The sequence below is a fragment of the Buteo buteo genome, chromosome 16, assembly GCF_964188355.1.
Source record: "Buteo buteo chromosome 16, bButBut1.hap1.1, whole genome shotgun sequence".
Classification (NCBI taxonomy): Eukaryota; Metazoa; Chordata; class Aves; order Accipitriformes; family Accipitridae; genus Buteo; species Buteo buteo.
The window spans coordinates 9,294,560-9,433,682 of NC_134186.1; positions in this window are offsets into that span (position 1 = coordinate 9,294,560).

Below are 139,123 nucleotides of genomic sequence, written 5' to 3' on the forward strand. Positions count from 1 at the left end.
GAGGTGTACCGTTCCTGTCTAAGTACAGATCCCCAGTGCTGTTGTGCCTGTGCATAGGGTGCACGGGGACAGTGAAGAGCAGCAAGAGCTTTCAGGGCTGGCACCTTCCTTGTGGGACAAGGAGCCGGACGTTTGCCTTTTCGGAAATTGCAATGTCGAGAACGGACACCGTGAGGTGTAATGTTCCTGGGCAAGCACAGATTCCCAGTGCTGTTGTGCCTGTGCATAGGCTGCACGGGGACAGTGAAGAGCAGCAAGAGCTTTCAGGGCTGGCACCTTCCTTGTGGGACAAGGAGCCGGACGTTTGCCTTTTCCGTAAGAGGCTCTGCTGAGAACGAACACCGTGAGGTGTACCGTTCCTGTCTAAGTACAGATCCCCAGTGCTGTTGTGCCTGTGGATAGGGTGCACGGGGACAGTGAAGAGCAGCAAGAGCTTTCAGGGCTGGCACCTTCCTTGTGGGACAAGGAGCCGGATGTTTGCCTTTTCGAAAGGAGCGTCTGCCGAGTACAAGCGCCGTGAGATGTGCAGCCTGTGGGCAAGCACAGATCCCCAGTGCTGTTGTGCCTGTGCATAGGCTGCACGGGGACAGTGAAGAGCAGCAAGAGCTTTCAGGGCTGGCACCTTCCTTGTGGGACAAGGAGCCGGACGTTTGCCTTTTCGGTAAGAGGCTCTGCTGAGAACGAACACCGTGAGGTGTACCGTTCCTGTCTAAGTACAGATCCCCAGTGCTGTTGTGCCTGTGGATAGGGTGCACGGGGACAGTGAAGAGCAGCAAGAGCTTTCAGGGCTGGCACCTTCCTTGTGGGACAAGGAGCCGGACGTTTGCGTTTTCGGAAATTGCAATGTCGAGAACGGACACCGTGAGGTGTACCGTTCCTGGGCAAGCACAGATCCCCAGTGCTGTTGTGCCTGTGCATAGGCTGCATGGGGACAGTGAAGAGCAGCAAGAGCTTTCAGGGCTGGCACCTTCCTTGTGGGACAAGGAGCCGGACGTTTGCCTTTTCGGTAAGAGGCTCTGCTGAGAACGAACACCGTGAGGTGTACTGTTCCTGTCTAAGTACAGATTCCCAAAGCTGTTGTGCCTGTGGATAGGCTGCACGGGGACAGTGAAGAGCAGCAAGAGCTTTCAGGGCTGGCACCTTCCTTGTGGGACAAGGAGCCGGACGTTTGCCTTTTCGGTAAGAGGCTCTGCTGAGAACGAACACCGTGAGGTGTACCGTTCCTGTCTAAGTACAGATCCCCAGTGCTGTTGTGCCTGTGGATAGGGTGCACGGGGACAGTGAAGAGCAGCAAGAGCTTTCAGGGCTGGCACCTTCCTTGTGGGACAAGGAGCCGGACGTTTGCCTTTTCGGAAATTGCAATGTCGAGAACGGACACCGTGAGGTGTACCGTTCCTGCGCAAGCACAGATCCCCAGTGCTGTTGTGCCTGTGCATAGGCTGCACGGGGACAGTGAAGAGCAGCAAGAGCTTTCAGGGCTGGCACCTTCCTTGTGGGACAAGGAGCTGGACGTTTGCCTTTTCGTTAAGAGGCTCTGCTGAGAACGAACACCGTGAGGTGTACCGTTCCTGTCTAAGTACAGATTCCCAAAGCTGTTGTGCCTGTGGATAGGGTGCACGGGGACAGTGAAGAGCAGCAAGAGCTTTCAGGGCTGGCACCTTCCTTGTGGGAGAAGGAGCCGGACGTTTGCCTTTTCGGAAGGAGCGTCTGCCGAGTACAAGCGCCGTGAGATGTGCAGCCTGTGGGCAAGCACAGATCCCCAGTGCTGTTGTGCCTGTGCATAGGCTGCACGGGGACAGTGAAGAGCAGCAAGAGCTTTCAGGGCTGGCACCTTCCTTGTGGGACAAGGAGCCGGACGGTTGCCTTTTCAGAAAGAGGCTCTGCTGAGAACGAACACCGTGAGGTGTACCGTTCCTGGGCAAGCACAGATCCCCAGTGCTGTTGTGCCTGTGCATAGGCTGCACGGGGACAGTGAAGAGCAGCAAGAGCTTTCAGGGCTGGCACCTTCCTTGTGGGACAAGGAGCCGGACGTTTGCCTTTTCGAAAGGAGCGTCTGCCGAGTACAAGCGCCGTGAGATGTGCAGCCTGTGGGCAAGCACAGATCCCCAGTGCTGTTGTGCCTGTGCATAGGGTGCACGGGGACAGTGAAGAGCAGCAAGAGCTTTCAGGGCTGGCACCTTCCTTGTGGGACAAGGAGCCGGACGTTTGCCTTTTCGAAAGGAGCGTCTGCCGAGTACAAGCGCCGTGAGATGTGCAGCCTGTGGGCAAGCACAGATGCCCAGTGCTGTTGTGCCTGTGCATAGGCTGCACGGGGACAGTGAAGAGCAGCAAGAGCTTTCAGGGCTGGCACCTTCCTTGTGGGACAAGGAGCCGGACGTTTGCCTTTTCGGAAAGAGGCTCTGCTGAGAACGAACACCGTGAGGTGTACCGTTCCTGTCTAAGTACAGATTCCCAAAGCTGTTGTGCCTGTGGATAGGGTGCACGGGGACAGTGAAGAGCAGCAAGAGCTTTCAGGGCTGGCACCTTCCTTGTGGGACAAGGAGCCGGACGTTTGCCTTTTCCGTAAGAGGCTCTGCTGAGAACGAACACCGTGAGGTGTACCGTTCCTGTCTAAGTACAGATCCCCAGTGCTGTTGTGCCTGTGCATAGGGTGCACGGGGACAGTGAAGAGCAGCAAGAGCTTTCAGGGCTGGCACCTTCCTTGTGGGACAAGGAGCCGGACGTTTGCCTTTTCGGTAAGAGGCTCTGCTGAGAACGGACACCGTGAGGTGTACCGTTCCTGGGCAAGCACAGATCCCCAGTGCTGTTGTGCCTGTGCATAGGGTGCACGGGGACAGTGAAGAGCAGCAAGAGCTTTCAGGGCTGGCACCTTCCTTGTGGGAGAAGGAGCCGGACGTTTGCCATTTCGGAAGGAGCGTCTGCCGAGTACAAGCGCCGTGAGATGTGCAGCCTGTGGGCAAGCACAGATCCCCAGTGCTGTTGTGCCTGTGCATAGGCTGCACGGGGACAGTGAAGAGCAGCAAGAGCTTTCAGGGCTGGCACCTTCCTTGTGGGACAAGGAGCCGGACGTTTGCCTTTTCGGAAATTGCAATGTCGAGAACGGACACCGTGAGGTGTACCGTTCCTGGGCAAGCACAGATCCCCAGTGCTGTTGTGCCTGTGCATAGGGTGCACGGGGACAGTGAAGAGCAGCAAGAGCTTTCAGGGCTGGCACCTTCCTTGTGGGACAAGGAGCCGGACGTTTGCCTTTTCGGAAATTGCAATGTCGAGAACGGACACCGTGAGGTGTACCGTTCCTGCGCAAGCACAGATCCCCAGTGCTGTTGTGCCTGTGGATAGGGTGCACGGGGACAGTGAAGAGCAGCAAGAGCTTTCAGGGCTGGCACCTTCCTTGTGGGACAAGGAGCCGGACGTTTGCCTTTTCGGTAAGAGGCTCTGCTGAGAACGAACACCGTGAGGTGTACCGTTCCTGTCTAAGTACAGATTCCCAAAGCTGTTGTGCCTGTGCATAGGCTGCACGGGGACAGTGAAGAGCAGCAAGAGCTTTCAGGGCTGGCACCTTCCTTGTGGGACAAGGAGCCGGACGTTTGCCTTTTCGGAAGGAGCGTCTGCCGAGTACAAGCGCGGTGAGATGTGCAGCCTGTGGGCAAGCACAGATCCCCAGTGCTGTTGTGCCTGTGCATAGGCTGCACGGGGACAGTGAAGAGCAGCAAGAGCTTTCAGGGCTGGCACCTTCCTTGTGGGACAAAGAGCCGGACGTTTGCCTTTTCGGAAAGAGGCTCTGCTGAGAACGAACACCGTGAGGTGTACTGTTCCTGAGCAAGCACAGATCCCCAGTGCTGTTGTGCCTTGTGCATAGGCTGCACGGGGACAGTGAAGAGCAGCAAGAGCTTTCAGGGCTGGCACCTTCCTTGTGGGACAAGGAGCCGGACGGTTGCCTTTTCGGAAAATTGCAATGCCTAGAACGGACACCGTGAGGTGTACCGTTCCTGGGCAAGCACAGATCCCAAGTGCTGTTGTGCCTGTGCATAGGGTGCACGGGGACAGTGAAGAGCAGCAAGAGCTTTCAGGGCTGGCACCTTCCTTGTGGGACAAGGAGCCGGACGTTTGCCTTTTCGTTAAGAGGCTCTGCTGAGAACGAACACCGTGAGGTGTACCGTTCCTGTCTAAGTACAGATCCCCAGTGCTGTTGTGCCTGTGCATAGGGTGCACGGGGACAGTGAAGAGCAGCAAGAGCTTTCAGGGCTGGCACCTTCCTTGTGGGACAAGGAGCCGGACGTTTGCCTTTTCGGAAATTGCAATGTCGAGAACGGACACCGTGAGGTGTAATGTTCCTGGGCAAGCACAGATCCCCAGTGCTGTTGTGCCTGTGCATAGGCTGCACGGGGACAGTGAAGAGCAGCAAGAGCTTTCAGGGCTGGCACCTTCCTTGTGGGACAAGGAGCCGGACGTTTGCCTTTTCGGTAAGAGGCTCTGCTGAGAACGAACACCGTGAGGTGTACCGTTCCTGTCTAAGTACAGATCCCCAGTGCTGTTGTGCCTGTGGATAGGGTGCACGGGGACAGTGAAGAGCAGCAAGAGCTTTCAGGGCTGGCACCTTCCTTGTGGGACAAGGAGCCGGATGTTTGCCTTTTCGAAAGGAGCGTCTGCCGAGTACAAGCGCCGTGAGATGTGCAGCCTGTGGGCAAGCACAGATCCCCAGTGCTGTTGTGCCTGTGCATAGGCTGCACGGGGACAGTGAAGAGCAGCAAGAGCTTTCAGGGCTGGCACCTTCCTTGTGGGACAAGGAGCCGGACGTTTGCCTTTTCGGTAAGAGGCTCTGCTGAGAACGAACACCGTGAGGTGTACCGTTCCTGTCTAAGTACAGATCCCCAGTGCTGTTGTGCCTGTGGATAGGGTGCACGGGGACAGTGAAGAGCAGCAAGAGCTTTCAGGGCTGGCACCTTCCTTGTGGGACAAGGAGCCGGACGTTTGCGTTTTCGGAAATTGCAATGTCGAGAACGGACACCGTGAGGTGTACCGTTCCTGGGCAAGCACAGATCCCCAGTGCTGTTGTGCCTGTGCATAGGCTGCATGGGGACAGTGAAGAGCAGCAAGAGCTTTCAGGGCTGGCACCTTCCTTGTGGGACAAGGAGCCGGACGTTTGCCTTTTCGGTAAGAGGCTCTGCTGAGAACGAACACCGTGAGGTGTACCGTTCCTGTCTAAGTACAGATTCCCAAAGCTGTTGTGCCTGTGCATAGGCTGCACGGGGACAGTGAAGAGCAGCAAGAGCTTTCAGGGCTGGCACCTTCCTTGTGGGACAAGGAGCCGGACGTTTGCCTTTTCGGAAATTGCAATGTCGAGAACGGACACCGTGAGGTGTACCGTTCCTGCGCAAGCACAGATCCCCAGTGCTGTTGTGCCTGTGCATAGGCTGCACGGGGACAGTGAAGAGCAGCAAGAGCTTTCAGGGCTGGCACCTTCCTTGTGGGACAAGGAGCCGGACGTTTGCCTTTTCGAAAGGAGCGTCTGCCGAGTACAAGCGCCGTGAGATGTGCAGCCTGTGGGCAAGCACAGATGCCCAGTGCTGTTGTGCCTGTGCATAGGCTGCACGGGGACAGTGAAGAGCAGCAAGAGCTTTCAGGGCTGGCACCTTCCTTGTGGGACAAGGAGCCGGACGTTTGCCTTTTCGGAAAGAGGCTCTGCTGAGAACGAACACCGTGAGGTGTACCGTTCCTGTCTAAGTACAGATTCCCAAAGCTGTTGTGCCTGTGGATAGGGTGCACGGGGACAGTGAAGAGCAGCAAGAGCTTTCAGGGCTGGCACCTTCCTTGTGGGACAAGGAGCCGGACGTTTGCCTTTTCCGTAAGAGGCTCTGCTGAGAACGAACACCGTGAGGTGTACTGTTCCTGAGCAAGCACAGATCCCCAGTGCTGTTGTGCCTGTGCATAGGCTGCACGGGGACAGTGAAGAGCAGCAAGAGCTTTCAGGGCTGGCACCTTCCTTGTGGGACAAGGAGCTGGACGGTTGCCTTTTCGGAAAATTGCAATGCCTAGAACGGACACCGTGAGGTGTACCGTTCCTGGGCAAGCACAGATCCGAAGTGCTGTTGTGCCTGTGCATAGGCTGCACAGGGACAGTGAAGAGCAGCAAGAGCTTTCAGGGCTGGCACCTTCCTTGTGGGACAAGGAGCCGGACGTTTGCCTTTTCGGTAAGAGGCTCTGCTGAGAACGAACACCGTGAGGTGTACCGTTCCTGTCTAAGTACAGATCCCCAGTGCTGTTGTGCCTGTGCATAGGCTGCACGGGGACAGTGAAGAGCAGCAAGAGCTTTCAGGGCTGGCACCTTCCTTGTGGGACAAGGAGCCGGACGTTTGCCTTTTCGGAAGGAGCGTCTGCCGAGTACAAGCGCCGTGAGATGTGCAGCCTGTGGGCAAGCACAGATCCCCAGTGCTGTTGTGCCTGTGCATAGGCTGCACGGGGACAGTGAAGAGCAGCAAGAGCTTTCAGGGCTGGCACCTTCCTTGTGGGACAAGGAGCCGGACGTTTGCCTTTTCGGTAAGAGGCTCTGCTGAGAACGAACACCGTGAGGTGTACCGTTCCTGTCTAAGTACAGATCCCCAGTGCTGTTGTGCCTGTGCATAGGGTGCACGGGGACAGTGAAGAGCAGCAAGAGCTTTCAGGGCTGGCACCTTCCTTGTGGGACAAGGAGCCGGACGTTTGCCTTTTCGGAAATTGCAATGTCGAGAACGGACACCGTGAGGTGTACCGTTCCTGCGCAAGCACAGATCCCCAGTGCTGTTGTGCCTGTGCATAGGCTGCACGGGGACAGTGAAGAGCAGCAAGAGCTTTCAGGGCTGGCACCTTCCTTGTGGGACAAGGAGCTGGACGTTTGCCTTTTCGTTAAGAGGCTCTGCTGAGAACGAACACCGTGAGGTGTACCGTTCCTGTCTAAGTACAGATTCCCAAAGCTGTTGTGCCTGTGGATAGGGTGCACGGGGACAGTGAAGAGCAGCAAGAGCTTTCAGGGCTGGCACCTTCCTTGTGGGAGAAGGAGCCGGACGTTTGCCTTTTCGGAAGGAGCGTCTGCCGAGTACAAGCGCCGTGAGATGTGCAGCCTGTGGGCAAGCACAGATCCCCAGTGCTGTTGTGCCTGTGCATAGGCTGCACGGGGACAGTGAAGAGCAGCAAGAGCTTTCAGGGCTGGCACCTTCCTTGTGGGACAAGGAGCCGGACGGTTGCCTTTTCAGAAAGAGGCTCTGCTGAGAACGAACACCGTGAGGTGTACCGTTCCTGGGCAAGCACAGATCCCCAGTGCTGTTGTGCCTGTGCATAGGCTGCACGGGGACAGTGAAGAGCAGCAAGAGCTTTCAGGGCTGGCACCTTCCTTGTGGGACAAGGAGCCGGACGTTTGCCTTTTCGAAAGGAGCGTCTGCCGAGTACAAGCGCCGTGAGATGTGCAGCCTGTGGGCAAGCACAGATCCCCAGTGCTGTTGTGCCTGTGCATAGGGTGCACGGGGACAGTGAAGAGCAGCAAGAGCTTTCAGGGCTGGCACCTTCCTTGTGGGACAAGGAGCCGGACGTTTGCCTTTTCGAAAGGAGCGTCTGCCGAGTACAAGCGCCGTGAGATGTGCAGCCTGTGGGCAAGCACAGATGCCCAGTGCTGTTGTGCCTGTGCATAGGCTGCACGGGGACAGTGAAGAGCAGCAAGAGCTTTCAGGGCTGGCACCTTCCTTGTGGGACAAGGAGCCGGACGTTTGCCTTTTCGGAAAGAGGCTCTGCTGAGAACGAACACCGTGAGGTGTACCGTTCCTGTCTAAGTACAGATTCCCAAAGCTGTTGTGCCTGTGGATAGGGTGCACGGGGACAGTGAAGAGCAGCAAGAGCTTTCAGGGCTGGCACCTTCCTTGTGGGACAAGGAGCCGGACGTTTGCCTTTTCCGTAAGAGGCTCTGCTGAGAACGAACACCGTGAGGTGTACTGTTCCTGAGCAAGCACAGATCCCCAGTGCTGTTGTGCCTGTGCATAGGCTGCACGGGGACAGTGAAGAGCAGCAAGAGCTTTCAGGGCTGGCACCTTCCTTGTGGGACAAGGAGCTGGACGGTTGCCTTTTCGGAAAATTGCAATGCCTAGAACGGACACCGTGAGGTGTACCGTTCCTGGGCAAGCACAGATCCGAAGTGCTGTTGTGCCTGTGCATAGGCTGCACAGGGACAGTGAAGAGCAGCAAGAGCTTTCAGGGCTGGCACCTTCCTTGTGGGACAAGGAGCCGGACGTTTGCCTTTTCGGTAAGAGGCTCTGCTGAGAACGAACACCGTGAGGTGTACCGTTCCTGTCTAAGTACAGATCCCCAGTGCTGTTGTGCCTGTGCATAGGCTGCACGGGGACAGTGAAGAGCAGCAAGAGCTTTCAGGGCTGGCACCTTCCTTGTGGGACAAGGAGCCGGACGTTTGCCTTTTCGGAAGGAGCGTCTGCCGAGTACAAGCGCCGTGAGATGTGCAGCCTGTGGGCAAGCACAGATCCCCAGTGCTGTTGTGCCTGTGCATAGGCTGCACGGGGACAGTGAAGAGCAGCAAGAGCTTTCAGGGCTGGCACCTTCCTTGTGGGACAAGGAGCCGGACGTTTGCCTTTTCGGAAATTGCAATGTCGAGAACGGACACCGTGAGGTGTACCGTTCCTGCGCAAGCACAGATCCCCAGTGCTGTTGTGCCTGTGCATAGGCTGCATGGGGACAGTGAAGAGCAGCAAGAGCTTTCAGGGCTGGCACCTTCCTTGTGGGACAAGGAGCCGGACGTTTGCCTTTTCGGTAAGAGGCTCTGCTGAGAACGAACACCGTGAGGTGTACCGTTCCTGTCTAAGTACAGATTCCCAAAGCTGTTGTGCCTGTGCATAGGCTGCACGGGGACAGTGAAGAGCAGCAAGAGCTTTCAGGGCTGGCACCTTCCTTGTGGGACAAGGAGCCGGACGTTTGCCTTTTCGGTAAGAGGCTCTGCTGAGAACGAACACCGTGAGGTGTACCGTTCCTGTCTAAGTACAGATCCCCAGTGCTGTTGTGCCTGTGGATAGGGTGCACGGGGACAGTGAAGAGCAGCAAGAGCTTTCAGGGCTGGCACCTTCCTTGTGGGACAAGGAGCTGGACGGTTGCCTTTTCGGAAAATTGCAATGCCTAGAACGGACACCGTGAGGTGTACCGTTCCTGGGCAAGCACAGATCCGAAGTGCTGTTGTGCCTGTGCATAGGCTGCACAGGGACAGTGAAGAGCAGCAAGAGCTTTCAGGGCTGGCACCTTCCTTGTGGGACAAGGAGCCGGACGTTTGCCTTTTCGGTAAGAGGCTCTGCTGAGAACGAACACCGTGAGGTGTACCGTTCCTGTCTAAGTACAGATCCCCAGTGCTGTTGTGCCTGTGCATAGGCTGCACGGGGACAGTGAAGAGCAGCAAGAGCTTTCAGGGCTGGCACCTTCCTTGTGGGACAAGGAGCCGGACGTTTGCCTTTTCGGAAGGAGCGTCTGCCGAGTACAAGCGCCGTGAGATGTGCAGCCTGTGGGCAAGCACAGATCCCCAGTGCTGTTGTGCCTGTGCATAGGCTGCACGGGGACAGTGAAGAGCAGCAAGAGCTTTCAGGGCTGGCACCTTCCTTGTGGGACAAGGAGCCGGACGTTTGCCTTTTCGGTAAGAGGCTCTGCTGAGAACGAACACCGTGAGGTGTACCGTTCCTGTCTAAGTACAGATCCCCAGTGCTGTTGTGCCTGTGCATAGGGTGCACGGGGACAGTGAAGAGCAGCAAGAGCTTTCAGGGCTGGCACCTTCCTTGTGGGACAAGGAGCCGGACGTTTGCCTTTTCGGAAATTGCAATGTCGAGAACGGACACCGTGAGGTGTACCGTTCCTGCGCAAGCACAGATCCCCAGTGCTGTTGTGCCTGTGCATAGGCTGCACGGGGACAGTGAAGAGCAGCAAGAGCTTTCAGGGCTGGCACCTTCCTTGTGGGACAAGGAGCTGGACGTTTGCCTTTTCGTTAAGAGGCTCTGCTGAGAACGAACACCGTGAGGTGTACCGTTCCTGTCTAAGTACAGATTCCCAAAGCTGTTGTGCCTGTGGATAGGGTGCACGGGGACAGTGAAGAGCAGCAAGAGCTTTCAGGGCTGGCACCTTCCTTGTGGGAGAAGGAGCCGGACGTTTGCCTTTTCGGAAGGAGCGTCTGCCGAGTACAAGCGCCGTGAGATGTGCAGCCTGTGGGCAAGCACAGATCCCCAGTGCTGTTGTGCCTGTGCATAGGCTGCACGGGGACAGTGAAGAGCAGCAAGAGCTTTCAGGGCTGGCACCTTCCTTGTGGGACAAGGAGCCGGACGGTTGCCTTTTCAGAAAGAGGCTCTGCTGAGAACGAACACCGTGAGGTGTACCGTTCCTGGGCAAGCACAGATCCCCAGTGCTGTTGTGCCTGTGCATAGGCTGCACGGGGACAGTGAAGAGCAGCAAGAGCTTTCAGGGCTGGCACCTTCCTTGTGGGACAAGGAGCCGGACGTTTGCCTTTTCGAAAGGAGCGTCTGCCGAGTACAAGCGCCGTGAGATGTGCAGCCTGTGGGCAAGCACAGATCCCCAGTGCTGTTGTGCCTGTGCATAGGGTGCACGGGGACAGTGAAGAGCAGCAAGAGCTTTCAGGGCTGGCACCTTCCTTGTGGGACAAGGAGCCGGACGTTTGCCTTTTCGAAAGGAGCGTCTGCCGAGTACAAGCGCCGTGAGATGTGCAGCCTGTGGGCAAGCACAGATGCCCAGTGCTGTTGTGCCTGTGCATAGGCTGCACGGGGACAGTGAAGAGCAGCAAGAGCTTTCAGGGCTGGCACCTTCCTTGTGGGACAAGGAGCCGGACGTTTGCCTTTTCCGTAAGAGGCTCTGCTGAGAACGAACACCGTGAGGTGTACTGTTCCTGAGCAAGCACAGATCCCCAGTGCTGTTGTGCCTGTGCATAGGCTGCACGGGGACAGTGAAGAGCAGCAAGAGCTTTCAGGGCTGGCACCTTCCTTGTGGGACAAGGAGCTGGACGGTTGCCTTTTCGGAAAATTGCAATGCCTAGAACGGACACCGTGAGGTGTACCGTTCCTGGGCAAGCACAGATCCGAAGTGCTGTTGTGCCTGTGCATAGGCTGCACAGGGACAGTGAAGAGCAGCAAGAGCTTTCAGGGCTGGCACCTTCCTTGTGGGACAAGGAGCCGGACGTTTGCCTTTTCGGTAAGAGGCTCTGCTGAGAACGAACACCGTGAGGTGTACCGTTCCTGTCTAAGTACAGATCCCCAGTGCTGTTGTGCCTGTGCATAGGCTGCACGGGGACAGTGAAGAGCAGCAAGAGCTTTCAGGGCTGGCACCTTCCTTGTGGGACAAGGAGCCGGACGTTTGCCTTTTCGGAAGGAGCGTCTGCCGAGTACAAGCGCCGTGAGATGTGCAGCCTGTGGGCAAGCACAGATCCCCAGTGCTGTTGTGCCTGTGCATAGGCTGCACGGGGACAGTGAAGAGCAGCAAGAGCTTTCAGGGCTGGCACCTTCCTTGTGGGACAAGGAGCCGGACGTTTGCCTTTTCGGAAATTGCAATGTCGAGAACGGACACCGTGAGGTGTACCGTTCCTGGGCAAGCACAGATCCCCAGTGCTGTTGTGCCTGTGCATAGGGTGCACGGGGACAGTGAAGAGCAGCAAGAGCTTTCAGGGCTGGCACCTTCCTTGTGGGACAAGGAGCCGGACGTTTGCCTTTTCGGAAATTGCAATGTCGAGAACGGACACCGTGAGGTGTACCGTTCCTGCGCAAGCACAGATCCCCAGTGCTGTTGTGCCTGTGCATAGGCTGCATGGGGACAGTGAAGAGCAGCAAGAGCTTTCAGGGCTGGCACCTTCCTTGTGGGACAAGGAGCCGGACGTTTGCCTTTTCGGTAAGAGGCTCTGCTGAGAACGAACACCGTGAGGTGTACCGTTCCTGTCTAAGTACAGATTCCCAAAGCTGTTGTGCCTGTGCATAGGCTGCACGGGGACAGTGAAGAGCAGCAAGAGCTTTCAGGGCTGGCACCTTCCTTGTGGGACAAGGAGCCGGACGTTTGCCTTTTCGGAAGGAGCGTCTGCCGAGTACAAGCGCCGTGAGATGTGCAGCCTGTGGGCAAGCACAGATGCCCAGTGCTGTTGTGCCTGTGCATAGGCTGCACGGGGACAGTGAAGAGCAGCAAGAGCTTTCAGGGCTGGCACCTTCCTTGTGGGACAAGGAGCCGGACGTTTGCGTTTTCGGTAAGAGGCTCTGCTGAGAACGAACACCGTGAGGTGTACCGTTCCTGTCTAAGTACAGATTCCCAAAGCTGTTGTGCCTGTGGATAGGGTGCACGGGGACAGTGAAGAGCAGCAAGAGCTTTCAGGGCTGGCACCTTCCTTGTGGGAGAAGGAGCCGGACGTTTGCCTTTTCGGAAGGAGCGTCTGCCGAGTACAAGCGCCGTGAGATGTGCAGCCTGTGGACAAGCACAGATCCCCAGTGCTGTTGTGCCTGTGCATAGGCTGCACGGGGACAGTGAAGAGCAGCAAGAGCTTTCAGGGCTGGCACCTTCCTTGTGGGACAAGGAGCCGGACGTTTGCCTTTTCGAAAGGAGCGTCTGCCGAGTACAAGCGCCGTGAGATGTGCAGCCTGTGGGCAAGCACAGATCCCCAGTGCTGTTGTGCCTGTGCATAGGCTGCACGGGGACAGTGAAGAGCAGCAAGAGCTTTCAGGGCTGGCACCTTCCTTGTGGGACAAAGAGCCGGACGTTTGCCTTTTCGGAAAGAGGCTCTGCTGAGAACGAACACCGTGAGGTGTACTGTTCCTGAGCAAGCACAGATCCCCAGTGCTGTTGTGCCTTGTGCATAGGCTGCACGGGGACAGTGAAGAGCAGCAAGAGCTTTCAGGGCTGGCACCTTCCTTGTGGGACAAGGAGCCGGACGGTTGCCTTTTCGGAAAATTGCAATGCCTAGAACGGACACCGTGAGGTGTACCGTTCCTGGGCAAGCACAGATCCCAAGTGCTGTTGTGCCTGTGCATAGGGTGCACGGGGACAGTGAAGAGCAGCAAGAGCTTTCAGGGCTGGCACCTTCCTTGTGGGACAAGGAGCCGGACGTTTGCCTTTTCGTTAAGAGGCTCTGCTGAGAACGAACACCGTGAGGTGTACCGTTCCTGTCTAAGTACAGATCCCCAGTGCTGTTGTGCCTGTGGATAGGGTGCACGGGGACAGTGAAGAGCAGCAAGAGCTTTCAGGGCTGGCACCTTCCTTGTGGGACAAGGAGCCGGACGTTTGCCTTTTCGAAAGGAGCGTCTGCCGAGTACAAGCGCCGTGAGATGTGCAGCCTGTGGGCAAGCACAGATCCCCAGTGCTGTTGTGCCTGTGCATAGGCTGCACGGGGACAGTGAAGAGCAGCAAGAGCTTTCAGGGCTGGCACCTTCCTTGTGGGACAAGGAGCCGGACGTTTGCCTTTTCGGTAAGAGGCTCTGCTGAGAACGAACACCGTGAGGTGTACCGTTCCTGTCTAAGTACAGATCCCCAGTGCTGTTGTGCCTGTGCATAGGCTGCACGGGGACAGTGAAGAGCAGCAAGAGCTTTCAGGGCTGGCACCTTCCTTGTGGGACAAGGAGCCGGACGGTTGCCTTTTCGGAAATTGCAATGTCGAGAACGGACACCGTGAGGTGTACCGTTCCTGCGCAAGCACAGATCCCCAGTGCTGTTGTGCCTGTGCATAGGCTGCACGGGGACAGTGAAGAGCAGCAAGAGCTTTCAGGGCTGGCACCTTCCTTGTGGGACAAGGAGCCGGACGTTTGCCTTTTCGTTAAGAGGCTCTGCTGAGAACGAACACCGTGAGGTGTACCGTTCCTGTCTAAGTACAGATCCCCAGTGCTGTTGTGCCTGTGGATAGGGTGCACGGGGACAGTGAAGAGCAGCAAGAGCTTTCAGGGCTGGCACCTTCCTTGTGGGACAAGGAGCCGGACGTTTGCCTTTTCGGAAATTGCAATGTCGAGAACGGACACCGTGAGGTGTAATGTTCCTGGGCAAGCACAGATCCCCAGTGCTGTTGTGCCTGTGCATAGGCTGCACGGGGACAGTGAAGAGCAGCAAGATCTTTCAGGGCTGGCACCTTCCTTGTGGGACAAGGAGCCGGACGTTTGCCTTTTCCGTAAGAGGCTCTGCTGAGAACGAACACCGTGAGGTGTACCGTTCCTGTCTAAGTACAGATCCCCAGTGCTGTTGTGCCTGTGCATAGGGTGCACGGGGACAGTGAAGAGCAGCAAGAGCTTTCAGGGCTGGCACCTTCCTTGTGGGACAAGGAGCCGGACGTTTGCCTTTTCGAAAGGAGCGTCTGCCGAGTACAAGCGCCGTGAGATGTGCAGCCTGTGGGCAAGCACAGATCCCCAGTGCTGTTGTGCCTGTGCATAGGCTGCACGGGGACAGTGAAGAGCAGCAAGAGCTTTCAGGGCTGGCACCTTCCTTGTGGGACAAGGAGCCGGACGTTTGCCTTTTCGGTAAGAGGCTCTGCTGAGAACGAACACCGTGAGGTGTACCGTTCCTGTCTAAGTACAGATCCCCAGTGCTGTTGTGCCTGTGCATAGGCTGCACGGGGACAGTGAAGAGCAGCAAGAGCTTTCAGGGCTGGCACCTTCCTTGTGGGACAAGGAGCCGGACGTTTGCCTTTTCGGAAATTGCAATGTCGAGAACGGACACCGTGAGGTGTACCGTTCCTGCGCAAGCACAGATCCCCAGTGCTGTTGTGCCTGTGCATAGGCTGCACGGGGACAGTGAAGAGCAGCAAGAGCTTTCAGGGCTGGCACCTTCCTTGTGGGACAAGGAGCCGGACGTTTGCCTTTTCCGTAAGAGGCTCTGCTGAGAACGAACACCGTGAGGTGTACCGTTCCTGTCTAAGTACAGATCCCCAGTGCTGTTGTGCCTGTGCATAGGCTGCACGGGGACAGTGAAGAGCAGCAAGAGCTTTCAGGGCTGGCACCTTCCTTGTGGGACAAGGAGCCGGACGTTTGCCTTTTCGGAAGGAGCGTCTGCCGAGTACAAGCGCCGTGAGAAGAGCAGCCTGTGGGCAAGCACAGATCCCCAGTGCTGTTGTGCCTGTGCATAGGCTGCACGGGGACAGTGAAGAGCAGCAAGAGCTTTCAGGGCTGGCACCTTCCTTGTGGGACAAGGAGCCGGACGTTTGCCTTTTCGGAAAGAGGCTCTGCTGAGAACGAACACCGTGAGGTGTACTGTTCCTGTCTAAGTACAGATTCCCAAAGCTGTTGTGCCTGTGGATAGGGTGCACGGGGACAGTGAAGAGCAGCAAGAGCTTTCAGGGCTGGCACCTTCCTTGTGGGACAAGGAGCCGGACGTTTGCTTTTTCGCAAAGAGGCTCTGCTGAGAACGAACACCGTGAGGTGTACCGTTCCTGTCTAAGTACAGATTCCCAGTGCTGTTGTGCCTGTGCATAGGCTGCACGGGGACAGTGAAGAGCAGCAAGAGCTTTCAGGGCTGGCACCTTCCTTGTGGGACAAGGAGCCGGACGTTTGCCTTTTCGAAAGGAGCGTCTGCCGAGTACAAGCGCCGTGAGATGTGCAGCCTGTGGGCAAGCACAGATGCCCAGTGCTGTTGTGCCTGTGCATAGGCTGCACGGGGACAGTGAAGAGCAGCAAGAGCTTTCAGGGCTGGCACCTTCCTTGTGGGACAAGGAGCCGGACGTTTGCCTTTTCGGAAGGAGCGTCTGCCGAGTACAAGCGCCGTGAGATGTGCAGCCTGTGGGCAAGCACAGATGCCCAGTGCTGTTGTGCCTGTGCATAGGCTGCACGGGGACAGTGAAGAGCAGCAAGAGCTTTCAGGGCTGGCACCTTCCTTGTGGGACAAGGAGCCGGACGTTTGCGTTTTCGGTAAGAGGCTCTGCTGAGAACGAACACCGTGAGGTGTACTGTTCCTGTCTAAGTACAGATTCCCAAAGCTGTTGTGCCTGTGGATAGGGTGCACGGGGACAGTGAAGAGCAGCAAGAGCTTTCAGGACTGGCACCTTCCTTGTGGGACAAGGAGCCGGACGTTTGCCTTTTCGGAAATTGCAATGTCGAGAACGGACACCGTGAGGTGTACCGTTCCTGGGCAAGCACAGATCCCCAGTGCTGTTGTGCCTGTGCATAGGCTGCACGGGGACAGTGAAGAGCAGCAAGAGCTTTCAGGGCTGGCACCTTCCTTGTGGGACAAGGAGCCGGACGTTTGCCTTTTCGGAAAGAGGCTCTGCTGAGAACGAACACCGTGAGGTGTACTGTTCCTGTCTAAGTACAGATTCCCAAAGCTGTTGTGCCTGTGGATAGGGTGCACGGGGACAGTGAAGAGCAGCAAGAGCTTTCAGGGCTGGCACCTTCCTTGTGGGACAAGGAGCCGGACGGTTGCCTTTTCGGAAAATTGCAATGCCTAGAACGGACACCGTGAGGTGTACCGTTCCTGCGCAAGCACAGATCCCCAGTGCTGTTGTGCCTGTGCATAGGGTGCACGGGGACAGTGAAGAGCAGCAAGAGCTTTCAGGGCTGGCACCTTCCTTGTGGGACAAGGAGCCGGACGTTTGCCTTTTCGGTAAGAGGCTCTGCTGAGAACGAACACCGTGAGGTGTACCGTTCCTGTCTAAGTACAGATCCCCAGTGCTGTTGTGCCTGTGCATAGGGTGCACGGGGACAGTGAAGAGCAGCAAGAGCTTTCAGGGCTGGCACCTTCCTTGTGGGACAAGGAGCCGGACGTTTGCCTTTTCGAAAGGAGCGTCTGCCGAGTACAAGCGCCGTGAGATGTGCAGCCTGTGGGCAAGCACAGATCCCCAGTGCTGTTGTGCCTGTGCATAGGCTGCACGGGGACAGTGAAGAGCAGCAAGAGCTTTCAGGGCTGGCACCTTCCTTGTGGGACAAGGAGCCGGACGTTTGCCTTTTCGGTAAGAGGCTCTGCTGAGAACGAACACCGTGAGGTGTACCGTTCCTGTCTAAGTACAGATCCCCAGTGCTGTTGTGCCTGTGCATAGGCTGCACGGGGACAGTGAAGAGCAGCAAGAGCTTTCAGGGCTGGCACCTTCCTTGTGGGACAAGGAGCCGGACGTTTGCCTTTTCGGAAATTGCAATGTCGAGAACGGACACCGTGAGGTGTACCGTTCCTGCGCAAGCACAGATCCCCAGTGCTGTTGTGCCTGTGCATAGGCTGCACGGGGACAGTGAAGAGCAGCAAGAGCTTTCAGGGCTGGCACCTTCCTTGTGGGACAAGGAGCCGGACGTTTGCCTTTTCGGTAAGAGGCTCTGCTGAGAACGAACACCGTGAGGTGTACCGTTCCTGTCTAAGTACAGATTCCCAAAGCTGTTGTGCCTGTGGATAGGCTGCACGGGGACAGTGAAGAGCAGCAAGAGCTTTCAGGGCTGGCACCTTCCTTGTGGGACAAGGAGCCGGACGTTTGCCTTTTCGGAAGGAGCGTCTGCCGAGTACAAGCGCCGTGAGATGTGCAGCCTGTGGGCAAGCACAGATCCCCAGTGCTGTTGTGCCTGTGCATAGGCTGCACGGGGACAGTGAAGAGCAGCAAGAGCTTTCAGGGCTGGCACCTTCCTTGTGGGACAAGGAGCCGGACGTTTGCCTTTTCGGAAAGAGGCTCTGCTGAGAACGAACACCGTGAGGTGTACTGTTCCTGTCTAAGTACAGATTCCCAAAGCTGTTGTGCCTGTGGATAGGGTGCACGGGGACAGTGAAGAGCAGCAAGAGCTTTCAGGGCTGGCACCTTCCTTGTGGGACAAGGAGCCGGACGTTTGCTTTTTCGCAAAGAGGCTCTGCTGAGAACGAACACCGTGAGGTGTACCGTTCCTGTCTAAGTACAGATTCCCAGTGCTGTTGTGCCTGTGCATAGGGTGCACGGGGACAGTGAAGAGCAGCAAGAGCTTTCAGGGCTGGCACCTTCCTTGTGGGACAAGGAGCCGGACGTTTGCCTTTTCGAAAGGAGCGTCTGCCGAGTACAAGCGCCGTGAGATGTGCAGCCTGTGGGCAAGCACAGATGCCCAGTGCTGTTGTGCCTGTGCATAGGCTGCACGGGGACAGTGAAGAGCAGCAAGAGCTTTCAGGGCTGGCACCTTCCTTGTGGGACAAGGAGCCGGACGTTTGCCTTTTCGGAAGGAGCGTCTGCCGAGTACAAGCGCCGTGAGATGTGCAGCCTGTGGGCAAGCACAGATGCCCAGTGCTGTTGTGCCTGTGCATAGGCTGCACGGGGACAGTGAAGAGCAGCAAGAGCTTTCAGGGCTGGCACCTTCCTTGTGGGACAAGGAGCCGGACATTTGTGTTTTCGGTAAGAGGCTCTGCTGAGAACGAACACCGTGAGGTGTACTGTTCCTGTCTAAGTACAGATTCCCAAAGCTGTTGTGCCTGTGGATAGGGTGCACGGGGACAGTGAAGAGCAGCAAGAGCTTTCAGGACTGGCACCTTCCTTGTGGGACAAGGAGCCGGACGTTTGCCTTTTCGGAAATTGCAATGTCGAGAACGGACACCGTGAGGTGTACCGTTCCTGGGCAAGCACAGATCCCCAGTGCTGTTGTGCCTGTGCATAGGCTGCACGGGGACAGTGAAGAGCAGCAAGAGCTTTCAGGGCTGGCACCTTCCTTGTGGGACAAGGAGCCGGACGTTTGCCTTTTCCGTAAGAGGCTCTGCTGAGAACGAACACCGTGAGGTGTACTGTTCCTGTCTAAGTACAGATTCCCAAAGCTGTTGTGCCTGTGGATAGGGTGCACGGGGACAGTGAAGAGCAGCAAGAGCTTTCAGGGCTGGCACCTTCCTTGTGGGACAAGGAGCCGGACGGTTGCCTTTTCGGAAAATTGCAATGCCTAGAACGGACACCGTGAGGTGTACCGTTCCTGCGCAAGCACAGATCCCCAGTGCTGTTGTGCCTGTGCATAGGGTGCACGGGGACAGTGAAGAGCAGCAAGAGCTTTCAGGGCTGGCACCTTCCTTGTGGGACAAGGAGCCGGACGTTTGCCTTTTCGGTAAGAGGCTCTGCTGAGAACGAACACCGTGAGGTGTACCGTTCCTGTCTAAGTACAGATCCGAAGTGCTGTTGTGCCTGTGCATAGGGTGCACGGGGACAGTGAAGAGCAACAAGAGCTTTCAGGGCTGGCACCTTCCTTGTGGGACAAGGAGCCGGACGTTTGCCTTTTCGGAAATTGCAATGTCGAGAACGGACACCGTGAGGTGTACCGTTCCTGGGCAAGCACAGATCCCCAGTGCTGTTGTGCCTGTGCATAGGCTGCACGGGGACAGTGAAGAGCAGCAAGAGCTTTCAGGGCTGGCACCTTCCTTGTGGGACAAGGAGCCGGACGTTTGCCTTTTCGGTAAGAGGCTCTGCTGAGAACGAACACCGTGAGGTGTACCGTTCCTGTCTAAGTACAGATCCCCAGTGCTGTTGTGCCTGTGCATAGGCTGCACGGGGACAGTGAAGAGCAGCAAGAGCTTTCAGGGCTGGCACCTTCCTTGTGGGACAAGGAGCCGGACGTTTGCCTTTTCGGAAATTGCAATGTCGAGAACGGACACCGTGAGGTGTACCGTTCCTGCGCAAGCACAGATCCCCAGTGCTGTTGTGCCTGTGCATAGGCTGCATGGGGACAGTGAAGAGCAGCAAGAGCTTTCAGGGCTGGCACCTTCCTTGTGGGACAAGGAGCCGGACGTTTGCCTTTTCGGAAAGAGGCTCTGCTGAGAACGAACACCGTGAGGTGTACCGTTCCTGTCTAAGTACAGATTCCCAAAGCTGTTGTGCCTGTGCATAGGCTGCACGGGGACAGTGAAGAGCAGCAAGAGCTTTCAGGGCTGGCACCTTCCTTGTGGGACAAGGAGCCGGACGTTTGCCTTTTCGGAAGGAGCGTCTGCCGAGTACAAGCGCCGTGAGATGTGCAGCCTGTGGGCAAGCACAGATCCCCAGTGCTGTTGTGCCTGTGCATAGGCTGCACGGGGACAGTGAAGAGCAGCAAGAGCTTTCAGGGCTGGCACCTTCCTTGTGGGACAAGGAGCCGGACGTTTGCCTTTTCGAAAGGAGCGTCTGCCGAGTACAAGCGCCGTGAGATGTGCAGCCTGTGGGCAAGCACAGATCCCCAGTGCTGTTGTGCCTGTGCATAGGCTGCACGGGGACAGTGAAGAGCAGCAAGAGCTTTCAGGGCTGGCACCTTCCTTGTGGGACAAGGAGCCGGACGTTTGCCTTTTCGGTAAGAGGCTCTGCTGAGAACGAACACCGTGAGGTGTACTGTTCCTGTCTAAGTACAGATTCCCAAAGCTGTTGTGCCTGTGGATAGGGTGCACGGGGACAGTGAAGATCAGCAAGAGCTTTCAGGGCTGGCACCTTCCTTGTGGGACAAAGAGCCGGACGTTTGCCTTTTCGGAAAGAGGCTCTGCTGAGAACGAACACCGTGAGGTGTACCGTTCCTGAGCAAGCACAGATCCCCAGTGCTGTTGTGCCTTGTGCATAGGCTGCACGGGGACAGTGAAGAGCAGCAAGAGCTTTCAGGGCTGGCACCTTCCTTGTGGGACAAGGAGCCGGACGGTTGCCTTTTCGGAAAATTGCAATGCCTAGAACGGACACCGTGAGGTGTACCATTCCTGGGCAAGCACAGATCCGAAGTGCTGTTGTGCCTGTGCATAGGGTGCACGGGGACAGTGAAGAGCAGCAAGAGCTTTCAGGGCTGGCACCTTCCTTGTGGGACAAGGAGCCGGACGTTTGCCTTTTCGGTAAGAGGCTCTGCTGAGAACGAACACCGTGAGGTGTACCGTTCCTGTCTAAGTACAGATCCCCAGTGCTGTTGTGCCTGTGCATAGGGTGCACGGGGACAGTGAAGAGCAGCAAGAGCTTTCAGGGCTGGCACCTTCCTTGTGGGACAAGGAGCCGGACTTTTGCCTTTTCGGAAATTGCAATGTCGAGAACGGACACCGTGAGGTGTACCGTTCCTGGGCAAGCACAGATCCCCAGTGCTGTTGTGCCTGTGCATAGGCTGCACGGGGACAGTGAAGAGCAGCAAGAGCTTTCAGGGCTGGCACCTTCCTTGTGGGACAAGGAGCCGGACGTTTGCCTTTTCGGTAAGAGGCTCTGCTGAGAACGAACACCGTGAGGTGTACCGTTCCTGTCTAAGTACAGATTCCCAAAGCTGTTGTGCCTGTGGATAGGGTGCACGGGGACAGTGAAGAGCAGCAAGAGCTTTCAGGGCTGGCACCTTCCTTGTGGGACAAGGAGCCGGACGTTTGCCTTTTCGGTAAGAGGCTCTGCTGAGAACGAACACCGTGAGGTGTACCGTTCCTGGGCAAGCACAGATCCGAAGTGCTGTTGTGCCTGTGGATAGGGTGCACGGGGACAGTGAAGAGCAGCAAGAGCTTTCAGGGCTGGCACCTTCCTTGTGGGACAAGGAGCCGGACGTTTGCCTTTTCGGAAATTGCAATGTCGAGAACGGACACCGTGAGGTGTACCGTTCCTGTCTAAGTACAGATCCCCAGTGCTGTTGTGCCTGTGGATAGGCTGCACGGGGACAGTGAAGAGCAGCAAGAGCTTTCAGGGCTGGCACCTTCCTTGTGGGACAAGGAGCCGGACGTTTGCCTTTTCGTTAAGAGGCTCTGCTGAGAACGAACACCGTGAGGTGTACCGTTCCTGTCTAAGTACAGATTCCCAAAGCTGTTGGTCCTGTGCATAGGGTGCACGGGGACAGTGAAGAGCAGCAAGAGCTTTCAGGGCTGGCACCTTCCTTGTGGGACAAGGAGCCGGACGTTTGCCTTTTCGGAAGGAGCGTCTGCCGAGTACAAGCGCCGTGAGATGTGCAGCCTGTGGGCAAGCACAGATGCCCAGTGCTGTTGTGCCTGTGCATAGGCTGCACGGGGACAGTGAAGAGCAGCAAGAGCTTTCAGGGCTGGCACCTTCCTTGTGGGACAAGGAGCCGGACGTTTGCCTTTTCGGAAAGAGGCTCTGCTGAGAACGAACACCGTGAGGTGTACTGTTCCTGGGCAAGCACAGATGCCCAGTGCTGTTGTGCCTGTGCATAGGGTGCACGGGGACAGTGAAGAGCAGCAAGAGCTTTCAGGGCTGGCACCTTCCTTGTGGGACAAGGAGCCGGACGTTTGCCTTTTCGGTAAGAGGCTCTGCTGAGAACGAACACCGTGAGGTGTACCGTTCCTGTCTAAGTACAGATTCCCAAAGCTGTTGTGCCTGTGGATAGGGTGCACGGGGACAGTGAAGAGCAGCAAGAGCTTTCAGGGCTGGCACCTTCCTTGTGGGACAAGGAGCCGGACGTTTGCCTTTTCGGAAAGAGGCTCTGCTGAGAACGAACACCGTGAGGTGTACTGTTCCTGAGCAAGCACAGATCCCCAGTGCTGTTGTGCCTGTGCATAGGCTGCACGGGGACAGTGAAGAGCAGCAAGAGCTTTCAGGGCTGGCACCTTCCTTGTGGGACAAGGAGCCGGACGGTTGCCTTTCCGGAAAGAGGCTCTGCTGAGAACGAACACTGTGAGGTGTACCGTTCCTGGGCAAGCACAGATCCCAAGTGCTGTTGTGCCTGTGCATAGGGTGCACGGGGACAGTGAAGAGCAGCAAGAGCTTTCAGGGCTGGCACCTTCCTTGTGGGACAAGGAGCCGGACGTTTGCCTTTTCGAAAGGAGCGTCCGCCGAGTACAAGCGCCGTGAGATGTGCAGCCTGTGGGCAAGCACAGATGCCCAGTGCTGTTGTGCCTGTGCATAGGCTGCACGGGGACAGTGAAGAGCAGCAAGAGCTTTCAGGGCTGGCACCTTCCTTGTGGGACAAAGAGCCGGACGTTTGCCTTTTCGGAAATTGCAATGTCGAGAACGGACACCGTGAGGTGTACCGTTCCTGGGCAAGCACAGATCCCCAGTGCTATTGTGCCTGTGGATAGGGTGCACGGGGACAGTGAAGACCATCAAGACCTTTCAGGGCTGGCACCTTCCTTGTGGGACAAGGAGCCGGACGTTTGCCTTTTCCGTAAGAGGCTCTGCTGAGAACGAACACCGTGAGGTGTACTGTTCCTGAGCAAGCACAGATCCCCAGTGCTGTTGTGCCTGTGCATAGGCTGCACGGGGACAGTGAAGAGCAGCAAGAGCTTTCAGGGCTGGCACCTTCCTTGTGGGACAAGGAGCCGGACGGTTGCCTTTTCGGAAAATTGCAATGCCTAGAACGGACACCGTGAGGTGTACCGTTCCTGGGCAAGCACAGATCCGAAGTGCTGTTGTGCCTGTGCATAGGCTGCACGGGGACAGTGAAGAGCAGCAAGAGCTTTCAGGGCTGGCACCTTCCTTGTGGGACAAGGAGCCGGACGTTTGCCTTTTCGGTAAGAGGCTCTGCTGAGAACGAACACCGTGAGGTGTACCGTTCCTGTCTAAGTACAGATCCCCAGTGCTGTTGTGCCTGTGCATAGGGTGCACGGGGACAGTGAAGAGCAGCAAGAGCTTTCAGGGCTGGCACCTTCCTTGTGGGACAAGGAGCCGGACGTTTGCCTTTTCGGTAAGAGGCTCTGCTGAGAACGAACACCGTGAGGTGTACCGTTCCTGTCTAAGTACAGATCCCCAGTGCTGTTGTGCCTGTGGATAGGGTGCACGGGGACAGTGAAGAGCAGCAAGAGCTTTCAGGGCTGGCACCTTCCTTGTGGGACAAGGAGCCGGACGTTTGCCTTTTCGGAAATTGCAATGTCGAGAACGGACACCGTGAGGTGTACCGTTCCTGCGCAAGCACAGATCCCCAGTGCTGTTGTGCCTGTGCATAGGCTGCACGGGGACAGTGAAGACCATCAAGACCTTTCAGGGCTGGCACCTTCCTTGTGGGACAAGGAGCCGGACGTTTGCCTTTTCCGTAAGAGGCTCTGCTGAGAACGAACACCGTGAGGTGTACTGTTCCTGAGCAAGCACAGATCCCCAGTGCTGTTGTGCCTGTGCATAGGCTGCACGGGGACAGTGAAGAGCAGCAAGAGCTTTCAGGGCTGGCACCTTCCTTGTGGGACAAGGAGCCGGACGGTTGCCTTTTCGGAAAATTGCAATGCCTAGAACGGACACCGTGAGGTGTACCGTTCCTGGGCAAGCACAGATCCGAAGTGCTGTTGTGCCTGTGCATAGGCTGCACGGGGACAGTGAAGAGCAGCAAGAGCTTTCAGGGCTGGCACCTTCCTTGTGGGACAAGGAGCCGGACGGTTGCCTTTTCGGTAAGAGGCTCTGCTGAGAACGAACACCGTGAGGTGTACCGTTCCTGTCTAAGTACAGATCCCCAGTGCTGTTGTGCCTGTGCATAGGGTGCACGGGGACAGTGAAGAGCAGCAAGAGCTTTCAGGGCTGGCACCTTCCTTGTGGGACAAGGAGCCGGACGTTTGCCTTTTCGGAAATTGCAATGTCGAGAACGGACACCGTGAGGTGTACCGTTCCTGCGCAAGCACAGATCCCCAGTGCTGTTGTGCCTGTGCATAGGCTGCATGGGGACAGTGAAGAGCAGCAAGAGCTTTCAGGGCTGGCACCTTCCTTGTGGGACAAGGAGCCGGACGTTTGCCTTTTCGGTAAGAGGCTCTGCTGAGAACGAACACCGTGAGGTGTACCGTTCCTGTCTAAGTACAGATTTCCAAAGCTGTTGTGCCTGTGGATAGGGTGCACGGGGACAGTGAAGAGCAGCAAGAGCTTTCAGGGCTGGCACCTTCCTTGTGGGACAAGGAGCCGGACGTTTGCCTTTTCGGAAAGAGGCTCTGCTGAGAACGAACACCGTGAGGTGTACTGTTCCTGAGCAAGCACAGATCCCCAGTGCTGTTGTGCCTGTGCATAGGGTGCACGGGGACAGTGAAGAGCAGCAAGAGCTTTCAGGGCTGGCACCTTCCTTGTGGGACAAGGAGCCGGACGTTTGCCTTTTCGGAAAGAGGCTCTGCTGAGAACGAACACCGTGAGGTGTACTGTTCGTGTCTAAGTACAGATTCCCAAAGCTGTTGTGCCTGTGCATAGGCTGCACGGGGACAGTGAAGAGCAGCAAGAGCTTTCAGGGCTGGCACCTTCCTTGTGGGACAAGGAGCCGGACGTTTGCCTTTTCGCAAAGAGGCTCTGCTGAGAACGAACACCGTGAGGTGTACCGTTCCTGGGCAAGCACAGATCCCAAGTGCTGTTGTGCCTGTGGATAGGGTGCACGGGGACAGTGAAGAGCAGCAAGAGCTTTCAGGGCTGGCACCTTCCTTGTGGGACAAGGAGCCGGACGTTTGCCTTTTCGGTAAGAGGCTCTGCTGAGAACGAACACCGTGAGGTGTACCGTTCCTGTCTAAGTACAGATCCCCAGTGCTGTTGTGCCTGTGGATAGGGTGCACGGGGACAGTGAAGAGCAGCAAGAGCTTTCAGGGCTGGCACCTTCCTTGTGGGACAAGGAGCCGGACGTTTGCCTTTTCGGAAATTGCAATGTCGAGAACGGACACCGTGAGGTGTACCGTTCCTGGGCAAGCACAGATCCCCAGTGCTGTTGTGCCTGTGGATAGGGTGCACGGGGACGGTGAAGACCATCAAGACCTTTCAGGGCTGGCACCTTCCTTGTGGGACAAGGAGCCGGACGTTTGCCTTTTCCGTAAGAGGCTCTGCTGAGAACGAACACCGTGAGGTGTACTGTTCCTGAGCAAGCACAGATCCCCAGTGCTGTTGTGCCTGTGCATAGGCTGCACGGGGACAGTGAAGAGCAGCAAGAGCTTTCAGGGCTGGCACCTTCCTTGTGGGACAAGGAGCCGGACGGTTGCCTTTTCGGAAAATTGCAATGCCTAGAACGGACACCGTGAGGTGTACCGTTCCTGGGCAAGCACAGATCCGAAGTGCTGTTGTGCCTGTGCATAGGCTGCACGGGGACAGTGAAGAGCAGCAAGAGCTTTCAGGGCTGGCACCTTCCTTGTGGGACAAGGAGCCGGACGTTTGCCTTTTCGGTAAGAGGCTCTGCTGAGAACGAACACCGTGAGGTGTACCGTTCCTGTCTAAGTACAGATCCCCAGTGCTGTTGTGCCAGTGGATAGGGTGCACGGGGACAGTGAAGAGCAGCAAGAGCTTTCAGGGCTGGCACCTTCCTTGTGGGACAAGGAGCCGGACGTTTGCCTTTTCGGAAATTGCAATGTCGAGAACGGACACCGTGAGGTGTACCGTTCCCGCGCAAGCACAGATCCCCAGTGCTGTTGTGCCTGTGCATAGGCTGCACGGGGACAGTGAAGAGCAGCAAGAGCTTTCAGGGCTGGCACCTTCCTTGTGGGACAAGGAGCCGGACGTTTGCCTTTTCGGTAAGAGGCTCTGCTGAGAACGAACACCGTGAGGTGTACCGTTCCTGTCTAAGTACAGATTCCCAAAGCTGTTGTGCCTGTGCATAGGCTGCACGGGGACAGTGAAGAGCAGCAAGAGCTTTCAGGGCTGGCACCTTCCTTGTGGGACAAGGAGCCGGACGTTTGCCTTTTCGGAAGGAGCGTCTGCCGAGTACAAGAGCCGTGAGATGTGCTGTCTGTGGGAAAGCACAGATGTCCAGTGCTGTTGTGCCTGTGCATAGGCTGCATGGGGACAGTGAAGAGCAGCAAGAGCTTTCAGGGCTGGCACCTTCCTTGTGGGACAAGGAGCCGGACGTTTGCCTTTTCGGTAAGAGGCTCTGCTGAGAACGAACACCGTGAGGTGTACCGTTCCTGTCTAAGTACAGATCCCCAGTGCTGTTGTGCCTGTGGATAGGGTGCACGGGGACAGTGAAGAGCAGCAAGAGCTTTCAGGGCTGGCACCTTCCTTGTGGGACAAGGAGCCGGACGTTTGCCTTTTCGGAAATTGCAATGTCGAGAACGGACACCGTGAGGTGTACCGTTCCTGCGCAAGCACAGATCCCCAGTGCTGTTGTGCCTGTGCATAGGCTGCATGGGGACAGTGAAGAGCAGCAAGAGCTTTCAGGGCTGGCACCTTCCTTGTGGGACAAGGAGCCGGACGTTTGCCTTTTCGGAAAGAGGCTCTGCTGAGAACGAACACCGTGAGGTGTACCGTTCCTGTCTAAGTACAGATTTCCAAAGCTGTTGTGCCTGTGCATAGGCTGCACGGGGACAGTGAAGAGCAGCAAGAGCTTTCAGGGCTGGCACCTTCCTTGTGGGACAAGGAGCCGGACGTTTGCCTTTTCGGAAAGAGGCTCTGCTGAGAACGAACACCGTGAGGTGTACTGTTCCTGAGCAAGCACAGATCCCCAGTGCTGTTGTGCCTGTGCATAGGCTGCACGGGGACAGTGAAGAGCAGCAAGAGCTTTCAGGGCTGGCACCTTCCTTGTGGGACAAGGAGCCGGACGTTTGCCTTTTCGGAAAGAGGCTCTGCTGAGAACGAACACCGTGAGGTGTACTGTTCCTGTCTAAGTACAGATTCCCAAAGCTGTTGTGCCTGTGGATAGGGTGCACGGGGACAGTGAAGAGCAGCAAGAGCTTTCAGGGCTGGCACCTTCCTTGTGGGACAAGGAGCCGGACGTTTGCCTTTTCCGTAAGAGGCTCTGCTGAGAACGAACACCGTGAGTTGTACCGTTCCTGGGCAAGCACAGATCCCAAGTGCTGTTGTGCCTGTGCATAGGCTGCACGGGGACAGTGAAGAGCAGCAAGAGCTTTCAGGGCTGGCACCTTCCTTGTGGGACAAGGAGCCGGACGTTTGCCTTTTCGGTAAGAGGCTCTGCTGAGAACGAACACCGTGAGGTGTACCGTTCCTGTCTAAGTACAGATCCCCAGTGCTGTTGTGCCTGTGCATAGGCTGCACGGGGACAGTGAAGAGCAGCAAGAGCTTTCAGGGCTGGCACCTTCCTTGTGGGACAAGGAACCGGACGTTTGCCTTTTCGGAAATTGCAATGTCGAGAACGGACACCGTGAGGTGTACCGTTCCTGGACAAGCACAGATCCCCAGTGCTGTTGTGCCTGTGCATAGGGTGCACGGGGACGGTGAAGACCATCAAGACCTTTCAGGGCTGGCACCTTCCTTGTGGGACAAGGAGCCGGACGTTTGCCTTTTCCGTAAGAGGCTCTGCTGAGAACGAACACCGTGAGGTGTACTGTTCCTGAGCAAGCACAGATCCCCAGTGCTGTTGTGCCTGTGCATAGGCTGCACGGGGACAGTGAAGAGCAGCAAGAGCTTTCAGGGCTGGCACCTTCCTTGTGGGACAAGGAGCTGGACGGTTGCCTTTTCGGAAAATTGCAATGCCGAGAACGGACACCGTGAGGTGTACCGTTCCTGGGCAAGCACAGATCCCAAGTGCTGTTGTGCCTGTGCATAGGCTGCACGGGGACAGTGAAGAGCAGCAAGAGCTTTCAGGGCTGGCACCTTCCTTGTGGGACAAGGAGCCGGACGTTTGCCTTTTCAGTAAGAGTCTCTGCTGAGAACGAACACCGTGAGGTGTACCGTTCCTGTCTAAGTACAGATCCCCAGTGCTGTTGTGCCAGTGGATAGGGTGCACGGGGACAGTGAAGAGCAGCAAGAGCTTTCAGGGCTGGCACCTTCCTTGTGGGACAAGGAGCCGGACGTTTGCCTTTTCGGAAATTGCAATGTCGAGAACGGACACCGTGAGGTGTACCGTTCCTGCGCAAGCACAGATCCCCAGTGCTGTTGTGCCTGTGCATAGGCTGCATGGGGACAGTGAAGAGCAGCAAGAGCTTTCAGGGCTGGCACCTTCCTTGTGGGACAAGGAGCCGGACGTTTGCCTTTTCGGTAAGAGGCTCTGCTGAGAACGAACACCGTGAGGTGTACCGTTCCTGTCTAAGTACAGATTCCCAAAGCTGTTGTGCCTGTGCATAGGCTGCACGGGGACAGTGAAGAGCAGCAAGAGCTTTCAGGGCTGGCACCTTCCTTGTGGGACAAGGAGCCGGACGTTTGCCTTTTCGAAAGGAGTGTCTGCCGAGTACAAGCGCCGTGAGATGTGCAGCCTGTGGGCAAGCACAGATGCCCAGTGCTGTTGTGCCTGTGCATAGGCTGCACGGGGACAGTGAAGAGCAGCAAGAGCTTTCAGGGCTGGCACCTTCCTTGTGGGACAAGGAGCCGGACGTTTGCCTTTTCGGTAAGAGGCTCTGCTGAGAACGAACACCGTGAGGTGTACCGTTCCTGTCTAAGTACAGATCCCCAGTGCTGTTGTGCCTGTGGATAGGGTGCACGGGGACAGTGAAGAGCAGCAAGAGCTTTCAGGGCTGGCACCTTCCTTGTGGGACAAGGAGCCGGACGTTTGCCTTTTCGGAAATTGCAATGTCGAGAACGGACACCGTGAGGTGTACCGTTCCTGGGCAAGCACAGATCCCCAGTGCTGTTGTGCCTGTGGATAGGGTGCACGGGGACGGTGAAGACCATCAAGACCTTTCAGGGCTGGCACCTTCCTTGTGGGACAAGGAGCCGGACGTTTGCCTTTTCCGTAAGAGGCTCTGCTGAGAACGAACACCGTGAGGTGTACTGTTCCTGAGCAAGCACAGATCCCCAGTGCTGTTGTGCCTGTGCATAGGCTGCACGGGGACAGTGAAGAGCAGCAAGAGCTTTCAGGGCTGGCACCTTCCTTGTGGGACAAGGAGCCGGACGGTTGCCTTTTCGGAAAATTGCAATGCCTAGAACGGACACCGTGAGGTGTACCGTTCCTGGGCAAGCACAGATCCGAAGTGCTGTTGTGCCTGTGGATAGGGTGCACGGGGACAGTGAAGAGCAGCAAGAGCTTTCAGGGCTGGCACCTTCCTTGTGGGACAAGGAGCCGGACGTTTGCCTTTTCGGTAAGAGGCTCTGCTGAGAACGAACACCGTGAGGTGTACCGTTCCTGTCTAAGTACAGATCCCCAGTGCTGTTGTGCCTGTGCATAGGCTGCACGGGGACAGTGAAGAGCAGCAAGAGCTTTCAGGGCTGGCACCTTCCTTGTGGGACAAGGAGCCGGACGTTTGCCTTTTCGGAAATTGCAATGTCGAGAACGGACACCGTGAGGTGTACCGTTCCTGCGCAAGCACAGATCCCCAGTGCTGTTGTGCCTGTGCATAGGCTGCACGGGGACAGTGAAGAGCAGCAAGAGCTTTCAGGGCTGGCACCTTCCTTGTGGGACAAGGAGCCGGACGTTTGCCTTTTCGGTAAGAGGCTCTGCTGAGAACGAACACCGTGAGGTGTACCGTTCCTGTCTAAGTACAGATTCCCAAAGCTGTTGTGCCTGTGCATAGGCTGCACGGGGACAGTGAAGAGCAGCAAGAGCTTTCAGGGCTGGCACCTTCCTTGTGGGACAAGGAGCCGGACGTTTGCCTTTTCGGAAGGAGCGTCTGCCGAGTACAAGCGCCGTGAGATGTGCAGCCTGTGGGCAAGCACAGATCCCCAGTGCTGTTGTGCCTGTGCATAGGCTGCATGGGGACAGTGAAGAGCAGCAAGAGCTTTCAGGGCTGGCACCTTCCTTGTGGGACAAGGAGCCGGACGTTTGCCTTTTCGGTAAGAGGCTCTGCTGAGAACAAACACCGTGAGGTGTACCGTTCCTGTCTAAGTACAGATCCCCAGTGCTGTTGTGCCTGTGGATAGGGTGCACGGGGACAGTGAAGAGCAGCAAGAGCTTTCAGGGCTGGCACCTTCCTTGTGGGACAAGGAGCCGGACGGTTGCCTTTTCGGAAATTGCAATGTCGAGAACGGACACCGTGAGGTGTACCGTTCCTGCGCAAGCACAGATCCCCAGTGCTGTTGTGCCTGTGCATAGGCTGCATGGGGACAGTGAAGAGCAGCAAGAGCTTTCAGGGCTGGCACCTTCCTTGTGGGACAAGGAGCCGGACGTTTGCCTTTTCGGTAAGAGGCTCTGCTGAGAACGAACACCGTGAGGTGTACCGTTCCTGTCTAAGTACAGATTTCCAAAGCTGTTGTGCCTGTGGATAGGGTGCACGGGGACAGTGAAGAGCAGCAAGAGCTTTCAGGGCTGGCACCTTCCTTGTGGGACAAGGAGCCGGACGTTTGCCTTTTCCGTAAGAGGCTCTGCTGAGAACGAACACCGTGAGGTGTACTGTTCCTGAGCAAGCACAGATCCCCAGTGCTGTTGTGCCTGTGCATAGGCTGCACGGGGACAGTGAAGAGCAGCAAGAGCTTTCAGGGCTGGCACCTTCCTTGTGGGACAAGGAGCCGGACGGTTGCCTTTTCGGAAAATTGCAATGCCTAGAACGGACACCGTGAGGTGTACCGTTCCTGGGCAAGCACAGATCCGAAGTGCTGTTGTGCCTGTGCATAGGCTGCACGGGGACAGTGAAGAGCAGCAAGAGCTTTCAGGGCTGGCACCTTCCTTGTGGGACAAGGAGCCGGACGTTTGCCTTTTCGGTAAGAGGCTCTGCTGAGAACGAACACCGTGAGGTGTACCGTTCCTGTCTAAGTACAGATCCCCAGTGCTGTTGTGCCAGTGGATAGGGTGCACGGGGACAGTGAAGAGCAGCAAGAGCTTTCAGGGCTGGCACCTTCCTTGTGGGACAAGGAGCCGGACGTTTGCCTTTTCGGAAATTGCAATGTCGAGAACGGACACCGTGAGGTGTACCGTTCCCGCGCAAGCACAGATCCCCAGTGCTGTTGTGCCTGTGCATAGGCTGCACGGGGACAGTGAAGAGCAGCAAGAGCTTTCAGGGCTGGCACCTTCCTTGTGGGACAAGGAGCCGGACGTTTGCCTTTTCGGTAAGAGGCTCTGCTGAGAACGAACACCGTGAGGTGTACCGTTCCTGTCTAAGTACAGATTCCCAAAGCTGTTGTGCCTGTGCATAGGCTGCACGGGGACAGTGAAGAGCAGCAAGAGCTTTCAGGGCTGGCACCTTCCTTGTGGGACAAGGAGCCGGACGTTTGCCTTTTCGGAAGGAGCGTCTGCCGAGTACAAGAGCCGTGAGATGTGCTGTCTGTGGGAAAGCACAGATGTCCAGTGCTGTTGTGCCTGTGCATAGGCTGCATGGGGACAGTGAAGAGCAGCAAGAGCTTTCAGGGCTGGCACCTTCCTTGTGGGACAAGGAGCCGGACGTTTGCCTTTTCGGTAAGAGGCTCTGCTGAGAACGAACACCGTGAGGTGTACCGTTCCTGTCTAAGTACAGATCCCCAGTGCTGTTGTGCCTGTGGATAGGGTGCACGGGGACAGTGAAGAGCAGCAAGAGCTTTCAGGGCTGGCACCTTCCTTGTGGGACAAGGAGCCGGACGTTTGCCTTTTCGGAAATTGCAATGTCGAGAACGGACACCGTGAGGTGTACCGTTCCTGCGCAAGCACAGATCCCCAGTGCTGTTGTGCCTGTGCATAGGCTGCATGGGGACAGTGAAGAGCAGCAAGAGCTTTCAGGGCTGGCACCTTCCTTGTGGGACAAGGAGCCGGACGTTTGCCTTTTCGGAAAGAGGCTCTGCTGAGAACGAACACCGTGAGGTGTACCGTTCCTGTCTAAGTACAGATTTCCAAAGCTGTTGTGCCTGTGCATAGGCTGCACGGGGACAGTGAAGAGCAGCAAGAGCTTTCAGGGCTGGCACCTTCCTTGTGGGACAAGGAGCCGGACGTTTGCCTTTTCGGAAAGAGGCTCTGCTGAGAACGAACACCGTGAGGTGTACTGTTCCTGAGCAAGCACAGATCCCCAGTGCTGTTGTGCCTGTGCATAGGCTGCACGGGGACAGTGAAGAGCAGCAAGAGCTTTCAGGGCTGGCACCTTCCTTGTGGGACAAGGAGCCGGACGTTTGCCTTTTCGGAAAGAGGCTCTGCTGAGAACGAACACCGTGAGGTGTACTGTTCCTGTCTAAGTACAGATTCCCAAAGCTGTTGTGCCTGTGGATAGGGTGCACGGGGACAGTGAAGAGCAGCAAGAGCTTTCAGGGCTGGCACCTTCCTTGTGGGACAAGGAGCCGGACGTTTGCCTTTTCCGTAAGAGGCTCTGCTGAGAACGAACACCGTGAGTTGTACCGTTCCTGGGCAAGCACAGATCCCAAGTGCTGTTGTGCCTGTGCATAGGCTGCACGGGGACAGTGAAGAGCAGCAAGAGCTTTCAGGGCTGGCACCTTCCTTGTGGGACAAGGAGCCGGACGTTTGCCTTTTCGGTAAGAGGCTCTGCTGAGAACGAACACCGTGAGGTGTACCGTTCCTGTCTAAGTACAGATCCCCAGTGCTGTTGTGCCTGTGCATAGGCTGCACGGGGACAGTGAAGAGCAGCAAGAGCTTTCAGGGCTGGCACCTTCCTTGTGGGACAAGGAACCGGACGTTTGCCTTTTCGGAAATTGCAATGTCGAGAACGGACACCGTGAGGTGTACCGTTCCTGGACAAGCACAGATCCCCAGTGCTGTTGTGCCTGTGCATAGGGTGCACGGGGACGGTGAAGACCATCAAGACCTTTCAGGGCTGGCACCTTCCTTGTGGGACAAGGAGCCGGACGTTTGCCTTTTCCGTAAGAGGCTCTGCTGAGAACGAACACCGTGAGGTGTACTGTTCCTGAGCAAGCACAGATCCCCAGTGCTGTTGTGCCTGTGCATAGGCTGCACGGGGACAGTGAAGAGCAGCAAGAGCTTTCAGGGCTGGCACCTTCCTTGTGGGACAAGGAGCTGGACGGTTGCCTTTTCGGAAAATTGCAATGCCGAGAACGGACACCGTGAGGTGTACCGTTCCTGGGCAAGCACAGATCCCAAGTGCTGTTGTGCCTGTGCATAGGCTGCACGGGGACAGTGAAGAGCAGCAAGAGCTTTCAGGGCTGGCACCTTCCTTGTGGGACAAGGAGCCGGACGTTTGCCTTTTCAGTAAGAGTCTCTGCTGAGAACGAACACCGTGAGGTGTACCGTTCCTGTCTAAGTACAGATCCCCAGTGCTGTTGTGCCAGTGGATAGGGTGCACGGGGACAGTGAAGAGCAGCAAGAGCTTTCAGGGCTGGCACCTTCCTTGTGGGACAAGGAGCCGGACGTTTGCCTTTTCGGAAATTGCAATGTCGAGAACGGACACCGTGAGGTGTACCGTTCCTGCGCAAGCACAGATCCCCAGTGCTGTTGTGCCTGTGCATAGGCTGCATGGGGACAGTGAAGAGCAGCAAGAGCTTTCAGGGCTGGCACCTTCCTTGTGGGACAAGGAGCCGGACGTTTGCCTTTTCGGTAAGAGGCTCTGCTGAGAACGAACACCGTGAGGTGTACCGTTCCTGTCTAAGTACAGATTCCCAAAGCTGTTGTGCCTGTGCATAGGCTGCACGGGGACAGTGAAGAGCAGCAAGAGCTTTCAGGGCTGGCACCTTCCTTGTGGGACAAGGAGCCGGACGTTTGCCTTTTCGAAAGGAGTGTCTGCCGAGTACAAGCGCCGTGAGATGTGCAGCCTGTGGGCAAGCACAGATGCCCAGTGCTGTTGTGCCTGTGCATAGGCTGCACGGGGACAGTGAAGAGCAGCAAGAGCTTTCAGGGCTGGCACCTTCCTTGTGGGACAAGGAGCCGGACGTTTGCCTTTTCGGTAAGAGGCTCTGCTGAGAACGAACACCGTGAGGTGTACCGTTCCTGTCTAAGTACAGATCCCCAGTGCTGTTGTGCCTGTGGATAGGGTGCACGGGGACAGTGAAGAGCAGCAAGAGCTTTCAGGGCTGGCACCTTCCTTGTGGGACAAGGAGCCGGACGTTTGCCTTTTCGGAAATTGCAATGTCGAGAACGGACACCGTGAGGTGTACCGTTCCTGGGCAAGCACAGATCCCCAGTGCTGTTGTGCCTGTGGATAGGGTGCACGGGGACGGTGAAGACCATCAAGACCTTTCAGGGCTGGCACCTTCCTTGTGGGACAAGGAGCCGGACGTTTGCCTTTTCCGTAAGAGGCTCTGCTGAGAACGAACACCGTGAGGTGTACTGTTCCTGAGCAAGCACAGATCCCCAGTGCTGTTGTGCCTGTGCATAGGCTGCACGGGGACAGTGAAGAGCAGCAAGAGCTTTCAGGGCTGGCACCTTCCTTGTGGGACAAGGAGCCGGACGGTTGCCTTTTCGGAAAATTGCAATGCCTAGAACGGACACCGTGAGGTGTACCGTTCCTGGGCAAGCACAGATCCGAAGTGCTGTTGTGCCTGTGGATAGGGTGCACGGGGACAGTGAAGAGCAGCAAGAGCTTTCAGGGCTGGCACCTTCCTTGTGGGACAAGGAGCCGGACGTTTGCCTTTTCGGTAAGAGGCTCTGCTGAGAACGAACACCGTGAGGTGTACCGTTCCTGTCTAAGTACAGATCCCCAGTGCTGTTGTGCCTGTGCATAGGCTGCACGGGGACAGTGAAGAGCAGCAAGAGCTTTCAGGGCTGGCACCTTCCTTGTGGGACAAGGAGCCGGACGTTTGCCTTTTCGGAAATTGCAATGTCGAGAACGGACACCGTGAGGTGTACCGTTCCTGCGCAAGCACAGATCCCCAGTGCTGTTGTGCCTGTGCATAGGCTGCACGGGGACAGTGAAGAGCAGCAAGAGCTTTCAGGGCTGGCACCTTCCTTGTGGGACAAGGAGCCGGACGTTTGCCTTTTCGGTAAGAGGCTCTGCTGAGAACGAACACCGTGAGGTGTACCGTTCCTGTCTAAGTACAGATTCCCAAAGCTGTTGTGCCTGTGCATAGGCTGCACGGGGACAGTGAAGAGCAGCAAGAGCTTTCAGGGCTGGCACCTTCCTTGTGGGACAAGGAGCCGGACGTTTGCCTTTTCGGAAGGAGCGTCTGCCGAGTACAAGCGCCGTGAGATGTGCAGCCTGTGGGCAAGCACAGATCCCCAGTGCTGTTGTGCCTGTGCATAGGCTGCATGGGGACAGTGAAGAGCAGCAAGAGCTTTCAGGGCTGGCACCTTCCTTGTGGGACAAGGAGCCGGACGTTTGCCTTTTCGGTAAGAGGCTCTGCTGAGAACAAACACCGTGAGGTGTACCGTTCCTGTCTAAGTACAGATCCCCAGTGCTGTTGTGCCTGTGGATAGGGTGCACGGGGACAGTGAAGAGCAGCAAGAGCTTTCAGGGCTGGCACCTTCCTTGTGGGACAAGGAGCCGGACGGTTGCCTTTTCGGAAATTGCAATGTCGAGAACGGACACCGTGAGGTGTACCGTTCCTGCGCAAGCACAGATCCCCAGTGCTGTTGTGCCTGTGCATAGGCTGCATGGGGACAGTGAAGAGCAGCAAGAGCTTTCAGGGCTGGCACCTTCCTTGTGGGACAAGGAGCCGGACGTTTGCCTTTTCGGTAAGAGGCTCTGCTGAGAACGAACACCGTGAGGTGTACCGTTCCTGTCTAAGTACAGATTTCCAAAGCTGTTGTGCCTGTGGATAGGGTGCACGGGGACAGTGAAGAGCAGCAAGAGCTTTCAGGGCTGGCACCTTCCTTGTGGGACAAGGAGCCGGACGTTTGCCTTTTCGGAAAGAGGCTCTGCTGAGAACGAACACCGTGAGGTGTACTGTTCCTGAGCAAGCACAGATCCCCAGTGCTGTTGTGCCTGTGGATAGGGTGCACGGGGACAGTGAAGAGCAGCAAGAGCTTTCAGGGCTGGCACCTTCCTTGTGGGACAAGGAGCCGGACGTTTGCCTTTTCGGAAAGAGGCTCTGCTGAGAATGAACACCGTGAGGTGTACTGTTCCTGTCTAAGTACAGATTCCCAAAGCTGTTGTGCCTGTGGATAGGGTGCACAGGGACAGTGAAGAGCAGCAAGAGCTTTCAGGGCTGGCACCTTCCTTGTGGGACAAGGAGCCGGACGTTTGCCTTTTCCGTAAGAGGCTCTGCTGAGAACGAACACCGTGAGTTGTACCGTTCCTGGGCAAGCACAGATCCCAAGTGCTGTTGTGCCTGTGCATAGGCTGCACGGGGACAGTGAAGAGCAGCAAGAGCTTTCAGGGCTGGCACCTTCCTTGTGGGACAAGGAGCCGGACGTTTGCCTTTTCGGTAAGAGGCTCTGCTGAGAACGAACACCGTGAGGTGTACCGTTCCTGTCTAAGTACAGATCCCCAGTGCTGTTGTGCCTGTGGATAGGGTGCACGGGGACAGTGAAGAGCAGCAAGAGCTTTCAGGGCTGGCACCTTCCTTGTGGGACAAGGAACCGGACGTTTGCCTTTTCGGAAATTGCAATGTCGAGAACGGACACCGTGAGGTGTACCGTTCCTGGGCAAGCACAGATCCCCAGTGCTGTTGTGCCTGTGCATAGGGTGCACGGGGACGGTGAAGACCATCAAGACCTTTCAGGGCTGGCACCTTCCTTGTGGGACAAGGAGCCGGACGGTTGCCTTTTCAGAAAGAGGCTCTGCTGAGAACGAACACCGTGAGGTGTACTGTTCCTGAGCAAGCACAGATCCCCAGTGCTGTTGTGCCTGTGCATAGGCTGCACGGGGACAGTGAAGAGCAGCAAGAGCTTTCAGGGCTGGCACCTTCCTTGTGGGACAAGGAGCCGGACGGTTGCCTTTTCGGAAAATTGCAATGCCTAGAACGGACACCGTGAGGTGTACCGTTCCTGGGCAAGCACAGATCCGAAGTGCTGTTGTGCCTGTGCATAGGCTGCACGGGGACAGTGAAGAGCAGCAAGAGCTTTCAGGGCTGGCACCTTCCTTGTGGGACAAGGAGCCGGACGTTTGCCTTTTCGGTAAGAGGCTCTGCTGAGAACGAACACCGTGAGGTGTACTGTTCCTGAGCAAGCACAGATCCCCAGTGCTGTTGTGCCAGTGGATAGGGTGCACGGGGACAGTGAAGAGCAGCAAGAGCTTTCAGGGCTGGCACCTTCCTTGTGGGACAAGGAGCCGGACGTTTGCCTTTTCGGAAATTGCAATGTCGAGAACGGACACCGTGAGGTGTACCGTTCCTGCGCAAGCACAGATCCCCAGTACTGTTGTGCCTGTGCATAGGCTGCATGGGGACAGTGAAGAGCAGCAAGAGCTTTCAGGGCTGGCACCTTCCTTGTGGGACAAGGAGCCGGACGTTTGCCTTTTCGGTAAGAGGCTCTGCTGAGAACGAACACCGTGAGGTGTACCGTTCCTGTCTAAGTACAGATTCCCAAAGCTGTTGTGCCTGTGCATAGGCTGCACGGGGACAGTGAAGAGCAGCAAGAGCTTTCAGGGCTGGCACCTTCCTTGTGGGACAAGGAGCCGGACGTTTGCCTTTTCGAAAGGAGTGTCTGCCGAGTACAAGCGCCGTGAGATGTGCAGCCTGTGGGCAAGCACAGATGCCCAGTGCTGTTGTGCCTGTGCATAGGCTGCACGGGGACAGTGAAGAGCAGCAAGAGCTTTCAGGGCTGGCACCTTCCTTGTGGGACAAGGAGCCGGACGTTTGCCTTTTCGGAAGGAGCGTCTGCCGAGTACAAGAGCCGTGAGATGTGCTGTCTGTGGGAAAGCACAGATGCCCAGTGCTGTTGTGCCTGTGCATAGGCTGCATGGGGACAGTGAAGAGCAGCAAGAGCTTTCAGGGCTGGCACCTTCCTTGTGGGACAAGGAGCCGGACGTTTGCCTTTTCGGTAAGAGGCTCTGCTGAGAACGAACACCGTGAGGTGTACCGTTCCTGTCTAAGTACAGATTTCCAAAGCTGTTGTGCCTGTGGATAGGGTGCACGGGGACAGTGAAGAGCAGCAAGAGCTTTCAGGGCTGGCACCTTCCTTGTGGGACAAGGAGCCGGATGTTTGCCTTTTCGGAAAGAGGCTCTGCTGAGAACGAACACCGTGAGGTGTACTGTTCCTGAGCAAGCACAGATCCCCAGTGCTGTTGTGCATGTGCATAGGCTGCACGGGGACAGTGAAGAGCAGCAAGAGCTTTCAGGGCTGGCACCTTCCTTGTGGGACAAGGAGCCGGACGTTTGCCTTTTCGGAAAGAGGCTCTGCTGAGAACGAACACGGTGAGGTGTACTGTTCCTGTCTAAGTACAGATTCCCAAAGCTGTTGTGCCTGTGGATAGGGTGCACGGGGACAGTGAAGAGCAGCAAGAGCTTTCAGGGCTGGCACCTTCCTTGTGGGACAAGGAGCCGGACGTTTGCCTTTTCGCAAAGAGGCTCTGCTGAGAACGAACACCGTGAGGTGTACCGTTCCTGGGCAAGCACAGATCCCAAGTGCTGTTGTGCCTGTGCATAGGGTGCACGGGGACAGTGAAGAGCAGCAAGAGCTTTCAGGGCTGGCACCTTCCTTGTGGGACAAGGAGCCGGACGTTTGCCTTTTCGGTAAGAGGCTCTGCTGAGAACGAACACCGTGAGGTGTACCGTTCCTGTCTAAGTACAGATCCCCAGTGCTGTTGTGCCTGTGGATAGGGTGCACGGGGACAGTGAAGAGCAGCAAGAGCTTTCAGGGCTGGCACCTTCCTTGTGGGACAAGGAGCCGGACGTTTGCCTTTTCGGAAATTGCAATGTCGAGAACGGACACCGTGAGGTGTACCGTTCCTGGGCAAGCACAGATCCCCAGTGCTGTTGTGCCTGTGCATAGGGTGCACGGGGACAGTGAAGAGCAGCAAGAGCTTTCAGGGCTGGCACCTTCCTTGTGGGACAAGGAGCCAGACGTTTGCCTTTTCCGTAAGAGGCTCTGCTGAGAACGAACACCGTGAGGTGTACTGTTCCTGAGCAAGCACAGATCCCCAGTGCTGTTGTGCCTGTGCATAGGCTGCACGGGGACAGTGAAGAGCAGCAAGAGCTTTCAGGGCTGGCACCTTCCTTGTGGGACAAGGAGCCGGACGGTTGCCTTTTCGGAAAATTGCAATGCCTAGAACGGACACCGTGAGGTGTACCGTTCCTGGGCAAGCACAGATCCGAAGTGCTGTTGTGCCTGTGCATAGGGTGCACGGGGACAGTGAAGAGCAGCAAGAGCTTTCAGGGCTGGCACCTTCCTTGTGGGACAAGGAGCCGGACGTTTGCCTTTTCCGTAAGAGGCTCTGCTGAGAACGAACACCGTGAGGTGTACCGTTCCTGTCTAAGTACAGATCCCCAGTGCTGTTGTGCCTGTGGATAGGGTACACGGGGACAGTGAAGAGCAGCAAGAGCTTTCAGGGCTGGCACCTTCCTTGTGGGACAAGGAGCCGGACGTTTGCCTTTTCGAAAGGAGCGTCTGCCGAGTACAAGCGCCGTGAGATGTGCAGCCTGTGGGCAAGCACAGATCCCCAGTGCTGTTGTGCCTGTGCATAGGCTGCACGGGGACAGTGAAGAGCAGCAAGAGCTTTCAGGGCTGGCACCTTCCTTGTGGGACAAGGAGCCGGACGTTTGCCTTTTCGGTAAGAGGCTCTGCTGAGAACGAACACCGTGAGGTGTACCGTTCCTGTATAAGTACAGATTTCCAAAGCTGTTGTGCCTGTGGATAGGGTGCACGGGGACAGTGAAGAGCAGCAAGAGCTTTCAGGGCTGGCACCTTCCTTGTGGGACAAGGAGCCGGACGTTTGCCTTTTCGGAAAGAGGCTCTGCTGAGAACGAACACCGTGAGGTGTACTGTTCCTGAGCAAGCACAGATGCCCAGTGCTGTTGTGCCTGTGCATAGGGTGCACGGGGACAGTGAAGAGCAGCAAGAGCTTTCAGGGCTGGCACCTTCCTTGTGGGACAAGGAGCCGGACGTTTGCCTTTTCGGAAAGAGGCTCTGCTGAGAATGAACACCGTGAGGTGTACTGTTCCTGTCTAAGTACAGATTCCCAAAGCTGTTGTGCCTGTGGATAGGGTGCACGGGGACAGTGAAGAGCAGCAAGAGCTTTCAGGGCTGGCACCTTCCTTGTGGGACAAGGAGCCGGACGTTTGCCTTTTCCGTAAGAGGCTCTGCTGAGAACGAACACCGTGAGTTGTACCGTTCCTGGGCAAGCACAGATCCCAAGTGCTGTTGTGCCTGTGCATAGGCTGCACGGGGACAGTGAAGAGCAGCAAGAGCTTTCAGGGCTGGCACCTTCCTTGTGGGACAAGGAGCCGGACGTTTGCCTTTTCGGTAAGAGGCTCTGCTGAGAACGAACACCGTGAGGTGTACCGTTCCTGTCTAAGTACAGATCCCCAGTGCTGTTGTGCCTGTGCATAGGCTGCACGGGGACAGTGAAGAGCAGCAAGAGCTTTCAGGGCTGGCACCTTCCTTGTGGGACAAGGAACCGGACGTTTGCCTTTTCGGAAATTGCAATGTCGAGAACGGACACCGTGAGGTGTACCGTTCCTGGGCAAGCACAGATCCCCAGTGCTGTTGTGCCTGTGGATAGGGTGCACGGGGACAGTGAAGAGCAGCAAGAGCTTTCAGGGCTGGCACCTTCCTTGTGGGACAAGGAGCCGGACGTTTGCCTTTTCGGTAAGAGGCTCTGCTGAGAACGAACACCGTGAGGTGTACCGTTCCTGTCTAAGTACAGATCCCCAGTGCTGTTGTGCCAGTGGATAGGGTGCACGGGGACAGTGAAGAGCAGCAAGAGCTTTCAGGGCTGGCACCTTCCTTGTGGGACAAGGAGCCGGACGTTTGCCTTTTCGGAAATTGCAATGTCGAGAACGGACACCGTGAGGTGTACCGTTCCTGCGCAAGCACAGATCCCCAGTACTGTTGTGCCTGTGCATAGGCTGCATGGGGACAGTGAAGAGCAGCAAGAGCTTTCAGGGCTGGCACCTTCCTTGTGGGACAAGGAGCCGACGTTTGCCTTTTCGGTAAGAGGCTCTGCTGAGAACGAACACCGTGAGGTGTACCGTTCCTGTCTAAGTACAGATTCCCAAAGCTGTTGTGCCTGTGCATAGGCTGCACGGGGACAGTGAAGAGCAGCAAGAGCTTTCAGGGCTGGCACCTTCCTTGTGGGACAAGGAGCCGGACGTTTGCCTTTTCGAAAGGAGTGTCTGCCGAGTACAAGCGCCGTGAGATGTGCAGCCTGTGGGCAAGCACAGATCCCCAGTGCTGTTGTGCCTGTGCATAGGCTGCACGGGGACAGTGAAGAGCAGCAAGAGCTTTCAGGGCTGGCACCTTCCTTGTGGGACAAGGAGCCGGACGTTTGCCTTTTCGGAAGGAGCGTCTGCCGAGTACAAGAGACGTGAGATGTGCTGTCTGTGGGAAAGCACAGATGCCCAGTGCTGTTGTGCCTGTGCATAGGCTGCATGGGGACAGTGAAGAGCAGCAAGAGCTTTCAGGGCTGGCACCTTCCTTGTGGGACAAGGAGCCGGACGTTTGCCTTTTCGGTAAGAGGCTCTGCTGAGAACGAACACCGTGAGGTGTACCGTTCCTGTCTAAGTACAGATTTCCAAAGCTGTTGTGCCTGTGGATAGGGTGCACGGGGACAGTGAAGAGCAGCAAGAGCTTTCAGGGCTGGCACCTTCCTTGTGGGACAAGGAGCCGGACGTTTGCCTTTTCGGAAAGAGGCTCTGCTGAGAACGAACACCGTGAGGTGTACCGTTCCTGAGCAAGCACAGATCCCCAGTGCTGTTGTGCATGTGCATAGGCTGCACGGGGACAGTGAAGAGCAGCAAGAGCTTTCAGGGCTGGCACCTTCCTTGTGGGACAAGGAGCCGGACGTTTGCCTTTTCGGAAAGAGGCTCTGCTGAGAACGAACACCGTGAGGTGTACCGTTCCTGTCTAAGTACAGATCCCCAGTGCTGTTGTGCCTGTGGATAGGGTGCACGGGGACAGTGAAGAGCAGCAAGAGCTTTCAGGGCTGGCACCTTCCTTGTGGGACAAGGAGCCGGACGTTTGCCTTTTCGGAAATTGCAATGTCGAGAACGGACACCGTGAGGTGTACCGTTCCTGGGCAAGCACAGATCCCCAGTGCTGTTGTGCCTGTGCATAGGCTGCACGGGGACAGTGAAGAGCAGCAAGAGCTTTCAGGGCTGGCACCTTCCTTGTGGGACAAGGAGCCAGACGTTTGCCTTTTCCGTAAGAGGCTCTGCTGAGAACGAACACCGTGAGGTGTACTGTTCCTGAGCAAGCACAGATCCCCAGTGCTGTTGTGCCTGTGCATAGGCTGCACGGGGACAGTGAAGAGCAGCAAGAGCTTTCAGGGCTGGCACCTTCCTTGTGGGACAAGGAGCCGGACGGTTGCCTTTTCGGAAAATTGCAATGCCTAGAACGGACACCGTGAGGTGTACCGTTCCTGGGCAAGCACAGATCCGAAGTGCTGTTGTGCCTGTGCATAGGGTGCACGGGGACAGTGAAGAGCAGCAAGAGCTTTCAGGGCTGGCACCTTCCTTGTGGGACAAGGAGCCGGACGTTTGCCTTTTCCGTAAGAGGCTCTGCTGAGAACGAACACCGTGAGGTGTACCGTTCCTGTCTAAGTACAGATCCCCAGTGCTGTTGTGCCTGTGGATAGGGTACACGGGGACAGTGAAGAGCAGCAAGAGCTTTCAGGGCTGGCACCTTCCTTGTGGGACAAGGAGCCGGACGTTTGCCTTTTCGAAAGGAGCGTCTGCCGAGTACAAGCGCCGTGAGATGTGCAGCCTGTGGGCAAGCACAGATCCCCAGTGCTGTTGTGCCTGTGCATAGGCTGCACGGGGACAGTGAAGAGCAGCAAGAGCTTTCAGGGCTGGCACCTTCCTTGTGGGACAAGGAGCCGGACGTTTGCCTTTTCGGTAAGAGGCTCTGCTGAGAACGAACACCGTGAGGTGTACCGTTCCTGTATAAGTACAGATTCCCAAAGCTGTTGTGCCTGTGCATAGGCTGCACGGGGACAGTGAAGAGCAGCAAGAGCTTTCAGGGCTGGCACCTTCCTTGTGGGACAAGGAGCCGGACGTTTGCCTTTTCGGAAAGAGGCTCTGCTGAGAACGAACACCGTGAGGTGTACTGTTCCTGTCTAAGTACAGATTCCCAAAGCTGTTGTGCCTGTGGATAGGGTGCACGGGGACAGTGAAGAGCAGCAAGAGCTTTCAGGGCTGGCACCTTCCTTGTGGGACAAGGAGCCGGACGGTTGCCTTTTCGGAAATTGCAATGCCTAGAACGGACACCGTGAGGTGTACCGTTCATGGGCAAGCACAGATCCCCAGTGCTGTTGTGCCTGTGGATAGGGTGCACGGGGACAGTGAAGAGCAGCAAGAGCTTTCAGGGCTGGCACCTTCCTTGTGGGACAAGGAGCCGGACGTTTGCCTTTTCGGTAAGAGGCTCTGCTGAGAACGAACACCGTGAGGTGTACCGTTCCTGTCTAAGTACAGATCCCCAGTGCTGTTGTGCCTGTGGATAGGGTGCACGGGGACAGTGAAGAGCAGCAAGAGCTTTCAGGGCTGGCACCTTCCTTGTGGGACAAGGAGCCGGACGTTTGCCTTTTCCGTAAGAGGCTCTGCTGAGAACGAACACCGTGAGGTGTACTGTTCCTGGGCAAGCACAGATGCCCAGTGCTGTTGTGCCTGTGGATAGGGTGCACGGGGACAGTGAAGAGCAGCAAGAGCTTTCAGGGCTGGCACCTTCCTTGTGGGACAAGGAGCCGGACGTTTGCTTTTTCGCAAAGAGGCTCTGCTGAGAACGAACACCGTGAGGTGTACCGTTCCTGTCTAAGTACAGATTCCCAAAGCTGTTGTGCCTGTGGATAGGGTGCACGGGGACAGTGAAGAGCAGCAAGAGCTTTCAGGGCTGGCACCTTCCTTGTGGGACAAGGAGCCGGACGTTTGCCTTTTCGAAAGGAGCGTCTGCCGAGTACAAGCGCCGTGAGATGTGCAGCCTGTGGGCAAGCACAGATCCCCAGTGCTGTTGTGCCTGTGCATAGGCTGCACGGGGACAGTGAAGAGCAGCAAGAGCTTTCAGGGCTGGCACCTTCCTTGTGGGACAAGGAGCCGGACGTTTGCCTTTTCGGTAAGAGGCTCTGCTGAGAACGAACACCGTGAGGTGTACCGTTCCTGTCTAAGTACAGATCCCCAGTGCTGTTGTGCCTGTGGATAGGGTGCACGGGGACAGTGAAGAGCAGCAAGAGCTTTCAGGGCTGGCACCTTCCTTGTGGGACAAGGAGCCGGACGTTTGCCTTTTCGGAAAGAGGCTCTGCTGAGAACGAACACCGTGAGGTGTACTGTTCCTGAGCAAGCACAGATCCCCAGTGCTGTTGTGCCTGTGCATAGGCTGCACGGGGACAGTGAAAAGCAGCAAGAGCTTTCAGGGCTGGCACCTTCCTTGTGGGACAAGGAGCCGGACGGTTGCCTTTTCGGAAAGAGGCTCTGCTGAGAACGAACACCGTGAGGTGTACCGTTCCTGGGCAAGCACAGATCCCAAGTGCTGTTGTGCCTGTGCATAGGGTGCACGGGGACAGTGAAGAGCAGCAAGAGCTTTCAGGGCTGGCACCTTCCTTGTGGGACAAGGAGCCGGACGTTTGCCTTTTCGAAAGGAGCGTCTGCCGAGTACAAGCGCCGTGAGATGTGCAGCCTGTGGGCAAGCACAGATCCGTAGTGCTGTTGTGCCTGTGCATAGGCTGCACGGGGACAGTGAAGAGCAGCAAGAGCTTTCAGGGCTGGCACCTTCCTTGTGGGACAAAGAGCCGGACGTTTGCCTTTTCGGAAATTGCAATGTCGAGAACGGACACCGTGAGGTGTACCGTTCCTGGGCAAGCACAGATCCCCAGTGCTGTTGTGCCTGTGGATAGGGTGCACGGGGACAGTGAAGAGCAGCAAGACCTTTCAGGGCTGGCACCTTCCTTGTGGGACAAGGAGCCGGATGTTTGCCTTTTCCGTAAGAGGCTCTGCTGAGAACGAACACCGTGAGGTGTACTGTTCCTGAGCAAGCACAGATCCCCAGTGCTGTTGTGCCTGTGCATAGGCTGCACGGGGACAGTGAAGAGCAGCAAGAGCTTTCAGGGCTGGCACCTTCCTTGTGGGACAAGGAGCCGGACGGTTGCCTTTTCGGAAAATTGCAATGCCTAGAACGGACACCGTGAGGTGTACCGTTCCTGGGCAAGCACAGATCCGAAGTGCTGTTGTGCCTGTGCATAGGCTGCACGGGGACAGTGAAGAGCAGCAAGAGCTTTCAGGGCTGGCACCTTCCTTGTGGGACAAGGAGCCGGACGTTTGCCTTTTCGGTAAGAGGCTCTGCTGAGAACGAACACCGTGAGGTGTACCGTTCCTGTCTAAGTACAGATTCCCAGTGCTGTTGTGCCTGTGCATAGGGTGCACGGGGACAGTGAAGAGCAGCAAGAGCTTTCAGGGCTGGCACCTTCCTTGTGGGACAAGGAGCCGGACGTTTGCCTTTTCGGTAAGAGGCTCTGCTGAGAACGAACACCGTGAGGTGTACCGTTCCTGTCTAAGTACAGATCCCCAGTGCTGTTGTGCCTGTGGATAGGGTGCACGGGGACAGTGAAGAGCAGCAAGAGCTTTCAGGGCTGGCACCTTCCTTGTGGGACAAGGAGCCGGACGTTTGCCTTTTCGGAAATTGCAATGTCGAGAACGGACACCGTGAGGTGTACCGTTCCTGGGCAAGCACAGATCCCCAGTGCTGTTGTGCCTGTGCATAGGGTGCACGGGGACAGTGAAGAGCAGCAAGAGCTTTCAGGGCTGGCACCTTCCTTGTGGGACAAGGAGCCAGACGTTTGCCTTTTCGGTAAGAGGCTCTGCTGAGAACGAACACCGTGAGGTGTACTGTTCCTGAGCAAGCACAGATCCCCAGTGCTGTTGTGCCTGTGCATAGGCTGCACGGGGACAGTGAAGAGCAGCAAGAGCTTTCAGGGCTGGCACCTTCCTTGTGGGACAAGGAGCCGGACGGTTGCCTTTTCGGAAAATTTCAATGCCTAGAACGGACACCGTGAGGTGTACCGTTCCTGGGCAAGCACAGATCCGAAGTGCTGTTGTGCCTGTGCATAGGGTGCACGGGGACAGTGAAGAGCAGCAAGAGCTTTCAGGGCTGGCACCTTCCTTGTGGGACAAGGAGCCGGACGTTTGCCTTTTCCGTAAGAGGCTCTGCTGAGAACGAACACCGTGAGGTGTACCGTTCCTGTCTAAGTACAGATTCCCAAAGCTGTTGTGCCTGTGGATAGGGTGCACGGGGACAGTGAAGAGCAGCAAGAGCTTTCAGGGCTGGCACCTTCCTTGTGGGACAAGGAGCCGGACGTTTGCCTTTTCGAAAGGAGCGTCTGCCGAGTACAAGCGCCGTGAGATGTGCAGCCTGTGGGCAAGCACAGATCCCCAGTGCTGTTGTGCCTGTGCATAGGCTGCACGGGGACAGTGAAGAGCAGCAAGAGCTTTCAGGGCTGGCACCTTCCTTGTGGGACAAGGAGCCGGACGTTTGCCTTTTCGGTAAGAGGCTCTGCTGAGAACGAACACCGTGAGGTGTACCGTTCCTGTATAAGTACAGATTTCCAAAGCTGTTGTGCCTGTGGATAGGGTGCACGGGGACAGTGAAGAGCAGCAAGAGCTTTCAGGGCTGGCACCTTCCTTGTGGGACAAGGAGCCGGACGTTTGCCTTTTCGGAAAGAGGCTCTGCTGAGAACGAACACCGTGAGGTGTACTGTTCCTGAGCAAGCACAGATGCCCAGTGCTGTTGTGCCTGTGCATAGGGTGCACGGGGACAGTGAAGAGCAGCAAGAGCTTTCAGGGCTGGCACCTTCCTTGTGGGACAAGGAGCCGGACGTTTGCCTTTTCGGAAAGAGGCTCTGCTGAGAATGAACACCGTGAGGTGTACTGTTCCTGTCTAAGTACAGATTCCCAAAGCTGTTGTGCCTGTGGATAGGGTGCACGGGGACAGTGAAGAGCAGCAAGAGCTTTCAGGGCTGGCACCTTCCTTGTGGGACAAGGAGCCGGACGTTTGCCTTTTCCGTAAGAGGCTCTGCTGAGAACGAACACCGTGAGTTGTACCGTTCGTGGGCAAGCACAGATCCCAAGTGCTGTTGTGCCTGTGCATAGGCTGCACGGGGACAGTGAAGAGCAGCAAGAGCTTTCAGGGCTGGCACCTTCCTTGTGGGACAAGGAGCCGGACGTTTGCCTTTTCGGTAAGAGGCTCTGCTGAGAACGAACACCGTGAGGTGTACCGTTCCTGTCTAAGTACAGATCCCCAGTGCTGTTGTGCCTGTGCATAGGCTGCACGGGGACAGTGAAGAGCAGCAAGAGCTTTCAGGGCTGGCACCTTCCTTGTGGGACAAGGAACCGGACGTTTGCCTTTTCGGAAATTGCAATGTCGAGAACGGACACCGTGAGGTGTACCGTTCCTGGGCAAGCACAGATCCCCAGTGCTGTTGTGCCTGTGCATAGGGTGCACGGGGACGGTGAAGACCATCAAGACCTTTCAGGGCTGGCACCTTCCTTGTGGGACAAGGAGCCGGACGTTTGCCTTTTCCGTAAGAGGCTCTGCTGAGAACGAACACCGTGAGGTGTACTGTTCCTGAGCAAGCACAGATCCCCAGTGCTGTTGTGCCTGTGCATAGGCTGCACGGGGACAGTGAAGAGCAGCAAGAGCTTTCAGGGCTGGCACCTTCCTTGTGGGACAAGGAGCCGGACGGTTGCCTTTTCGGAAAATTGCAATGCCTAGAACGGACACCGTGAGGTGTACCGTTCCTGGGCAAGCACAGATCCGAAGTGCTGTTGTGCCTGTGGATAGGGTGCACGGGGACAGTGAAGAGCAGCAAGAGCTTTCAGGGCTGGCACCTTCCTTGTGGGACAAGGAGCCGGACGTTTGCCTTTTCGGTAAGAGGCTCTGCTGAGAACGAACACCGTGAGGTGTACCGTTCCTGTCTAAGTACAGATCCCCAGTGCTGTTGTGCCAGTGGATAGGGTGCACGGGGACAGTGAAGAGCAGCAAGAGCTTTCAGGGCTGGCACCTTCCTTGTGGGACAAGGAGCCGGACGTTTGCCTTTTCGGAAATTGCAATGTCGAGAACGGACACCGTGAGGTGTACCGTTCCTGCGCAAGCACAGATCCCCAGTACTGTTGTGCCTGTGCATAGGCTGCATGGGGACAGTGAAGAGCAGCAAGAGCTTTCAGGGCTGGCACCTTCCTTGTGGGACAAGGAGCCGGACGTTTGCCTTTTCGGTAAGAGGCTCTGCTGAGAACGAACACCGTGAGGTGTACCGTTCCTGTCTAAGTACAGATTCCCAAAGCTGTTGTGCCTGTGCATAGGCTGCACGGGGACAGTGAAGAGCAGCAAGAGCTTTCAGGGCTGGCACCTTCCTTGTGGGACAAGGAGCCGGACGTTTGCCTTTTCGAAAGGAGTGTCTGCCGAGTACAAGCGCCGTGAGATGTGCAGCCTGTGGGCAAGCACAGATGCCCAGTGCTGTTGTGCCTGTGCATAGGCTGCACGGGGACAGTGAAGAGCAGCAAGAGCTTTCAGGGCTGGCACCTTCCTTGTGGGACAAGGAGCCGGACGTTTGCCTTTTCGGAAGGAGCGTCTGCCGAGTACAAGAGCCGTGAGATGTGCTGTCTGTGGGAAAGCACAGATGCCCAGTGCTGTTGTGCCTGTGCATAGGCTGCATGGGGACAGTGAAGAGCAGCAAGAGCTTTCAGGGCTGGCACCTTCCTTGTGGGACAAGGAGCCGGACGTTTGCCTTTTCGGTAAGAGGCTCTGCTGAGAACGAACACCGTGAGGTGTACCGTTCCTGTCTAAGTACAGATTTCCAAAGCTGTTGTGCCTGTGGATAGGGTGCACGGGGACAGTGAAGAGCAGCAAGAGCTTTCAGGGCTGGCACCTTCCTTGTGGGACAAGGAGCCGGACGTTTGCCTTTTCGGAAAGAGGCTCTGCTGAGAACGAACACCGTGAGGTGTACTGTTCCTGAGCAAGCACAGATCCCCAGTGCTGTTGTGCATGTGCATAGGCTGCACGGGGACAGTGAAGAGCAGCAAGAGCTTTCAGGGCTGGCACCTTCCTTGTGGGACAAGGAGCCGGACGTTTGCCTTTTCGGAAAGAGGCTCTGCTGAGAACGAACACCGTGAGGTGTACTGTTCCTGTCTAAGTACAGATTCCCAAAGCTGTTGTGCCTGTGGATAGGGTGCACGGGGACAGTGAAGAGCAGCAAGAGCTTTCAGGGCTGGCACCTTCCTTGTGGGACAAGGAGCCGGACGTTTGCCTTTTCGCAAAGAGGCTCTGCTGAGAACGAACACCGTGAGGTGTACCGTTCCTGGGCAAGCACAGATCCCAAGTGCTGTTGTGCCTGTGCATAGGGTGCACGGGGACAGTGAAGAGCAGCAAGAGCTTTCAGGGCTGGCACCTTCCTTGTGGGACAAGGAGCCGGACGTTTGCCTTTTCGGTAAGAGGCTCTGCTGAGAACGAACACCGTGAGGTGTACCGTTCCTGTCTAAGTACAGATCCCCAGTGCTGTTGTGCCTGTGGATAGGGTGCACGGGGACAGTGAAGAGCAGCAAGAGCTTTCAGGGCTGGCACCTTCCTTGTGGGACAAGGAGCCGGACGTTTGCCTTTTCGGAAATTGCAATGTCGAGAACGGACACCGTGAGGTGTACCGTTCCTGGGCAAGCACAGATCCCCAGTGCTGTTGTGCCTGTGCATAGGGTGCACGGGGACAGTGAAGAGCAGCAAGAGCTTTCAGGGCTGGCACCTTCCTTGTGGGACAAGGAGCCAGACGTTTGCCTTTTCCGTAAGAGGCTCTGCTGAGAACGAACACCGTGAGGTGTACTGTTCCTGAGCAAGCACAGATCCCCAGTGCTGTTGTGCCTGTGCATAGGCTGCACGGGGACAGTGAAGAGCAGCAAGAGCTTTCAGGGCTGGCACCTTCCTTGTGGGACAAGGAGCCGGACGGTTGCCTTTTCGGAAAATTGCAATGCCTAGAACGGACACCGTGAGGTGTACCGTTCCTGGGCAAGCACAGATCCGAAGTGCTGTTGTGCCTGTGCATAGGGTGCACGGGGACAGTGAAGAGCAGCAAGAGCTTTCAGGGCTGGCACCTTCCTTGTGGGACAAGGAGCCGGACGTTTGCCTTTTCCGTAAGAGGCTCTGCTGAGAACGAACACCGTGAGGTGTACCGTTCCTGTCTAAGTACAGATCCCCAGTGCTGTTGTGCCTGTGGATAGGGTACACGGGGACAGTGAAGAGCAGCAAGAGCTTTCAGGGCTGGCACCTTCCTTGTGGGACAAGGAGCCGGACGTTTGCCTTTTCGGAAGGAGCGTCTGCCGAGTACAAGCGCCGTGAGATGTGCAGCCTGTGGGCAAGCACAGATCCCCAGTGCTGTTGTGCCTGTGCATAGGCTGCACGGGGACAGTGAAGAGCAGCAAGAGCTTTCAGGGCTGGCACCTTCCTTGTGGGACAAGGAGCCGGACGTTTGCCTTTTCGGTAAGAGGCTCTGCTGAGAACGAACACCGTGAGGTGTACCGTTCCTGTATAAGTACAGATTCCCAAAGCTGTTGTGCCTGTGCATAGGCTGCACGGGGACAGTGAAGAGCAGCAAGAGCTTTCAGGGCTGGCACCTTCCTTGTGGGACAAGGAGCCGGACGTTTGCCTTTTCGGAAAGAGGCTCTGCTGAGAACGAACACCGTGAGGTGTACTGTTCCTGTCTAAGTACAGATTCCCAAAGCTGTTGTGCCTGTGGATAGGGTGCACGGGGACAGTGAAGAGCAGCAAGAGCTTTCAGGGCTGGCACCTTCCTTGTGGGACAAGGAGCCGGACGGTTGCCTTTTCGGAAATTGCAATGCCTAGAACGGACACCGTGAGGTGTACCGTTCATGGGCAAGCACAGATCCCCAGTGCTGTTGTGCCTGTGGATAGGGTGCACGGGGACAGTGAAGAGCAGCAAGAGCTTTCAGGGCTGGCACCTTCCTTGTGGGACAAGGAGCCGGACGTTTGCCTTTTCGGTAAGAGGCTCTGCTGAGAACGAACACCGTGAGGTGTACCGTTCCTGTCTAAGTACAGATCCCCAGTGCTGTTGTGCCTGTGGATAGGGTGCACGGGGACAGTGAAGAGCAGCAAGAGCTTTCAGGGCTGGCACCTTCCTTGTGGGACAAGGAGCCGGACGTTTGCCTTTTCCGTAAGAGGCTCTGCTGAGAACGAACACCGTGAGGTGTACTGTTCCTGGGCAAGCACAGATGCCCAGTGCTGTTGTGCCTGTGGATAGGGTGCACGGGGACAGTGAAGAGCAGCAAGAGCTTTCAGGGCTGGCACCTTCCTTGTGGGACAAGGAGCCGGACGTTTGCTTTTTCGCAAAGAGGCTCTGCTGAGAACGAACACCGTGAGGTGTACCGTTCCTGTCTAAGTACAGATTCCCAAAGCTGTTGTGCCTGTGGATAGGGTGCACGGGGACAGTGAAGAGCAGCAAGAGCTTTCAGGGCTGGCACCTTCCTTGTGGGACAAGGAGCCGGACGTTTGCCTTTTCGAAAGGAGCGTCTGCCGAGTACAAGCGCCGTGAGATGTGCAGCCTGTGGGCAAGCACAGATCCCCAGTGCTGTTGTGCCTGTGCATAGGGTGCACGGGGACAGTGAAGAGCAGCAAGAGCTTTCAGGGCTGGCACCTTCCTTGTGGGACAAGGAGCCGGACGTTTGCCTTTTCGGTAAGAGGCTCTGCTGAGAACGAACACCGTGAGGTGTACCGTTCCTGTCTAAGTACAGATCCCCAGTGCTGTTGTGCCTGTGGATAGGGTGCACGGGGACAGTGAAGAGCAGCAAGAGCTTTCAGGGCTGGCACCTTCCTTGTGGGACAAGGAGCCGGACGTTTGCCTTTTCGGAAAGAGGCTCTGCTGAGAACGAACACCGTGAGGTGTACTGTTCCTGAGCAAGCACAGATCCCCAGTGCTGTTGTGCCTGTGCATAGGCTGCACGGGGACAGTGAAAAGCAGCAAGAGCTTTCAGGGCTGGCACCTTCCTTGTGGGACAAGGAGCCGGACGGTTGCCTTTTCGGAAAGAGGCTCTGCTGAGAACGAACACCGTGAGGTGTACCGTTCCTGGGCAAGCACAGATCCCAAGTGCTGTTGTGCCTGTGCATAGGGTGCACGGGGACAGTGAAGAGCAGCAAGAGCTTTCAGGGCTGGCACCTTCCTTGTGGGACAAGGAGCCGGACGTTTGCCTTTTCGAAAGGAGCGTCTGCCGAGTACAAGCGCCGTGAGATGTGCAGCCTGTGGGCAAGCACAGATCCCTAGTGCTGTTGTGCCTGTGCATAGGCTGCACGGGGACAGTGAAGAGCAGCAAGAGCTTTCAGGGCTGGCACCTTCCTTGTGGGACAAAGAGCCGGACGTTTGCCTTTTCGGAAATTGCAATGTCGAGAACGGACACCGTGAGGTGTACCGTTCCTGGGCAAGCACAGATCCCCAGTGCTGTTGTGCCTGTGGATAGGGTGCACGGGGACAGTGAAGAGCAGCAAGACCTTTCAGGGCTGGCACCTTCCTTGTGGGACAAGGAGCCGGATGTTTGCCTTTTCCGTAAGAGGCTCTGCTGAGAACGAACACCGTGAGGTGTACTGTTCCTGAGCAAGCACAGATCCCCAGTGCTGTTGTGCCTGTGCATAGGCTGCACGGGGACAGTGAAGAGCAGCAAGAGCTTTCAGGGCTGGCACCTTCCTTGTGGGACAAGGAGCCGGACGGTTGCCTTTTCGGAAAATTGCAATGCCTAGAACGGACACCGTGAGGTGTACCGTTCCTGGGCAAGCACAGATCCGAAGTGCTGTTGTGCCTGTGCATAGGCTGCACGGGGACAGTGAAGAGCAGCAAGAGCTTTCAGGGCTGGCACCTTCCTTGTGGGACAAGGAGCCGGACGTTTGCCTTTTCGGTAAGAGGCTCTGCTGAGAACGAACACCGTGAGGTGTACCGTTCCTGTCTAAGTACAGATTCCCAGTGCTGTTGTGCCTGTGGATAGGGTGCACGGGGACAGTGAAGAGCAGCAAGAGCTTTCAGGGCTGGCACCTTCCTTGTGGGACAAGGAGCCGGACGTTTGCCTTTTCGGAAGGAGTGTCTGCCGAGTACAAGCGCCGTGAGATGTGCAGCCTGTGGGCAAGCACAGATCCCCAGTGCTGTTGTGCCTGTGCATAGGCTGCACGGGGACAGTGAAGAGCAGCAAGAGCTTTCAGGGCTGGCACCTTCCTTGTGGGACAAGGAGCCGGACGTTTGCCTTTTCGGAAATTGCAATGTCGAGAACGGACACCGTGAGGTGTACCGTTCCTGGGCAAGCACAGATCCCCAGTGCTGTTGTGCCTGTGCATAGGGTGCACGGGGACAGTGAAGAGCAGCAAGAGCTTTCAGGGCTGGCACCTTCCTTGTGGGACAAGGAGCCGGACGTTTGCCTTTTCGGAAGGAGCGTCTGCCGAGTACAAGCGCCGTGAGATGTGCAGCCTGTGGGCAAGCACAGATCCCCAGTGCTGTTGTGCCTGTGCATAGGCTGCACGGGGACAGTGAAGAGCAGCAAGAGCTTTCAGGGCTGGCACCTTCCTTGTGGGACAAGGAGCCGGACGTTTGCCTTTTCGGTAAGAGGCTCTGCTGAGAACGAACACCGTGAGGTGTACCTTTCCTGTCTAAGTACAGATTTCCAAAGCTGTTGTGCCTGTGGATAGGGTGCACGGGGACAGTGAAGAGCAGCAAGAGCTTTCAGGGCTGGCACCTTCCTTGTGGGACAAGGAGCCGGACGTTTGCCTTTTCGGTAAGAGGCTCTGCTGAGAACGAACACCGTGAGGTGTACTGTTCCTGAGCAAGCACAGATCCGAAGTGCTGTTGTGCCTGTGCATAGGCTGCACGGGGACAGTGAAGAGCAGCAAGAGCTTTCAGGGCTGGCACCTTCCTTGTGGGACAAGGAGCCGGACGTTTGCCTTTTCGGAAGGAGCGTCTGCCGAGTACAAGCGCCGTGAGATGTGCAGCCTGTGGGCAAGCACAGATCCCCAGTGCTGTTGTGCCTGTGCATAGGCTGCATGGGGACAGTGAAGAGCAGCAAGAGCTTTCAGGGCTGGCACCTTCCTTGTGGGACAAGGAGCCGGACGTTTGCCTTTTCGGTAAGAGGCTCTGCTGAGAACGAACACCGTGAGGTGTACCGTTCCTGTCTAAGTACAGATCCCCAGTGCTGTTGTGCCTGTGGATAGGGTGCACGGGGACAGTGAAGAGCAGCAAGAGCTTTCAGGGCTGGCACCTTCCTTGTGGGACAAGGAGCCGGACGTTTGCCTTTTCGGAAATTGCAATGTCGAGAACGGACACCGTGAGGTGTACCGTTCCTGCGCAAGCACAGATCCCCAGTGCTGTTGTGCCTGTGCATAGGCTGCATGGGGACAGTGAAGAGCAGCAAGAGCTTTCAGGGCTGGCACCTTCCTTGTGGGACAAGGAGCCGGACGTTTGCCTTTTCGGTAAGAGGCTCTGCTGAGAACGAACACCGTGAGGTGTACCGTTCCTGTCTAAGTACAGATTTCCAAAGCTGTTGTGCCTGTGGATAGGGTGCACGGGGACAGTGAAGAGCAGCAAGAGCTTTCAGGGCTGGCACCTTCCTTGTGGGACAAGGAGCCGGACGTTTGCCTTTTCGGAAAGAGGCTCTGCTGAGAACGAACACCGTGAGGTGTACTGTTCCTGAGCAAGCACAGATCCCCAGTGCTGTTGTGCCTGTGCATAGGGTGCACGGGGACAGTGAAGAGCAGCAAGAGCTTTCAGGGCTGGCACCTTCCTTGTGGGACAAGGAGCCGGACGTTTGCCTTTTCGAAAGGAGCGTCTGCCGAGTACAAGCGCCGTGAGATGTGCAGCCTGTGGGCAAGCACAGATCCCTAGTGCTGTTGTGCCTGTGCATAGGCTGCACGGGGACAGTGAAGAGCAGCAAGAGCTTTCAGGGCTGGCACCTTCCTTGTGGGACAAAGAGCCGGACGTTTGCCTTTTCGGAAATTGCAATGTCGAGAACGGACACCGTGAGGTGTACCGTTCCTGGGCAAGCACAGATCCCCAGTGCTGTTGTGCCTGTGGATAGGGTGCACGGGGACAGTGAAGAGCAGCAAGACCTTTCAGGGCTGGCACCTTCCTTGTGGGACAAGGAGCCGGATGTTTGCCTTTTCCGTAAGAGGCTCTGCTGAGAACGAACACCGTGAGGTGTACTGTTCCTGAGCAAGCACAGATCCCCAGTGCTGTTGTGCCTGTGCATAGGCTGCACGGGGACAGTGAAGAGCAGCAAGAGCTTTCAGGGCTGGCACCTTCCTTGTGGGACAAGGAGCCGGACGGTTGCCTTTTCGGAAAATTGCAATGCCTAGAACGGACACCGTGAGGTGTACCGTTCCTGGGCAAGCACAGATCCGAAGTGCTGTTGTGCCTGTGCATAGGCTGCACGGGGACAGTGAAGAGCAGCAAGAGCTTTCAGGGCTGGCACCTTCCTTGTGGGACAAGGAGCCGGACGTTTGCCTTTTCGGTAAGAGGCTCTGCTGAGAACGAACACCGTGAGGTGTACCGTTCCTGTCTAAGTACAGATTCCCAGTGCTGTTGTGCCTGTGGATAGGGTGCACGGGGACAGTGAAGAGCAGCAAGAGCTTTCAGGGCTGGCACCTTCCTTGTGGGACAAGGAGCCGGACGTTTGCCTTTTCGGAAGGAGTGTCTGCCGAGTACAAGCGCCGTGAGATGTGCAGCCTGTGGGCAAGCACAGATCCCCAGTGCTGTTGTGCCTGTGCATAGGCTGCACGGGGACAGTGAAGAGCAGCAAGAGCTTTCAGGGCTGGCACCTTCCTTGTGGGACAAGGAGCCGGACGTTTGCCTTTTCGGAAATTGCAATGTCGAGAACGGACACCGTGAGGTGTACCGTTCCTGGGCAAGCACAGATCCCCAGTGCTGTTGTGCCTGTGCATAGGGTGCACGGGGACAGTGAAGAGCAGCAAGAGCTTTCAGGGCTGGCACCTTCCTTGTGGGAGAAGGAGCCGGACGTTTGCCTTTTCGGAAGGAGCGTCTGCCGAGTACAAGCGCCGTGAGATGTGCAGCCTGTGGGCAAGCACAGATCCCCAGTGCTGTTGTGCCTGTGCATAGGCTGCACGGGGACAGTGAAGAGCAGCAAGAGCTTTCAGGGCTGGCACCTTCCTTGTGGGACAAGGAGCCGGACGTTTGCCTTTTCGGTAAGAGGCTCTGCTGAGAACGAACACCGTGAGGTGTACCTTTCCTGTCTAAGTACAGATTTCCAAAGCTGTTGTGCCTGTGGATAGGGTGCACGGGGACAGTGAAGAGCAGCAAGAGCTTTCAGGGCTGGCACCTTCCTTGTGGGACAAGGAGCCGGACGTTTGCCTTTTCGGTAAGAGGCTCTGCTGAGAACGAACACCGTGAGGTGTACTGTTCCTGAGCAAGCACAGATCCGAAGTGCTGTTGTGCCTGTGCATAGGCTGCACGGGGACAGTGAAGAGCAGCAAGAGCTTTCAGGGCTGGCACCTTCCTTGTGGGACAAGGAGCCGGACGTTTGCCTTTTCGGAAGGAGCGTCTGCCGAGTACAAGCGCCGTGAGATGTGCAGCCTGTGGGCAAGCACAGATCCCCAGTGCTGTTGTGCCTGTGCATAGGCTGCATGGGGACAGTGAAGAGCAGCAAGAGCTTTCAGGGCTGGCACCTTCCTTGTGGGACAAGGAGCCGGACGTTTGCCTTTTCGGTAAGAGGCTCTGCTGAGAACGAACACCGTGAGGTGTACCGTTCCTGTCTAAGTACAGATCCCCAGTGCTGTTGTGCCTGTGGATAGGGTGCACGGGGACAGTGAAGAGCAGCAAGAGCTTTCAGGGCTGGCACCTTCCTTGTGGGACAAGGAGCCGGACGTTTGCCTTTTCGGAAATTGCAATGTCGAGAACGGACACCGTGAGGTGTACCGTTCCTGCGCAAGCACAGATCCCCAGTGCTGTTGTGCCTGTGCATAGGCTGCATGGGGACAGTGAAGAGCAGCAAGAGCTTTCAGGGCTGGCACCTTCCTTGTGGGACAAGGAGCCGGACGTTTGCCTTTTCGGTAAGAGGCTCTGCTGAGAACGAACACCGTGAGGTGTACCGTTCCTGTCTAAGTACAGATTTCCAAAGCTGTTGTGCCTGTGGATAGGGTGCACGGGGACAGTGAAGAGCAGCAAGAGCTTTCAGGGCTGGCACCTTCCTTGTGGGACAAGGAGCCGGACGTTTGCCTTTTCGGAAAGAGGCTCTGCTGAGAACGAACACCGTGAGGTGTACTGTTCCTGAGCAAGCACAGATCCCCAGTGCTGTTGTGCCTGTGCATAGGCTGCACGGGGACAGTGAAGAGCAGCAAGAGCTTTCAGGGCTGGCACCTTCCTTGTGGGACAAGGAGCCGGACGTTTGCCTTTTCGGAAAGAGGCTCTGCTGAGAACGAACACCGTGAGGTGTACTGTTCCTGTCTAAGTACAGATTCCCAAAGCTGTTGTGCCTGTGGATAGGGTGCACGGGGACAGTGAAGAGCAGCAAGAGCTTTCAGGGCTGGCACCTTCCTTGTGGGACAAGGAGCCGGACGTTTGCCTTTTCCGTAAGAGGCTCTGCTGAGAACGAACACCGTGAGTTGTACCGTTCCTGGGCAAGCACAGATCCCAAGTGCTGTTGTGCCTGTGCATAGGCTGCACGGGGACAGTGAAGAGCAGCAAGAGCTTTCAGGGCTGGCACCTTCCTTGTGGGACAAGGAGCCGGACGTTTGCCTTTTCGGTAAGAGGCTCTGCTGAGAACGAACACCGTGAGGTGTACCGTTCCTGTCTAAGTACAGATCCCCAGTGCTGTTGTGCCTGTGGATAGGGTGCACGGGGACAGTGAAGAGCAGCAAGAGCTTTCAGGGCTGGCACCTTCCTTGTGGGACAAGGAACCGGACGTTTGCCTTTTCGGAAATTGCAATGTCGAGAACGGACACCGTGAGGTGTACCGTTCCTGGGCAAGCACAGATCCCCAGTGCTGTTGTGCCTGTGCATAGGGTGCACGGGGACGGTGAAGACCATCAAGACCTTTCAGGGCTGGCACCTTCCTTGTGGGACAAGGAGCCGGACGTTTGCCTTTTCCGTAAGAGGCTCTGCTGAGAACGAACACCGTGAGGTGTACTGTTCCTGAGCAAGCACAGATCCCCAGTGCTGTTGTGCCTGTGCATAGGCTGCACGGGGACAGTGAAGAGCAGCAAGAGCTTTCAGGGCTGGCACCTTCCTTGTGGGACAAGGAGCCGGACGGTTGCCTTTTCGGAAAATTGCAATGCCTAGAACGGACACCGTGAGGTGTACCGTTCCTGGGCAAGCACAGATCCGAAGTGCTGTTGTGCCTGTGCATAGGCTGCACGGGGACAGTGAAGAGCAGCAAGAGCTTTCAGGGCTGGCACCTTCCTTGTGGGACAAGGAGCCGGACGTTTGCCTTTTCGGTAAGAGGCTCTGCTGAGAACGAACACCGTGAGGTGTACCGTTCCTGTCTAAGTACAGATCCCCAGTGCTGTTGTGCCTGTGCATAGGCTGCACGGGGACAGTGAAGAGCAGCAAGAGCTTTCAGGGCTGGCACCTTCCTTGTGGGACAAGGAGCCGGACGTTTGCCTTTTCGGAAATTGCAATGTCGAGAACGGACACCGTGAGGTGTACCGTTCCTGCGCAAGCACAGATCCCCAGTGCTGTTGTGCCTGTGCATAGGCTGCATGGGGACAGTGAAGAGCAGCAAGAGCTTTCAGGGCTGGCACCTTCCTTGTGGGACAAGGAGCCGGACGTTTGCCTTTTCGGTAAGAGGCTCTGCTGAGAACGAACACCGTGAGGTGTACCGTTCCTGTCTAAGTACAGATTCCCAAAGCTGTTGTGCCTGTGCATAGGCTGCACGGGGACAGTGAAGAGCAGCAAGAGCTTTCAGGGCTGGCACCTTCCTTGTGGGACAAGGAGCCGGACGTTTGCCTTTTCGAAAGGAGTGTCTGCCGAGTACAAGCGCCGTGAGATGTGCAGCCTGTGGGCAAGCACAGATCCCCAGTGCTGTTGTGCCTGTGCATAGGCTGCACGGGGACAGTGAAGAGCAGCAAGAGCTTTCAGGGCTGGCACCTTCCTTGTGGGACAAGGAGCCGGACGTTTGCCTTTTCGGAAGGAGCGTCTGCCGAGTACAAGCGCCGTGAGATGTGCAGCCTGTGGGCAAGCACAGATCCCCAGTGCTGTTGTGCCTGTGCATAGGCTGCATGGGGACAGTGAAGAGCAGCAAGAGCTTTCAGGGCTGGCACCTTCCTTGTGGGACAAGGAGCCGGACGTTTGCCTTTTCGGTAAGAGGCTCTGCTGAGAACGAACACCGTGAGGTGTACCGTTCCTGTCTAAGTACAGATTCCCAAAGCTGTTGTGCCTGTGGATAGGGTGCACGGGGACAGTGAAGAGCAGCAAGAGCTTTCAGGGCTGGCACCTTCCTTGTGGGACAAGGAGCCGGACGTTTGCCTTTTCGAAAGGAGCGTCTGCCGAGTACAAGCGCCGTGAGATGTGCAGCCTGTGGGCAAGCACAGATCCCCAGTGCTGTTGTGCCTGTGCATAGGCTGCACGGGGACAGTGAAGAGCAGCAAGAGCTTTCAGGGCTGGCACCTTCCTTGTGGGACAAGGAGCCGGACGTTTGCCTTTTCGGTAAGAGGCTCTGCTGAGAACGAACACCGTGAGGTGTACCGTTCCTGTCTAAGTACAGATCCCCAGTGCTGTTGTGCCTGTGGATAGGGTGCACGGGGACAGTGAAGAGCAGCAAGAGCTTTCAGGGCTGGCACCTTCCTTGTGGGACAAGGAGCCGGACGTTTGCCTTTTCGGAAAGAGGCTCTGCTGAGAACGAACACCGTGAGGTGTACCGTTCCTGGGCAAGCACAGATCCCAAGTGCTGTTGTGCCTGTGCATAGGGTGCACGGGGACAGTGAAGAGCAGCAAGAGCTTTCAGGGCTGGCACCTTCCTTGTGGGACAAGGAGCCGGACGTTTGCCTTTTCGAAAGGAGCGTCTGCCGAGTACAAGCGCCGTGAGATGTGCAGCCTGTGGGCAAGCACAGATCCCTAGTGCTGTTGTGCCTGTGCATAGGCTGCACGGGGACAGTGAAGAGCAGCAAGAGCTTTCAGGGCTGGCACCTTCCTTGTGGGACAAAGAGCCGGACGTTTGCCTTTTCGGAAATTGCAATGTCGAGAACGGACACCGTGAGGTGTACCGTTCCTGGGCAAGCACAGATCCCCAGTGCTGTTGTGCCTGTGGATAGGGTGCACGGGGACAGTGAAGACCATCAAGACCTTTCAGGGCTGGCACCTTCCTTGTGGGACAAGGAGCCGGATGTTTGCCTTTTCCGTAAGAGGCTCTGCTGAGAACGAACACCGTGAGGTGTACTGTTCCTGAGCAAGCACAGATCCCCAGTGCTGTTGTGCCTGTGCATAGGCTGCACGGGGACAGTGAAGAGCAGCAAGAGCTTTCAGGGCTGGCACCTTCCTTGTGGGACAAGGAGCCGGACGGTTGCCTTTTCGGAAAATTGCAATGCCTAGAACGGACACCGTGAGGTGTACCGTTCCTGGGCAAGCACAGATCCGAAGTGCTGTTGTGCCTGTGCATAGGCTGCACGGGGACAGTGAAGAGCAGCAAGAGCTTTCAGGGCTGGCACCTTCCTTGTGGGACAAGGAGCCGGACGTTTGCCTTTTCGGTAAGAGGCTCTGCTGAGAACGAACACCGTGAGGTGTACCGTTCCTGTCTAAGTACAGATTCCCAGTGCTGTTGTGCCTGTGGATAGGGTGCACGGGGACAGTGAAGAGCAGCAAGAGCTTTCAGGGCTGGCACCTTCCTTGTGGGACAAGGAGCCGGACGTTTGCCTTTTCGGAAGGAGTGTCTGCCGAGTACAAGCGCCGTGAGATGTGCAGCCTGTGGGCAAGCACAGATCCCCAGTGCTGTTGTGCCTGTGCATAGGCTGCACGGGGACAGTGAAGAGCAGCAAGAGCTTTCAGGGCTGGCACCTTCCTTGTGGGACAAGGAGCCGGACGTTTGCCTTTTCGGAAATTGCAATGTCGAGAACGGACACCGTGAGGTGTACCATTCCTGGGCAAGCACAGATCCCCAGTGCTGTTGTGCCTGTGCATAGGGTGCACGGGGACAGTGAAGAGCAGCAAGAGCTTTCAGGGCTGGCACCTTCCTTGTGGGAGAAGGAGCCGGACGTTTGCCTTTTCGGAAGGAGCGTCTGCCGAGTACAAGCGCCGTGAGATGTGCAGCCTGTGGGCAAGCACAGATCCCCAGTGCTGTTGTGCCTGTGCATAGGCTGCACGGGGACAGTGAAGAGCAGCAAGAGCTTTCAGGGCTGGCACCTTCCTTGTGGGACAAGGAGCCGGACGTTTGCCTTTTCAGTAAGAGGCTCTGCTGAGAACGAACACCGTGAGGTGTACCTTTCCTGTCTAAGTACAGATTTCCAAAGCTGTTGTGCCTGTGGATAGGGTGCACGGGGACAGTGAAGAGCAGCAAGAGCTTTCAGGGCTGGCACCTTCCTTGTGGGACAAGGAGCCGGACGTTTGCCTTTTCGGTAAGAGGCTCTGCTGAGAACGAACACCGTGAGGTGTACTGTTCCTGAGCAAGCACAGATCCCCAGTGCTGTTGTGCCTGTGCATAGGCTGCACGGGGACAGTGAAGAGCAGCAAGAGCTTTCAGGGCTGGCACCTTCCTTGTGGGACAAGGAGCCGGACGTTTGCCTTTTCGGAAGGAGCGTCTGCCGAGTACAAGCGCCGTGAGATGTGCAGCCTGTGGGCAAGCACAGATCCCCAGTGCTGTTGTGCCTGTGCATAGGCTGCATGGGGACAGTGAAGAGCAGCAAGAGCTTTCAGGGCTGGCACCTTCCTTGTGGGACAAGGAGCCGGACGTTTGCCTTTTCGGTAAGAGGCTCTGCTGAGAACGAACACCGTGAGGTGTACCGTTCCTGTCTAAGTACAGATCCCCAGTGCTGTTGTGCCTGTGGATAGGGTGCACGGGGACAGTGAAGAGCAGCAAGAGCTTTCAGGGCTGGCACCTTCCTTGTGGGACAAGGAGCCGGACGTTTGCCTTTTCGGAAATTGCAATGTCGAGAACGGACACCGTGAGGTGTACCGTTCCTGCGCAAGCACAGATCCCCAGTGCTGTTGTGCCTGTGCATAGGCTGCATGGGGACAGTGAAGAGCAGCAAGAGCTTTCAGGGCTGGCACCTTCCTTGTGGGACAAGGAGCCGGACGTTTGCCTTTTCGGTAAGAGGCTCTGCTGAGAACGAACACCGTGAGGTGTACCGTTCCTGTCTAAGTACAGATTTCCAAAGCTGTTGTGCCTGTGGATAGGGTGCACGGGGACAGTGAAGAGCAGCAAGAGCTTTCAGGGCTGGCACCTTCCTTGTGGGACAAGGAGCCGGACGTTTGCCTTTTCGGAAAGAGGCTCTGCTGAGAACGAACACCGTGAGGTGTACTGTTCCTGAGCAAGCACAGATCCCCAGTGCTGTTGTGCCTGTGCATAGGCTGCACGGGGACAGTGAAGAGCAGCAAGAGCTTTCAGGGCTGGCACCTTCCTTGTGGGACAAGGAGCCGGACATTTGCCTTTTCGGAAAGAGGCTCTGCTGAGAACGAACACCGTGAGGTGTACTGTTCCTGTCTAAGTACAGATTCCCAAAGCTGTTGTGCCTGTGGATAGGGTGCACGGGGACAGTGAAGAGCAGCAAGAGCTTTCAGGGCTGGCACCTTCCTTGTGGGACAAGGAGCCGGACGTTTGCCTTTTCCGTAAGAGGCTCTGCTGAGAACGAACACCGTGAGTTGTACCGTTCCTGGGCAAGCACAGATCCCAAGTGCTGTTGTGCCTGTGCATAGGCTGCACGGGGACAGTGAAGAGCAGCAAGAGCTTTCAGGGCTGGCACCTTCCTTGTGGGACAAGGAGCCGGACGTTTGCCTTTTCGGTAAGAGGCTCTGCTGAGAACGAACACCGTGAGGTGTACCGTTCCTGTCTAAGTACAGATCCCCAGTGCTGTTGTGCCTGTGGATAGGGTGCACGGGGACAGTGAAGAGCAGCAAGAGCTTTCAGGGCTGGCACCTTCCTTGTGGGACAAGGAACCGGACGTTTGCCTTTTCGGAAATTGCAATGTCGAGAACGGACACCGTGAGGTGTACCGTTCCTGGGCAAGCACAGATCCCCAGTGCTGTTGTGCCTGTGCATAGGGTGCACGGGGACGGTGAAGACCATCAAGACCTTTCAGGGCTGGCACCTTCCTTGTGGGACAAGGAGCCGGACGTTTGCCTTTTCGGTAAGAGGCTCTGCTGAGAACGAACACCGTGAGGTGTACTGTTCCTGAGCAAGCACAGATCCCCAGTGCTGTTGTGCCTGTGCATAGGCTGCACGGGGACAGTGAAGAGCAGCAAGAGCTTTCAGGGCTGGCACCTTCCTTGTGGGACAAGGAGCCGGACGGTTGCCTTTTCGGAAAATTGCAATGCCTAGAACGGACACCGTGAGGTGTACCGTTCCTGGGCAAGCACAGATCCGAAGTGCTGTTGTGCCTGTGCATAGGCTGCACGGGGACAGTGAAGAGCAGCAAGAGCTTTCAGGGCTGGCACCTTCCTTGTGGGACAAGGAGCCGGACGTTTGCCTTTTCGGAAATTGCAATGTCGAGAACGGACACCGTGAGGTGTACCGTTCCTGCGCAAGCACAGATCCCCAGTGCTGTTGTGCCTGTGCATAGGCTGCATGGGGACAGTGAAGAGCAGCAAGAGCTTTCAGGGCTGGCACCTTCCTTGTGGGACAAGGAGCCGGACGTTTGCCTTTTCGGTAAGAGGCTCTGCTGAGAACGAACACCGTGAGGTGTACCGTTCCTGTCTAAGTACAGATTCCCAAAGCTGTTGTGCCTGTGCATAGGCTGCACGGGGACAGTGAAGAGCAGCAAGAGCTTTCAGGGCTGGCACCTTCCTTGTGGGACAAGGAGCCGGACGTTTGCCTTTTCGAAAGGAGTGTCTGCCGAGTACAAGCGCCGTGAGATGTGCAGCCTGTGGGCAAGCACAGATCCCCAGTGCTGTTGTGCCTGTGCATAGGCTGCACGGGGACAGTGAAGAGCAGCAAGAGCTTTCAGGGCTGGCACCTTCCTTGTGGGACAAGGAGCCGGACGTTTGCCTTTTCGGAAGGAGCGTCTGCCGAGTACAAGAGACGTGAGATGTGCTGTCTGTGGGAAAGCACAGATGCCCAGTGCTGTTGTGCCTGTGCATAGGCTGCATGGGGACAGTGAAGAGCAGCAAGAGCTTTCAGGGCTGGCACCTTCCTTGTGGGACAAGGAGCCGGACGTTTGCCTTTTCGGTAAGAGGCTCTGCTGAGAACGAACACCGTGAGGTGTACCGTTCCTGTCTAAGTACAGATTTCCAAAGCTGTTGTGCCTGTGGATAGGGTGCACGGGGACAGTGAAGAGCAGCAAGAGCTTTCAGGGCTGGCACCTTCCTTGTGGGACAAGGAGCCGGACGTTTGCCTTTTCGGAAAGAGGCTCTGCTGAGAACGAACACCGTGAGGTGTACTGTTCCTGAGCAAGCACAGATCCCCAGTGCTGTTGTGCATGTGCATAGGCTGCACGGGGACAGTGAAGAGCAGCAAGAGCTTTCAGGGCTGGCACCTTCCTTGTGGGACAAGGAGCCGGACGTTTGCCTTTTCGGAAAGAGGCTCTGCTGAGAACGAACACCGTGAGGTGTACTGTTCCTGTCTAAGTACAGATTCCCAAAGCTGTTGTGCCTGTGGATAGGCTGCACGGGGACAGTGAAGAGCAGCAAGAGCTTTCAGGGCTGGCACCTTCCTTGTGGGACAAGGAGCCGGACGTTTGCCTTTTCGCAAAGAGGCTCTGCTGAGAACGAACACCGTGAGGTGTACCGTTCCTGGGCAAGCACAGATCCCAAGTGCTGTTGTGCCTGTGCATAGGGTGCACGGGGACAGTGAAGAGCAGCAAGAGCTTTCAGGGCTGGCACCTTCCTTGTGGGACAAGGAGCCGGACGTTTGCCTTTTCGGTAAGAGGCTCTGCTGAGAACGAACACCGTGAGGTGTACCGTTCCTGTCTAAGTACAGATCCCCAGTGCTGTTGTGCCTGTGGATAGGGTGCACGGGGACAGTGAAGAGCAGCAAGAGCTTTCAGGGCTGGCACCTTCCTTGTGGGACAAGGAGCCGGACGTTTGCCTTTTCGGAAATTGCAATGTCGAGAACGGACACCGTGAGGTGTACCGTTCCTGGGCAAGCACAGATCCCCAGTGCTGTTGTGCCTGTGCATAGGGTGCACGGGGACAGTGAAGAGCAGCAAGAGCTTTCAGGGCTGGCACCTTCCTTGTGGGACAAGGAGCCGGACGTTTGCCTTTTCCGTAAGAGGCTCTGCTGAGAACGAACACCGTGAGGTGTACTGTTCCTGAGCAAGCACAGATCCCCAGTGCTGTTGTGCCTGTGCATAGGCTGCACGGGGACAGTGAAGAGCAGCAAGAGCTTTCAGGGCTGGCACCTTCCTTGTGGGACAAGGAGCCGGACGGTTGCCTTTTCGGAAAATTGCAATGCCTAGAACGGACACCGTGAGGTGTACCGTTCCTGGGCAAGCACAGATCCGAAGTGCTGTTGTGCCTGTGCATAGGGTGCACGGGGACAGTGAAGAGCAGCAAGAGCTTTCAGGGCTGGCACCTTCCTTGTGGGACAAGGAGCCGGACGTTTGCCTTTTCGGTAAGAGGCTCTGCTGAGAACGAACACCGTGAGGTGCACCGTTCCTGTCTAAGTACAGATCCCCAGTGCTGTTGTGCCTGTGGATAGGGTACACGGGGACAGTGAAGAGCAGCAAGAGCTTTCAGGGCTGGCACCTTCCTTGTGGGACAAGGAGCCGGACGTTTGCCTTTTCGAAAGGAGCGTCTGCCGAGTACAAGCGCCGTGAGATGTGCAGCCTGTGGGCAAGCACAGATCCCCAGTGCTGTTGTGCCTGTGCATAGGCTGCACGGGGACAGTGAAGAGCAGCAAGAGCTTTCAGGGCTGGCACCTTCCTTGTGGGACAAGGAGCCGGACGTTTGCCTTTTCCGTAAGAGGCTCTGCTGAGAACGAACACCGTGAGGTGTACTGTTCCTGAGCAAGCACAGATCCCCAGTGCTGTTGTGCCTGTGCATAGGCTGCACGGGGACAGTGAAGAGCAGCAAGAGCTTTCAGGGCTGGCACCTTCCTTGTGGGACAAGGAGCCGGACGGTTGCCTTTTCGGAAAATTGCAATGCCTAGAACGGACACCGTGAGGTGTACCGTTCCTGGGCAAGCACAGATCCGAAGTGCTGTTGTGCCTGTGCATAGGGTGCACGGGGACAGTGAAGAGCAGCAAGAGCTTTCAGGGCTGGCACCTTCCTTGTGGGACAAGGAGCCGGACGTTTGCCTTTTCCGTAAGAGGCTCTGCTGAGAACGAACACCGTGAGGTGTACCGTTCCTGTCTAAGTACAGATCCCCAGTGCTGTTGTGCCTGTGGATAGGGTACACGGGGACAGTGAAGAGCAGCAAGAGCTTTCAGGGCTGGCACCTTCCTTGTGGGACAAGGAGCCGGACGTTTGCCTTTTCGGTAAGAGGCTCTGCTGAGAACGAACACCGTGAGGTGTACCGTTCCTGTATAAGTACAGATTCCCAAAGCTGTTGTGCCTGTGCATAGGCTGCACGGGGACAGTGAAGAGCAGCAAGAGCTTTCAGGGCTGGCACCTTCCTTGTGGGACAAGGAGCCGGACGTTTGCCTTTTCGGAAAGAGGCTCTGCTGAGAACGAACACCGTGAGGTGTACTGTTCCTGTCTAAGTACAGATTCCCAAAGCTGTTGTGCCTGTGGATAGGGTGCACGGGGACAGTGAAGAGCAGCAAGAGCTTTCAGGGCTGGCACCTTCCTTGTGGGACAAGGAGCCGGACGGTTGCCTTTTCGGAAATTGCAATGCCTAGAACGGACACCGTGAGGTGTACCGTTCATGGGCAAGCACAGATCCCCAGTGCTGTTGTGCCTGTGGATAGGGTGCACGGGGACAGTGAAGAGCAGCAAGAGCTTTCAGGGCTGGCACCTTCCTTGTGGGACAAGGAGCCGGACGTTTGCCTTTTCGGTAAGAGGCTCTGCTGAGAACGAACACCGTGAGGTGTACCGTTCCTGTCTAAGTACAGATCCCCAGTGCTGTTGTGCCTGTGGATAGGGTGCACGGGGACAGTGAAGAGCAGCAAGAGCTTTCAGGGCTGGCACCTTCCTTGTGGGACAAGGAGCCGGACGTTTGCCTTTTCCGTAAGAGGCTCTGCTGAGAACGAACACCGTGAGGTGTACTGTTCCTGGGCAAGCACAGATGCCCAGTGCTGTTGTGCCTGTGCATAGGCTGCACGGGGACAGTGAAGAGCAGCAAGAGCTTTCAGGGCTGGCACCTTCCTTGTGGGACAAGGAGCCGGACGTTTGCTTTTTCGCAAAGAGGCTCTGCTGAGAACGAACACCGTGAGGTGTACCGTTCCTGTCTAAGTACAGATTCCCAAAGCTGTTGTGCCTGTGGATAGGGTGCACGGGGACAGTGAAGAGCAGCAAGAGCTTTCAGGGCTGGCACCTTCCTTGTGGGACAAGGAGCCGGACGTTTGCCTTTTGGAAAGGAGCGTCTGCCGAGTACAAGCGCCGTGAGATGTGCAGCCTGTGGGCAAGCACAGATCCCCAGTGCTGTTGTGCCTGTGCATAGGCTGCACGGGGACAGTGAAGAGCAGCAAGAGCTTTCAGGGCTGGCACCTTCCTTGTGGGACAAGGAGCCGGACGTTTGCCTTTTCGGTAAGAGGCTCTGCTGAGAACGAACACCGTGAGGTGTACCGTTCCTGTCTAAGTACAGATCCCCAGTGCTGTTGTGCCTGTGGATAGGGTGCACGGGGACAGTGAAGAGCAGCAAGAGCTTTCAGGGCTGGCACCTTCCTTGTGGGACAAGGAGCCGGACGTTTGCCTTTTCGGAAAGAGGCTCTGCTGAGAACGAACACCGTGAGGTGTACTGTTCCTGAGCAAGCACAGATCCCCAGTGCTGTTGTGCCTGTGCATAGGCTGCACGGGGACAGTGAAAAGCAGCAAGAGCTTTCAGGGCTGGCACCTTCCTTGTGGGACAAGGAGCCGGACGGTTGCCTTTTCGGAAAGAGGCTCTGCTGAGAACGAACACCGTGAGGTGTACCGTTCCTGGGCAAGCACAGATCCCAAGTGCTGTTGTGCCTGTGCATAGGGTGCACGGGGACAGTGAAGAGCAGCAAGAGCTTTCAGGGCTGGCACCTTCCTTGTGGGACAAGGAGCCGGACGTTTGCCTTTTCGAAAGGAGCGTCTGCCGAGTACAAGCGCCGTGAGATGTGCAGCCTGTGGGCAAGCACAGATCCCTAGTGCTGTTGTGCCTGTGCATAGGCTGCACGGGGACAGTGAAGAGCAGCAAGAGCTTTCAGGGCTGGCACCTTCCTTGTGGGACAAAGAGCCGGACGTTTGCCTTTTCGGAAATTGCAATGTCGAGAACGGACACCATGAGGTGTACCGTTCCTGGGCAAGCACAGATCCCCAGTGCTGTTGTGCCTGTGGATAGGGTGCACGGGGACAGTGAAGACCATCAAGACCTTTCAGGGCTGGCACCTTCCTTGTGGGACAAGGAGCCGGATGTTTGCCTTTTCCGTAAGAGGCTCTGCTGAGAACGAACACCGTGAGGTGTACTGTTCCTGAGCAAGCACAGATCCCCAGTGCTGTTGTGCCTGTGCATAGGCTGCACGGGGACAGTGAAGAGCAGCAAGAGCTTTCAGGGCTGGCACCTTCCTTGTGGGACAAGGAGCCGGACGGTTGCCTTTTCGGAAAATTGCAATGCCTAGAACGGACACCGTGAGGTGTACCGTTCCTGGGCAAGCACAGATCCGAAGTGCTGTTGTGCCTGTGCATAGGCTGCACGGGGACAGTGAAGAGCAGCAAGAGCTTTCAGGGCTGGCACCTTCCTTGTGGGACAAGGAGCCGGACGTTTGCCTTTTCGGTAAGAGGCTCTGCTGAGAACGAACACCGTGAGGTGTACTGTTCCTGAGCAAGCACAGATCCCCAGTGCTGTTGTGCCTGTGCATAGGCTGCACGGGGACAGTGAAGAGCAGCAAGAGCTTTCAGGGCTGGCACCTTCCTTGTGGGACAAGGAGCCGGACGTTTGCCTTTTCGGAAGGAGCGTCTGCCGAGTACAAGCGCCGTGAGATGTGCAGCCTGTGGGCAAGCACAGATCCCCAGTGCTGTTGTGCCTGTGCATAGGCTGCATGGGGACAGTGAAGAGCAGCAAGAGCTTTCAGGGCTGGCACCTTCCTTGTGGGACAAGGAGCCGGACGTTTGCCTTTTCGGTAAGAGGCTCTGCTGAGAACGAACACCGTGAGGTGTACCGTTCCTGTCTAAGTACAGATCCCCAGTGCTGTTGTGCCTGTGGATAGGGTGCACGGGGACAGTGAAGAGCAGCAAGAGCTTTCAGGGCTGGCACCTTCCTTGTGGGACAAGGAGCCGGACGTTTGCCTTTTCGGAAATTGCAATGTCGAGAACGGACACCGTGAGGTGTACCGTTCCTGCGCAAGCACAGATCCCCAGTGCTGTTGTGCCTGTGCATAGGCTGCATGGGGACAGTGAAGAGCAGCAAGAGCTTTCAGGGCTGGCACCTTCCTTGTGGGACAAGGAGCCGGACGTTTGCCTTTTCGGTAAGAGGCTCTGCTGAGAACGAACACCGTGAGGTGTACCGTTCCTGTCTAAGTACAGATTTCCAAAGCTGTTGTGCCTGTGGATAGGGTGCACGGGGACAGTGAAGAGCAGCAAGAGCTTTCAGGGCTGGCACCTTCCTTGTGGGACAAGGAGCCGGACGTTTGCCTTTTCGGAAAGAGGCTCTGCTGAGAACGAACACCGTGAGGTGTACTGTTCCTGAGCAAGCACAGATCCCCAGTGCTGTTGTGCCTGTGCATAGGCTGCACGGGGACAGTGAAGAGCAGCAAGAGCTTTCAGGGCTGGCACCTTCCTTGTGGGACAAGGAGCCGGACGTTTGCCTTTTCCGTAAGAGGCTCTGCTGAGAACGAACACCGTGAGGTGTACCGTTCCTCGGCAAGCACAGATCCCAAGTGCTGTTGTGCCTGTGCATAGGCTGCACGGGGACAGTGAAGAGCAGCAAGAGCTTTCAGGGCTGGCACCTTCCTTGTGGGACAAGGAGCCGGACGTTTGCCTTTTCGGTAAGAGGCTCTGCTGAGAACGAACACCGTGAGGTATACCGTTCCTGTCTAAGTACAGATCCCCAGTGCTGTTGTGCCTGTGCATAGGCTGCACGGGGACAGTGAAGAGCAGCAAGAGCTTTCAGGGCTGGCACCTTCCTTGTGGGACAAGGAACCGGACGTTTGCCTTTTCGGAAATTGCAATGTCGAGAACGGACACCGTGAGGTGTACCGTTCCTGGGCAAGCACAGATCCCCAGTGCTGTTGTGCCTGTGCATAGGGTGCACGGGGACGGTGAAGACCATCAAGACCTTTCAGGGCTGGCACCTTCCTTGTGGGACAAGGAGCCGGACGTTTGCCTTTTCCGTAAGAGGCTCTGCTGAGAACGAACACCGTGAGGTGTACTGTTCCTGAGCAAGCACAGATCCCCAGTGCTGTTGTGCCTGTGCATAGGCTGCACGGGGACAGTGAAGAGCAGCAAGAGCTTTCAGGGCTGGCACCTTCCTTGTGGGACAAGGAGCCGGACGGTTGCCTTTTCGGAAAATTGCAATGCCTAGAACGGACACCGTGAGGTGTACCGTTCCTGGGCAAGCACAGATCCGAAGTGCTGTTGTGCCTGTGCATAGGCTGCACGGGGACAGTGAAGAGAAGCAAGAGCTTTCAGGGCTGGCACCTTCCTTGTGGGACAAGGAGCCGGACGTTTGCCTTTTCGGTAAGAGGCTCTGCTGAGAACGAACACCGTGAGGTGTACCGTTCCTGTCTAAGTACAGATCCCCAGTGCTGTTGTGCCTGTGCATAGGCTGCACGGGGACAGTGAAGAGCAGCAAGAGCTTTCAGGGCTGGCACCTTCCTTGTGGGACAAGGAGCCGGACGTTTGCCTTTTCGGAAATTGCAATGTCGAGAACGGACACCGTGAGGTGTACCGTTCCTGCGCAAGCACAGATCCCCAGTGCTGTTGTGCCTGTGCATAGGCTGCATGGGGACAGTGAAGAGCAGCAAGAGCTTTCAGGGCTGGCACCTTCCTTGTGGGACAAGGAGCCGGACGTTTGCCTTTTCGGTAAGAGGCTCTGCTGAGAACGAACACCGTGAGGTGTACCGTTCCTGTCTAAGTACAGATTCCCAAAGCTGTTGTGCCTGTGCATAGGCTGCACGGGGACAGTGAAGAGCAGCAAGAGCTTTCAGGGCTGGCACCTTCCTTGTGGGACAAGGAGCCGGACGTTTGCCTTTTCGAAAGGAGTGTCTGCCGAGTACAAGCGCCGTGAGATGTGCAGCCTGTGGGCAAGCACAGATCCCCAGTGCTGTTGTGCCTGTGCATAGGCTGCACGGGGACAGTGAAGAGCAGCAAGAGCTTTCAGGGCTGGCACCTTCCTTGTGGGACAAGGAGCCGGACGTTTGCCTTTTCGGAAGGAGCGTCTGCCGAGTACAAGAGACGTGAGATGTGCTGTCTGTGGGAAAGCACAGATGCCCAGTGCTGTTGTGCCTGTGCATAGGCTGCATGGGGACAGTGAAGAGCAGCAAGAGCTTTCAGGGCTGGCACCTTCCTTGTGGGACAAGGAGCCGGACGTTTGCCTTTTCGGTAAGAGGCTCTGCTGAGAACGAACACCGTGAGGTGTACCGTTCCTGTCTAAGTACAGATTTCCAAAGCTGTTGTGCCTGTGGATAGGGTGCACGGGGACAGTGAAGAGCAGCAAGAGCTTTCAGGGCTGGCACCTTCCTTGTGGGACAAGGAGCCGGACGTTTGCCTTTTCGGAAAGAGGCTCTGCTGAGAACGAACACCGTGAGGTGTACTGTTCCTGAGCAAGCACAGATCCCCAGTGCTGTTGTGCATGTGCATAGGCTGCACGGGGACAGTGAAGAGCAGCAAGAGCTTTCAGGGCTGGCACCTTCCTTGTGGGACAAGGAGCCGGACGTTTGCCTTTTCGGAAAGAGGCTCTGCTGAGAACGAACACCGTGAGGTGTACTGTTCCTGTCCAAGTACAGATTCCCAAAGCTGTTGTGCCTGTGGATAGGGTGCACGGGGACAGTGAAGAGCAGCAAGAGCTTTCAGGGCTGGCACCTTCCTTGTGGGACAAGGAGCCGGACGTTTGCCTTTTCGCAAAGAGGCTCTGCTGAGAACGAACACCGTGAGGTGTACCGTTCCTGGGCAAGCACAGATCCCAAGTGCTGTTGTGCCTGTGCATAGGGTGCACGGGGACAGTGAAGAGCAGCAAGAGCTTTCAGGGCTGGCACCTTCCTTGTGGGACAAGGAGCCGGACGTTTGCCTTTTCGGTAAGAGGCTCTGCTGAGAACGAACACCGTGAGGTGTACCGTTCCTGTCTAAGTACAGATCCCCAGTGCTGTTGTGCCTGTGGATAGGGTGCACGGGGACAGTGAAGAGCAGCAAGAGCTTTCAGGGCTGGCACCTTCCTTGTGGGACAAGGAGCCGGACGTTTGCCTTTTCGGAAATTGCAATGTCGAGAACGGACACCGTGAGGTGTACCGTTCCTGGGCAAGCACAGATCCCCAGTGCTGTTGTGCCTGTGCATAGGGTGCACGGGGACAGTGAAGAGCAGCAAGAGCTTTCAGGGCTGGCACCTTCCTTGTGGGACAAGGAGCCGGACGTTTGCCTTTTCCGTAAGAGGCTCTGCTGAGAACGAACACCGTGAGGTGTACTGTTCCTGAGCAAGCACAGATCCCCAGTGCTGTTGTGCCTGTGCATAGGCTGCACGGGGACAGTGAAGAGCAGCAAGAGCTTTCAGGGCTGGCACCTTCCTTGTGGGACAAGGAGCCGGACGGTTGCCTTTTCGGAAAATTGCAATGCCTAGAACGGACACCGTGAGGTGTACCGTTCCTGGGCAAGCACAGATCCGAAGTGCTGTTGTGCCTGTGCATAGGCTGCACGGGGACAGTGAAGAGCAGCAAGAGCTTTCAGGGCTGGCACCTTCCTTGTGGGACAAGGAGCCGGACGTTTGCCTTTTCCGTAAGAGGCTCTGCTGAGAACGAACACCGTGAGGTGTACCGTTCCTGTCTAAGTACAGATCCCCAGTGCTGTTGTGCCTGTGGATAGGGTACACGGGGACAGTGAAGAGCAGCAAGAGCTTTCAGGGCTGGCACCTTCCTTGTGGGACAAGGAGCCGGACGTTTGCCTTTTCGAAAGGAGCGTCTGCCGAGTACAAGCGCCGTGAGATGTGCAGCCTGTGGGCAAGCACAGATCCCCAGTGCTGTTGTGCCTGTGCATAGGCTGCACGGGGACAGTGAAGAGCAGCAAGAGCTTTCAGGGCTGGCACCTTCCTTGTGGGACAAGGAGCCGGACGTTTGCCTTTTCGGTAAGAGGCTCTGCTGAGAACGAACACCGTGAGGTGTACCGTTCCTGTCTAAGTACAGATTCCCAAAGCTGTTGTGCCTGTGCATAGGCTGCACGGGGACAGTGAAGAGCAGCAAGAGCTTTCAGGGCTGGCACCTTCCTTGTGGGACAAGGAGCCGGACGTTTGCCTTTTCGGTAAGAGGCTCTGCTGAGAACGAACACCGTGAGGTGTACTGTTCCTGTCTAAGTACAGATTCCCAAAGCTGTTGTGCCTGTGGATAGGGTGCACGGGGACAGTGAAGAGCAGCAAGAGCTTTCAGGGCTGGCACCTTCCTTGTGGGACAAGGAGCCGGACGGTTGCCTTTTCGGAAATTGCAATGCCTAGAACGGACACCGTGAGGTGTACCGTTCATGGGCAAGCACAGATCCCCAGTGCTGTTGTGCCTGTGGATAGGGTGCACGGGGACAGTGAAGAGCAGCAAGAGCTTTCAGGGCTGGCACCTTCCTTGTGGGACAAGGAGCCGGACGTTTGCCTTTTCGGTAAGAGGCTCTGCTGAGAACGAACACCGTGAGGTGTACCGTTCCTGTCTAAGTACAGATCCCCAGTGCTGTTGTGCCTGTGGATAGGGTGCACGGGGACAGTGAAGAGCAGCAAGAGCTTTCAGGGCTGGCACCTTCCTTGTGGGACAAGGAGCCGGACGTTTGCCTTTTCCGTAAGAGGCTCTGCTGAGAACGAACACCGTGAGGTGTACTGTTCCTGGGCAAGCACAGATGCCCAGTGCTGTTGTGCCTGTGGATAGGGTGCACGGGGACAGTGAAGAGCAGCAAGAGCTTTCAGGGCTGGCACCTTCCTTGTGGGACAAGGAGCCGGACGTTTGCTTTTTCGCAAAGAGGCTCTGCTGAGAACGAACACCGTGAGGTGTACCGTTCCTGTCTAAGTACAGATTCCCAAAGCTGTTGTGCCTGTGGATAGGGTGCACGGGGACAGTGAAGAGCAGCAAGAGCTTTCAGGGCTGGCACCTTCCTTGTGGGACAAGGAGCCGGACGTTTGCCTTTTCGAAAGGAGCGTCTGCCGAGTACAAGCGCCGTGAGATGTGCAGCCTGTGGGCAAGCACAGATCCCCAGTGCTGTTGTGCCTGTGGATAGGGTGCACGGGGACAGTGAAGAGCAGCAAGAGCTTTCAGGGCTGGCACCTTCCTTGTGGGACAAGGAGCCGGACGTTTGCCTTTTCGGTAAGAGGCTCTGCTGAGAACGAACACCGTGAGGTGTACCGTTCCTGTCTAAGTACAGATCCCCAGTGCTGTTGTGCCTGTGGATAGGGTGCACGGGGACAGTGAAGAGCAGCAAGAGCTTTCAGGGCTGGCACCTTCCTTGTGGGACAAGGAGCCGGACGTTTGCCTTTTCGGAAAGAGGCTCTGCTGAGAACGAACACCGTGAGGTGTACTGTTCCTGAGCAAGCACAGATCCCCAGTGCTGTTGTGCCTGTGCATAGGCTGCACGGGGACAGTGAAAAGCAGCAAGAGCTTTCAGGGCTGGCACCTTCCTTGTGGGACAAGGAGCCGGACGGTTGCCTTTTCGGAAAGAGGCTCTGCTGAGAACGAACACCGTGAGGTGTACCGTTCCTGGGCAAGCACAGATCCCAAGTGCTGTTGTGCCTGTGCATAGGGTGCACGGGGACAGTGAAGAGCAGCAAGAGCTTTCAGGGCTGGCACCTTCCTTGTGGGACAAGGAGCCGGACGTTTGCCTTTTCGAAAGGAGCGTCTGCCGAGTACAAGCGCCGTGAGATGTGCAGCCTGTGGGCAAGCACAGATCCCTAGTGCTGTTGTGCCTGTGCATAGGCTGCACGGGGACAGTGAAGAGCAGCAAGAGCTTTCAGGGCTGGCACCTTCCTTGTGGGACAAAGAGCCGGACGTTTGCCTTTTCGGAAATTGCAATGTCGAGAACGGACACCGTGAGGTGTACCGTTCCTGGGCAAGCACAGATCCCCAGTGCTGTTGTGCCTGTGGATAGGGTGCACGGGGACAGTGAAGACCATCAAGACCTTTCAGGGCTGGCACCTTCCTTGTGGGACAAGGAGCCGGATGTTTGCCTTTTCCGTAAGAGGCTCTGCTGAGAACGAACACCGTGAGGTGTACTGTTCCTGAGCAAGCACAGATCCCCAGTGCTGTTGTGCCTGTGCATAGGCTGCACGGGGACAGTGAAGAGCAGCAAGAGCTTTCAGGGCTGGCACCTTCCTTGTGGGACAAGGAGCCGGACGGTTGCCTTTTCGGAAAATTGCAATGCCTAGAACGGACACCGTGAGGTGTACCGTTCCTGGGCAAGCACAGATCCGAAGTGCTGTTGTGCCTGTGCATAGGCTGCACGGGGACAGTGAAGAGCAGCAAGAGCTTTCAGGGCTGGCACCTTCCTTGTGGGACAAGGAGCCGGACGTTTGCCTTTTCGGTAAGAGGCTCTGCTGAGAACGAACACCGTGAGGTGTACCGTTCCTGTCTAAGTACAGATTCCCAGTGCTGTTGTGCCTGTGGATAGGGTGCACGGGGACAGTGAAGAGCAGCAAGAGCTTTCAGGGCTGGCACCTTCCTTGTGGGACAAGGAGCCGGACGTTTGCCTTTTCGGAAGGAGTGTCTGCCGAGTACAAGCGCCGTGAGATGTGCAGCCTGTGGGCAAGCACAGATCCCCAGTGCTGTTGTGCCTGTGCATAGGCTGCACGGGGACAGTGAAGAGCAGCAAGAGCTTTCAGGGCTGGCACCTTCCTTGTGGGACAAGGAGCCGGACGTTTGCCTTTTCGGAAATTGCAATGTCGAGAACGGACACCGTGAGGTGTACCGTTCCTGGGCAAGCACAGATCCCCAGTGCTGTTGTGCCTGTGCATAGGGTGCACGGGGACAGTGAAGAGCAGCAAGAGCTTTCAGGGCTGGCACCTTCCTTGTGGGAGAAGGAGCCGGACGTTTGCCTTTTCGGAAGGAGCGTCTGCCGAGTACAAGCGCCGTGAGATGTGCAGCCTGTGGGCAAGCACAGATCCCCAGTGCTGTTGTGCCTGTGCATAGGCTGCACGGGGACAGTGAAGAGCAGCAAGAGCTTTCAGGGCTGGCACCTTCCTTGTGGGACAAGGAGCCGGACGTTTGCCTTTTCGGAAAGAGGCTCTGCTGAGAACGAACACCGTGAGGTGTACTGTTCCTGAGCAAGCACAGATCCCCAGTGCTGTTGTGCCTGTGCATAGGGTGCACGGGGACAGTGAAGAGCAGCAAGAGCTTTCAGGGCTGGCACCTTCCTTGTGGGACAAGGAGCCGGACGTTTGCCTTTTCGGTAAGAGGCTCTGCTGAGAACGAACACCGTGAGGTGTACTGTTCCTGAGCAAGCACAGATCCCCAGTGCTGTTGTGCCTGTGCATAGGCTGCACGGGGACAGTGAAGAGCAGCAAGAGCTTTCAGGGCTGGCACCTTCCTTGTGGGACAAGGAGCCGGACGTTTGCCTTTTCGGAAAGAGGCTCTGCTGAGAACGAACACCGTGAGGTGTACTGTTCCTGAGCAAGCACAGATCCCCAGTGCTGTTGTGCCTGTGCATAGGCTGCACGGGGACAGTGAAAAGCAGCAAGAGCTTTCAGGGCTGGCACCTTCCTTGTGGGACAAGGAGCCGGACGGTTGCCTTTTCGGAAAGAGGCTCTGCTGAGAACGAACACCGTGAGGTGTACCGTTCCTGGGCAAGCACAGATCCCAAGTGCTGTTGTGCCTGTGCATAGGGTGCACGGGGACAGTGAAGAGCAGCAAGAGCTTTCAGGGCTGGCACCTTCCTTGTGGGACAAGGAGCCGGACGTTTGCCTTTTCGAAAGGAGCGTCTGCCGAGTACAAGCGCCGTGAGATGTGCAGCCTGTGGGCAAGCACAGATCCCTAGTGCTGTTGTGCCTGTGCATAGGCTGCACGGGGACAGTGAAGAGCAGCAAGAGCTTTCAGGGCTGGCACCTTCCTTGTGGGACAAAGAGCCGGACGTTTGCCTTTTCGGAAATTGCAATGTCGAGAACGGACACCGTGAGGTGTACCGTTCCTGGGCAAGCACAGATCCCCAGTGCTGTTGTGCCTGTGCATAGGGTGCACGGGGACAGTGAAGACCATCAAGACCTTTCAGGGCTGGCACCTTCCTTGTGGGACAAGGAGCCGGATGTTTGCCTTTTCCGTAAGAGGCTCTGCTGAGAACGAACACCGTGAGGTGTACTGTTCCTGAGCAAGCACAGATCCCCAGTGCTGTTGTGCCTGTGCATAGGCTGCACGGGGACAGTGAAGAGCAGCAAGAGCTTTCAGGGCTGGCACCTTCCTTGTGGGACAAGGAGCCGGACGGTTGCCTTTTCGGAAAATTGCAATGCCTAGAACGGACACCGTGAGGTGTACCGTTCCTGGGCAAGCACAGATCCGAAGTGCTGTTGTGCCTGTGCATAGGCTGCACGGGGACAGTGAAGAGCAGCAAGAGCTTTCAGGGCTGGCACCTTCCTTGTGGGACAAGGAGCCGGACGTTTGCCTTTTCGGTAAGAGGCTCTGCTGAGAACGAACACCGTGAGGTGTACCGTTCCTGTCTAAGTACAGATTCCCAGTGCTGTTGTGCCTGTGGATAGGGTGCACGGGGACAGTGAAGAGCAGCAAGAGCTTTCAGGGCTGGCACCTTCCTTGTGGGACAAGGAGCCGGACGTTTGCCTTTTCGGAAGGAGTGTCTGCCGAGTACAAGCGCCGTGAGATGTGCAGCCTGTGGGCAAGCACAGATCCCCAGTGCTGTTGTGCCTGTGCATAGGCTGCACGGGGACAGTGAAGAGCAGCAAGAGCTTTCAGGGCTGGCACCTTCCTTGTGGGACAAGGAGCCGGACGTTTGCCTTTTCGGAAATTGCAATGTCGAGAACGGACACCGTGAGGTGTACCGTTCCTGGGCAAGCACAGATCCCCAGTGCTGTTGTGCCTGTGCATAGGGTGCACGGGGACAGTGAAGAGCAGCAAGAGCTTTCAGGGCTGGCACCTTCCTTGTGGGAGAAGGAGCCGGACGTTTGCCTTTTCGGAAGGAGCGTCTGCCGAGTACAAGCGCCGTGAGATGTGCAGCCTGTGGGCAAGCACAGATCCCCAGTGCTGTTGTGCCTGTGCATAGGCTGCACGGGGACAGTGAAGAGCAGCAAGAGCTTTCAGGGCTGGCACCTTCCTTGTGGGACAAGGAGCCGGACGTTTGCCTTTTCGGTAAGAGGCTCTGCTGAGAACGAACACCGTGAGGTGTACCTTTCCTGTCTAAGTACAGATTTCCAAAGCTGTTGTGCCTGTGGATAGGGTGCACGGGGACAGTGAAGAGCAGCAAGAGCTTTCAGGGCTGGCACCTTCCTTGTGGGACAAGGAGCCGGACGTTTGCCTTTTCGGTAAGAGGCTCTGCTGAGAACGAACACCGTGAGGTGTACTGTTCCTGAGCAAGCACAGATCCCCAGTGCTGTTGTGCCTGTGCATAGGCTGCACGGGGACAGTGAAGAGCAGCAAGAGCTTTCAGGGCTGGCACCTTCCTTGTGGGACAAGGAGCCGGACGTTTGCCTTTTCGGAAAGAGGCTCTGCTGAGAACGAACACCGTGAGGTGTACTGTTCCTGTCTAAGTACAGATTCCCAAAGCTGTTGTGCCTGTGGATAGGGTGCACGGGGACAGTGAAGAGCAGCAAGAGCTTTCAGGGCTGGCACCTTCCTTGTGGGACAAGGAGCCCGACGGTTGCCTTTTCGCAAAGAGGCTCTGCTGAGAACGAACACCGTGAGGTGTACCGTTCCTGGGCAAGCACAGATCCCAAGTGCTGTTGTGCCTGTGGATAGGGTGCACGGGGACAGTGAAGAGCAGCAAGAGCTTTCAGGGCTGGCACCTTCCTTGTGGGACAAGGAGCCGGACGTTTGCCTTTTCGGTAAGAGGCTCTGCTGAGAACGAACACCGTGAGGTGTACCGTTCCTGTCTAAGTACAGATCCCCAGTGCTGTTGTGCCTGTGGATAGGGTGCACGGGGACAGTGAAGAGCAGCAAGAGCTTTCAGGGCTGGCACCTTCCTTGTGGGACAAGGAGCCGGACGGTTGCCTTTTCGGAAATTGCAATGTCGAGAACGGACACCGTGAGGTGTACCGTTCCTGGGCAAGCACAGATCCCAAGTGCTGTTGTGCCTGTGGATAGGGTGCACGGGGACGGTGAAGACCATCAAGACCTTTCAGGGCTGGCACCTTCCTTGTGGGACAAGGAGCCGGACGTTTGCCTTTTCCGTAAGAGGCTCTGCTGAGAACGAACACCGTGAGGTGTACTGTTCCTGAGCAAGCACAGATCCCCAGTGCTGTTGTGCCTGTGCATAGGCTGCACGGGGACAGTGAAGAGCAGCAAGAGCTTTCAGGGCTGGCACCTTCCTTGTGGGACAAGGAGCCGGACGGTTGCCTTTTCGGAAAATTGCAATGCCTAGAACGGACACCGTGAGGTGTACCGTTCCTGGGCAAGCACAGATCCGAAGTGCTGTTGTGCCTGTGCATAGGGTGCACGGGGACAGTGAAGAGCAGCAAGAGCTTTCAGGGCTGGCACCTTCCTTGTGGGACAAGGAGCCGGACGTTTGCCTTTTCGGTAAGAGGCTCTGCTGAGAACGAACACCGTGAGGTGTACCGTTCCTGTCTAAGTACAGATCCCCAGTGCTGTTGTGCCTGTGGATAGGGTGCACGGGGACAGTGAAGAGCAGCAAGAGCTTTCAGGGCTGGCACCTTCCTTGTGGGACAAGGAGCCGGACGTTTGCCTTTTCGGAAATTGCAATGTCGAGAATGGACACCGTGAGGTGTACCGTTCCTGCGCAAGCACAGATCCCCAGTGCTGTTGTGCCTGTGCATAGGCTGCACGGGGACAGTGAAGAGCAGCAAGAGCTTTCAGGGCTGGCACCTTCCTTGTGGGACAAGGAGCCGGACGTTTGCCTTTTCGGTAAGAGGCTCTGCTGAGAACGAACACCGTGAGGTGTACCGTTCCTGTCTAAGTACAGATTCCCAAAGCTGTTGTGCCTGTGGATAGGGTGCACGGGGACAGTGAAGAGCAGCAAGAGCTTTCAGGGCTGGCACCTTCCTTGTGGGAGAAGGAGCCGGACGTTTGCCTTTTCGGAAGGAGCGTCTGCCGAGTACAAGCGCCGTGAGATGTGCAGCCTGTGGGCAAGCACAGATCCCCAGTGCTGTTGTGCCTGTGCATAGGCTGCACGGGGACAGTGAAGAGCAGCAAGAGCTTTCAGGGCTGGCACCTTCCTTGTGGGACAAGGAGCCGGACGTTTGCCTTTTCGGAAATTGCAATGTCGAGAACGGACACCGTGAGGTGTACCGTTCCTGGGCAAGCACAGATCCCCAGTGCTGTTGTGCCTGTGCATAGGGTGCACGGGGACAGTGAAGAGCAGCAAGAGCTTTCAGGGGTGGCACCTTCCTTGTGGGACAAGGAGCCGGACGTTTGCCTTTTCGGAAGGAGCGTCTGCCGAGTACAAGAGCCGTGAGATGTGCTGTCTGTGGGCAAGCACAGATGCCCAGTGCTGTTGTGCCTGTGCATAGGCTGCATGGGGACAGTGAAGAGCAGCAAGAGCTTTCAGGGCTGGCACCTTCCTTGTGGGACAAGGAGCCGGACGTTTGCCTTTTCGGTAAGAGGCTCTGCTGAGAACGAACACCGTGAGGTGTACCGTTCCTGTCTAAGTACAGATTCCCAAAGCTGTTGTGCCTGTGCATAGGGTGCACGGGGACAGTGAAGAGCAGCAAGAGCTTTCAGGGCTGGCACCTTCCTTGTGGGACAAGGAGCCGGACGTTTGCCTTTTCGGAAAGAGGCTCTGCTGAGAACGAACACCGTGAGGTGTACTGTTCCTGAGCAAGCACAGATCCCCAGTGCTGTTGTGCCTGTGCATAGGCTGCACGGGGACAGTGAAGAGCAGCAAGAGCTTTCAGGGCTGGCACCTTCCTTGTGGGACAAGGAGCCGGACGTTTGCCTTTTCGGAAAGAGGCTCTGCTGAGAACGAACACCGTGAGGTGTACTGTTCCTGTCTAAGTACAGATTCCCAAAGCTGTTGTGCCTGTGGATAGGGTGCACGGGGACAGTGAAGATCAGCAAGAGCTTTCAGGGCTGGCACCTTCCTTGTGGGACAAAGAGCCGGACGTTTGCCTTTTCGGAAAGAGGCTCTGCTGAGAACGAACACCGTGAGGTGTACTGTTCCTGAGCAAGCACAGATCCCCAGTGCTGTTGTGCCTTGTGCATAGGCTGCACGGGGACAGTGAAGAGCAGCAAGAGCTTTCAGGGCTGGCACCTTCCTTGTGGGACAAGGAGCCGGACGGTTGCCTTTTCGGAAAAAAGCAATGCCTAGAACGGACACCGTGAGGTGTACCGTTCCTGGGCAAGCACAGATCCGAAGTGCTGTTGTGCCTGTGCATAGGGTGCACGGGGACAGTGAAGAGCAGCAAGAGCTTTCAGGGCTGGCACCTTCCTTGTGGGACAAGGAGCCGGACGTTTGCCTTTTCGGTAAGAGGCTCTGCTGAGAACGAACACCGTGAGGTGTACCGTTCCTGTCTAAGTACAGATCCCCAGTGCTGTTGTGCCTGTGCATAGGGTGCACGGGGACAGTGAAGAGCAGCAAGATCTTTCAGGGCTGGCACCTTCCTTGTGGGACAAGGAGCCGGACGTTTGCCTTTTCGGAAATTGCAATGTCGAGAACGGACACCGTGAGGTGTACCGTTCCTGGGCAAGCACAGATCCCCAGTGCTGTTGTGCCTGTGCATAGGGTGCACGGGGACAGTGAAGAGCAGCAAGAGCTTTCAGGGCTGGCACCTTCCTTGTGGGACAAGGAGCTGGACGTTTGCCTTTTCGGTAAGAGGCTCTGCTGAGAACGAACACCGTGAGGTGTACTGTTCCTGTCTAAGTACAGATTCCCAAAGCTGTTGTGCCTGTGGATAGGGTGCACGGGGACAGTGAAGAGCAGCAAGAGCTTTCAGGGCTGGCACCTTCCTTGTGGGACAAGGAGCCGGACGTTTGCCTTTTCGAAAGGAGCGTCTGCCGAGTACAAGCGCCGTGAGATGTGCAGCCTGTGGGCAAGCACAGATCCCCAGTGCTGTTGTGCCTGTGCATAGGCTGCACGGGGACAGTGAAGAGCAGCAAGAGCTTTCAGGGCTGGCACCTTCCTTGTGGGACAAGGAGCCAAACGTTTGCTTTTTCGCAAAGAGGCTCTGCTGAGAACGAACACCGTGAGGTGTACCGTTCCTGTCTAAGTACAGATCCCCAGTGCTGTTGTGCCTGTGGATAGGGTGCACGGGGACAGTGAAGAGCAGCAAGAGCTTTCAGGGCTGGCACCTTCCTTGTGGGACAAGGAGCCGGACGGTTGCCTTTTCGGAAAATTGCAATGTCGAGAACGGACACCGTGAGGTGTACCGTTCCTGCGCAAGCACAGATCCCCAGTGCTGTTGTGCCTGTGCATAGGGTGCACGGGGACAGTGAAGAGCAGCAAGAGCTTTCAGGGCTGGCACCTTCCTTGTGGGACAAGGAGCCGGACGTTTGCCTTTTCGGTAAGAGGCTCTGCTGAGAACGAACACCGTGAGGTGTACCGTTCCTGTCTAAGTACAGATTCCCAAAGCTGTTGTGCCTGTGGATAGGGTGCACGGGGACAGTGAAGAGCAGCAAGAGCTTTCAGGGCTGGCACCTTCCTTGTGGGACAAGGAGCCGGACGTTTGCCTTTTCAGAAGGAGCGTCTGCCGAGTACAAGCGCCGTGAGATGTGCAGCCTGTGGGCAAGCACAGATGCCCAGTGCTGTTGTGCCTGTGCATAGGCTGCATGGGGACAGTGAAGAGCAGCAAGAGCTTTCAGGGCTGGCACCTTCCTTGTGGGACAAGGAGCCGGACGTTTGCCTTTTCGGTAAGAGGCTCTGCTGAGAACGAACACCGTGAGGTGTATCGTTCCTGTCTAAGTACAGATTCCCAAAGCTGTTGTGCCTGTGCATAGGCTGCACGGGGACAGTGAAGAGCAGCAAGAGCTTTCAGGGCTGGCACCTTCCTTGTGGGACAAGGAGCCGGACGTTTGCCTTTTCGGAAGGAGCGTCTGCCGAGTACAAGCGCCGTGAGATGTGCAGCCTGTGGGCAAGCACAGATCCCCAGTGCTGTTGTGCCTGTGCATAGGCTGCACGGGGACAGTGAAGAGCAGCAAGAGCTTTCAGGGCTGGCACCTTCCTTGTGGGACAAGGAGCCGGACGTTTGCCTTTTCGGTAAGAGGCTCTGCTGAGAACGAACACCGTGAGGTGTACTGTTCCTGTCTAAGTACAGATTCCCAAAGCTGTTGTGCCTGTGGATAGGGTGCACGGGGACAGTGAAGAGCAGCAAGAGCTTTCAGGGCTGGCACCTTCCTTGTGGGACAAGGAGCCGGACGTTTGCCTTTTCGGAAAGAGGCTCTGCTGAGAACGAACACCGTGAGGTGTACTGTTCCTGGGCAAGCACAGATGCCCAGTGCTGTTGTGCCTGTGGATAGGGTGCACGGGGACAGTGAAGAGCAGCAAGAGCTTTCAGGGCTGGCACCTTCCTTGTGGGACAAGGAGCCGGACGTTTGCTTTTTCGCAAAGAGGCTCTGCTGAGAACGAACACCGTGAGGTGTACCGTTCCTGTCTAAGTACAGATTCCCAAAGCTGTTGTGCCTGTGGATAGGGTGCACGGGGACAGTGAAGAGCAGCAAGAGCTTTCAGGGCTGGCACCTTCCTTGTGGGACAAGGAGCCGGACGTTTGCCTTTTCGAAAGGAGCGTCTGCCGAGTACAAGCGCCGTGAGATGTGCAGCCTGTGGGCAAGCACAGATCCCCAGTGCTGTTGTGCCTGTGCATAGGGTGCACGGGGACAGTGAAGAGCAGCAAGAGCTTTCAGGGCTGGCACCTTCCTTGTGGGACAAGGAGCCGGACGTTTGCCTTTTCGGTAAGAGGCTCTGCTGAGAACGAACACCGTGAGGTGTACCGTTCCTGTCTAAGTACAGATCCCCAGTGCTGTTGTGCCTGTGGATAGGGTGCACGGGGACAGTGAAGAGCAGCAAGAGCTTTCAGGGCTGGCACCTTCCTTGTGGGACAAGGAGCCGGACGTTTGCCTTTTCGGAAATTGCAATGTCGAGAACGGACACCGTGAGGTGTACCGTTCCTGGGCAAGCACAGATCCCAAGTGCTGTTGTGCCTGTGGATAGGGTGCACGGGGACGGTGAAGACCATCAAGACCTTTCAGGGCTGGCACCTTCCTTGTGGGACAAGGAGCCGGACGTTTGCCTTTTCCGTAAGAGGCTCTGCTGAGAACGAACACCGTGAGGTGTACTGTTCCTGAGCAAGCACAGATCCCCAGTGCTGTTGTGCCTGTGCATAGGCTGCACGGGGACAGTGAAGAGCAGCAAGAGCTTTCAGGGCTGGCACCTTCCTTGTGGGACAAGGAGCCGGACGGTTGCCTTTTCGGAAAATTGCAATGCCTAGAACGGACACCGTGAGGTGTACCGTTCCTGGGCAAGCACAGATCCGAAGTGCTGTTGTGCCTGTGCATAGGCTGCACGGGGACAGTGAAGAGCAGCAAGAGCTTTCAGGGCTGGCACCTTCCTTGTGGGACAAGGAGCCGGACGTTTGCCTTTTCGGTAAGAGGCTCTGCTGAGAACGAACACCGTGAGGTGTACCGTTCCTGTCTAAGTACAGATCCCCAGTGCTGTTGTGCCTGTGGATAGGGTGCACGGGGACAGTGAAGAGCAGCAAGAGCTTTCAGGGCTGGCACCTTCCTTGTGGGACAAGGAGCCGGACGTTTGCCTTTTCGGAAATTGCAATGTGGAGAATGGACACCGTGAGGTGTACCGTTCCTGAGCAAGCACAGATCCCCAGTGCTGTTGTGCCTGTGCATAGGCTGCACGGGGACAGTGAAGAGCAGCAAGAGCTTTCAGGGCTGGCACCTTCCTTGTGGGACAAGGAGCCGGACGTTTGCCTTTTCGGTAAGAGGCTCTGCTGAGAACGAACACCGTGAGGTGTACCGTTCCTGTCTAAGTACAGATTCCCAAAGCTGTTGTGCCTGTGCATAGGCTGCACGGGGACAGTGAAGAGCAGCAAGAGCTTTCAGGGCTGGCACCTTCCTTGTGGGACAAGGAGCCGGACGTTTGCCTTTTCGGAAGGAGTGTCTGCCGAGTACAAGCGCCGTGAGATGTGCAGCCTGTGGGCAAGCACAGATCCCCAGTGCTGTTGTGCCTGTGCATAGGCTGCACGGGGACAGTGAAGAGCAGCAAGAGCTTTCAGGGCTGGCACCTTCCTTGTGGGACAAGGAGCCGGACGTTTGCCTTTTCGGAAATTGCAATGTCGAGAACGGACACCGTGAGGTGTACCGTTCCTGGGCAAGCACAGATGCCCAGTGCTGTTGTGCCTGTGCATAGGCTGCATGGGGACAGTGAAGAGCAGCAAGAGCTTTCAGGGCTGGCACCTTCCTTGTGGGACAAGGAGCCGGACGCTTGCCTTTTCGGTAAGAGGCTCTGCTGAGAACGAACACCGTGAGGTGTACCGTTCCTGTCTAAGTACAGATTCCCAAAGCTGTTGTGCCTGTGGATAGGGTGCACGCGGACAGTGAAGAGCAGCAAGAGCTTTCAGGGCTGGCACCTTCCTTGTGGGACAAGGAGCCGGACGTTTGCCTTTTCGGAAAGAGGCTCTGCTGAGAACGAACACCGTGAGGTGTACTGTTCCTGAGCAAGCACAGATCCCAAGTGCTGTTGTGCCTGTGCATAGGCTGCACGGGGACAGTGAAGAGCAGCAAGAGCTTTCAGGGCTGGCACCTTCCTTGTGGGACAAGGAGCCGGACGTTTGCCTTTTCGGAAAGAGGCTCTGCTGAGAACGAACACCGTGAGGTGTACTGTTCCTGTCTAAGTACAGATTCCCAAAGCTGTTGTGCCTGTGGATAGGGTGCACGGGGACAGTGAAGAGCAGCAAGAGCTTTCAGGGCTGGCACCTTCCTTGTGGGACAAGGAGCCGGACGTTTGCCTTTTCGCAAAGAGGCTCTGCTGAGAACGAACACCGTGAGGTGTACTGTTCCTGTCTAAGTACAGATTCCCAAAGCTGTTGTGCCTGTGGATAGGGTGCACGGGGACAGTGAAGAGCAGCAAGAGCTTTCAGGGCTGGCACCTTCCTTGTGGGAGAAGGAGCCGGACGTTTGCCTTTTCGGTAAGAGGCTCTGCTGAGAACGAACACCGTGAGGTGTACCGTTCCTGTCTAAGTACAGATTCCCAAAGCTGTTGTGCCTGTGCATAGGCTGCACGGGGACAGTGAAGAGCAGCAAGAGCTTTCAGGGCTGGCACCTTCCTTGTGGGACAAGGAGCCGGACGTTTGCCTTTTCGGAAGGAGTGTCTGCCGAGTACAAGCGCCGTGAGATGTGCAGCCTGTGGGCAAGCACAAATGCCCAGTGCTGTTGTGCCTGTGCATAGGGTGCACGGGGACAGTGAAGAGCAGCAAGAGCTTTCAGGGCTGGCACCTTCCTTGTGGGACAAGGAGCCGGACGTTTGCCTTTTCGGAAATTGCAATGTCGAGAACGGACACCGTGAGGTGTACCGTTCCTGGGCAAGCACAGATCCCCAGTGCTGTTGTGCCTGTGCATAGGGTGCATGGGGACAGTGAAGAGCAGCAAGAGCTTTCAGGGCTGGCACCTTCCTTGTGGGACAAGGAGCCGGACGTTTGCCTTTTCGGTAAGAGGCTCTGCTGAGAACGAACACCGTGAGGTGTATCGTTCCTGTCTAAGTACAGATTCCCAAAGCTGTTGTGCCTGTGCATAGGCTGCACGGGGACAGTGAAGAGCAGCAAGAGCTTTCAGGGCTGGCACCTTCCTTGTGGGACAAGGAGCCGGACGTTTGCCTTTTCGGAAGGAGCGTCTGCCGAGTACAAGCGCCGTGAGATGTGCAGCCTGTGGGCAAGCACAGATCCCCAGTGCTGTTGTGCCTGTGCATAGGCTGCACGGGGACAGTGAAGAGCAGCAAGAGCTTTCAGGGCTGGCACCTTCCTTGTGGGACAAGGAGCCGGACGTTTGCCTTTTCGGTAAGAGGCTCTGCTGAGAACGAACACCGTGAGGTGTACTGTTCCTGTCTAAGTACAGATTCCCAAAGCTGTTGTGCCTGTGGATAGGGTGCACGGGGACAGTGAAGAGCAGCAAGAGCTTTCAGGGCTGGCACCTTCCTTGTGGGACAAGGAGCCGGACGTTTGCCTTTTCGGAAAGAGGCTCTGCTGAGAACGAACACCGTGAGGTGTACTGTTCCTGGGCAAGCACAGATGCCCAGTGCTGTTGTGCCTGTGGATAGGGTGCACGGGGACAGTGAAGAGCAGCAAGAGCTTTCAGGGCTGGCACCTTCCTTGTGGGACAAGGAGCCGGACGTTTGCTTTTTCGCAAAGAGGCTCTGCTGAGAACGAACACCGTGAGGTGTACCGTTCCTGTCTAAGTACAGATTCCCAAAGCTGTTGTGCCTGTGGATAGGGTGCACGGGGACAGTGAAGAGCAGCAAGAGCTTTCAGGGCTGGCACCTTCCTTGTGGGACAAGGAGCCGGACGTTTGCCTTTTCGAAAGGAGCGTCTGCCGAGTACAAGCGCCGTGAGATGTGCAGCCTGTGGGCAAGCACAGATCCCCAGTGCTGTTGTGCCTGTGCATAGGGTGCACGGGGACAGTGAAGAGCAGCAAGAGCTTTCAGGGCTGGCACCTTCCTTGTGGGACAAGGAGCCGGACGTTTGCCTTTTCGGTAAGAGGCTCTGCTGAGAACGAACACCGTGAGGTGTACCGTTCCTGTCTAAGTACAGATCCCCAGTGCTGTTGTGCCTGTGGATAGGGTGCACGGGGACAGTGAAGAGCAGCAAGAGCTTTCAGGGCTGGCACCTTCCTTGTGGGACAAGGAGCCGGACGTTTGCCTTTTCGGAAATTGCAATGTCGAGAACGGACACCGTGAGGTGTACCGTTCCTGGGCAAGCACAGATCCCAAGTGCTGTTGTGCCTGTGGATAGGGTGCACGGGGACGGTGAAGACCATCAAGAGCTTTCAGGGCTGGCACCTTCCTTGTGGGACAAGGAGCCGGACGTTTGCCTTTTCCGTAAGAGGCTCTGCTGAGAACGAACACCGTGAGGTGTACTGTTCCTGAGCAAGCACAGATCCCCAGTGCTGTTGTGCCTGTGCATAGGCTGCACGGGGACAGTGAAGAGCAGCAAGAGCTTTCAGGGCTGGCACCTTCCTTGTGGGACAAGGAGCCGGACGGTTGCCTTTTCGGAAAATTGCAATGCCTAGAACGGACACCGTGAGGTGTACCGTTCCTGGGCAAGCACAGATCCGAAGTGCTGTTGTGCCTGTGCATAGGCTGCACGGGGACAGTGAAGAGCAGCAAGAGCTTTCAGGGCTGGCACCTTCCTTGTGGGACAAGGAGCCGGACGTTTGCCTTTTCGGTAAGAGGCTCTGCTGAGAACGAACACCGTGAGGTGTACCGTTCCTGTCTAAGTACAGATCCCCAGTGCTGTTGTGCCTGTGGATAGGGTGCACGGGGACAGTGAAGAGCAGCAAGAGCTTTCAGGGCTGGCACCTTCCTTGTGGGACAAGGAGCCGGACGTTTGCCTTTTCGGAAATTGCAATGTGGAGAATGGACACCGTGAGGTGTACCGTTCCTGAGCAAGCACAGATCCCCAGTGCTGTTGTGCCTGTGCATAGGCTGCACGGGGACAGTGAAGAGCAGCAAGAGCTTTCAGGGCTGGCACCTTCCTTGTGGGACAAGGAGCCGGACGTTTGCCTTTTCGGTAAGAGGCTCTGCTGAGAACGAACACCGTGAGGTGTACCGTTCCTGTCTAAGTACAGATTCCCAAAGCTGTTGTGCCTGTGCATAGGCTGCACGGGGACAGTGAAGAGCAGCAAGAGCTTTCAGGGCTGGCACCTTCCTTGTGGGACAAGGAGCCGGACGTTTGCCTTTTCGGAAGGAGTGTCTGCCGAGTACAAGCGCCGTGAGATGTGCAGCCTGTGGGCAAGCACAGATCCCCAGTGCTGTTGTGCCTGTGCATAGGCTGCACGGGGACAGTGAAGAGCAGCAAGAGCTTTCAGGGCTGGCACCTTCCTTGTGGGACAAGGAGCCGGACGTTTGCCTTTTCGGAAATTGCAATGTCGAGAACGGACACCGTGAGGTGTACCGTTCCTGGGCAAGCACAGATGCCCAGTGCTGTTGTGCCTGTGCATAGGCTGCATGGGGACAGTGAAGAGCAGCAAGAGCTTTCAGGGCTGGCACCTTCCTTGTGGGACAAGGAGCCGGACGCTTGCCTTTTCGGAAAGAGGCTCTGCTGAGAACGAACACCGTGAGGTGTACCGTTCCTGTCTAAGTACAGATTCCCAAAGCTGTTGTGCCTGTGGATAGGGTGCACGCGGACAGTGAAGAGCAGCAAGAGCTTTCAGGGCTGGCACCTTCCTTGTGGGACAAGGAGCCGGACGTTTGCCTTTTCGGAAAGAGGCTCTGCTGAGAACGAACACCGTGAGGTGTACTGTTCCTGAGCAAGCACAGATCCCAAGTGCTGTTGTGCCTGTGCATAGGCTGCACGGGGACAGTGAAGAGCAGCAAGAGCTTTCAGGGCTGGCACCTTCCTTGTGGGACAAGGAGCCGGACGTTTGCCTTTTCGGAAAGAGGCTCTGCTGAGAACGAACACCGTGAGGTGTACTGTTCCTGTCTAAGTACAGATTCCCAAAGCTGTTGTGCCTGTGGATAGGGTGCACGGGGACAGTGAAGAGCAGCAAGAGCTTTCAGGGCTGGCACCTTCCTTGTGGGACAAGGAGCCGGACGTTTGCCTTTTCGCAAAGAGGCTCTGCTGAGAACGAACACCGTGAGGTGTACTGTTCCTGTCTAAGTACAGATTCCCAAAGCTGTTGTGCCTGTGGATAGGGTGCACGGGGACAGTGAAGAGCAGCAAGAGCTTTCAGGGCTGGCACCTTCCTTGTGGGAGAAGGAGCCGGACGTTTGCCTTTTCGGTAAGAGGCTCTGCTGAGAACGAACACCGTGAGGTGTACCGTTCCTGTCTAAGTACAGATTCCCAAAGCTGTTGTGCCTGTGCATAGGCTGCACGGGGACAGTGAAGAGCAGCAAGAGCTTTCAGGGCTGGCACCTTCCTTGTGGGACAAGGAGCCGGACGTTTGCCTTTTCGGAAGGAGTGTCTGCCGAGTACAAGCGCCGTGAGATGTGCAGCCTGTGGGCAAGCACAAATGCCCAGTGCTGTTGTGCCTGTGCATAGGGTGCACGGGGACAGTGAAGAGCAGCAAGAGCTTTCAGGGCTGGCACCTTCCTTGTGGGACAAGGAGCCGGACGTTTGCCTTTTCGGAAATTGCAATGTCGAGAACGGACACCGTGAGGTGTACCGTTCCTGGGCAAGCACAGATCCCCAGTGCTGTTGTGCCTGTGCATAGGGTGCACGGGGACAGTGAAGAGCAGCAAGAGCTTTCAGGGCTGGCACCTTCCTTGTGGGAGAAGGAGCCGGACGTTTGCCTTTTCGGAAGGAGCGTCTGCCGAGTACAAGAGCCGTGAGATGTGCTGTCTGTGGGAAAGCACAGATGCCCAGTGCTGTTGTGCCTGTGCATAGGCTGCACGGGGACAGTGAAGAGCAGCAAGAGCTTTCAGGGCTGGCACCTTCCTTGTGGGACAAGGAGCCGGACGGTTGCCTTTTCGGTAAGAGGCTCTGCTGAGAACGAACACCGTGAGGTGTACCGTTCCTGTCTAAGTACAGATCCCCAGTGCTGTTGTGCCTGTGGATAGGGTGCACGGGGACAGTGAAGAGCAGCAAGAGCTTTCAGGGCTGGCACCTTCCTTGTGGGACAAGGAGCCGGACGTTTGCCTTTTCGGAAGGAGCGTCTGCCGAGTACAAGCGCCGTGAGATGTGCAGCCTGTGGGCAAGCACAGATCCCCAGTGCTGTTGTGCCTGGGCATAGGCTGCACGGGGACAGTGAAGAGCAGCAAGAGCTTTCAGGGCTGGCACCTTCCTTGTGGGACAAGGAGCCAGACGTTTGCCTTTTCGGAAGGAGCGTCTGCCGAGTACAAGCGCCGTGAGATGTGCAGCCTGTGGGCAAGCACAGATCCCCAGTGCTGTTGTGCCTGTGCATAGGCTGCATGGGGACAGTGAAGAGCAGCAAGAGCTTTCAGGGCTGGCACCTTCCTTGTGGGACAAGGAGCCGGACGTTTGCCTTTTCGGTAAGAGGCTCTGCTGAGAACGAACACCGTGAGGTGTACCGTTCCTGTCTAAGTACAGATCCCCAGTGCTGTTGTGCCTGTGGATAGGGTGCACGGGGACAGTGAAGAGCAGCAAGAGCTTTCAGGGCTGGCACCTTCCTTGTGGGACAAGGAGCCGGACGGTTGCCTTTTCGGAAATTGCAATGTCGAGAACGGACACCGTGAGGTGTACCGTTCCTGCGCAAGCACAGATCCCCAGTGCTGTTGTGCCTGTGGATAGGGTGCACGGGGACGGTGAAGACCATCAAGACCTTTCAGGGCTGGCACCTTCCTTGTGGGACAAGGAGCCGGACGTTTGCCTTTTCCGTAAGAGGCTCTGCTGAGAACGAACACCGTGAGGTGTACTGTTCCTGAGCAAGCACAGATCCCCAGTGCTGTTGTGCCTGTGCATAGGCTGCACGGGGACAGTGAAGAGCAGCAAGAGCTTTCAGGGCTGGCACCTTCCTTGTGGGACAAGGAGCCGGACGGTTGCCTTTTCGGAAAATTGCAAAGCCTAGAACGGACACCGTGAGGTGTACCGTTCCTGGGCAAGCACAGATCCGAAGTGCTGTTGTGCCTGTGCATAGGCTGCACGGGGACAGTGAAGAGCAGCAAGAGCTTTCAGGGCTGGCACCTTCCTTGTGGGACAAGGAGCCGGACGTTTGCCTTTTCGGTAAGAGGCTCTGCTGAGAACGAACACCGTGAGGTGTACCGTTCCTGTCTAAGTACAGATCCCCAGTGCTGTTGTGCCAGTGGATAGGGTGCACGGGGACAGTGAAGAGCAGCAAGAGCTTTCAGGGCTGGCACCTTCCTTGTGGGACAAGGAGCCGGACGTTTGCCTTTTCGGAAATTGCAATGTCGAGAACGGACACCGTGAGGTGTACCGTTCCTGGGCAAGCACAGATCCCCAGTGCTGTTGTGCCTGTGCATAGGCTGCACGGGGACAGTGAAGAGCAGCAAGAGCTTTCAGGGCTGGCACCTTCCTTGTGGGACAAGGAGCCGGACGTTTGCCTTTTCGGTAAGAGGCTCTGCTGAGAACGAACACCGTGAGGTGTACCGTTCCTGTCTAAGTACAGATTCCCAAAGCTGTTGTGCCTGTGCATAGGCTGCACGGGGACAGTGAAGAGCAGCAAGAGCTTTCAGGGCTGGCACCTTCCTTGTGGGACAAGGAGCCGGACGTTTGCCTTTTCGGAAGGAGCGTCTGCCGAGTACAAGAGGCGTGAGATGTGCTGTCTGTGGGAAAGCACAGATGCCCAGTGCTGTTGTGCCTGTGCATAGGCTGCACGGGGACAGTGAAGAGCAGCAAGAGCTTTCAGGGCTGGCACCTTCCTTGTGGGACAAGGAGCCGGACGTTTGCCTTTTCGGTAAGAGGCTCTGCTGAGAACGAACACCGTGAGGTGTACCGTTCCTGTCTAAGTACAGATCCCCAGTGCTGTTGTGCCTGTGGATAGGGTGCACGGGGACAGTGAAGAGCAGCAAGAGCTTTCAGGGCTGGCACCTTCCTTGTGGGACAAGGAGCCGGACGTTTGCCTTTTCGGAAATTTCAATGTCGAGAACGGACACCGTGAGGTGTACCGTTCCTGCGCAAGCACAGATCCCCAGTGCTGTTGTGCCTGTGCATAGGCTGCATGGGGACAGTGAAGAGCAGCAAGAGCTTTCAGGGCTGGCACCTTCCTTGTGGGACAAGGAGCCGGACGTTTGCCTTTTCGGTAAGAGGCTCTGCTGAGAACGAACACCGTGAGGTGTACCGTTCCTGTCTAAGTACAGATTTCCAAAGCTGTTGTGCCTGTGGATAAGGTGCACGGGGACAGTGAAGAGCAGCAAGAGCTTTCAGGGCTGGCACCTTCCTTGTGGGACAAGGAGCCGGACGTTTGCCTTTTCGGAAAGAGGCTCTGCTGAGAACAAACACCGTGAGGTGTACTGTTCCTGAGCAAGCACAGATCCCCAGTGCTGTTGTGCCTGTGCATAGGCTGCACGGGGACAGTGAAGAGCAGCAAGAGCTTTCAGGGCTGGCACCTTCCTTGTGGGACAAGGAGCCGGACGTTTGCCTTTTCGGAAAGAGGCTCTGCTGAGAACGAACACCGTGAGGTGTACTGTTCCTGTCTAAGTACAGATTCCCAAAGCTGTTGTGCCTGTGGATAGGGTGCACGGGGACAGTGAAGAGCAGCAAGAGCTTTCAGGGCTGGCACCTTCCTTGTGGGACAAGGAGCCGGACGTTTGCCTTTTCCGTAAGAGGCTCTGCTGAGAACGAACACCGTGAGTTGTACCGTTCCTGGGCAAGCACAGATCCCAAGTGCTGTTGTGCCTGTGCATAGGCTGCACGGGGACAGTGAAGAGCAGCAAGAGCTTTCAGGGCTGGCACCTTCCTTGTGGGACAAGGAGCCGGACGTTTGCCTTTTCGGTAAGAGGCTCTGCTGAGAACGAACACCGTGAGGTGTACCGTTCCTGTCTAAGTACAGATCCCCAGTGCTGTTGTGCCTGTGCATAGGCTGCACGGGGACAGTGAAGAGCAGCAAGAGCTTTCAGGGCTGGCACCTTCCTTGTGGGACAAGGAACCGGACGTTTGCCTTTTCGGAAATTGCAATGTCGAGAACGGACACCGTGAGGTGTACCGTTCCTGGGCAAGCACAGATCCCCAGTGCTGTTGTGCCTGTGCATAGGGTGCACGGGGACGGTGAAGACCATCAAGACCTTTCAGGGCTGGCACCTTCCTTGTGGGACAAGGAGCCGGACGTTTGCCTTTTCCGTAAGAGGCTCTGCTGAGAACGAACACCGTGAGTTGTACCGTTCCTGGGCAAGCACAGATCCCAAGTGCTGTTGTGCCTGTGCATAGGCTGCACGGGGACAGTGAAGAGCAGCAAGAGCTTTCAGGGCTGGCACCTTCCTTGTGGGACAAGGAGCCGGACGTTTGCCTTTTCGGTAAGAGGCTCTGCTGAGAACGAACACCGTGAGGTGTACCGTTCCTGTCTAAGTACAGATCCCCAGTGCTGTTGTGCCTGTGCATAGGCTGCACGGGGACAGTGAAGAGCAGCAAGAGCTTTCAGGGCTGGCACCTTCCTTGTGGGACAAGGAACCGGACGTTTGCCTTTTCGGAAATTGCAATGTCGAGAACGGACACCGTGAGGTGTACCGTTCCTGGGCAAGCACAGATCCCCAGTGCTGTTGTGCCTGTGCATAGGGTGCACGGGGACGGTGAAGACCATCAAGACCTTTCAGGGCTGGCACCTTCCTTGTGGGACAAGGAGCCGGACGTTTGCCTTTTCGGTAAGAGGCTCTGCTGAGAACGAACACCGTGAGGTGTACCGTTCCTGTCTAAGTACAGATCCCCAGTGCTGTTGTGCCTGTGCATAGGCTGCACGGGGACAGTGAAGAGCAGCAAGAGCTTTCAGGGCTGGCACCTTCCTTGTGGGACAAGGAGCCGGACGGTTGCCTTTTCGGAAAATTGCAATGCCTAGAACGGACACCGTGAGGTGTACCGTTCCTGGGCAAGCACAGATCCGAAGTGCTGTTGTGCCTGTGCATAGGCTGCACGGGGACAGTGAAGAGCAGCAAGAGCTTTCAGGGCTGGCACCTTCCTTGTGGGACAAGGAGCCGGACGTTTGCCTTTTCGGTAAGAGGCTCTGCTGAGAACGAACACCGTGAGGTGTACCGTTCCTGTCTAAGTACAGATCCCCAGTGCTGTTGTGCCAGTGGATAGGGTGCACGGGGACAGTGAAGAGCAGCAAGAGCTTTCAGGGCTGGCACCTTCCTTGTGGGACAAGGAGCCGGACGTTTGCCTTTTCGGAAATTGCAAAGTCGAGAACGGACACCGTGAGGTGTACCGTTCCTGCGCAAGCACAGATCCCCAGTGCTGTTGTGCCTGTGCATAGGCTGCATGGGGACAGTGAAGAGCAGCAAGAGCTTTCAGGGCTGGCACCTTCCTTGTGGGACAAGGAGCCGGACGTTTGCCTTTTCGGTAAGAGGCTCTGCTGAGAACGAACACCGTGAGGTGTACCGTTCCTGTCTAAGTACAGATTCCCAAAGCTGTTGTGCCTGTGCATAGGCTGCACGGGGACAGTGAAGAGCAGCAAGAGCTTTCAGGGCTGGCACCTTCCTTGTGGGACAAGGAGCCGGACGTTTGCCTTTTCGAAAGGAGTGTCTGCCGAGTACAAGCGCCGTGAGATGTGCAGCCTGTGGGCAAGTACAGATCCCCAGTGCTGTTGTGCCTGTGCATAGGCTGCACGGGGACAGTGAAGAGCAGCAAGAGCTTTCAGGGCTGGCACCTTCCTTGTGGGACAAGGAGCCGGACGTTTGCCTTTTCGGAAGGAGCGTCTGCCGAGTACAAGAGCCGTGAGATGTGCTGTCTGTGGGAAAGCACAGATGCCCAGTGCTGCTGTGCCTGTGCATAGGCTGCATGGGGACAGTGAAGAGCAGCAAGAGCTTTCAGGGCTGGCACCTTCCTTGTGGGACAAGGAGCCGGACGTTTGCCTTTTCGGTAAGAGGCTCTGCTGAGAACGAACACCGTGAGGTGTACCGTTCCTGTCTAAGTACAGATTCCCAAAGCTGTTGTGCCTGTGCATAGGCTGCACGGGGACAGTGAAGAGCAGCAAGAGCTTTCAGGGCTGGCACCTTCCTTGTGGGACAAGGAGCCGGACGTTTGCCTTTTCGAAAGGAGTGTCTGCCGAGTACAAGCGCCGTGAGATGTGCAGCCTGTGGGCAAGCACAGATCCCCAGTGCTGTTGTGCCTGTGCATAGGCTGCACGGGGACAGTGAAGAGCAGCAAGAGCTTTCAGGGCTGGCACCTTCCTTGTGGGACAAGGAGCCGGACGTTTGCCTTTTCGGAAGGAGCGTCTGCCGAGTACAAGAGACGTGAGATGTGCTGTCTGTGGGAAAGCACAGATGCCCAGTGCTGTTGTGCCTGTGCATAGGCTGCATGGGGACAGTGAAGAGCAGCAAGAGCTTTCAGGGCTGGCACCTTCCTTGTGGGACAAGGAGCCGGACGTTTGCCTTTTCGGTAAGAGGCTCTGCTGAGAACGAACACCGTGAGGTGTACCGTTCCTGTCTAAGTACAGATTTCCAAAGCTGTTGTGCCTGTGGATAGGGTGCACGGGGACAGTGAAGAGCAGCAAGAGCTTTCAGGGCTGGCACCTTCCTTGTGGGACAAGGAGCCGGACGTTTGCCTTTTCGGAAAGAGGCTCTGCTGAGAACGAACACCGTGAGGTGTACTGTTCCTGAGCAAGCACAGATCCCCAGTGCTGTTGTGCATGTGCATAGGCTGCACGGGGACAGTGAAGAGCAGCAAGAGCTTTCAGGGCTGGCACCTTCCTTGTGGGACAAGGAGCCGGACGTTTGCCTTTTCGGAAAGAGGCTCTGCTGAGAACGAACACCGTGAGGTGTACTGTTCCTGTCCAAGTACAGATTCCCAAAGCTGTTGTGCCTGTGGATAGGGTGCACGGGGACAGTGAAGAGCAGCAAGAGCTTTCAGGGCTGGCACCTTCCTTGTGGGACAAGGAGCCGGACGTTTGCCTTTTCGCAAAGAGGCTCTGCTGAGAACGAACACCGTGAGGTGTACCGTTCCTGGGCAAGCACAGATCCCAAGTGCTGTTGTGCCTGTGCATAGGGTGCACGGGGACAGTGAAGAGCAGCAAGAGCTTTCAGGGCTGGCACCTTCCTTGTGGGACAAGGAGCCGGACGTTTGCCTTTTCGGTAAGAGGCTCTGCTGAGAACGAACACCGTGAGGTGTACCGTTCCTGTCTAAGTACAGATCCCCAGTGCTGTTGTGCCTGTGGATAGGGTGCACGGGGACAGTGAAGAGCAGCAAGAGCTTTCAGGGCTGGCACCTTCCTTGTGGGACAAGGAGCCGGACGTTTGCCTTTTCGGAAATTGCAATGTCGAGAACGGACACCGTGAGGTGTACCGTTCCTGGGCAAGCACAGATCCCCAGTGCTGTTGTGCCTGTGCATAGGGTGCACGGGGACAGTGAAGAGCAGCAAGAGCTTTCAGGGCTGGCACCTTCCTTGTGGGACAAGGAGCCGGACGTTTGCCTTTTCCGTAAGAGGCTCTGCTGAGAACGAACACCGTGAGGTGTACTGTTCCTGAGCAAGCACAGATCCCCAGTGCTGTTGTGCCTGTGCATAGGCTGCACGGGGACAGTGAAGAGCAGCAAGAGCTTTCAGGGCTGGCACCTTCCTTGTGGGACAAGGAGCCGGACGGTTGCCTTTTCGGAAAATTGCAATGCCTAGAACGGACACCGTGAGGTGTACCGTTCCTGGGCAAGCACAGATCCGAAGTGCTGTTGTGCCTGTGCATAGGGTGCACGGGGACAGTGAAGAGCAGCAAGAGCTTTCAGGGCTGGCACCTTCCTTGTGGGACAAGGAGCCGGACGTTTGCCTTTTCCGTAAGAGGCTCTGCTGAGAACGAACACCGTGAGGTGTACCGTTCCTGTCTAAGTACAGATCCCCAGTGCTGTTGTGCCTGTGGATAGGGTACACGGGGACAGTGAAGAGCAGCAAGAGCTTTCAGGGCTGGCACCTTCCTTGTGGGACAAGGAGCCGGACGTTTGCCTTTTCGAAAGGAGCGTCTGCCGAGTACAAGCGCCGTGAGATGTGCAGCCTGTGGGCAAGCACAGATCCCCAGTGCTGTTGTGCCTGTGCATAGGCTGCACGGGGACAGTGAAGAGCAGCAAGAGCTTTCAGGGCTGGCACCTTCCTTGTGGGACAAGGAGCCGGACGTTTGCCTTTTCGGTAAGAGGCTCTGCTGAGAACGAACACCGTGAGGTGTACCGTTCCTGTCTAAGTACAGATTCCCAAAGCTGTTGTGCCTGTGCATAGGCTGCACGGGGACAGTGAAGAGCAGCAAGAGCTTTCAGGGCTGGCACCTTCCTTGTGGGACAAGGAGCCGGACGTTTGCCTTTTCGGTAAGAGGCTCTGCTGAGAACGAACACCGTGAGGTGTACTGTTCCTGTCTAAGTACAGATTCCCAAAGCTGTTGTGCCTGTGGATAGGGTGCACGGGGACAGTGAAGAGCAGCAAGAGCTTTCAGGGCTGGCACCTTCCTTGTGGGACAAGGAGCCGGACGGTTGCCTTTTCGGAAATTGCAATGCCTAGAACGGACACCGTGAGGTGTACCGTTCATGGGCAAGCACAGATCCCCAGTGCTGTTGTGCCTGTGGATAGGGTGCACGGGGACAGTGAAGAGCAGCAAGAGCTTTCAGGGCTGGCACCTTCCTTGTGGGACAAGGAGCCGGACGTTTGCCTTTTCGGTAAGAGGCTCTGCTGAGAACGAACACCGTGAGGTGTACCGTTCCTGTCTAAGTACAGATCCCCAGTGCTGTTGTGCCTGTGGATAGGGTGCACGGGGACAGTGAAGAGCAGCAAGAGCTTTCAGGGCTGGCACCTTCCTTGTGGGACAAGGAGCCGGACGTTTGCCTTTTCCGTAAGAGGCTCTGCTGAGAACGAACACCGTGAGGTGTACTGTTCCTGGGCAAGCACAGATGCCCAGTGCTGTTGTGCCTGTGGATAGGGTGCACGGGGACAGTGAAGAGCAGCAAGAGCTTTCAGGGCTGGCACCTTCCTTGTGGGACAAGGAGCCGGACGTTTGCTTTTTCGCAAAGAGGCTCTGCTGAGAACGAACACCGTGAGGTGTACCGTTCCTGTCTAAGTACAGATTCCCAAAGCTGTTGTGCCTGTGGATAGGGTGCACGGGGACAGTGAAGAGCAGCAAGAGCTTTCAGGGCTGGCACCTTCCTTGTGGGACAAGGAGCCGGACGTTTGCCTTTTCGAAAGGAGCGTCTGCCGAGTACAAGCGCCGTGAGATGTGCAGCCTGTGGGCAAGCACAGATCCCCAGTGCTGTTGTGCCTGTGGATAGGGTGCACGGGGACAGTGAAGAGCAGCAAGAGCTTTCAGGGCTGGCACCTTCCTTGTGGGACAAGGAGCCGGACGTTTGCCTTTTCGGTAAGAGGCTCTGCTGAGAACGAACACCGTGAGGTGTACCGTTCCTGTCTAAGTACAGATCCCCAGTGCTGTTGTGCCTGTGGATAGGGTGCACGGGGACAGTGAAGAGCAGCAAGAGCTTTCAGGGCTGGCACCTTCCTTGTGGGACAAGGAGCCGGATGTTTGCCTTTTCGGAAAGAGGCTCTGCTGAGAACGAACACCGTGAGGTGTACTGTTCCTGAGCAAGCACAGATCCCCAGTGCTGTTGTGCCTGTGCATAGGCTGCACGGGGACAGTGAAAAGCAGCAAGAGCTTTCAGGGCTGGCACCTTCCTTGTGGGACAAGGAGCCGGACGGTTGCCTTTTCGGAAAGAGGCTCTGCTGAGAACGAACACCGTGAGGTGTACCGTTCCTGGGCAAGCACAGATCCCAAGTGCTGTTGTGCCTGTGCATAGGGTGCACGGGGACAGTGAAGAGCAGCAAGAGCTTTCAGGGCTGGCACCTTCCTTGTGGGACAAGGAGCCGGACGTTTGCCTTTTCGAAAGGAGCGTCTGCCGAGTACAAGCGCCGTGAGATGTGCAGCCTGTGGGCAAGCACAGATCCCTAGTGCTGTTGTGCCTGTGCATAGGCTGCACGGGGACAGTGAAGAGCAGCAAGAGCTTTCAGGGCTGGCACCTTCCTTGTGGGACAAAGAGCCGGACGTTTGCCTTTTCGGAAATTGCAATGTCGAGAACGGACACCGTGAGGTGTACCGTTCCTGGGCAAGCACAGATCCCCAGTGCTGTTGTGCCTGTGGATAGGGTGCACGGGGACAGTGAAGACCATCAAGACCTTTCAGGGCTGGCACCTTCCTTGTGGGACAAGGAGCCGGATGTTTGCCTTTTCCGTAAGAGGCTCTGCTGAGAACGAACACCGTGAGGTGTACTGTTCCTGAGCAAGCACAGATCCCCAGTGCTGTTGTGCCTGTGCATAGGCTGCACGGGGACAGTGAAGAGCAGCAAGAGCTTTCAGGGCTGGCACCTTCCTTGTGGGACAAGGAGCCGGACGGTTGCCTTTTCGGAAAATTGCAATGCCTAGAACGGACACCGTGAGGTGTACCGTTCCTGGGCAAGCACAGATCCGAAGTGCTGTTGTGCCTGTGCATAGGCTGCACGGGGACAGTGAAGAGCAGCAAGAGCTTTCAGGGCTGGCACCTTCCTTGTGGGACAAGGAGCCGGACGTTTGCCTTTTCGGTAAGAGGCTCTGCTGAGAACGAACACCGTGAGGTGTACCGTTCCTGTCTAAGTACAGATTCCCAGTGCTGTTGTGCCTGTGGATAGGGTGCACGGGGACAGTGAAGAGCAGCAAGAGCTTTCAGGGCTGGCACCTTCCTTGTGGGACAAGGAGCCGGACGTTTGCCTTTTCGGAAGGAGTGTCTGCCGAGTACAAGCGCCGTGAGATGTGCAGCCTGTGGGCAAGCACAGATCCCCAGTGCTGTTGTGCCTGTGCATAGGCTGCACGGGGACAGTGAAGAGCAGCAAGAGCTTTCAGGGCTGGCACCTTCCTTGTGGGACAAGGAGCCGGACGTTTGCCTTTTCGGAAATTGCAATGTCGAGAACGGACACCGTGAGGTGTACCGTTCCTGGGCAAGCACAGATCCCCAGTGCTGTTGTGCCTGTGCATAGGGTGCACGGGGACAGTGAAGAGCAGCAAGAGCTTTCAGGGCTGGCACCTTCCTTGTGGGAGAAGGAGCCGGACGTTTGCCTTTTCGGAAGGAGCGTCTGCCGAGTACAAGCGCCGTGAGATGTGCAGCCTGTGGGCAAGCACAGATCCCCAGTGCTGTTGTGCCTGTGCATAGGCTGCACGGGGACAGTGAAGAGCAGCAAGAGCTTTCAGGGCTGGCACCTTCCTTGTGGGACAAGGAGCCGGACGTTTGCCTTTTCGGAAAGAGGCTCTGCTGAGAACGAACACCGTGAGGTGTACTGTTCCTGAGCAAGCACAGATCCCCAGTGCTGTTGTGCCTGTGCATAGGGTGCACGGGGACAGTGAAGAGCAGCAAGAGCTTTCAGGGCTGGCACCTTCCTTGTGGGACAAGGAGCCGGACGTTTGCCTTTTCGGTAAGAGGCTCTGCTGAGAACGAACACCGTGAGGTGTACTGTTCCTGAGCAAGCACAGATCCCCAGTGCTGTTGTGCCTGTGCATAGGCTGCACGGGGACAGTGAAGAGCAGCAAGAGCTTTCAGGGCTGGCACCTTCCTTGTGGGACAAGGAGCCGGACGTTTGCCTTTTCGGAAAGAGGCTCTGCTGAGAACGAACACCGTGAGGTGTACTGTTCCTGAGCAAGCACAGATCCCCAGTGCTGTTGTGCCTGTGCATAGGCTGCACGGGGACAGTGAAAAGCAGCAAGAGCTTTCAGGGCTGGCACCTTCCTTGTGGGACAAGGAGCCGGACGGTTGCCTTTTCGGAAAGAGGCTCTGCTGAGAACGAACACCGTGAGGTGTACCGTTCCTGGGCAAGCACAGATCCCAAGTGCTGTTGTGCCTGTGCATAGGGTGCACGGGGACAGTGAAGAGCAGCAAGAGCTTTCAGGGCTGGCACCTTCCTTGTGGGACAAGGAGCCGGACGTTTGCCTTTTCGAAAGGAGCGTCTGCCGAGTACAAGCGCCGTGAGATGTGCAGCCTGTGGGCAAGCACAGATCCCTAGTGCTGTTGTGCCTGTGCATAGGCTGCACGGGGACAGTGAAGAGCAGCAAGAGCTTTCAGGGCTGGCACCTTCCTTGTGGGACAAAGAGCCGGACGTTTGCCTTTTCGGAAATTGCAATGTCGAGAACGGACACCGTGAGGTGTACCGTTCCTGGGCAAGCACAGATCCCCAGTGCTGTTGTGCCTGTGCATAGGGTGCACGGGGACAGTGAAGACCATCAAGACCTTTCAGGGCTGGCACCTTCCTTGTGGGACAAGGAGCCGGATGTTTGCCTTTTCCGTAAGAGGCTCTGCTGAGAACGAACACCGTGAGGTGTACTGTTCCTGAGCAAGCACAGATCCCCAGTGCTGTTGTGCCTGTGCATAGGCTGCACGGGGACAGTGAAGAGCAGCAAGAGCTTTCAGGGCTGGCACCTTCCTTGTGGGACAAGGAGCCGGACGGTTGCCTTTTCGGAAAATTGCAATGCCTAGAACGGACACCGTGAGGTGTACCGTTCCTGGGCAAGCACAGATCCGAAGTGCTGTTGTGCCTGTGCATAGGCTGCACGGGGACAGTGAAGAGCAGCAAGAGCTTTCAGGGCTGGCACCTTCCTTGTGGGACAAGGAGCCGGACGTTTGCCTTTTCGGTAAGAGGCTCTGCTGAGAACGAACACCGTGAGGTGTACCGTTCCTGTCTAAGTACAGATTCCCAGTGCTGTTGTGCCTGTGGATAGGGTGCACGGGGACAGTGAAGAGCAGCAAGAGCTTTCAGGGCTGGCACCTTCCTTGTGGGACAAGGAGCCGGACGTTTGCCTTTTCGGAAGGAGTGTCTGCCGAGTACAAGCGCCGTGAGATGTGCAGCCTGTGGGCAAGCACAGATCCCCAGTGCTGTTGTGCCTGTGCATAGGCTGCACGGGGACAGTGAAGAGCAGCAAGAGCTTTCAGGGCTGGCACCTTCCTTGTGGGACAAGGAGCCGGACGTTTGCCTTTTCGGAAATTGCAATGTCGAGAACGGACACCGTGAGGTGTACCGTTCCTGGGCAAGCACAGATCCCCAGTGCTGTTGTGCCTGTGCATAGGGTGCACGGGGACAGTGAAGAGCAGCAAGAGCTTTCAGGGCTGGCACCTTCCTTGTGGGAGAAGGAGCCGGACGTTTGCCTTTTCGGAAGGAGCGTCTGCCGAGTACAAGCGCCGTGAGATGTGCAGCCTGTGGGCAAGCACAGATCCCCAGTGCTGTTGTGCCTGTGCATAGGCTGCACGGGGACAGTGAAGAGCAGCAAGAGCTTTCAGGGCTGGCACCTTCCTTGTGGGACAAGGAGCCGGACGTTTGCCTTTTCGGTAAGAGGCTCTGCTGAGAACGAACACCGTGAGGTGTACCTTTCCTGTCTAAGTACAGATTTCCAAAGCTGTTGTGCCTGTGGATAGGGTGCACGGGGACAGTGAAGAGCAGCAAGAGCTTTCAGGGCTGGCACCTTCCTTGTGGGACAAGGAGCCGGACGTTTGCCTTTTCGGTAAGAGGCTCTGCTGAGAACGAACACCGTGAGGTGTACTGTTCCTGAGCAAGCACAGATCCCCAGTGCTGTTGTGCCTGTGCATAGGCTGCACGGGGACAGTGAAGAGCAGCAAGAGCTTTCAGGGCTGGCACCTTCCTTGTGGGACAAGGAGCCGGACGTTTGCCTTTTCGGAAAGAGGCTCTGCTGAGAACGAACACCGTGAGGTGTACTGTTCCTGTCTAAGTACAGATTCCCAAAGCTGTTGTGCCTGTGGATAGGGTGCACGGGGACAGTGAAGAGCAGCAAGAGCTTTCAGGGCTGGCACCTTCCTTGTGGGACAAGGAGCCGGACGGTTGCCTTTTCGCAAAGAGGCTCTGCTGAGAACGAACACCGTGAGGTGTACCGTTCCTGGGCAAGCACAGATCCCAAGTGCTGTTGTGCCTGTGGATAGGGTGCACGGGGACAGTGAAGAGCAGCAAGAGCTTTCAGGGCTGGCACCTTCCTTGTGGGACAAGGAGCCGGACGTTTGCCTTTTCGGTAAGAGGCTCTGCTGAGAACGAACACCGTGAGGTGTACCGTTCCTGTCTAAGTACAGATCCCCAGTGCTGTTGTGCCTGTGGATAGGGTGCACGGGGACAGTGAAGAGCAGCAAGAGCTTTCAGGGCTGGCACCTTCCTTGTGGGACAAGGAGCCGGACGGTTGCCTTTTCGGAAATTGCAATGTCGAGAACGGACACCGTGAGGTGTACCGTTCCTGGGCAAGCACAGATCCCAAGTGCTGTTGTGCCTGTGGATAGGGTGCACGGGGACGGTGAAGACCATCAAGACCTTTCAGGGCTGGCACCTTCCTTGTGGGACAAGGAGCCGGACGTTTGCCTTTTCCGTAAGAGGCTCTGCTGAGAACGAACACCGTGAGGTGTACTGTTCCTGAGCAAGCACAGATCCCCAGTGCTGTTGTGCCTGTGCATAGGCTGCACGGGGACAGTGAAGAGCAGCAAGAGCTTTCAGGGCTGGCACCTTCCTTGTGGGACAAGGAGCCGGACGGTTGCCTTTTCGGAAAATTGCAATGCCTAGAACGGACACCGTGAGGTGTACCGTTCCTGGGCAAGCACAGATCCGAAGTGCTGTTGTGCCTGTGCATAGGGTGCACGGGGACAGTGAAGAGCAGCAAGAGCTTTCAGGGCTGGCACCTTCCTTGTGGGACAAGGAGCCGGACGTTTGCCTTTTCGGTAAGAGGCTCTGCTGAGAACGAACACCGTGAGGTGTACCGTTCCTGTCTAAGTACAGATCCCCAGTGCTGTTGTGCCTGTGGATAGGGTGCACGGGGACAGTGAAGAGCAGCAAGAGCTTTCAGGGCTGGCACCTTCCTTGTGGGACAAGGAGCCGGACGTTTGCCTTTTCGGAAATTGCAATGTCGAGAATGGACACCGTGAGGTGTACCGTTCCTGCGCAAGCACAGATCCCCAGTGCTGTTGTGCCTGTGCATAGGCTGCACGGGGACAGTGAAGAGCAGCAAGAGCTTTCAGGGCTGGCACCTTCCTTGTGGGACAAGGAGCCGGACGTTTGCCTTTTCGGTAAGAGGCTCTGCTGAGAACGAACACCGTGAGGTGTACCGTTCCTGTCTAAGTACAGATTCCCAAAGCTGTTGTGCCTGTGGATAGGGTGCACGGGGACAGTGAAGAGCAGCAAGAGCTTTCAGGGCTGGCACCTTCCTTGTGGGAGAAGGAGCCGGACGTTTGCCTTTTCGGAAGGAGCGTCTGCCGAGTACAAGCGCCGTGAGATGTGCAGCCTGTGGGCAAGCACAGATCCCCAGTGCTGTTGTGCCTGTGCATAGGCTGCACGGGGACAGTGAAGAGCAGCAAGAGCTTTCAGGGCTGGCACCTTCCTTGTGGGACAAGGAGCCGGACGTTTGCCTTTTCGGAAATTGCAATGTCGAGAACGGACACCGTGAGGTGTACCGTTCCTGGGCAAGCACAGATCCCCAGTGCTGTTGTGCCTGTGCATAGGGTGCACGGGGACAGTGAAGAGCAGCAAGAGCTTTCAGGGGTGGCACCTTCCTTGTGGGACAAGGAGCCGGACGTTTGCCTTTTCGGAAGGAGCGTCTGCCGAGTACAAGAGCCGTGAGATGTGCTGTCTGTGGGCAAGCACAGATGCCCAGTGCTGTTGTGCCTGTGCATAGGCTGCATGGGGACAGTGAAGAGCAGCAAGAGCTTTCAGGGCTGGCACCTTCCTTGTGGGACAAGGAGCCGGACGTTTGCCTTTTCGGTAAGAGGCTCTGCTGAGAACGAACACCGTGAGGTGTACCGTTCCTGTCTAAGTACAGATTCCCAAAGCTGTTGTGCCTGTGCATAGGGTGCACGGGGACAGTGAAGAGCAGCAAGAGCTTTCAGGGCTGGCACCTTCCTTGTGGGACAAGGAGCCGGACGTTTGCCTTTTCGGAAAGAGGCTCTGCTGAGAACGAACACCGTGAGGTGTACTGTTCCTGAGCAAGCACAGATCCCCAGTGCTGTTGTGCCTGTGCATAGGCTGCACGGGGACAGTGAAGAGCAGCAAGAGCTTTCAGGGCTGGCACCTTCCTTGTGGGACAAGGAGCCGGACGTTTGCCTTTTCGGAAAGAGGCTCTGCTGAGAACGAACACCGTGAGGTGTACTGTTCCTGTCTAAGTACAGATTCCCAAAGCTGTTGTGCCTGTGGATAGGGTGCACGGGGACAGTGAAGATCAGCAAGAGCTTTCAGGGCTGGCACCTTCCTTGTGGGACAAAGAGCCGGACGTTTGCCTTTTCGGAAAGAGGCTCTGCTGAGAACGAACACCGTGAGGTGTACTGTTCCTGAGCAAGCACAGATCCCCAGTGCTGTTGTGCCTTGTGCATAGGCTGCACGGGGACAGTGAAGAGCAGCAAGAGCTTTCAGGGCTGGCACCTTCCTTGTGGGACAAGGAGCCGGACGGTTGCCTTTTCGGAAAAAAGCAATGCCTAGAACGGACACCGTGAGGTGTACCGTTCCTGGGCAAGCACAGATCCGAAGTGCTGTTGTGCCTGTGCATAGGGTGCACGGGGACAGTGAAGAGCAGCAAGAGCTTTCAGGGCTGGCACCTTCCTTGTGGGACAAGGAGCCGGACGTTTGCCTTTTCGGTAAGAGGCTCTGCTGAGAACGAACACCGTGAGGTGTACCGTTCCTGTCTAAGTACAGATCCCCAGTGCTGTTGTGCCTGTGCATAGGGTGCACGGGGACAGTGAAGAGCAGCAAGATCTTTCAGGGCTGGCACCTTCCTTGTGGGACAAGGAGCCGGACGTTTGCCTTTTCGGAAATTGCAATGTCGAGAACGGACACCGTGAGGTGTACCGTTCCTGGGCAAGCACAGATCCCCAGTGCTGTTGTGCCTGTGCATAGGGTGCACGGGGACAGTGAAGAGCAGCAAGAGCTTTCAGGGCTGGCACCTTCCTTGTGGGACAAGGAGCTGGACGTTTGCCTTTTCGGTAAGAGGCTCTGTTGAAAACGAACACCGTGAGGTGTACTGTTCCTGTCTAAGTACAGATTCCCAAAGCTGTTGTGCCTGTGGATAGGGTGCACGGGGACAGTGAAGAGCAGCAAGAGCTTTCAGGGCTGGCACCTTCCTTGTGGGACAAGGAGCCGGACGTTTGCCTTTTCGAAAGGAGCGTCTGCCGAGTACAAGCGCCGTGAGATGTGCAGCCTGTGGGCAAGCACAGATCCCCAGTGCTGTTGTGCCTGTGCATAGGCTGCACGGGGACAGTGAAGAGCAGCAAGAGCTTTCAGGGCTGGCACCTTCCTTGTGGGACAAGGAGCCAAACGTTTGCTTTTTCGCAAAGAGGCTCTGCTGAGAACGAACACCGTGAGGTGTACCGTTCCTGTCTAAGTACAGATCCCCAGTGCTGTTGTGCCTGTGCATAGGCTGCACGGGGACAGTGAAGAGCAGCAAGAGCTTTCAGGGCTGGCACCTTCCTTGTGGGACAAGGAGCCGGACGGTTGCCTTTTCGGAAAATTGCAATGTCGAGAACGGACACCGTGAGGTGTACCGTTCCTGCGCAAGCACAGATCCCCAGTGCTGTTGTGCCTGTGCATAGGGTGCACGGGGACAGTGAAGAGCAGCAAGAGCTTTCAGGGCTGGCACCTTCCTTGTGGGACAAGGAGCCGGACGTTTGCCTTTTCGGTAAGAGGCTCTGCTGAGAACGAACACCGTGAGGTGTACCGTTCCTGTCTAAGTACAGATTCCCAAAGCTGTTGTGCCTGTGGATAGGGTGCACGGGGACAGTGAAGAGCAGCAAGAGCTTTCAGGGCTGGCACCTTCCTTGTGGGACAAGGAGCCGGACGTTTGCCTTTTCAGAAGGAGCGTCTGCCGAGTACAAGCGCCGTGAGATGTGCAGCCTGTGGGCAAGCACAGATGCCCAGTGCTGTTGTGCCTGTGCATAGGCTGCATGGGGACAGTGAAGAGCAGCAAGAGCTTTCAGGGCTGGCACCTTCCTTGTGGGACAAGGAGCCGGACGTTTTCCTTTTCGGTAAGAGGCTCTGCTGAGAACGAACACCGTGAGGTGTATCGTTCCTGTCTAAGTACAGATTCCCAAAGCTGTTGTGCCTGTGCATAGGCTGCACGGGGACAGTGAAGAGCAGCAAGAGCTTTCAGGGCTGGCACCTTCCTTGTGGGACAAGGAGCCGGACGTTTGCCTTTTCGGAAGGAGCGTCTGCCGAGTACAAGCGCCGTGAGATGTGCAGCCTGTGGGCAAGCACAGATCCCCAGTGCTGTTGTGCCTGTGCATAGGCTGCACGGGGACAGTGAAGAGCAGCAAGAGCTTTCAGGGCTGGCACCTTCCTTGTGGGACAAGGAGCCGGACGTTTGCCTTTTCGGTAAGAGGCTCTGCTGAGAACGAACACCGTGAGGTGTACTGTTCCTGTCTAAGTACAGATTCCCAAAGCTGTTGTGCCTGTGGATAGGGTGCACGGGGACAGTGAAGAGCAGCAAGAGCTTTCAGGGCTGGCACCTTCCTTGTGGGACAAGGAGCCGGACGTTTGCCTTTTCGGAAAGAGGCTCTGCTGAGAACGAACACCGTGAGGTGTACTGTTCCTGGGCAAGCACAGATGCCCAGTGCTGTTGTGCCTGTGGATAGGGTGCACGGGGACAGTGAAGAGCAGCAAGAGCTTTCAGGGCTGGCACCTTCCTTGTGGGACAAGGAGCCGGACGTTTGCTTTTTCGCAAAGAGGCTCTGCTGAGAACGAACACCGTGAGGTGTACCGTTCCTGTCTAAGTACAGATTCCCAAAGCTGTTGTGCCTGTGGATAGGGTGCACGGGGACAGTGAAGAGCAGCAAGAGCTTTCAGGGCTGGCACCTTCCTTGTGGGACAAGGAGCCGGACGTTTGCCTTTTCGAAAGGAGCGTCTGCCGAGTACAAGCGCCGTGAGATGTGCAGCCTGTGGGCAAGCACAGATCCCCAGTGCTGTTGTGCCTGTGCATAGGGTGCACGGGGACAGTGAAGAGCAGCAAGAGCTTTCAGGGCTGGCACCTTCCTTGTGGGACAAGGAGCCGGACGTTTGCCTTTTCGGTAAGAGGCTCTGCTGAGAACGAACACCGTGAGGTGTACCGTTCCTGTCTAAGTACAGATCCCCAGTGCTGTTGTGCCTGTGGATAGGGTGCACGGGGACAGTGAAGAGCAGCAAGAGCTTTCAGGGCTGGCACCTTCCTTGTGGGACAAGGAGCCGGACGTTTGCCTTTTCGGAAATTGCAATGTCGAGAACGGACACCGTGAGGTGTACCGTTCCTGGGCAAGCACAGATCCCAAGTGCTGTTGTGCCTGTGGATAGGGTGCACGGGGACGGTGAAGACCATCAAGACCTTTCAGGGCTGGCACCTTCCTTGTGGGACAAGGAGCCGGACGTTTGCCTTTTCCGTAAGAGGCTCTGCTGAGAACGAACACCGTGAGGTGTACTGTTCCTGAGCAAGCACAGATCCCCAGTGCTGTTGTGCCTGTGCATAGGCTGCACGGGGACAGTGAAGAGCAGCAAGAGCTTTCAGGGCTGGCACCTTCCTTGTGGGACAAGGAGCCGGACGGTTGCCTTTTCGGAAAATTGCAATGCCTAGAACGGACACCGTGAGGTGTACCGTTCCTGGGCAAGCACAGATCCGAAGTGCTGTTGTGCCTGTGCATAGGCTGCACGGGGACAGTGAAGAGCAGCAAGAGCTTTCAGGGCTGGCACCTTCCTTGTGGGACAAGGAGCCGGACGTTTGCCTTTTCGGTAAGAGGCTCTGCTGAGAACGAACACCGTGAGGTGTACCGTTCCTGTCTAAGTACAGATCCCCAGTGCTGTTGTGCCTGTGGATAGGGTGCACGGGGACAGTGAAGAGCAGCAAGAGCTTTCAGGGCTGGCACCTTCCTTGTGGGACAAGGAGCCGGACGTTTGCCTTTTCGGAAATTGCAATGTGGAGAATGGACACCGTGAGGTGTACCGTTCCTGAGCAAGCACAGATCCCCAGTGCTGTTGTGCCTGTGCATAGGCTGCACGGGGACAGTGAAGAGCAGCAAGAGCTTTCAGGGCTGGCACCTTCCTTGTGGGACAAGGAGCCGGACGTTTGCCTTTTCGGTAAGAGGCTCTGCTGAGAACGAACACCGTGAGGTGTACCGTTCCTGTCTAAGTACAGATTCCCAAAGCTGTTGTGCCTGTGCATAGGCTGCACGGGGACAGTGAAGAGCAGCAAGAGCTTTCAGGGCTGGCACCTTCCTTGTGGGACAAGGAGCCGGACGTTTGCCTTTTCGGAAGGAGTGTCTGCCGAGTACAAGCGCCGTGAGATGTGCAGCCTGTGGGCAAGCACAGATCCCCAGTGCTGTTGTGCCTGTGCATAGGCTGCACGGGGACAGTGAAGAGCAGCAAGAGCTTTCAGGGCTGGCACCTTCCTTGTGGGACAAGGAGCCGGACGTTTGCCTTTTCGGAAATTGCAATGTCGAGAACGGACACCGTGAGGTGTACCGTTCCTGGGCAAGCACAGATGCCCAGTGCTGTTGTGCCTGTGCATAGGCTGCATGGGGACAGTGAAGAGCAGCAAGAGCTTTCAGGGCTGGCACCTTCCTTGTGGGACAAGGAGCCGGACGCTTGCCTTTTCGGTAAGAGGCTCTGCTGAGAACGAACACCGTGAGGTGTACCGTTCCTGTCTAAGTACAGATTCCCAAAGCTGTTGTGCCTGTGGATAGGGTGCACGCGGACAGTGAAGAGCAGCAAGAGCTTTCAGGGCTGGCACCTTCCTTGTGGGACAAGGAGCCGGACGTTTGCCTTTTCGGTAAGAGGCTCTGCTGAGAACGAACACCGTGAGGTGTACTGTTCCTGAGCAAGCACAGATCCCAAGTGCTGTTGTGCCTGTGCATAGGCTGCACGGGGACAGTGAAGAGCAGCAAGAGCTTTCAGGGCTGGCACCTTCCTTGTGGGACAAGGAGCCGGACGTTTGCCTTTTCGGAAAGAGGCTCTGCTGAGAACGAACACCGTGAGGTGTACTGTTCCTGTCTAAGTACAGATTCCCAAAGCTGTTGTGCCTGTGGATAGGGTGCACGGGGACAGTGAAGAGCAGCAAGAGCTTTCAGGGCTGGCACCTTCCTTGTGGGACAAGGAGCCGGACGTTTGCCTTTTCGCAAAGAGGCTCTGCTGAGAACGAACACCGTGAGGTGTACTGTTCCTGTCTAAGTACAGATTCCCAAAGCTGTTGTGCCTGTGGATAGGGTGCACGGGGACAGTGAAGAGCAGCAAGAGCTTTCAGGGCTGGCACCTTCCTTGTGGGAGAAGGAGCCGGACGTTTGCCTTTTCGGTAAGAGGCTCTGCTGAGAACGAACACCGTGAGGTGTACCGTTCCTGTCTAAGTACAGATTCCCAAAGCTGTTGTGCCTGTGCATAGGCTGCACGGGGACAGTGAAGAGCAGCAAGAGCTTTCAGGGCTGGCACCTTCCTTGTGGGACAAGGAGCCGGACGTTTGCCTTTTCGGAAGGAGTGTCTGCCGAGTACAAGCGCCGTGAGATGTGCAGCCTGTGGGCAAGCACAAATGCCCAGTGCTGTTGTGCCTGTGCATAGGGTGCACGGGGACAGTGAAGAGCAGCAAGAGCTTTCAGGGCTGGCACCTTCCTTGTGGGACAAGGAGCCGGACGTTTGCCTTTTCGGAAATTGCAATGTCGAGAACGGACACCGTGAGGTGTACCGTTCCTGGGCAAGCACAGATCCCCAGTGCTGTTGTGCCTGTGCATAGGGTGCATGGGGACAGTGAAGAGCAGCAAGAGCTTTCAGGGCTGGCACCTTCCTTGTGGGACAAGGAGCCGGACGTTTGCCTTTTCGGTAAGAGGCTCTGCTGAGAACGAACACCGTGAGGTGTATCGTTCCTGTCTAAGTACAGATTCCCAAAGCTGTTGTGCCTGTGCATAGGCTGCACGGGGACAGTGAAGAGCAGCAAGAGCTTTCAGGGCTGGCACCTTCCTTGTGGGACAAGGAGCCGGACGTTTGCCTTTTCGGAAGGAGCGTCTGCCGAGTACAAGCGCCGTGAGATGTGCAGCCTGTGGGCAAGCACAGATCCCCAGTGCTGTTGTGCCTGTGCATAGGCTGCACGGGGACAGTGAAGAGCAGCAAGAGCTTTCAGGGCTGGCACCTTCCTTGTGGGACAAGGAGCCGGACGTTTGCCTTTTCGGTAAGAGGCTCTGCTGAGAACGAACACCGTGAGGTGTACTGTTCCTGTCTAAGTACAGATTCCCAAAGCTGTTGTGCCTGTGGATAGGGTGCACGGGGACAGTGAAGAGCAGCAAGAGCTTTCAGGGCTGGCACCTTCCTTGTGGGACAAGGAGCCGGACGTTTGCCTTTTCGGAAAGAGGCTCTGCTGAGAACGAACACCGTGAGGTGTACTGTTCCTGGGCAAGCACAGATGCCCAGTGCTGTTGTGCCTGTGGATAGGGTGCACGGGGACAGTGAAGAGCAGCAAGAGCTTTCAGGGCTGGCACCTTCCTTGTGGGACAAGGAGCCGGACGTTTGCTTTTTCGCAAAGAGGCTCTGCTGAGAACGAACACCGTGAGGTGTACCGTTCCTGTCTAAGTACAGATTCCCAAAGCTGTTGTGCCTGTGGATAGGGTGCACGGGGACAGTGAAGAGCAGCAAGAGCTTTCAGGGCTGGCACCTTCCTTGTGGGACAAGGAGCCGGACGTTTGCCTTTTCGAAAGGAGCGTCTGCCGAGTACAAGCGCCGTGAGATGTGCAGCCTGTGGGCAAGCACAGATCCCCAGTGCTGTTGTGCCTGTGCATAGGGTGCACGGGGACAGTGAAGAGCAGCAAGAGCTTTCAGGGCTGGCACCTTCCTTGTGGGACAAGGAGCCGGACGTTTGCCTTTTCGGTAAGAGGCTCTGCTGAGAACGAACACCGTGAGGTGTACCGTTCCTGTCTAAGTACAGATCCCCAGTGCTGTTGTGCCTGTGGATAGGGTGCACGGGGACAGTGAAGAGCAGCAAGAGCTTTCAGGGCTGGCACCTTCCTTGTGGGACAAGGAGCCGGACGTTTGCCTTTTCGGAAATTGCAATGTCGAGAACGGACACCGTGAGGTGTACCGTTCCTGGGCAAGCACAGATCCCAAGTGCTGTTGTGCCTGTGGATAGGGTGCACGGGGACGGTGAAGACCATCAAGACCTTTCAGGGCTGGCACCTTCCTTGTGGGACAAGGAGCCGGACGTTTGCCTTTTCCGTAAGAGGCTCTGCTGAGAACGAACACCGTGAGGTGTACTGTTCCTGAGCAAGCACAGATCCCCAGTGCTGTTGTGCCTGTGCATAGGCTGCACGGGGACAGTGAAGAGCAGCAAGAGCTTTCAGGGCTGGCACCTTCCTTGTGGGACAAGGAGCCGGACGGTTGCCTTTTCGGAAAATTGCAATGCCTAGAACGGACACCGTGAGGTGTACCGTTCCTGGGCAAGCACAGATCCGAAGTGCTGTTGTGCCTGTGCATAGGCTGCACGGGGACAGTGAAGAGCAGCAAGAGCTTTCAGGGCTGGCACCTTCCTTGTGGGACAAGGAGCCGGACGTTTGCCTTTTCGGTAAGAGGCTCTGCTGAGAACGAACACCGTGAGGTGTACCGTTCCTGTCTAAGTACAGATCCCCAGTGCTGTTGTGCCTGTGGATAGGGTGCACGGGGACAGTGAAGAGCAGCAAGAGCTTTCAGGGCTGGCACCTTCCTTGTGGGACAAGGAGCCGGACGTTTGCCTTTTCGGAAATTGCAATGTGGAGAATGGACACCGTGAGGTGTACCGTTCCTGAGCAAGCACAGATCCCCAGTGCTGTTGTGCCTGTGCATAGGCTGCACGGGGACAGTGAAGAGCAGCAAGAGCTTTCAGGGCTGGCACCTTCCTTGTGGGACAAGGAGCCGGACGTTTGCCTTTTCGGTAAGAGGCTCTGCTGAGAACGAACACCGTGAGGTGTACCGTTCCTGTCTAAGTACAGATTCCCAAAGCTGTTGTGCCTGTGCATAGGCTGCACGGGGACAGTGAAGAGCAGCAAGAGCTTTCAGGGCTGGCACCTTCCTTGTGGGACAAGGAGCCGGACGTTTGCCTTTTCGGAAGGAGTGTCTGCCGAGTACAAGCGCCGTGAGATGTGCAGCCTGTGGGCAAGCACAGATCCCCAGTGCTGTTGTGCCTGTGCATAGGCTGCACGGGGACAGTGAAGAGCAGCAAGAGCTTTCAGGGCTGGCACCTTCCTTGTGGGACAAGGAGCCGGACGTTTGCCTTTTCGGAAATTGCAATGTCGAGAACGGACACCGTGAGGTGTACCGTTCCTGGGCAAGCACAGATGCCCAGTGCTGTTGTGCCTGTGCATAGGCTGCATGGGGACAGTGAAGAGCAGCAAGAGCTTTCAGGGCTGGCACCTTCCTTGTGGGACAAGGAGCCGGACGCTTGCCTTTTCGGAAAGAGGCTCTGCTGAGAACGAACACCGTGAGGTGTACCGTTCCTGTCTAAGTACAGATTCCCAAAGCTGTTGTGCCTGTGGATAGGGTGCACGCGGACAGTGAAGAGCAGCAAGAGCTTTCAGGGCTGGCACCTTCCTTGTGGGACAAGGAGCCGGACGTTTGCCTTTTCGGAAAGAGGCTCTGCTGAGAACGAACACCGTGAGGTGTACTGTTCCTGAGCAAGCACAGATCCCAAGTGCTGTTGTGCCTGTGCATAGGCTGCACGGGGACAGTGAAGAGCAGCAAGAGCTTTCAGGGCTGGCACCTTCCTTGTGGGACAAGGAGCCGGACGTTTGCCTTTTCGGAAAGAGGCTCTGCTGAGAACGAACACCGTGAGGTGTACTGTTCCTGTCTAAGTACAGATTCCCAAAGCTGTTGTGCCTGTGGATAGGGTGCACGGGGACAGTGAAGAGCAGCAAGAGCTTTCAGGGCTGGCACCTTCCTTGTGGGACAAGGAGCCGGACGTTTGCCTTTTCGCAAAGAGGCTCTGCTGAGAACGAACACCGTGAGGTGTACTGTTCCTGTCTAAGTACAGATTCCCAAAGCTGTTGTGCCTGTGGATAGGGTGCACGGGGACAGTGAAGAGCAGCAAGAGCTTTCAGGGCTGGCACCTTCCTTGTGGGAGAAGGAGCCGGACGTTTGCCTTTTCGGTAAGAGGCTCTGCTGAGAACGAACACCGTGAGGTGTACCGTTCCTGTCTAAGTACAGATTCCCAAAGCTGTTGTGCCTGTGCATAGGCTGCACGGGGACAGTGAAGAGCAGCAAGAGCTTTCAGGGCTGGCACCTTCCTTGTGGGACAAGGAGCCGGACGTTTGCCTTTTCGGAAGGAGTGTCTGCCGAGTACAAGCGCCGTGAGATGTGCAGCCTGTGGGCAAGCACAAATGCCCAGTGCTGTTGTGCCTGTGCATAGGGTGCACGGGGACAGTGAAGAGCAGCAAGAGCTTTCAGGGCTGGCACCTTCCTTGTGGGACAAGGAGCCGGACGTTTGCCTTTTCGGAAATTGCAATGTCGAGAACGGACACCGTGAGGTGTACCGTTCCTGGGCAAGCACAGATCCCCAGTGCTGTTGTGCCTGTGCATAGGGTGCACGGGGACAGTGAAGAGCAGCAAGAGCTTTCAGGGCTGGCACCTTCCTTGTGGGAGAAGGAGCCGGACGTTTGCCTTTTCGGAAGGAGCGTCTGCCGAGTACAAGAGCCGTGAGATGTGCTGTCTGTGGGAAAGCACAGATGCCCAGTGCTGTTGTGCCTGTGCATAGGCTGCACGGGGACAGTGAAGAGCAGCAAGAGCTTTCAGGGCTGGCACCTTCCTTGTGGGACAAGGAGCCGGACGGTTGCCTTTTCGGTAAGAGGCTCTGCTGAGAACGAACACCGTGAGGTGTACCGTTCCTGTCTAAGTACAGATCCCCAGTGCTGTTGTGCCTGTGGATAGGGTGCACGGGGACAGTGAAGAGCAGCAAGAGCTTTCAGGGCTGGCACCTTCCTTGTGGGACAAGGAGCCGGACGTTTGCCTTTTCGGAAGGAGCGTCTGCCGAGTACAAGCGCCGTGAGATGTGCAGCCTGTGGGCAAGCACAGATCCCCAGTGCTGTTGTGCCTGGGCATAGGCTGCACGGGGACAGTGAAGAGCAGCAAGAGCTTTCAGGGCTGGCACCTTCCTTGTGGGACAAGGAGCCAGACGTTTGCCTTTTCGGAAGGAGCGTCTGCCGAGTACAAGCGCCGTGAGATGTGCAGCCTGTGGGCAAGCACAGATCCCCAGTGCTGTTGTGCCTGTGCATAGGCTGCATGGGGACAGTGAAGAGCAGCAAGAGCTTTCAGGGCTGGCACCTTCCTTGTGGGACAAGGAGCCGGACGTTTGCCTTTTCGGTAAGAGGCTCTGCTGAGAACGAACACCGTGAGGTGTACCGTTCCTGTCTAAGTACAGATCCCCAGTGCTGTTGTGCCTGTGGATAGGGTGCACGGGGACAGTGAAGAGCAGCAAGAGCTTTCAGGGCTGGCACCTTCCTTGTGGGACAAGGAGCCGGACGTTTGCCTTTTCGGAAATTGCAATGTCGAGAACGGACACCGTGAGGTGTACCGTTCCTGCGCAAGCACAGATCCCCAGTGCTGTTGTGCCTGTGGATAGGGTGCACGGGGACGGTGAAGACCATCAAGACCTTTCAGGGCTGGCACCTTCCTTGTGGGACAAGGAGCCGGACGTTTGCCTTTTCCGTAAGAGGCTCTGCTGAGAACGAACACCGTGAGGTGTACTGTTCCTGAGCAAGCACAGATCCCCAGTGCTGTTGTGCCTGTGCATAGGCTGCACGGGGACAGTGAAGAGCAGCAAGAGCTTTCAGGGCTGGCACCTTCCTTGTGGGACAAGGAGCCGGACGGTTGCCTTTTCGGAAAATTGCAAAGCCTAGAACGGACACCGTGAGGTGTACCGTTCCTGGGCAAGCACAGATCCGAAGTGCTGTTGTGCCTGTGCATAGGCTGCACGGGGACAGTGAAGAGCAGCAAGAGCTTTCAGGGCTGGCACCTTCCTTGTGGGACAAGGAGCCGGACGTTTGCCTTTTCGGTAAGAGGCTCTGCTGAGAACGAACACCGTGAGGTGTACCGTTCCTGTCTAAGTACAGATCCCCAGTGCTGTTGTGCCAGTGGATAGGGTGCACGGGGACAGTGAAGAGCAGCAAGAGCTTTCAGGGCTGGCACCTTCCTTGTGGGACAAGGAGCCGGACGTTTGCCTTTTCGGAAATTGCAATGTCGAGAACGGACACCGTGAGGTGTACCGTTCCTGGGCAAGCACAGATCCCCAGTGCTGTTGTGCCTGTGCATAGGCTGCACGGGGACAGTGAAGAGCAGCAAGAGCTTTCAGGGCTGGCACCTTCCTTGTGGGACAAGGAGCCGGACGTTTGCCTTTTCGGTAAGAGGCTCTGCTGAGAACGAACACCGTGAGGTGTACCGTTCCTGTCTAAGTACAGATTCCCAAAGCTGTTGTGCCTGTGCATAGGCTGCACGGGGACAGTGAAGAGCAGCAAGAGCTTTCAGGGCTGGCACCTTCCTTGTGGGACAAGGAGCCGGACGTTTGCCTTTTCGGAAGGAGCGTCTGCCGAGTACAAGAGGCGTGAGATGTGCTGTCTGTGGGAAAGCACAGATGCCCAGTGCTGTTGTGCCTGTGCATAGGCTGCACGGGGACAGTGAAGAGCAGCAAGAGCTTTCAGGGCTGGCACCTTCCTTGTGGGACAAGGAGCCGGACGTTTGCCTTTTCGGTAAGAGGCTCTGCTGAGAACGAACACCGTGAGGTGTACCGTTCCTGTCTAAGTACAGATCCCCAGTGCTGTTGTGCCTGTGGATAGGGTGCACGGGGACAGTGAAGAGCAGCAAGAGCTTTCAGGGCTGGCACCTTCCTTGTGGGACAAGGAGCCGGACGTTTGCCTTTTCGGAAATTTCAATGTCGAGAACGGACACCGTGAGGTGTACCGTTCCTGCGCAAGCACAGATCCCCAGTGCTGTTGTGCCTGTGCATAGGCTGCATGGGGACAGTGAAGAGCAGCAAGAGCTTTCAGGGCTGGCACCTTCCTTGTGGGACAAGGAGCCGGACGTTTGCCTTTTCGGTAAGAGGCTCTGCTGAGAACGAACACCGTGAGGTGTACCGTTCCTGTCTAAGTACAGATTTCCAAAGCTGTTGTGCCTGTGGATAAGGTGCACGGGGACAGTGAAGAGCAGCAAGAGCTTTCAGGGCTGGCACCTTCCTTGTGGGACAAGGAGCCGGACGTTTGCCTTTTCGGAAAGAGGCTCTGCTGAGAACAAACACCGTGAGGTGTACTGTTCCTGAGCAAGCACAGATCCCCAGTGCTGTTGTGCCTGTGCATAGGCTGCACGGGGACAGTGAAGAGCAGCAAGAGCTTTCAGGGCTGGCACCTTCCTTGTGGGACAAGGAGCCGGACGTTTGCCTTTTCGGAAAGAGGCTCTGCTGAGAACGAACACCGTGAGGTGTACTGTTCCTGTCTAAGTACAGATTCCCAAAGCTGTTGTGCCTGTGGATAGGGTGCACGGGGACAGTGAAGAGCAGCAAGAGCTTTCAGGGCTGGCACCTTCCTTGTGGGACAAGGAGCCGGACGTTTGCCTTTTCCGTAAGAGGCTCTGCTGAGAACGAACACCGTGAGTTGTACCGTTCCTGGGCAAGCACAGATCCCAAGTGCTGTTGTGCCTGTGCATAGGCTGCACGGGGACAGTGAAGAGCAGCAAGAGCTTTCAGGGCTGGCACCTTCCTTGTGGGACAAGGAGCCGGACGTTTGCCTTTTCGGTAAGAGGCTCTGCTGAGAACGAACACCGTGAGGTGTACCGTTCCTGTCTAAGTACAGATCCCCAGTGCTGTTGTGCCTGTGCATAGGCTGCACGGGGACAGTGAAGAGCAGCAAGAGCTTTCAGGGCTGGCACCTTCCTTGTGGGACAAGGAACCGGACGTTTGCCTTTTCGGAAATTGCAATGTCGAGAACGGACACCGTGAGGTGTACCGTTCCTGGGCAAGCACAGATCCCCAGTGCTGTTGTGCCTGTGCATAGGGTGCACGGGGACGGTGAAGACCATCAAGACCTTTCAGGGCTGGCACCTTCCTTGTGGGACAAGGAGCCGGACGTTTGCCTTTTCCGTAAGAGGCTCTGCTGAGAACGAACACCGTGAGTTGTACCGTTCCTGGGCAAGCACAGATCCCAAGTGCTGTTGTGCCTGTGCATAGGCTGCACGGGGACAGTGAAGAGCAGCAAGAGCTTTCAGGGCTGGCACCTTCCTTGTGGGACAAGGAGCCGGACGTTTGCCTTTTCGGTAAGAGGCTCTGCTGAGAACGAACACCGTGAGGTGTACCGTTCCTGTCTAAGTACAGATCCCCAGTGCTGTTGTGCCTGTGCATAGGCTGCACGGGGACAGTGAAGAGCAGCAAGAGCTTTCAGGGCTGGCACCTTCCTTGTGGGACAAGGAACCGGACGTTTGCCTTTTCGGAAATTGCAATGTCGAGAACGGACACCGTGAGGTGTACCGTTCCTGGGCAAGCACAGATCCCCAGTGCTGTTGTGCCTGTGCATAGGGTGCACGGGGACGGTGAAGACCATCAAGACCTTTCAGGGCTGGCACCTTCCTTGTGGGACAAGGAGCCGGACGTTTGCCTTTTCGGTAAGAGGCTCTGCTGAGAACGAACACCGTGAGGTGTACCGTTCCTGTCTAAGTACAGATCCCCAGTGCTGTTGTGCCTGTGCATAGGCTGCACGGGGACAGTGAAGAGCAGCAAGAGCTTTCAGGGCTGGCACCTTCCTTGTGGGACAAGGAGCCGGACGGTTGCCTTTTCGGAAAATTGCAATGCCTAGAACGGACACCGTGAGGTGTACCGTTCCTGGGCAAGCACAGATCCGAAGTGCTGTTGTGCCTGTGCATAGGCTGCACGGGGACAGTGAAGAGCAGCAAGAGCTTTCAGGGCTGGCACCTTCCTTGTGGGACAAGGAGCCGGACGTTTGCCTTTTCGGTAAGAGGCTCTGCTGAGAACGAACACCGTGAGGTGTACCGTTCCTGTCTAAGTACAGATCCCCAGTGCTGTTGTGCCAGTGGATAGGGTGCACGGGGACAGTGAAGAGCAGCAAGAGCTTTCAGGGCTGGCACCTTCCTTGTGGGACAAGGAGCCGGACGTTTGCCTTTTCGGAAATTGCAAAGTCGAGAACGGACACCGTGAGGTGTACCGTTCCTGCGCAAGCACAGATCCCCAGTGCTGTTGTGCCTGTGCATAGGCTGCATGGGGACAGTGAAGAGCAGCAAGAGCTTTCAGGGCTGGCACCTTCCTTGTGGGACAAGGAGCCGGACGTTTGCCTTTTCGGTAAGAGGCTCTGCTGAGAACGAACACCGTGAGGTGTACCGTTCCTGTCTAAGTACAGATTCCCAAAGCTGTTGTGCCTGTGCATAGGCTGCACGGGGACAGTGAAGAGCAGCAAGAGCTTTCAGGGCTGGCACCTTCCTTGTGGGACAAGGAGCCGGACGTTTGCCTTTTCGAAAGGAGTGTCTGCCGAGTACAAGCGCCGTGAGATGTGCAGCCTGTGGGCAAGTACAGATCCCCAGTGCTGTTGTGCCTGTGCATAGGCTGCACGGGGACAGTGAAGAGCAGCAAGAGCTTTCAGGGCTGGCACCTTCCTTGTGGGACAAGGAGCCGGACGTTTGCCTTTTCGGAAGGAGCGTCTGCCGAGTACAAGAGCCGTGAGATGTGCTGTCTGTGGGAAAGCACAGATGCCCAGTGCTGTTGTGCCTGTGCATAGGCTGCATGGGGACAGTGAAGAGCAGCAAGAGCTTTCAGGGCTGGCACCTTCCTTGTGGGACAAGGAGCCGGACGTTTGCCTTTTCGGTAAGAGGCTCTGCTGAGAACGAACACCGTGAGGTGTACCGTTCCTGTCTAAGTACAGATTTCCAAAGCTGTTGTGCCTGTGGATAGGGTGCACGGGGACAGTGAAGAGCAGCAAGAGCTTTCAGGGCTGGCACCTTCCTTGTGGGACAAGGAGCCGGACGTTTGCCTTTTCGGAAAGAGGCTCTGCTGAGAACGAACACCGTGAGGTGTACTGTTCCTGAGCAAGCACAGATCCCCAGTGCTGTTGTGCATGTGCATAGGCTGCACGGGGACAGTGAAGAGCAGCAAGAGCTTTCAGGGCTGGCACCTTCCTTGTGGGACAAGGAGCCGGACGTTTGCCTTTTCGGAAAGAGGCTCTGCTGAGAACGAACACCGTGAGGTGTACTGTTCCTGTCTAAGTACAGATTCCCAAAGCTGTTGTGCCTGTGGATAGGGTGCACGGGGACAGTGAAGAGCAGCAAGAGCTTTCAGGGCTGGCACCTTCCTTGTGGGACAAGGAGCCGGACGTTTGCCTTTTCGCAAAGAGGCTCTGCTGAGAACGAACACCGTGAGGTGTACCGTTCCTGGGCAAGCACAGATCCCAAGTGCTGTTGTGCCTGTGCATAGGGTGCACGGGGACAGTGAAGAGCAGCAAGAGCTTTCAGGGCTGGCACCTTCCTTGTGGGACAAGGAGCCGGACGTTTGCCTTTTCGGTAAGAGGCTCTGCTGAGAACGAACACCGTGAGGTGTACCGTTCCTGTCTAAGTACAGATCCCCAGTGCTGTTGTGCCTGTGCATAGGCTGCACGGGGACAGTGAAGAGCAGCAAGAGCTTTCAGGGCTGGCACCTTCCTTGTGGGACAAGGAGCCGGACGTTTGCCTTTTCGGAAATTGCAATGTCGAGAACGGACACCGTGAGGTGTACCGTTCCTGGGCAAGCACAGATCCCCAGTGCTGTTGTGCCTGTGCATAGGGTGCACGGGGACAGTGAAGAGCAGCAAGAGCTTTCAGGGCTGGCACCTTCCTTGTGGGACAAGGAGCCGGACGTTTGCCTTTTCCGTAAGAGGCTCTGCTGAGAACGAACACCGTGAGGTGTACTGTTCCTGAGCAAGCACAGATCCCCAGTGCTGTTGTGCCTGTGCATAGGCTGCACGGGGACAGTGAAGAGCAGCAAGAGCTTTCAGGGCTGGCACCTTCCTTGTGGGACAAGGAGCCGGACGGTTGCCTTTTCGGAAAATTGCAATGCCTAGAATGGACACCGTGAGGTGTACCGTTCCTGGGCAAGCACAGATCCGAAGTGCTGTTGTGCCTGTGCATAGGGTGCACGGGGACAGTGAAGAGCAGCAAGAGCTTTCAGGGCTGGCACCTTCCTTGTGGGACAAGGAGCCGGACGTTTGCCTTTTCGGTAAGAGGCTCTGCTGAGAACGAACACCGTGAGGTGTACCGTTCCTGTCTAAGTACAGATCCCCAGTGCTGTTGTGCCTGTGGATAGGGTGCACGGGGACAGTGAAGAGCAGCAAGAGCTTTCAGGGCTGGCACCTTCCTTGTGGGACAAGGAGCCGGACGGTTGCCTTTTCGGAAATTGCAATGTCGAGAACGGACACCGTGAGGTGTACCGTTCCTGCGCAAGCACAGATCCCCAGTGCTGTTGTGCCTGTGGATAGGGTGCACGGGGACGGTGAAGACCATCAAGACCTTTCAGGGCTGGCACCTTCCTTGTGGGACAAGGAGCCGGACGTTTGCCTTTTCCGTAAGAGGCTCTGCTGAGAACGAACACCGTGAGGTGTACTGTTCCTGAGCAAGCACAGATCCCCAGTGCTGTTGTGCCTGTGCATAGGCTGCACGGGGACAGTGAAGAGCAGCAAGAGCTTTCAGGGCTGGCACCTTCCTTGTGGGACAAGGAGCCGGACGGTTGCCTTTTCGGAAAATTGCAAAGCCTAGAACGGACACCGTGAGGTGTACCGTTCCTGGGCAAGCACAGATCCGAAGTGCTGTTGTGCCTGTGCATAGGCTGCACGGGGACAGTGAAGAGCAGCAAGAGCTTTCAGGGCTGGCACCTTCCTTGTGGGACAAGGAGCCGGACGTTTGCCTTTTCGGTAAGAGGCTCTGCTGAGAACGAACACCGTGAGGTGTACCGTTCCTGTCTAAGTACAGATCCCCAGTGCTGTTGTGCCAGTGGATAGGGTGCACGGGGACAGTGAAGAGCAGCAAGAGCTTTCAGGGCTGGCACCTTCCTTGTGGGACAAGGAGCCGGACGTTTGCCTTTTCGGAAATTGCAATGTCGAGAACGGACACCGTGAGGTGTACCGTTCCTGGGCAAGCACAGATCCCCAGTGCTGTTGTGCCTGTGCATAGGCTGCACGGGGACAGTGAAGAGCAGCAAGAGCTTTCAGGGCTGGCACCTTCCTTGTGGGACAAGGAGCCGGACGTTTGCCTTTTCGGTAAGAGGCTCTGCTGAGAACGAACACCGTGAGGTGTACCGTTCCTGTCTAAGTACAGATTCCCAAAGCTGTTGTGCCTGTGCATAGGCTGCACGGGGACAGTGAAGAGCAGCAAGAGCTTTCAGGGCTGGCACCTTCCTTGTGGGACAAGGAGCCGGACGTTTGCCTTTTCGGAAGGAGCGTCTGCCGAGTACAAGAGGCGTGAGATGTGCTGTCTGTGGGAAAGCACAGATGCCCAGTGCTGTTGTGCCTGTGCATAGGCTGCACGGGGACAGTGAAGAGCAGCAAGAGCTTTCAGGGCTGGCACCTTCCTTGTGGGACAAGGAGCCGGACGTTTGCCTTTTCGGTAAGAGGCTCTGCTGAGAACGAACACCGTGAGGTGTACCGTTCCTGTCTAAGTACAGATCCCCAGTGCTGTTGTGCCTGTGGATAGGGTGCACGGGGACAGTGAAGAGCAGCAAGAGCTTTCAGGGCTGGCACCTTCCTTGTGGGACAAGGAGCCGGACGTTTGCCTTTTCGGAAATTTCAATGTCGAGAACGGACACCGTGAGGTGTACCGTTCCTGCGCAAGCACAGATCCCCAGTGCTGTTGTGCCTGTGCATAGGCTGCATGGGGACAGTGAAGAGCAGCAAGAGCTTTCAGGGCTGGCACCTTCCTTGTGGGACAAGGAGCCGGACGTTTGCCTTTTCCGTAAGAGGCTCTGCTGAGAACGAACACCGTGAGGTGTACTGTTCCTGAGCAAGCACAGATCCCCAGTGCTGTTGTGCCTGTGCATAGGCTGCACGGGGACAGTGAAGAGCAGCAAGAGCTTTCAGGGCTGGCACCTTCCTTGTGGGACAAGGAGCCGGACGGTTGCCTTTTCGGAAAATTGCAATGCCTAGAATGGACACCGTGAGGTGTACCGTTCCTGGGCAAGCACAGATCCGAAGTGCTGTTGTGCCTGTGCATAGGGTGCACGGGGACAGTGAAGAGCAGCAAGAGCTTTCAGGGCTGGCACCTTCCTTGTGGGACAAGGAGCCGGACGTTTGCCTTTTCGGTAAGAGGCTCTGCTGAGAACGAACACCGTGAGGTGTACCGTTCCTGTCTAAGTACAGATCCCCAGTGCTGTTGTGCCTGTGGATAGGGTGCACGGGGACAGTGAAGAGCAGCAAGAGCTTTCAGGGCTGGCACCTTCCTTGTGGGACAAGGAGCCGGACGGTTGCCTTTTCGGAAATTGCAATGTCGAGAACGGACACCGTGAGGTGTACCGTTCCTGCGCAAGCACAGATCCCCAGTGCTGTTGTGCCTGTGGATAGGGTGCACGGGGACAGTGAAGACCATCAAGACCTTTCAGGGCTGGCACCTTCCTTGTGGGACAAGGAGCCGGACGTTTGCCTTTTCCGTAAGAGGCTCTGCTGAGAACGAACACCGTGAGGTGTACTGTTCCTGAGCAAGCACAGATCCCCAGTGCTGTTGTGCCTGTGCATAGGCTGCACGGGGACAGTGAAGAGCAGCAAGAGCTTTCAGGGCTGGCACCTTCCTTGTGGGACAAGGAGCCGGACGGTTGCCTTTTCGGAAAATTGCAAAGCCTAGAACGGACACCGTGAGGTGTACCGTTCCTGGGCAAGCACAGATCCGAAGTGCTGTTGTGCCTGTGCATAGGCTGCACGGGGACAGTGAAGAGCAGCAAGAGCTTTCAGGGCTGGCACCTTCCTTGTGGGACAAGGAGCCGGACGTTTGCCTTTTCGGTAAGAGGCTCTGCTGAGAACGAACACCGTGAGGTGTACCGTTCCTGTCTAAGTACAGATCCCCAGTGCTGTTGTGCCAGTGGATAGGGTGCACGGGGACAGTGAAGAGCAGCAAGAGCTTTCAGGGCTGGCACCTTCCTTGTGGGACAAGGAGCCGGACGTTTGCCTTTTCGGAAATTGCAATGTCGAGAACGGACACCGTGAGGTGTACCGTTCCTGGGCAAGCACAGATCCCCAGTGCTGTTGTGCCTGTGCATAGGCTGCACGGGGACAGTGAAGAGCAGCAAGAGCTTTCAGGGCTGGCACCTTCCTTGTGGGACAAGGAGCCGGACGTTTGCCTTTTCGGTAAGAGGCTCTGCTGAGAACGAACACCGTGAGGTGTACCGTTCCTGTCTAAGTACAGATTCCCAAAGCTGTTGTGCCTGTGCATAGGCTGCACGGGGACAGTGAAGAGCAGCAAGAGCTTTCAGGGCTGGCACCTTCCTTGTGGGACAAGGAGCCGGACGGTTGCCTTTTCGGAAATTGCAATGTCGAGAACGGACACCGTGAGGTGTACCGTTCCTGCGCAAGCACAGATCCCCAGTGCTGTTGTGCCTGTGGATAGGGTGCACGGGGACGGTGAAGACCATCAAGACCTTTCAGGGCTGGCACCTTCCTTGTGGGACAAGGAGCCGGACGTTTGCCTTTTCCGTAAGAGGCTCTGCTGAGAACGAACACCGTGAGGTGTACTGTTCCTGAGCAAGCACAGATCCCCAGTGCTGTTGTGCCTGTGCATAGGCTGCACGGGGACAGTGAAGAGCAGCAAGAGCTTTCAGGGCTGGCACCTTCCTTGTGGGACAAGGAGCCGGACGGTTGCCTTTTCGGAAAATTGCAAAGCCTAGAACGGACACCGTGAGGTGTACCGTTCCTGGGCAAGCACAGATCCGAAGTGCTGTTGTGCCTGTGCATAGGCTGCACGGGGACAGTGAAGAGCAGCAAGAGCTTTCAGGGCTGGCACCTTCCTTGTGGGACAAGGAGCCGGACGTTTGCCTTTTCGGTAAGAGGCTCTGCTGAGAACGAACACCGTGAGGTGTACCGTTCCTGTCTAAGTACAGATCCCCAGTGCTGTTGTGCCAGTGGATAGGGTGCACGGGGACAGTGAAGAGCAGCAAGAGCTTTCAGGGCTGGCACCTTCCTTGTGGGACAAGGAGCCGGACGTTTGCCTTTTCGGAAATTGCAATGTCGAGAACGGACACCGTGAGGTGTACCGTTCCTGGGCAAGCACAGATCCCCAGTGCTGTTGTGCCTGTGCATAGGCTGCACGGGGACAGTGAAGAGCAGCAAGAGCTTTCAGGGCTGGCACCTTCCTTGTGGGACAAGGAGCCGGACGTTTGCCTTTTCGGTAAGAGGCTCTGCTGAGAACGAACACCGTGAGGTGTACCGTTCCTGTCTAAGTACAGATTCCCAAAGCTGTTGTGCCTGTGCATAGGCTGCACGGGGACAGTGAAGAGCAGCAAGAGCTTTCAGGGCTGGCACCTTCCTTGTGGGACAAGGAGCCGGACGTTTGCCTTTTCGGAAGGAGCGTCTGCCGAGTACAAGAGGCGTGAGATGTGCTGTCTGTGGGAAAGCACAGATGCCCAGTGCTGTTGTGCCTGTGCATAGGCTGCACGGGGACAGTGAAGAGCAGCAAGAGCTTTCAGGGCTGGCACCTTCCTTGTGGGACAAGGAGCCGGACGTTTGCCTTTTCGGTAAGAGGCTCTGCTGAGAACGAACACCGTGAGGTGTACCGTTCCTGTCTAAGTACAGATCCCCAGTGCTGTTGTGCCTGTGGATAGGGTGCACGGGGACAGTGAAGAGCAGCAAGAGCTTTCAGGGCTGGCACCTTCCATGTGGGACAAAGAGCCGGACGTTTGCCTTTTCGGAAATTGCAATGTCGAGAACGGACACCGTGAGGTGTACCGTTCCTGGGCAAGCACAGATCCCCAGTGCTGTTGTGCCTGTGGATAGGGTGCACGGGGACAGTGAAGAGCAGCAAGAGCTTTCAGGGCTGGCACCTTCCTTGTGGGACAAGGAGTCGGATGTTTGCCTTTTCCGTAAGAGGCTCTGCTGAGAACGAACACCGTGAGGTGTACTGTTCCTGAGCAAGCACAGATCCCCAGTGCTGTTGTGCCTGTGCATAGGCTGCACGGGGACAGTGAAGAGCAGCAAGAGCTTTCAGGGCTGGCACCTTCCTTGTGGGACAAGGAGCCGGACGGTTGCCTTTTCGGAAAATTGCAATGCCTAGAACGGACACCGTGAGGTGTACCGTTCCTGGGCAAGCACAGATCCGAAGTGCTGTTGTGCCTGTGCATAGGCTGCACGGGGACAGTGAAGAGCAGCAAGAGCTTTCAGGGCTGGCACCTTCCTTGTGGGACAAGGAGCCGGACGTTTGCCTTTTCGGTAAGAGGCTCTGCTGAGAACGAACACCGTGAGGTGTACCGTTCCTGTCTAAGTACAGATTCCCAGTGCTGTTGTGCCTGTGGATAGGGTGCACGGGGACAGTGAAGAGCAGCAAGAGCTTTCAGGGCTGGCACCTTCCTTGTGGGACAAGGAGCCGGACGTTTGCCTTTTCGGAAGGAGTGTCTGCCGAGTACAAGCGCCGTGAGATGTGCAGCCTGTGGGCAAGCACAGATCCCCAGTGCTGTTGTGCCTGTGCATAGGCTGCACGGGGACAGTGAAGAGCAGCAAGAGCTTTCAGGGCTGGCACCTTCCTTGTGGGACAAGGAGCCGGACATTTGCCTTTTCGGAAATTGCAATGTCGAGAACGGACACCGTGAGGTGTACCGTTCCTGGGCAAGCACAGATCCCCAGTGCTGTTGTGCCTGTGCATAGGGTGCACGGGGACAGTGAAGAGCAGCAAGAGCTTTCAGGGCTGGCACCTTCCTTGTGGGAGAAGGAGCCGGACGTTTGCCTTTTCGGAAGGAGCGTCTGCCGAGTACAAGCGCCGTGAGATGTGCAGCCTGTGGGCAAGCACAGATCCCCAGTGCTGTTGTGCCTGTGCATAGGCTGCACGGGGACAGTGAAGAGCAGCAAGAGCTTTCAGGGCTGGCACCTTCCTTGTGGGACAAGGAGCCGGACGTTTGCCTTTTCGGTAAGAGGCTCTGCTGAGAACGAACACCGTGAGGTGTACCGTTCCTGTCTAAGTACAGATTTCCAAAGCTGTTGTGCCTGTGGATAGGGTGCACGGGGACAGTGAAGAGCAGCAAGAGCTTTCAGGGCTGGCACCTTCCTTGTGGGACAAGGAGCCGGACGTTTGCCTTTTCGGTAAGAGGCTCTGCTGAGAACGAACACCGTGAGGTGTACTGTTCCTGAGCAAGCACAGATCCCCAGTGCTGTTGTGCCTGTGCATAGGCTGCACGGGGACAGTGAAGAGCAGCAAGAGCTTTCAGGGCTGGCACCTTCCTTGTGGGACAAGGAGCCGGACGGTTGCCTTTTCGGAAAGAGGCTCTGCTGAGAACGAACACCGTGAGGTGTACCGTTCCTGTCTAAGTACAGATCCCCAGTGCTGTTGTGCCTGTGGATAGGGTGCACGGGGACAGTGAAGAGCAGCAAGAGCTTTCAGGGCTGGCACCTTCCTTGTGGGACAAGGAGCCGGACGTTTGCCTTTTCAGAAATTGCAATGTCGAGAACGGACACCGTGAGGTGTACCGTTCCTGCGCAAGCACAGATCCCCAGTGCTGTTGTGCCTGTGCATAGGCTGCACGGGGACAGTGAAGAGCAGCAAGAGCTTTCAGGGCTGGCACCTTCCTTGTGGGACAAGGAGCCGGACGTTTGCTTTTTCGCAAAGAGGCTCTGCTGAGAACGAACACCGTGAGGTGTACCGTTCCTGTCTAAGTACAGATTCCCAAAGCTGTTGTGCCTGTGGATAGGGTGCACGGGGACAGTGAAGAGCAGCAAGAGCTTTCAGGGCTGGCACCTTCCTTGTGGGACAAGGAGCCGGACGTTTGCCTTTTCGAAAGGAGCGTCTGCCGAGTACAAGCGCCGTGAGATGTGCAGCCTGTGGGCAAGCACAGATCCCCAGTGCTGTTGTGCCTGTGCATAGGCTGCACGGGGACAGTGAAGAGCAGCAAGAGCTTTCAGGGCTGGCACCTTCCTTGTGGGACAAGGAGCCGGACGTTTGCCTTTTCGGTAAGAGGCTCTGCTGAGAACGAACACCGTGAGGTGTACCGTTCCTGTCTAAGTACAGATCCCCAGTGCTGTTGTGCCTGTGGATAGGGTGCACGGGGACAGTGAAGAGCAGCAAGAGCTTTCAGGGCTGGCACCTTCCTTGTGGGACAAGGAGCCGGACGTTTGCCTTTTCGGAAAGAGGCTCTGCTGAGAACGAACACCGTGAGGTGTACTGTTCCTGAGCAAGCACAGATCCCCAGTGCTGTTGTGCCTGTGCATAGGCTGCACGGGGACAGTGAAAAGCAGCAAGAGCTTTCAGGGCTGGCACCTTCCTTGTGGGACAAGGAGCCAGACGGTTGCCTTTTCGGAAAGAGGCTCTGCTGAGAACGAACACCGTGAGGTGTACCGTTCCTGGGCAAGCACAGATCCCAAGTGCTGTTGTGCCTGTGCATAGGGTGCACGGGGACAGTGAAGAGCAGCAAGAGCTTTCAGGGCTGGCACCTTCCTTGTGGGACAAGGAGCCGGACGTTTGCCTTTTCGAAAGGAGCGTCTGCCGAGTACAAGCGCCGTGAGATGTGCAGCCTGTGGGCAAGCACAGATCCCCAGTGCTGTTGTGCCTGTGCATAGGCTGCACGGGGACAGTGAAGAGCAGCAAGAGCTTTCAGGGCTGGCACCTTCCATGTGGGACAAAGAGCCGGACGTTTGCCTTTTCGGAAATTGCAATGTCGAGAACGGACACCGTGAGGTGTACCGTTCCTGGGCAAGCACAGATCCCCAGTGCTGTTGTGCCTGTGGATAGGGTGCACGGGGACAGTGAAGAGCAGCAAGAGCTTTCAGGGCTGGCACCTTCCTTGTGGGACAAGGAGCCGGATGTTTGCCTTTTCCGTAAGAGGCTCTGCTGAGAACGAACACCGTGAGGTGTACTGTTCCTGAGCAAGCACAGATCCCCAGTGCTGTTGTGCCTGTGCATAGGCTGCACGGGGACAGTGAAGAGCAGCAAGAGCTTTCAGGGCTGGCACCTTCCTTGTGGGACAAGGAGCCGGACGGTTGCCTTTTCGGAAAATTGCAATGCCTAGAACGGACACCGTGAGGTGTACCGTTCCTGGGCAAGCACAGATCCGAAGTGCTGTTGTGCCTGTGCATAGGCTGCACGGGGACAGTGAAGAGCAGCAAGAGCTTTCAGGGCTGGCACCTTCCTTGTGGGACAAGGAGCCGGACGTTTGCCTTTTCGGTAAGAGGCTCTGCTGAGAACGAACACCGTGAGGTGTACCGTTCCTGTCTAAGTACAGATTCCCAGTGCTGTTGTGCCTGTGGATAGGGTGCACGGGGACAGTGAAGAGCAGCAAGAGCTTTCAGGGCTGGCACCTTCCTTGTGGGACAAGGAGCCGGACGTTTGCCTTTTCGGAAGGAGTGTCTGCCGAGTACAAGCGCCGTGAGATGTGCAGCCTGTGGGCAAGCACAGATCCCCAGTGCTGTTGTGCCTGTGCATAGGCTGCACGGGGACAGTGAAGAGCAGCAAGAGCTTTCAGGGCTGGCACCTTCCTTGTGGGACAAGGAGCCGGACGTTTGCCTTTTCGGAAATTGCAATGTCGAGAACGGACACCGTGAGGTGTACCGTTCCTGGGCAAGCACAGATCCCCAGTGCTGTTGTGCCTGTGCATAGGGTGCACGGGGACAGTGAAGAGCAGCAAGAGCTTTCAGGGCTGGCACCTTCCTTGTGGGAGAAGGAGCCGGACGTTTGCCTTTTCGGAAGGAGCGTCTGCCGAGTACAAGCGCCGTGAGATGTGCAGCCTGTGGGCAAGCACAGATCCCCAGTGCTGTTGTGCCTGTGCATAGGCTGCACGGGGACAGTGAAGAGCAGCAAGAGCTTTCAGGGCTGGCACCTTCCTTGTGGGACAAGGAGCCGGACGTTTGCCTTTTCGGTAAGAGGCTCTGCTGAGAACGAACACCGTGAGGTGTACCGTTCCTGTCTAAGTACAGATTTCCAAAGCTGTTGTGCCTGTGGATAGGGTGCACGGGGACAGTGAAGAGCAGCAAGAGCTTTCAGGGCTGGCACCTTCCTTGTGGGACAAGGAGCCGGACGTTTGCCTTTTCGGTAAGAGGCTCTGCTGAGAACGAACACCGTGAGGTGTACTGTTCCTGAGCAAGCACAGATCCCCAGTGCTGTTGTGCCTGTGCATAGGCTGCACGGGGACAGTGAAGAGCAGCAAGAGCTTTCAGGGCTGGCACCTTCCTTGTGGGACAAGGAGCCGGACGTTTGCCTTTTCGGAAAGAGGCTCTGCTGAGAACGAACAACGTGAGGTGTACTGTTCCTGTCTAAGTACAGATTCCCAAAGCTGTTGTGCCTGTGCATAGGGTGCACGGGGACAGTGAAGAGCAGCAAGAGCTTTCAGGGCTGGCACCTTCCTTGTGGGACAAGGAGCCGGACGGTTGCCTTTTCGCAAAGAGGCTCTGCTGAGAACGAACACCGTGAGGTGTACCGTTCCTGGGCAAGCACAGATCCCAAGTGCTGTTGTGCCTGTGCATAGGGTGCACGGGGACAGTGAAGAGCAGCAAGAGCTTTCAGGGCTGGCACCTTCCTTGTGGGACAAGGAGCCGGACGTTTGCCTTTTCGGTAAGAGGCTCTGCTGAGAACGAACACCGTGAGGTGTACCGTTCCTGTCTAAGTACAGATCCCCAGTGCTGTTGTGCCTGTGGATAGGGTGCACGGGGACAGTGAAGAGCAGCAAGAGCTTTCAGGGCTGGCACCTTCCTTGTGGGACAAGGAGCCGGACGTTTGCCTTTTCGGAAATTGCAATGTCGAGAACGGACACCGTGAGGTGTACCGTTCCTGGGCAAGCACAGATCCCAAGTGCTGTTGTGCCTGTGCATAGGGTGCACGGGGACGGTGAAGACCATCAAGACCTTTCAGGGCTGGCACCTTCCTTGTGGGACAAGGAGCCGGACGTTTGCCTTTTCCGTAAGAGGCTCTGCTGAGAACGAACACCGTGAGGTGTACTGTTCCTGAGCAAGCACAGATCCCCAGTGCTGTTGTGCCTGTGCATAGGCTGCACGGGGACAGTGAAGAGCAGCAAGAGCTTTCAGGGCTGGCACCTTCCTTGTGGGACAAGGAGCCGGACGGTTGCCTTTTCGGAAAATTGCAATGCCTAGAACGGACACCGTGAGGTGTACCGTTCCTGGGCAAGCACAGATCCGAAGTGCTGTTGTGCCTGTGCATAGGGTGCACGGGGACAGTGAAGAGCAGCAAGAGCTTTCAGGGCTGGCACCTTCCTTGTGGGACAAGGAGCCGGACGTTTGCCTTTTCGGTAAGAGGCTCTGCTGAGAACGAACACCGTGAGGTGTACCGTTCCTGTCTAAGTACAGATCCCCAGTGCTGTTGTGCCTGTGGATAGGGTGCACGGGGACAGTGAAGAGCAGCAAGAGCTTTCAGGGCTGGCACCTTCCTTGTGGGACAAGGAGCCGGACGTTTGCCTTTTCGGAAATTGCAATGTCGAGAATGGACACCGTGAGGTGTACCGTTCCTGGGCAAGCACAGATCCCAAGTGCTGTTGTGCCTGTGCATAGGCTGCACGGGGACAGTGAAGAGCAGCAAGAGCTTTCAGGGCTGGCACCTTCCTTGTGGGACAAGGTGCCGGACGTTTGCCTTTTCGGTAAGAGGCTCTGCTGAGAACGAACACCGTGAGGTGTACCGTTCCTGTCTAAGTACAGATTCCCAAAGCTGTTGTGCCTGTGGATAGGGTGCACGGGGACAGTGAAGAGCAGCAAGAGCTTTCAGGGCTGGCACCTTCCTTGTGGGACAAGGAGCCGGACGTTTGCCTTTTAGAAAGGAGTGTCTGCCGAGTACAAGCGCCGTGAGATGTGCAGCCTGTGGGCAAGCACAGATCCCCAGTGCTGTTGTGCCTGTGCATAGGCTGCACGGGGACAGTGAAGAGCAGCAAGAGCTTTCAGGGCTGGCACCTTCCTTGTGGGACAAGGAGCCGGACGTTTGCCTTTTCGGAAATTGCAATGTCGAGAACGGACACCGTGAGGTGTACCGTTCCTGGGCAAGCACAGATCCCCAGTGCTGTTGTGCCTGTGCATAGGGTGCACGGGGACAGTGAAGAGCAGCAAGAGCTTTCAGGGGTGGCACCTTCCTTGTGGGACAAGGAGCTGGACGTTTGCCTTTTCGGAAGGAGCGTCTGCCGAGTACAATAGCCGTGAGATGTGCTGTCTGTGGGCAAGCACAGATGCCCAGTGCTGTTGTGCCTGTGCATAGGCTGCATGGGGACAGTGAAGAGCAGCAAGAGCTTTCAGGGCTGGCACCTTCCTTGTGGGACAAGGAGCCGGACGTTTGCCTTTTCGGTAAGAGGCTCTGCTGAGAACGAACACCGTGAGGTGTACCGTTCCTGTCTAAGTACAGATTCCCAAAGCTGTTGTGCCTGTGGATAGGGTGCACGGGGACAGTGAAGAGCAGCAAGAGCTTTCAGGGCTGGCACCTTCCTTGTGGGACAAGGAGCCGGACGTTTGCCTTTTCGGAAAGAGGCTCTGCTGAGAACGAACACCGTGAGGTGTACTGTTCCTGAGCAAGCACAGATCCCCAGTGCTGTTGTGCCTGTGCATAGGCTGCACGGGGACAGTGAAGAGCAGCAAGAGCTTTCAGGGCTGGCACCTTCCTTGTGGGACAAGGAGCTGGACGTTTGCCTTTTCGGAAAGAGGCTCTGCTGAGAACGAACACCGTGAGGTGTACTGTTCCTGTCTAAGTACAGATTCCCAAAGCTGTTGTGCCTGTGGATAGGGTGCACGGGGACAGTGAAGAGCAGCAAGAGCTTTCAGGGCTGGCACCTTCCTTGTGGGACAAGGAGCCGGACGGTTGCCTTTTCGGAAGGAGCGTCTGCCGAGTACAAGCGCCGTGAGATGTGCAGCCTGTGGGCAAGCACAGATCCCCAGTGCTGTTGTGCCTGTGCATAGGCTGCACGGGGACAGTGAAGAGCAGCAAGAGCTTTCAGGGCTGGCACCTTCCTTGTGGGACAAGGAGCCGGACGTTTGCCTTTTCGGAAAATTGCAATGCCTAGAACGGACACCGTGAGGTGTACCGTTCCTGGGCAAGCACAGATCCGAAGTGCTGTTGTGCCTGTGCATAGGGTGCACGGGGACAGTGAAGAGCAGCAAGAGCTTTCAGGGCTGGCACCTTCCTTGTGGGACAAGGAGCCGGACGTTTGCCTTTTCGGTAAGAGGCTCTGCTGAGAACGAACACCGTGAGGTGTACCGTTCCTGTCTAAGTACAGATCCCCAGTGCTGTTGTGCCTGTGCATAGGGTGCACGGGGACAGTGAAGAGCAGCAAGATCTTTCAGGGCTGGCACCTTCCTTGTGGGACAAGGAGCCGGACGTTTGCCTTTTCGGAAATTGCAATGTCGAGAACGGACACCGTGAGGTGTACCGTTCCTGGGCAAGCACAGATCCCCAGTGCTGTTGTGCCTGTGCATAGGCTGCACGGGGACAGTGAAGAGCAGCAAGAGCTTTCAGGGCTGGCACCTTCCTTGTGGGACAAGGAGCCGGACGTTTGCCTTTTCGGTAAGAGGCTCTGCTGAGAACGAACACCGTGAGGTGTACTGTTCCTGTCTAAGTACAGATTCCCAAAGCTGTTGTGCCTGTGGATAGGGTGCACGGGGACAGTGAAGAGCAGCAAGAGCTTTCAGGGCTGGCACCTTCCTTGTGGGACAAGGAGCCGGACGTTTGCCTTTTCGAAAGGAGCGTCTGCCGAGTACAAGCGCCGTGAGATGTGCAGCCTGTGGGCAAGCACAGATCCCCAGTGCTGTTGTGCCTGTGCATAGGCTGCACGGGGACAGTGAAGAGCAGCAAGAGCTTTCAGGGCTGGCACCTTCCTTGTGGGACAAGGAGCCAAACGTTTGCTTTTTCGCAAAGAGGCTCTGCTGAGAACGAACACCGTGAGGTGTACCGTTCCTGTCTAAGTACAGATCCCCAGTGCTGTTGTGCCTGTGGATAGGGTGCACGGGGACAGTGAAGAGCAGCAAGAGCTTTCAGGGCTGGCACCTTCCTTGTGGGACAAGGAGCCGGACGTTTGCCTTTTCGGAAATTGCAATGTCGAGAACGGACACCGTGAGGTGTACCGTTCCTGGGCAAGCACAGATCCCAAGTGCTGTTGTGCCTGTGGATAGGGTGCACGGGGACGGTGAAGACCATCAAGACCTTTCAGGGCTGGCACCTTCCATGTGGGACAAGGAGCCGGACGTTTGCCTTTTCCGTAAGAGGCTCTGTTGAGAACGAACACCGTGAGGTGTACTGTTCCTGAGCAAGCACAGATCCCCAGTGCTGTTGTGCCTGTGCATAGGCTGCACGGGGACAGTGAAGAGCAGCAAGAGCTTTCAGGGCTGGCACCTTCCTTGTGGGACAAGGAGCCGGACGGTTGCCTTTTCGGAAAATTGCAATGCCTAGAACGGACACCGTGACGTGTACCGTTCCTGGGCAAGCACAGATCCGAAGTGCTGTTGTGCCTGTGCATAGGGTGCACGGGGACAGTGAAGAGCAGCAAGAGCTTTCAGGGCTGGCACCTTCCTTGTGGGACAAGGAGCCGGACGTTTGCCTTTTCGGAAATTGCAATGTCGAGAATGGACACCGTGAGGTGTACCGTTCCTGCGCAAGCACAGATCCCCAGTGCTGTTGTGCCTGTGCATAGGCTGCACGGGGACAGTGAAGAGCAGCAAGAGCTTTCAGGGCTGGCACCTTCCTTGTGGGACAAGGAGCCGGACGTTTGCCTTTTCGGTAAGAGGCTCTGCTGAGAACGAACACCGTGAGGTGTACCGTTCCTGTCTAAGTACAGATTCCCAAAGCTGTTGTGCCTGTGGATAGGGTGCACGGGGACAGTGAAGAGCAGCAAGAGCTTTCAGGGCTGGCACCTTCCTTGTGGGACAAGGAGCCGGACGTTTGCCTTTTCGAAAGGAGTGTCTGCCGAGTACAAGCGCCGTGAGATGTGCAGCCTGTGGGCAAGCACAGATCCCCAGTGCTGTTGTGCCTGTGCATAGGCTGCACGGGGACAGTGAAGAGCAGCAAGAGCTTTCAGGGCTGGCACCTTCCTTGTGGGACAAGGAGCCGGACGTTTGCCTTTTCGGAAATTGCAATGTCGAGAACGGACACCGTGAGGTGTACCGTTCCTGGGCAAGCACAGATCCCCAGTGCTGTTGTGCCTGTGCATAGGGTGCACGGGGACAGTGAAGAGCAGCAAGAGCTTTCAGGGGTGGCACCTTCCTTGTGGGACAAGGAGCCGGACGTTTGCCTTTTCGGAAGGAGCGTCTGCCGAGTACAAGAGCCGTGAGATGTGCTGTCTGTGGGCAAGCACAGATGCCCAGTGCTGTTGTGCCTGTGCATAGGCTGCATGGGGACAGTGAAGAGCAGCAAGAGCTTTCAGGGCTGGCACCTTCCTTGTGGGACAAGGAGCCGGACGTTTGCCTTTTCGGTAAGAGGCTCTGCTGAGAACGAACACCGTGAGGTGTACCGTTCCTGTCTAAGTACAGATTCCCAAAGCTGTTGTGCCTGTGGATAGGGTGCACGGGGACAGTGAAGAGCAGCAAGAGCTTTCAGGGCTGGCACCTTCCTTGTGGGACAAGGAGCCGGACGTTTGCCTTTTCGGAAAGAGGCTCTGCTGAGAACGAACACCGTGAGGTGTACTGTTCCTGAGCAAGCACAGATCCCCAGTGCTGTTGTGCCTGTGCATAGGCTGCACGGGGACAGTGAAGAGCAGCAAGAGCTTTCAGGGCTGGCACCTTCCTTGTGGGACAAGGAGCCGGACGTTTGCCTTTTCGGAAAGAGGCTCTGCTGAGAACGAACACCATGAGGTGTACTGTTCCTGTCTAAGTACAGATTCCCAAAGCTGTTGTGCCTGTGGATAGGGTGCACGGGGACAGTGAAGAGCAGCAAGAGCTTTCAGGGCTGGCACCTTCCTTGTGGGAGAAGGAGCCGGACGTTTGCCTTTTCGGAAGGAGCGTCTGCCGAGTACAAGCGCCGTGAGATGTGCAGCCTGTGGGCAAGCACAGATCCCCAGTGCTGTTGTGCCTGTGCATAGGCTGCACGGGGACAGTGAAGAGCAGCAAGAGCTTTCAGGGCTGGCACCTTCCTTGTGGGACAAGGAGCCGGACGTTTGCCTTTTCGGTAAGAGGCTCTGCTGAGAACGAACACCGTGAGGTGTACTGTTCCTGTCTAAGTACAGATTCCCAAAGCTGTTGTGCCTGTGGATAGGGTGCACGGGGACAGTGAAGATCAGCAAGAGCTTTCAGGGCTGGCACCTTCCTTGTGGGACAAAGAGCCGGACGTTTGCCTTTTCGGAAAGAGGCTCTGCTGAGAACGAACACCGTGAGGTGTACTGTTCCTGAGCAAGCACAGATCCCCAGTGCTGTTGTGCCTTGTGCATAGGCTGCACGGGGACAGTGAAGAGCAGCAAGAGCTTTCAGGGCTGGCACCTTCCTTGTGGGACAAGGAGCCGGACGGTTGCCTTTTCGGAAAATTGCAATGCCTAGAACGGACACCGTGAGGTGTACCGTTCCTGGGCAAGCACAGATCCGAAGTGCTGTTGTGCCTGTGCATAGGGTGCACGGGGACAGTGAAGAGCAGCAAGAGCTTTCAGGGCTGGCACCTTCCTTGTGGGACAAGGAGCCGGACGTTTGCCTTTTCGGTAAGAGGCTCTGCTGAGAACGAACACCGTGAGGTGTACCGTTCCTGTCTAAGTACAGATCCCCAGTGCTGTTGTGCCTGTGCATAGGGTGCACGGGGACAGTGAAGAGCAGCAAGAGCTTTCAGGGCTGGCACCTTCCTTGTGGGACAAGGAGCCGGACGTTTGCCTTTTCGGAAATTGCAATGTCGAGAACGGACACCGTGAGGTGTACCGTTCCTGCGCAAGCACAGATCCCCAGTGCTGTTGTGCCTGTGCATAGGCTGCACGGGGACAGTGAAGAGCAGCAAGAGCTTTCAGGGCTGGCACCTTCCTTGTGGGACAAGGAGCCGGACGTTTGCCTTTTCGGTAAGAGGCTCTGCTGAGAACGAACACCGTGAGGTGTACTGTTCCTGTCTAAGTACAGATTCCCAAAGCTGTTGTGCCTGTGGATAGGGTGCACGGGGACAGTGAAGAGCAGCAAGAGCTTTCAGGGCTGGCACCTTCCTTGTGGGACAAGGAGCCGGACGTTTGCCTTTTCGGAAGGAGCGTCTGCCGAGTACAAGCGCCGTGAGATGTGCAGCCTGTGGGCAAGCACAGATCCCCAGTGCTGTTGTGCCTGTGCATAGGCTGCACAGGGACAGTGAAGAGCAGCAAGAGCTTTCAGGGCTGGCACCTTCCTTGTGGGACAAGGAGCCAAACGTTTGCTTTTTCGGTAAGAGGCTCTGCTGAGAACGAAC